This window comes from Boleophthalmus pectinirostris, unplaced genomic scaffold (assembly GCF_026225935.1).
Source record: "Boleophthalmus pectinirostris isolate CB_2022bp ecotype Guang Dong unplaced genomic scaffold, ASM2622593v1 HiC_scaffold_16, whole genome shotgun sequence".
Lineage (NCBI taxonomy): Eukaryota > Metazoa > Chordata > Actinopteri > Gobiiformes > Gobiidae > Boleophthalmus > Boleophthalmus pectinirostris.
The window spans coordinates 4,762,567-4,906,745 of record NW_026571095.1 but is presented as its reverse complement, the minus strand read 5'-3'; the positions used below and the strand labels follow the sequence as shown (position 1 = coordinate 4,906,745).

The 144,179-nt window shown below is 39.8% G+C and overlaps 4 protein-coding genes across 4 annotated transcripts; 2 read left to right on the top strand and 2 right to left on the bottom strand.

Annotated features, from left to right (window-relative positions):
- Window positions 1-52,339: 52,339 nt before the first annotated feature.
- pif1 (PIF1 5'-to-3' DNA helicase homolog (S. cerevisiae)) lies at window positions 52,340-103,139 on the top strand. Its single transcript, XM_020940933.2, has 14 exons — window positions 52,340-52,418; window positions 54,248-54,345; window positions 58,564-59,034; window positions 65,312-65,435; window positions 66,383-66,508; window positions 68,887-69,040; window positions 73,419-73,533; window positions 79,457-79,563; window positions 82,549-82,688; window positions 85,849-85,955; window positions 88,033-88,120; window positions 89,967-90,112; window positions 100,580-100,771; window positions 102,940-103,139. Exons 2-14 carry the CDS (start codon window positions 54,259-54,261, stop codon window positions 102,985-102,987), a joined length of 1,905 nt encoding a protein of 634 aa, XP_020796592.1. The 5' UTR covers window positions 52,340-52,418; window positions 54,248-54,258; the 3' UTR covers window positions 102,988-103,139.
- Window positions 103,140-105,793: 2,654 nt separating this feature from the next.
- On the bottom strand, window positions 105,794-109,501 carry LOC110174818 (cytochrome b-c1 complex subunit 6, mitochondrial-like). Its single transcript, XM_020940928.2, has 4 exons — window positions 109,361-109,501; window positions 108,983-109,051; window positions 107,034-107,195; window positions 105,794-106,078 (listed from the first exon to the last, which is right to left on the bottom strand). Exons 1-4 carry the CDS (start codon window positions 109,406-109,408, stop codon window positions 106,046-106,048), a joined length of 312 nt encoding a protein of 103 aa, XP_020796587.1. The 5' UTR covers window positions 109,409-109,501; the 3' UTR covers window positions 105,794-106,045.
- Window positions 109,502-109,649: 148 nt separating this feature from the next.
- nsun4 (NOP2/Sun RNA methyltransferase 4) lies at window positions 109,650-120,367 on the top strand. The gene is made up of 8 exons (XM_020940891.2): window positions 109,650-109,779; window positions 113,405-113,624; window positions 113,880-114,021; window positions 114,235-114,389; window positions 115,004-115,164; window positions 115,684-115,808; window positions 116,683-116,815; window positions 119,772-120,367. Exons 1-8 carry the CDS (start codon window positions 109,687-109,689, stop codon window positions 119,913-119,915), a joined length of 1,173 nt encoding a protein of 390 aa, XP_020796550.1. The 5' UTR covers window positions 109,650-109,686; the 3' UTR covers window positions 119,916-120,367.
- Window positions 120,368-120,799: 432 nt separating this feature from the next.
- Window positions 120,800-123,133, bottom strand: LOC110174811 (E3 ubiquitin/ISG15 ligase TRIM25-like). Its single transcript, XM_020940920.2, has one exon. It carries the CDS (start codon window positions 123,038-123,040, stop codon window positions 121,373-121,375), a length of 1,668 nt encoding a protein of 555 aa, XP_020796579.2. The 5' UTR covers window positions 123,041-123,133; the 3' UTR covers window positions 120,800-121,372.
- Between the last annotated feature and the right edge of the window lie 21,046 nt (window positions 123,134-144,179).

Below are 144,179 nucleotides of genomic sequence, written 5' to 3'. Positions count from 1 at the left end.
TTTTAAAAGTCACCTTCCCAACACTGCCTCCAGATCAGCTCTCATGATCCTCCTGCTCCACACTGTGTGTCCTCTGCTCTTGTATCTGTCCTGTGTCCTGTTCCATTTGAATTTTCCCTCCAAAGGTTTTGAGGAGGAGAATTCCAGAGGGAGGAGCCTCACCACAGATTAGAATAAAGTCATGTTTCCTCAACCTGATTAAAACATGCAGGTCTCACATTGGTCACAATCAAGCGACCTTTGTAAGATTTAAACATGCTGGACAGAGAAATGTAAATGTTATTGTTGTCAAAAATTTTTTTTGCAATTTGAGCAACCCCTCTTGGACCATTTTTTCATTTGGGTTCTAACTGATGGCTCTGCATGTTTGTCGCCATGGAGATAAAGCCCTTATTATGGTATTTTCTGATCAATGTTTTAATGCTGTTTACATATCAAAAACATGCCCAGTGTTGAGTTTTGTTTCATTCACAAATGTTTAACACACAAACCCAGCAGGCTTAGGCTGAGTTTTTCTTTCAAACACCCAGTTCCACCTCATGATGTCATGTGGTAATACAAAAAGTGCTCCACGGTGTTTTAAATCATTTGGATTTTGATTTCAGCCCTGGAACTAACGGTAAACGGTAGCTGTTAACTTGAATATTACCACTACACCGCAAAAAATTTAATCAAGTCAAGTTAAGATGATTTGACAAAAAAAAAAGTGAAAGTTGGAAAAGCTGAAAGTTTTATCATGATATGAGTCAATTTCACTTGACAAGTAAAATTATCTGCCAGTGGAACTTAAAATATGAAACTGCATCTTGCTTCACTTAAAATAACAAAAACAACTTTTTGGACTGAAACAAAAACAAATGTTGCTTGAATGAAGAAAACACACTTATTCCATTGGTGGATAATTTGACTTGTCAAGTTGAATTTACACAAATAAAGTAGAATGTTCTTAGTCATTCTCTCTAAGTCATTTTAACCTAGATATTGTTTTTTTGTTTTTTTTGTTTGTTAGTTTTTTAGTGTATATGACATCACAAGGTGGAACAAAGCATTTTGAACTTTGGACTAAGTCTATGTTCAGACTGCAGGGCTTAACACTCAATTCCGATTTTTTTGTTAAATCTGATGTTTTTTCGAGGTCGTTCACATTTCCAATTAAATGTGACTTGTATGTGACTCCAGTGTGAACATTAAACGGCCCAAAAGTGTCCCACATGTGACACTGGAGACACGACGACGTCAACCACAGCGAGCGTCTCTGTGTTTACAGAAGTTGTCCAAACATGGACGCAGCATCGAGCACCTGGAGATTTTAAAGTTCCTCTCGTACCGGAGCCAGAACATGAACAACTTACTTGTTTTAAGGAGGAGATTGAGAAGGAGAAGGAGCAGGTTTTTGGTCGTGGTGTTTTGTGGGACAGAACGTTGAAAGGAACATGTGGATGTGGAGACGGAGCCAAGAGTGGTGAGTGGTGATGTGCTTCACTTCAGTGACATGGAGTTCATTAACAATTTTCACCTACTTCAGCGCAGAATAGTGACGTTTGTGTCTTGTTGATAACGTGTAGGTGGATGAATGGGCTTTGGCCGTTCAGACTGAAGTCACATGTTAAAGATCAGATATGTATCAGTTTCAGGAGCACATATCCAAGTGTCCTGGGTCACATTTGAAAAAAATTGGATCTGTGTGGTTCAGACTGTCATTAAAAGATCAGATACAGGAACATAGGGGCCAAAACATCAGAATTGGGTCACTTCAGGCTGCAGTCTGAACGTAGTCTTAGATAGACTAGGGGTCTCCAACCTTTTTCCTCTGGTGAGCTCCTTTCCAAATCGAAAATGCAAGAAAGCCACTCATTTTAGCAGCTGCAAGAAATTGCTAAAGTATAGGAGCCATGGCGAGGTACAGTTAGACGCCTATAAAACATAAAACATTATCCATTTATTAGTGCACATGTTGGTCATCAGAGGAATCGAAATGACAGATTTAAAATGGTAAATAATCTGACTGTAGCTATTAAGCACAATAGGTATAATTCAGAAATCCCTCAGCAAGATACTTGGATGAAGGTGGAGAGTTAGTGGTAGCTCCCCACCTACAGGTTGAAGACCCCTGAGACAGACTTATAATGTCCGATGTATCATTATTATTATTATTTAAAAGATGTGTATGTTTAATAATGTGGACATTGACAATCATGCTGAATATCCAGTGTGAGTTTTGGAATTTTGAGAGTAGCCTAAAAATCTATTGAGGTTCTGGGCCTGTTGATGGTAATGAAATCATCGCAGATTCATTGATGTTGATGTTGGATTTTTATTTAAAAAAAATCTGTGGAATGAGTCTACAGTTTGGTGAAAAGAATGGCATATTGGCTGATGTCATAACTTGGGGGAATATTTGATTGTCAATGAGGCAAAGATGAAAAAACTGGTAAAAAGTGAAAGAAAAAAAAAAAGTTTTTTTTTTTGTTTGCTTTAAATTGAGCCAAAATCATGTAGAAATGTGTTTTAAGAATATTAGAATATTTTTTTCACTGAATGTTGTCACCACATGTGTTCTTTCTGGAATGCATTTATTGTCAGCTTACCCATGAGGATTTCAGGAAATATTTCATTTTTCAAAATTTTCTATCAAAAAATGAAGGGTACATGCACTAAAATGGCCACTTTTTTTTTTTTTTTTTTTTGCGATATTTCCGGAAGAGCAGACCCTCCAATTATTGGTCCTTAGGGTCACAGTTAACAAAAATAAATAAAATAAATAAATAAATAAAAATAAAAAGTATGGCAGACAATGTCATTTTTGAGACTTTGGCTCCCCGACTATAATAATGCAGGATTACTCAAACGTGTGAATGAAACAACACACACCTCTGGGTGTGTTTATGAGGAGAACATTATAATTATAACATAGATAAAAGCTCACAAGAGTCAGTTTTGTGTAATACAGGAGCTTCATTACAGGACCTCAAAAATGTACAAGTATTAAGCCGGTAGCCCACCTTTGTTATTTTAGATCACATTACAATGAACAAACTGTAAACAATACTCTGTCAGTGTTTTTACTCAATACAAAAAACATCATGTATCATCTTCAGTATCATTTTGACAGTAACGAAAAAGCATTGACCTATTTTAGTTTCTCCTCAGATATCAATGTCTCATCTCAAAGGTGCACGGTGTAACTCTTCTGCCGGAAGGGCCGTCATATGGTTTTCTTCATGGAGACATTATTGCTTTGTCTGGAATGTTTCACAGTATGGCATTAAACCTTTCTATCTCCATGGAGACCAAACCAGACCAAGTTACAGGTCAGATCTGTGGAGAGACAAAACCACTCACAGTCAGAATGTTTGTTTCTCGGTATGTTTGAGCTTTAAAGCCACTTGTAATTGAGTAAATGTTAAGTTAGAGCTGTTTAATGTCACACTGTGGAACTTTCCGGGCAGAGCAATGACATATCTATAGAAACAAACAGGTGACGGACCCTCCAGAAGAAAAGCAAAGTTACACAATGCACCAGCTGGTCTTTCTATATTGCTGCAGATGAGTCATACAAACAATTGAATCTGGGAGAGTGGCTCACATGGCTGCGCTCGTCTCCCCTCCGCCCTCGATGACGCCAGCCCCGCACAAACCCGACGTGACTCTGATTCTTGGTGGATGCCTTTATCGTCACATCTCCTAATCTACGCCACCGGGCACGCTCCTCTGCTCGCGTCCCATTGGTCCATCTCCTCGGGTGATTCCCAGATGCTCCCAACCAATCCGTGCGCTCCTCCTGCTGCCGTCTGTCAGTACATGAGAGCACAAATTTGTTAAGGGTCATTAGGTTCTCCTGAGTTCTTTTACGACTGACCAGAGTAATGATGCCTGATCGTGGGCCATAAAACAAAAAAATAATTATCCTCTTATTAGTCAATCTCAACATTTGTATTTGATTGTGGGTTTCTGATTTAAAGGCGCACTATGGAAGTTTTGCTTGTTTCTATTTTATAAGTAACAGGTGGTTTTATAGCTCAAAAATACCTAGAAAAACAAACATTCTGACCAGGAGCGGGGTCGCCTCTCCACAGATCTGAACTGTAACCAGTGTTGGGAAGGTGACTTTCAAATGTAATCCCCTACAGATTACAGATTACATATCCCAAAATGTAGTTTGTAACAGAATCTCTTAAATTACTTAAAGTGAGTAACGTAATCTGAATACTTTGGATTACTTGATTTGCTGTAGAGAAGCAAAGACGAGGAAATCTTCACGTAAGATGTTTTATCTGCTAAAAGAAAATGAAAAGCCCAAACTTTACTGAACCAAATTAAAAATATTATTGATAGAAGACGAGACACGTCCACACAGCAGGATTTAGTCCTGTTAAATTCTGGTTTAGCCCTGTTTTAGTCCTGGTTTAGTCCTGGTTTAGTCCTGGTTTAGACCTGGTTTAGACCTGGTTTAGTCCTGTCTTAGAACTGGTTTAGTCCTGGTTTAGTCCTGGTTTAGACCTGGTTTAGTCCTGGCTTAGAACTGGTTTAGTCCTGGTTTAGACCTGGTTTAGTCCTGGTTTAGACCTGGTTTAGTCCTGGTTTAGTCCTGGTTTAGACCTGGTTTAGTCCTGGTTTTAGTCTTTTAGTTTTGGTTTAGTCCTGGTTTAGTCTTGGTTTAGTCCCTGGTTTAGACCTGGTTTAGTCCTGGTTTAGTTAGTCCTGGTTTAGTCCTGGTTTAGTCCTGGTTTAGTCCTGGTTTAGTCTTGGTTTAGTTCTGGTTTAGACCTGGTTTAGTGTCCGGCAATGAGTGGAATTACTGAGAAAAAAAAAAAAAAAAAAAAAGGGATATAGCCCAAAATGTGAAAACAGGAAAATCCCACCATGTAATCCATTTATTTCAACAAAGTAACTGTAATCCAATTACCACTCATGAAACATCTTGTAATATGACAGACCCAACACGTAAGAGAGTTCCTGTTTGAAACCCTGATGTTTTCATTTTTGTCAGCGTTATATTAGACCGGGAGCCAGGTCCACCCCTCAGGATGTGTTTTGCTACCTTTTTTCACTATTATTCCCTGTTAACTTATATCTTGGGCCATAACGAGCCCCGTTTGGTCTCAGGGCCCAAAAACACACAGCTAGCAAAATTATGTAACTGTAAATATTAAGGTACTAAAACCGCATACATGGTCAAATAACCCTAAAATTTGGCATGGTGTATCCTGACACATGGGGGAAACTAGCAGAAAAATATTTTGGGGCTTGTTGCCTTTTTACTGTCAAATATCACACTCAACATATCCTAAAAGACTAAAAAATGTCTGTCCACCTGACAAATTGTCATTAAAAGTGATCATTTTCAAGTATTTTATTGCATATATCACTGCCTCAAATGTACATAAAAACTTCCCATGTTCATAAGCTTCAATTTAAGCCCAAGACGACCTTTGGATCTAGAGGGAAACACCTGCTATGACCAAAGTTCTTCACTGTACCTCAAATCGGTACAAGACAGAACTTTCAGGCTTTACCATTACTTATGGGATCAAGCAGGATTTTTTTCATAGAAACAATATTTGAAAAGAGTTGACTTATGTACTGCTGTACTATATGAAGTGAATTACATTAAAAGTGAATAATATTAATTACATTAATAGTATGTGTATCCTGGTTACCATAGTTTTATCTTGCACTCTGGTCCTGAGTTTTAATATTATTTATTATCCTGAGTGGTGGACCTGGCTCCCGGCCTATATATTTTTGAATGTGAACACTCTACCAATAAATAATAAAAACGAAGAGAAAGGAAAAAAAAATCGTTCGAGTCTGTTTCCTGACAGTGTATTCTCATGAGGGAGTTTTCTGAGAAGCTCTATCACTGAAAGTTTCACAGTCCATCAATCCGTTTACTTTCTTCAGGTAAATCGAGTGCTCTCCCTTCTGGCTCAGCTCCTCTTCACCACAACGGTCCGATACAGTGGCCGCATCACTGCCGACGCTGCACCTGTCCACCTGTCAATCTCACGCTCCATCCTCCCCTCACTTGAGAACAAGACCCTGAGATACTTGAACTCGTCCACTTGAGGCAGAGACTCTCCACCTGCCCGGAGACAAGACGCCTTTTTCACAGTATTTTTAACAGTAAATGTATATATCTCCATGGAAACAAGCAAGTAACTCCACCAGGGCAGGGACAGATCTGTGGAGAGACGAGTGTGCTCAACGTAAAAACATATTTTTTGTTCAGCAATAGACACCCATAAATAAATAATGTAAGATCAATTCAATTACATTAAAAACAAGGCAACAGCATCTCCATGGAAACAAGAAGGTGGTGGTAACTAGAGAAGTTACATAGTGCACCTTTACTGAAATAAAAAATGTAATCTACAGAATCCAACAGGCAGTTTAGTTTAGTTAGTTTAGTTTATTTGTTTATTTGTTTATTTATCAGGGACAAATGCACATAAAAACATTCAGCTACACAAAGACGTCATACGCTTGTGCAGGTTAGAGCAAAATTGTTCATTTCCACCTTCAGTCTCTGGACAGGTTGATGTCATTTGTTGTTGATGTCATTGTAAGTGGTGCACAATGGAACATTTTCAACAAAAATGTTTGTCAGAAGTTGAATCGCTGAACAAAAGGCATGTGGCAAAAGTCCAATTTTACTGTGAAAAAGAAGAAAAGGTCATAAACTCCTGGTACATACAGTATATGTGTTGATCTTTCCAGGTTACCGTGGGGGAGATGTGATGAGACTCCAGAGGAGGCTGGATCCTCTCCTCCCACACAGACTGCAGCAGAGAAAGAGGAGATCTGATCCACATCAGACCATCTGCACATCTGAGCCCAGCACGCTCACATGCTCAGTGCTCTGCTAATGTTGCTCTCTAATCGTGCCTTAAATGTCCTGTGAAAGTGGATTTAAATGTGCATTATGTCACTTTTCTGGTGGACGGTCCATCGCCTGCTTTTCTTCATGGAGATGTTATTGCTTTGCCTGGAATGTTCCACAGTATGGCAATGAGCGTATCCATGGAGACGAGCAAGTGACGCCACCAGATCAAGTTGCAGGATATTTCTCTGGAAACGTGACTCCACAGAGTAAGAATACATGTTTGAAATGTATTTCAGTGCTATTAAAACAACCATAATACAATAATTCTAGATAAATGTTAGATACTATGTTGTGGAACATTCCAGGCAACACCAGAAAAGTTACGTTTAAAGTTTATAAGAAAAGGCCATTATCAAATTTCAGTTTCTTTCTTTTTAAAAAAAATATTATTTAAGCTACTTTTACCAAGTATTTGTATTTGTTTATTTATTTCATTCATGAAGTATAAAAAGACATCGACAGTGTTAAAAGTCCCAGTGGCTAAATTACACCACCTGGATCTCACTACTCCTTTTCTAATCACTGTATTGACCCTCAGAAAATCACTCAGCTTTAAAGACACAATGCAAATAAGTTTGACTACACTCAAAAAGATCACATACTACTACATATATATATAACTAATATATCTTACTACACTATACTTAACTTACCATACATAACTTTAACTTTATATATACATATATACTCTATATTATACATATTTATTTATATATTATATATTTATTATATTATATTTATATATATATATTTATATATATATATATATATATAATAATTGAGGGAAAGACTCAACAAAAGATTCCAACAAGTGATTTGTCTTTGTCTTATTTCATCTGCTTTTTATTGTATTTTTAACAGAAAGCTCATACAAAAATAATTAGGACAAATCACCCTGCAAGTACCTTTTGGAGAAATTACCCTGTGACCAGGAAAGCTGTAAAGCTCAGCCTAGTCCCAATTAGAGATTCTGAACTCCTTAGCCGATTACAGCCGGAGGGCCAATGCCAACCAAAAATCAGGATCTGAATTATTATGCGGAATTTTCAATATTTATCTAGGGTCACAGAACTCCACCCAGGTACATGCAGAGTGATCAGTACGTCACAGATAGCACACATTTTTTCAAGTACAGGCAACACTTCTTAGAAACCACAATCTTCACCATTCTAGCCCCCTACGCCTCTGCCCCAGCCAGGTGTGAAGTAAAGGCCACCTCGCTTCGTCGAAGGAGCAGGAAGCTTCGCATCCGCATTGCCTACAGGCCCCTCCCACACGCCGCATAACATATAGGTTTCGTACATCAATGTCAAATAAAGGTCAACTGTCAAAAGAACAGAAGGCCCTTATCTTTCCTGCACACAAACATAACGGTTACAGAAATTATTGCAAAATAACCTAAACTTAAAAATTAAATTGAAAGAATTAAGCAAATCAATATAAAGGAAACAAATCAGATTAAATCAAAGCAAAACAAGTAACTCATGGTAATATGGGTCACAAAAGCACTTCTAATATCTAAATCAAACACTCTTAATCTCTAATGCTCTAACAGTTATTCAATTATCAAAATAAAGCATCATGAACATCTTCATCTGAATTCAGGAGCCCTTTTAGTGGGGCTTACGCCAAAACCTTCATCTTTTTACCCCACCCGAGTGAGCTCTCCTGTGGCCGAGGGGGGTTCACGACAGACAGTGTCACAACATCAAACATACAAGAAATTAACGAAAAGGAGCAGAAAGAAGAAAAAATCTTATGTTATCTGCCTCCCTTTCCCCTTTCAAGACAAAACATCAACACTGATGGTTATTAAACATTCCATATCAGTTCAGGTGCAAGTACTGATCGAGTGCAAACAGTAATCTTCATTATTATGCAAAACAACTTAGTTTTCTTTTTCATACAAACACATTGCATTTGATTTTATATGTTTTTTTAAAATGTCGTCATTGTACTTGATTCTTTTATTTCTTTGTCAAGACTCTTCCATAAGTGAACTCCTTTCACAGCGACGCTTCGCTCCATAACCTTGGTTCTGAATCTGGGTTATTGTAGGTTCCTTTTAAATTGTAGTGGTTTGTTCTCACCTCAAACAGTCTTTGAATATTTACAGGTAACACTCTGCACTTTGCTTTACACATGACTTTGAGGAGACTTAAGTCAACAATATCCTGCATTTTCAACACTTTAAGTTAAACAAATCATAGGTTGGATGGCTCCATCGATGGATACAATGACTGTTGCTGATCATTCTCAGGGCCCTTTTTGTAAAATAAATAAAGGTTGTAGGTAAGTTTTACATGTTGATCCCAAATTTCTTCACAGTCCATCAGATCTGGTGCAATTATAGAGTTATACAACGTTAATAATGATGTACTTTTAGTGAGAACAAGTCATTTTCTTCAAGAATCAAAGCTTATGTAACTGTAACTGATTGGTTATTCAGGGGCAATGGAATCTTGTAAGCTATTTATTTATTTATTTTTTACTATTTGAAAATGGATCCTTGTGCCTCCTACGTTCTTCTTGTTGGCAGAATATTTGACATGTTCAAGCTGTGGGTGTGAAGTTCAGAGGACCCAACACGGAGCCCTGAGGCACCCCCTTTTCAAGGACTTTTAAGTACTTCTACAAAACCACGTAGTAATAAAGTCATTATTGCTCGCTGTGTGGGTGTACTGCACGGCCTTCTCCCACATGTTCCACTGGTCAGTCAGGGTCAAACGCTTCTATGGATTACTGTAAAAAAGACCTGGAGACATTATTGTGAATTGGTCAGTCAAAATGTGGAGGAAAATCAAGTTTGAAAGTTGTTGTATTGACTGCAGCTAGATGTGTTTAGAATTACTGCACATACAAACTAAGATACAAACATTCTTTCCCATTCATTTTAATGACACAGCTAAAAAAAAACATTTTATAGATTTTATACTTTGGCAAATAAATGGTTCTTGTTCATATGTGTATTATATTTGTTAGTGAGTAATGGACTCAGTGGTCCAACTTCTCTCTCCATTTTCTAAAGTTCAGTCAATCAATATTGCGTTATTTGTCCCCGAAGGGCATTTTCAGCACACTGAGCAGGAAAATACAATAATAATCAAAGCTCAAACAAAAGTCTCAGTGGAGCTCCACAGGCAGGACCATCACATCCAGTGTTGTAGCAGTTTGAGGTAAGTAGCAGCCCTCAGGACAAAACTGTCCTCCTCTCTGTCCTGAAGCCCAGGCATGAGAGCAGCCTGCAGGAGACGCCAGGTGAACTCTGGAGACACAACAGAGAAGATCTTTTTAAGCATCGCTCTCATTCCACTCTGTTGTTTCGGTCGAGGCAGGTCAATGCCTCGGTTAGTTCTGTAATAACAACAGGTTTAAGAAAGAAGCTAATGGTGCATGTTCACTAGTGATGGGCGAGTGGAGCCTCGTGAAGCATCCACATCTCAGTCGCAATATTGTCTCAAATGGTTCGACATGTCTGAGGCCTTGGAGAAACACTGACCTCTAGTGGACAAATTTAACCATTGGCACGCAGGTGTCTCAGCATCGATGAAGTATTGTTAGTGTAAGACAATACTTGTGTTCAGAGCAACACCGTACCAACAAAAACAATAACTAGAAAATCAGTCAGAGAGCGCAGACCTCCGCCAAGGACTACCCCCATTTTTTATATAAATTGCGATAAAATCAGTCTTCAGGATCAGATCCGGATCAGCCTTTGGAATATGAAAGAGGATCCCATTGTTCATCCCTGAGTCAAAGTTCATGGGGTTTGGTCAATAATTAACCGAGATATTGAGAAACAAAATTTTTGGCCCCATTGACCACAATGTTAACTAAAATTTCAAAGTGATCCAGAATCCAGGATTTCTTCCGGATCAGCCCCAAAATGAAATCAGTTCTTCCTTTTCACATTTCCAACAAATCCTGAAAATTTCATCAAAATCAGTCCATAACTTTTTGAGTTATGTTGCTAACAGACAAACAAACAAACAAACAAACAAACAAACAAACAGACAAACAAACAAACAGACAAACGCCGGCAAAAACATAACCTCCTTGGCGGAGGTAATAATGATGATGATTTAAAATAATGTGTAAAGAGCAACATAAATAGCAGCTGTAAATAAGAAAAGAGGTGACCTTGTTAGGTGGAAAAAGTGATCCCAAACCATGGATCGCTTTTTTCCACTTGTAGATGCCATCGGAAATGAAACAAATGCCAAAAGTCGCCAAAATCACCACTAACGTCACACCATGCTCCTCACTACCCGTTTTTACGAAATATTGGTGCATCTTTTATACTGCAGCAGTTTAGCGCTTGTCAAACCACAGAAGTGCGCTGAACACTCTGAAGCATCTGAACCAATCGCAGAGCGGAACATTCGCTGAGCCAATGAAACGCTTTGATACACTGAAGCGATTGACACGCAGAACGAAGCAGAAGGGGGAGGGAGCGACACTTCCACACTTTGGTCACGTGAGCGGCTGCTGTGAGACGAGCTCCAGAGCTCCGTCTCATTTGCCCATCACTACTTTTCACTATGTAATAATGTTAATAAAGTAAACAAAACACTTCTACACATGGAAAAAAAAACAGCCCTTGATCCAAGATTTGGTAGCAGAATGCAGGCATGTTGTTTCCTGAGAAGGTCACACTGTTTCTCTCTGTGGATTTGAATGCGAGCGGCAGGAGCTCAGATGGGAGTTGACTCGGTTAATTGTTTGTATTCTGATCTGACTCCCACTCTCAACATAAACATCATTGGTTGAGCGATCAGATCCACCGACCCACAGGTTGGCAGTGTGAGTCCATCTCCCACAGATGAATACTGTTGTTATGTCCTTGAGCAAGACACTGAACCCACCTCCCCCCAGAGCCTGCGTGTACACTGGGGTATGAATGTGTGTGTGAAAGGGTGAGTGTTTTGAAGGTGGAAAAACATTGTATAAAAATGAGACCATTGACCAAGGTGTACACTTTAAATTCTCGATAGGAACATTTGTCCTGTACATTTTACACATCGTTTAGTGCTTCTGGGCCAAACTGCCAGGAGCAAGGCTGGGCCTCTGCTGCCCTGGCTGCTTAGTACAGAAGATTTAACAGTCTGGTCACACCTCCCACTCCGGAGTCTCAGGCTGAACTCAGAGCCGTGAATCACGTTTGTTTATGTCAGTGACGTATGGGAAACTGGAGCTACCTGAACGTGGAGCAAACGAAGATTAGTTTTGTGGTAATGCTTCTGAAATGAACTGCACATAATACCCTTGAGACCGCAACAGGCCATCAGGGGAAATGAATATACTGACCAGGCATCGTAAAGAGTTCAGGGTGGTTCCAGGTCACAGTTCCAGTGAAGGAGCTGTGACTGAGAAGAGGACTACAACCATGAACTGACTCAACAGGACTAGACCACTATAAAAAATAATTACAATCAGATTTTTATCATTGTGATCATTATCACACTAAAACACATACAAAAAACCAAGTCTATAATAACAACATTTACATTATTACATCGATTTATCAAAAAAGGACACAAATTTTCATCAATAATACACTTTATTCTTAATTATTCTCCATTTAGAAGCCTTCACATTATATATTTGATTCTTTATTTGGTTGATAATGTGTTTAATAAGTTTCAGTGTGCAACAGAAATAATTGTCTGAGTAGTCGATTAATCGAAAAATTTATTGCTGACTAGTCGACTACAAAAGTAATCATTAGCTGCAGCACTAAACAAGAATATTGGATTGTTTGTATTTTTATTCATTATTTTATTCATTATTCACTATTATTCATTCATTTCCTAGTTTTGAATTTTGTTTACTGACTGTAAAACGTTCTGATTTTGATTGTGAAGAAGAGGAGGGGTCTAACTGATGGAACCCTGACCTTAGATTCCAATGGTTTTTTTTTCCCCATAGGCCTGTGAATGCATCTCTTTGTATAAATGACAGTGAAAGCAAATATAATATCTCAAACCGTATGAACAATAAAAAATAATCTGTCTTTAAAACCAGAGTTAAAATTATGGTTAGCACCCTGAAGGCCGTAACAAGTAATAAAATGTCGTGAGTATACCACATGCAATTCTTAAATGCTGAACTTATATATTTGTTTAAATATTGTTAATGAAGTCACACAATTAATGTTTAACTACCGAACTCTGATATCTGTGTTTAAAGATACTGCTGTGACATGCAGCTGACGAGGGGTCATCCTGGCTGGCACCAAACCTAAATAGATCTGGTCATCCCCATAAACGGAGAGGCTTCAGGGAGGATCCAAGGAGTGAACCTGATCAACATTTCATTTGCATATTCATAACTGATGATATATATTTCTGGGTGAAGCGAAAGCGCAGTTGTTAAAAAAAAACAAAAAACACCTGGTTGTAAGACCTGTGTAGAATAGATCATCAGGGACAGCGGTTTGACCCAGAGCTCTGTATTAGAATTGTATTGTATAGGGAATAAACTTGTGTGATTTCAATCGATCGATTCCAGTCATCATTTTTCATCATTTTGCCAAAGAACACGCCAACAAGCCTTTGACACAAAACTTACCAAAGCTCAATGCAAAGAAATAGTGAATAAAAGCTTAAGTGAACTCCATAACCCACTCATTTTTCACACTGGTTGCTCCTGCCTGCACCTGTCTGCTCCTACTACCGACTGGTGCAGCGCTGATAGGCCTTTGATAGATGCTGCTTGTAGTAAAAACACAAGCTCTACTCAAAGAAAGTTCAGAGCCACAGTTCAGTGGTCCAGCAGCAACAGCATTTACTCTACATACATGAACACAGGACTGCGACATTATCATGAGACTAAACATTCACCAACTTTTTTTTTGTCTACTGTTAACAACCAGTCTTTTCTTTACAGTTTTAGTTAGGTTAATTTGCAGATTTGTGTTCTAGTCTAGTACCTGTTTGTGCTGGCTCTTCTTTACTCCTCTTTCTTCCCTTTAGTCTTCCGAAGTCCACCACTCCTCCCTCTCACTCGCCCCTTTAATCCTCCTCAATCCATGCGTGCTACCCCTTACTCTCCCCTTTTGTCCTATGTACTCTGCCCCCCCTCCCTCTCAAACTCCCCTTTAGTCCTCTAGACCCTGTCTCTCCTTCCATCTCATTTTCCCCTTTGGTTCTTCAGATCCCACCCCTTCTCCCTCCTCACTCTCTCCTTTTGTACTACAGACAACACCGCTCCTCTTCCTTACCCTTCCCTTTGATCCTCCTTTATTTGCGCCTCCACTCCAGCCACTCTCCCATTTAGTCCTCTAGCCCCTGTCGCTCCTTCCATCTCACACTCCCGTTTGGTCCTCCTGATGACACCCTTCCTCTCTCTCATTCCCCTCTTTAGTCCTCCAGACCCTGCCATTCTTCCCCCTTACCCTTCCCTTTGGCCTTCATCACATTGCCCCTCCACCTCAGTCACTCTCCCCTTTAGTCCTCTACACCCTGTAGCTCATTCCATCTCACTCTCCCCTTTGGTCCACCTGATTCCACCCCTCCTCCCCTCACTCTTCCTCTTTACCCATCCCTTTCGTCCTCCTCAATTTGCTCCTCCTCTCCCATTTAGTTTCTAGACCTGGTTTAGACCTGGTTTTAGACCTGGTTTAGACCTGGTTTTAGACCTGGTTTAGACCTGGTTTAGACCTGGTTTAGACCTGGTTTAGACCTGGTTTAGACCTGGTTTAGACCTGGTTTAGACCTGGTTTAGACCTGGTTTAGACCTGGTTTAGACCTGGTTTAGACCTGGTTTAGACCTGGTTTAGACCTGGTTTAGACCTGGTTTAGACCTGGTTTAGACCTGGTTTAGACCTGGTTTAGACCTGGTTTAGACCTGGTTTAGACCTGGTTTAGACCTGGTTTAGACCTGGTTTAGACCTGGTTTAGACCTGGTTTAGACCTGGTTTAGACCTGGTTTAGACCTGGTTTAGACCTGGGTTTAGACCTGGTTTAGACCTGGTTTAGACCTAGACTGGTTTAGACCTGGTTTAGACCTGGTTTAGACCTGGTTTAGACCTGGTTTAGACCTGGTTTAGACCTGGGTTTAGACCTGGTTTAGACCTGGTTTAGTGTCCAGCAATAAGTGGAATTACCAAGAAAAAAAAAAAAAAAGAGATACAGCCCCAAATGTGAAAACAGGAAAATACCTCCATGTAATCCATTTATTTCAGCAAAGTAACTGTAATCCCATTACCTCTTATTGAAACAGTAACTGTAACTGAATACAGTTACTCATCATTTGTACTCTGATTACGTAACTCCAGTACATGTAATCTGTTACTCCCCAACACTGTTAATGTCGTACTGTGGAACATTCAGTCGCTTGCTGGAGATTAACCAAATAATTAGTTTGCAATCCTGGAAGAAGAACGGAGCAAGAAGATGAAGTAGAAAGTAGGAGGAGCCACATTGCCGAGGAAAATAAATTAAATCTGCATTATTCACAAACGTCGTCCCCAGATAACGGCGCGCGTGTTGATGTTTCTTGAGGATTTTCCAGCTGGTCGTCGGGCTGGAGGAGTCAGCGGGGAGCTCACGTACATTAGAGGAGGACATTAGAGTTTTATTGGACGTTTTATCATGTTCCTTTGTCAGTGTGTTTGTGTGTTCGCTGCAGATTACAGGGAAGAGCTCCAGGAAAAAGGAGAGATCAGGTTCAACTGGAGGCGATGTGGACTTTTAGCAGACCGCGGAGATTCATTTAGGAGACAAAAACGAGGCCTAAAAATGAGACCTCGGTGTAGAGTCAAGGTAGAATTTGAGGTTCACTTATTTAGAGAAGAGCTATTACACTTCTGCTCTTAATATATAACATATTTAGATCTCCACGTTACCTTTTATTGACTTGAAAACATCGTAGTAAAGGCACATTGTGTAACTTTTCTGGTGAAATGTTATTGCTTTGTCTGGAATGTTTCACAGTATGGTATTACATTTTTCTATCTTCATGAAGACTAAACCAGATCAAGTTACAGGTCAGATCTGTGGAGAGAAAACCCCATTCACAGTCAGAATGTCTGTTTTTTTTAGATGTAACTGAATAAATGTAAGGTACGGCTGTTTAATGTCACACTATGGAACATTTCAGGTACATCTACATAGAAACAAGCAGGTGACAGACTTTAAAATGTGGAAAAACTGAAAAAAACAAAAAACAAAAAAACAAGTTAAATTAAAATGACTTAAATTAAGAACATTTTATTTTATTTGAGTCGATTCAACTTGACAAGTCAAATTATCTACAAATGGAATAAGGCTATGTTTACACTGAAACAAATCACCGTATCCCCGTATCGGAAATGATTTGCATCCAGACACGTCGTTTATATGTCCACAGTCCTTCTCTATCCACACAGTTTTGAGCATATTTGTTTATGTTTTACAGAAATTAAACTTAAAACCACATGACTCATTTACATAAACTAAACGCTCAAGAAACAGTTCACTATTGTGTCGCTGATGTCGTTCAGCTTTTGTTGGACTAAAGGACACGACTCAGTGGAATCTGAGTGTTCTTTCTGTGACAGAGGGGTGTTCTGCTGATGGTGAGTCTGTTCTGTGTTTCTGTCGTGTTGGAGATGGTTCATGTGAAACTTTTCAGAGATTATACGTCTGCAGGTCGTACACACACACACATGTTTATATGAATGGACACATATTCTAGCCTCTTAGTGTTTTGGTGGTGAATTACTTCGTGCTGCACAGAACTACATCAGAGTATCAGTGTTTTCAGGGGGTCAACATACCATATAGTATTTTGACCCCGGAGTCAAAATCCTATTACAATATCTTGACCCGCCCTATAGAATATTGACCCCCCTATGAAAATCTATATTTTATTAATAAAGAACTTGAATTCTATAGAAAAACTTTGAATATTAATACTATATCTGCTAATTAAAACATATTGACATATTTAACCCCTCAATTTGTTTATTATAGTTATTATCATGTAAAGTAAGAAGTAATGCTAGTTGAATATTGACAATGATCTATTACATATGGGCCCGGTCAAGCAGAAGTAAACATCAAGGCCAAAAATTCAAGTTAATGCATCTGATATAAAAATGTATTATATGTACTCTAGTTTATGAAACTGTTGACCTTTTTCTGTACCATTTTTGGTTCTAAAGTTCCATATGTTTTAAACAGACCATGTATGAAACATGGAACAAAAATTATTTCCCAAATTTCAAAGACCTGCAAATCATGTCAATAAATGGATGTATTTCATCATATCTTGTGTTATTCCATCTTTGAACTGTTGATGAAGGTACATGAGTTTTTTTTTTTTTTTATGTATTTAAAATGATACAATTTGCTTGGAAGGACTGACATATTTTATAGAAACAGTTTCCTTTCATTTTGAAGTAATATTAAAGTTTTCGGAAGAAAAAAGTGACAAATTATGTAAAATCATGCACCTTCTACTTGCTTGAACAATTTTTGAAAGAATATCACAGGTTTAACTTGACCCTGTTGGAGTGTAACTCTTTCCTACATTCTGATACTTTACTTATTTCAATAGTCCCTCTAGTTTCTGAATAAGAGACATTTGAATGTCAAAAATCTGCCTGTTTCCCTCCGTTACCACTTGACCCAAATAAAGGAGGTCAAAATCCTACAGCTATAGTAATCTGACCCCCCAATATGTTTATTATAGTCAGATACTTTCAAGTGGCTCACCTACCAAGTCGTTCTCCAACAAAACATTCCTTAAAATACCTTAAAGTCATGAATATGTAGCAATATATAAATTACATGAGAAATAATGATCATGTAAGTAACTACTAAAGAAAAAAGTAAAGGGAACAAAAATCCTATGGGGGGGTCACTTTACTACAGTGGTATGTTCACCTCGGGATCAATATACTATGGAGGCCAAAATACTATCTCACACTGGATCAGAGCTGTACTCAGATGAATTCATGGGAGCTGAAGGCACCAGATCGTTCTGTCTCTGGAGCTGTTTTCCATCAGATTAGTGTGAACGAACACTGCATCCACAATGAAAACCACTCAGATATGTACTAGTGTGAATGGGGCTTAAGTGTGTTTTTCTTAATTCAAGCAATATTTGATTTTGTTTCTTATTTTAAGTGCAGAAAGTTGTTTATCTGTGTAGAAAGTTGTATTTTCATATTTTAAGTACAAAAAGTCTTGTTCCGCTGGGAGATAAATTGACTCAAATCATGATAAAAGTTTCTTAATTCAAGTCATCTTAAATTAGATTTCATTTGTTGCAGTGTTGAATTAGTTTTGGGTTTTGTTTTGTTTAACTCCCCCTCAGAGTTCAGTCCCACTAATGAATCTACTGCACCAGTTTGTGAAGCAGTAGTGTATTTGCTTTGTATCCTGCTTTTGTATATTCATAAATAGTGACCGTGAGGGAGCCTGGGTTAAAGAGGGTTTACTGTGAAAAATACAAAAAATACAGGCTCATTCTGCCGACCGTAAGGAGGTTGAATAGGCTACAGGAGAGATCACGAGGTTACTCAAACATGCATGGACATAAAATCCACTTCAGGCATGTTTTGGACGAGGGAACAACGGCCAAGTTTACCAAATTAATTGTTCTGAATTATAAATAGTTCAGAATTAAATTATTCTCTTTGGAGTTTACATGGAAATAATAATTCTGAACTGAGGATTACATGGAAAACATTAATTCTGCTCAGTGTCTGGAGGTCGGGAGGCTTCTGATTGAACAGGGACACTAACATATTTACGTTGACCAGAAGAAAACAAACACTTCAGCTGCTACCGGCTTCTCAGTTTGTTGTTACTCCACGGATGCAAACATGACACAAACCTTTTTCGTAGTCTGCCAAGGACTGTGCTTTTGTTTTGGTTGTATTCCTGCTTCAACTGTTTCTATTTGTTTTTGATCTGTGCAGCGTCTTTGTCCGTGTATCCTCCTTGTTCAGACCTTTCCACTACCTCTTTGAAAAGGTTAGTGTTTTATGTTTTCTACCATCCTCTTTTTTCATTTTTTGTAGCGCACTTCCAGCGCAATTATTAAGAAAATTGTTTCGGTTTCAGACCATTTTGTAAGAGAATGTACGTAACTTATCTTCCCGGTACATGCTATATTTACACCATGATCTTCCCTTGGCACACCATTGGCACCATTGTCTAAACTGTGGCATATTGGTGTCTAACCGGTGTCTACTGGTCTTCACAGTCTCACCACATTTGCTTTATAAACCTCCTCTTGTGGAAGCATAGAAAATGGGCTTCAACACTCAAAGATCACACTATGTTCACTTTTGAAATCACACTATGTTGACTTTTCAAGTTCCCTCAGGCCTGTATTATTGATGGTAAATAAACTTCTCCTGCGTAATGGCAAAGGAGAAATTCAATTTGTCAACTGGACAAAGTTTATTTGGTCTAATACATTTTCACAGCTCATCCAAGCCGCTTCTTCAGTTCACTTCTCCTGTGTAAGACGTCCAGTTGGTCTCCAGACTTTTACTTCCACCCTTTCTTGGACAAGCTGAAAACTTCGACAACACGTTTGGTCCGGGCCGCCATCTTGCAGTGCATCATCATGTCAGAAGGGCATCGTAATGACCATGCGCTGAACGACCGCAATTATTTTTAAGAAGAATAAACATTTACATGATTGAGGAATAAATTCATTTGGCTTTAAAATCGGAATAAACCACCCACTTACTTAATAATCATTCTCATTAGGAATTAAGTGTTTACATGGTCTTTTTAAAGCCAAATCCATTTTTATTCAGAATTTAATTATTTTATTTGGAATTAAAGCTCTCATGTAAATGTGGAAAATGTGGAAGAAAGCTGAATAAGTTTTAATACTCCCTCTTTAACATTTCTGAAAACTATTTTAGGAGTAAAAAAGCTGAAAGGTGCACTTTTTACCTTCTGTCTCCGTGGAGATGAGATTGCTTCTCCTTAAATGTTTCACCCCATGGCCTAAAATGTATTTTCCTAGCATTCTTTTTATTGTTGTATCTATCTCCATGGAGACAAGCCAACAAGGCCATGTCATTGTGGAATTTAGTATCCTCTTTATTTGATGTAATTTGAGTTGATTCAACTTGACAATTAAAATGATCCACCAGTGAAATGAAAGTGAGCTTATCTTCATTCAAGGAACATTCGATTCTCTTTCTTACTTTAAGTGCAAAGCGTCGTTTAGTTTTCTTAAGTGTAGAAAGATGTATTTGCATATTTTAACTACAAAAAGGCTACGTTCAGACTGCAGCCTGAAGTGACCTAAATCAGATTTTTTGGCCCCTATGTTCCTGTATCTGTTCTTTTAATGACAGTCTAAATGACACAGATCTGATTTTTTTCAGATGTGACCCAGGACACTTGGATATGTGCTCCTGAAACTGATACATATCTGATCTTTTGACATGTGACTTCAGTCTGAACAGCCAAAGTGCATTCATCCACCTACACGTTATCAACAAGACACAAACGTACACAGTGCTGGGGAGTAACAGATTACATGTACCAGCGTTATGTAATCAGAGTACAACTTATGAGTAACTGTATTCGGTTACAGTTACTGTTTCAATGAGTGGTAATTGGATTACAGTTACTTTGTTTAAATAAATTGATTACATGGTGGTATTTTCTTGTTTTCACCAGGACTAAAACCAGGACTAAAACCAGGACTAAACTAGGACTAAACCAAGACTAAACCAGGAATAGACCAGGTCTAAACCAGTACTAAACAATATGACACCTAACAGTAGGTGGACATAACTGAAGGCAGCAGTGATCTCATATAGAAATCATTTCTCTATCAATAATATTTTTTATATGTTTAAGGAAAGACTGGGTTTTTATTGTCTTTTAGCAGATAAAACATCTTCGTCTTTGCTTCTCTACAGTAAATAAAAGTTGGGCTCAACAGACAATTTGAAGAAAACAAACAAGAATTTTCAGGATGTGGTTGTTACATTTATGTAGTTTTAAAAAGCATGACAATATCAAGTAATTCAAAGTATTCAGATTACATTACTCACTTTAAGTAATTTAATGGACTAATTACATTACAAACTACATTTTGGGGTGTGTAATCTGTAATCTGTAGGGGAATACATTTTAAAAGTCACCTTCCCAACACTGAATGTACACAAATGTACTTCTCATCATGCGAAAATTGTTAATGAACTTCGTGTCACTGAAGCGAAGCACATCACCACTCACCACTCTTGGCTCCGTCTCCACATCCACATGTTCCTTTCAACAGACTGTCCCACAAAACACCACGACCAAAAACCTCGTCCTTCTCCTTCTCAATCTCCTCCTTAAAACAAGTAAGTTGTTCATGTTCTGGTTCTGGTACGAGAGGAACTTTAAAATCTCCAGGTGCTCGATGCTGCGTCCATGTTTGAACAACTTCTGTAAACACAGAGACGCTCGCTGCGGTTGACGTCGTCGTGTCTCCAGTGCACATGCAGGACACTTTAATGTTCACACAGGAGATCACATACAAGTCACATTTAATAGGAAATGTGAACGACCTCGCAGAAACATTAGATTTCACAAAAAAATCGGAATTGAGCATTAAGCCCTGCAGTCTGAACGTAGCCAAAGTCTTGTTCCATTGGTGGATCATTTTACCTGTCAAGTGAAATTTACTCAAAATCATGATAAAACTTCTTTAATTTGAGGAAACGAACACACATGAACATTCACACAGACAGTGGCTCCCTCTTTTCTGCATCACTCGAGGAAAAATTAAAACTAAAACCCACACCAGTCATAACTTTGCTGGATTTGAGTTTTGGCAGTGTGGTTTAATTGGTGTAAGTTTAACTGCATACTGTGGAACATTCTAAGCAAAGTCATAACATCTCCATGGAGGCAAACAGATAACACACAAGATCTCATCTGCCATGTATCTTCATTTCTGCTTCATTTTGAGCAGAAACCACAAATACCCATGAGCTCAAGTGCTTCCAATGGATATCTGTCATTCTATATTAATAGCAGAGCTCTTTATTGCCAATTACTCAGTCTCACATGGCTCTCCCTGTGCACCATAATTGAGCCTCACTTTCTCCTAGAAACAAAAAAAATCTCCAAATATCTCATTTTCTCAATTCCAAGTATCATTTCCCATAGACATTACATTACAGCTCATATTTCACTGAGCAGGAGGCAAAAGTTAATAAAGTGAAATCTGTGCCTGGTGTTGTGGGGGCAGCAGCCAGGGGGCGCCGTTTCAGCCTCTTGTTGTTTTCCGTCTAAAGGTGTGATTCTGTGCCCCGTTTTTGAAGAAGTGATTTTCAGCTTCTGGGAATGGTCAGTCTGGGTGGCAGTTCTGACGGAAACAGTTTGGTAGAAAAACGTAAGATTGGCTCACACAGAAAGTCATTATTTTATGTGGGTCACAGCAAATCCTGAGCAATTAAAGACGCACTATGTAACTTTTCTGGAGGAGGGGTCAGTCACCTGCTCGTGTCCGATATGTTATTCTCCTGACTGAACTTTCGGACAGCCAATATCTCAAATATCTTGCATTTTTTTCAAATGTTTTCATGTGTGACTGGACTCACCTCTGCACAGATCGAAGTAAAGCCATACAGGGGAACATGAATCTAAATGTTGCCTGTATTGATGTTTGTGTTTTTTAACTTTACTTCTGTTTTCTTCATTGTTGGAGTGATTCTTGTTCACATTTATCGCGCATCATTCACCCCAAACCCTGCACCATGATCCACAGGAGGAGCCATCAGCTCATCAACGACCTTATCTCCATGACAACGGGCTTTAAGAGTGACAGAAGGAATGTCACTCATATTAAACAGATCCAGTTTTGTCAATCAGACACAGGTTCCAGAGAAGAACCGCTCCAGAGAAGAGCCGCTCCAGACAAGAGCCGTCCAGAGAAGAGCCGCTCCAGACAAGAGCCGTCCAGAGAAGAGCCGCTCCAGACAAGAGCCACTCTAAAGAAGAGTTGCTCCAGAGAAGAGCCGTTCCAGAGAGGAGCTGTTCTAGAGAAGAGCCACACCAGAGAAGAGTTGTTCTAGAGAAGAGCCACACCAGAGAAGAGTTGTTCTAGAGAAGAGCCGCTCCAGACACCACCTGTCTGAAGAGCTCTCAGAGCTCCAGAGTGCAGCTGTGGGGTTCACACTGGTCCCAGACACACACTGCACCAGACACACAAATGTCAGTGTGAAAACATGTCCCCCTCGTGTCTGAAGACACACATCAATCACATTTATGGAATATGAAATCAGAAGTATACATATAAATTGATCTGCAGTACTTGTGTCAGTGCGGCTCATGAGATCTTGTGTCTTGTGGGGAATGAGTTGTTGGTGTTAAATACAGATTTCTCTCTGTCGCTCACATCACCAGGTTTTTCATGTCTCCAGAGACTGATGCTGTTGTGAAACCTGGAGCCAATTAAAAGTGTTTTGGGGACGTGTGCAGTCGTCTCTGTCCTCACTGCAGATAATGGATCAGTCAGAAAAGCTGCTCCAGCCCCATGAGTGTTAAAAGTATTCAAGTATCTGTTCAAAAATGTACTTAAAAAGTAAAAAGAGTAAGAAGATGATTTTGATAAAGATTTGTGATGAATTTTGTTCAGAAGAAACAAATGAATCAAGTCTGTTTTTCTTTGTATATTTTTGTTTGTTCAGATGAACTTGATAAAACAACTCCTCAGGCTTTTCAGCAAGTAAAAAAAAACATATTTTCAGTCTGTTCAAAAATGTAGTGGAATAGAAAGTACAGACTTTTGCTCTCAAATGAAGTGAAGTGAAGTAAAAGTAAGTAAGTATCTACTTTTTTAAAGTAGCAAAATTAACTTTTTTTTTTAAAAGTACAGTACTTTTTTACTTTTACTTTACTTTGTTCCACCGCTGGTTAAATTAAATAAAACTGTATTTATTTTGGGTCCAAAGTGACATCACACGTCTGTTGCCATTTTGAGGACAGAAGGTGTAGTCTGCTCGCTGTGCTGTGGGCTGTATCAACAAGTTTCCAAAGAAAATATTATTCTGCTGTAACGTCCCTAAACACTCTGTCCTCAAAACATCCAAAACACAACAAGTTCATTATAAACAGTTTGCAGAGGTCCAAAGTTCTTCCTCACTTATCTTCTGCATTCCTGGCATCTTAAATATTCTCCATGATGAGTTTATAATGCTGTCGTGGTCATGGTAATAACAATTAGCATGCCAACTGTGCATGTCCTGTTCCTCTGTGAGTAAAGTGCTTTAGAATTAGACGCACACGAATATGAATACAACACATGTGCAGGGCAGGAGACAGGGGAGGGATAAAGAGGACTGTTATCCCTGGCCCCAAGGTCTTAGTTGCCCTGGATTGGACCCTTTTCCTATTCATTTATATTAGAGGGGGGCCCATGTGCGGCTTCTTATCCCGGGCTCCCAAGTTTCTGTAGACGGGCCTGTGTATCTGCACGGGGTTAAGACATTTTGCAGGTTTCTCATCAGCCATCTACTGGTGAAAATAATCATGGATCAGATTTATAGAACAGATTTTTCTAGACACTCAAAGACACTTTGAGTGTAATATATAAATAAAAACTTACTTACTTTACACGGCATCTTCATTTACTCCACACTCCAAACTACTATTGTAGCCACAGCTGCCTTGAGGCAGAAAGAGAGAAGCGAGGCTGCCAATCTGCACCACTGGCCTCTCCAACCATCATCACTCACTCAGACACTCCACTCTCTGTCTGGGCGATGTGAGGGACGTGTCTCACCTACAGACACAACTGTTTTTTGACCCTGCTCGTCTCCCACCCACGCACTGACCAGACCAGATCACGATTTGACAAGGAGGTCTGGCCACGTACCTGTCTCAACTGCCTAAAATGAAATATTTGGATTATAGTTTGAGACCTGCTGAAAAGCCTGAGGGGTTTATTTGTTCAAGTTCATAATTTGAGCAAACAAAAATATACAAAGAAAAACAGCTTGGGGAAAAAACTATTGATTTAGTTGTTTCTGTTGAACAAAATCCATCACAAATCACGACATTTGTCAACATTTGTCTCAAAGTCTGCACAAAATATGTTACATTACATTTACATTTTTAACAGGTGCTTTAATGTTTTTACTCATTTTACACATTACACATTTTTTCATGTGATATTTTTACTTTTACTTGAGCATTCTTGCACTGAAATGATCCAAATCAGGGGTGCTCAATACGTCGATCGCGATCTACCAGTCGATCGCCAAGGTCGTGTGGGTAGATCACCGTGTCTCGTCTCGGATTCGATCGCGTTTGGACTCGGTCTTGTCTCTCTCTCAAGGTTTGACACTCAACAAGTGTGATCATATTTCATTCCGGCCGCTGCTGTTGGTAATAAACTTGTAGCGGGTGCAGGAGCGTGTGGGGCGTCTCAGTGCAGCCTGTGCGCTCATTTGAAACCCGCGGAGACTCTACGGCACATCACAAACACACACGCTCCCTATGCACGGCTCGTCTGCAACAGCGTGTGCCCTCGTGTACCAGCGTGCATCACAAGGCAGGTTCAACTTCCTTAACATCCTACCTGTCCATCTGCCTCACGTCAGCACGCCGCCCCTCGCCTTTTCACGCTCTCGCTCCTTCCTGCGTACAGCCAACACAAGCCCCTCCCACAGTGCGGCTGATTAGAAGAGCAAGACCAAACGTGAAGCAAAAACGAGTCTAAATTTGTGTTCCAGTGTTGGCACAAAGCAGGTCTACAGCATAGAGCAGATCTACAGAACAGACCAACTGCCACATTTGGCTGAAGTTTGTCTAACAAAAGTGACAAATGCATCTGTGTTTGTCACGATGTGCGTTTGGTTTGGTAAACGTGCAGAGGCTGGTAAATATCACTGCAAAACCAGAAAAGAATGTAACTCCAGTTTGGAACTTTAAAAAACAGGTTTAAAAATCTTCCTTCACTTTTTTCACAGTTTTGTGTAAAGTGCCAGAGGAAGTTCTCTTAAAGAAGAGGTTCTCAAACTGTGGGGGAGGCTCCAGAAAAGGGGCACAGAGTGTTTCAGTGCAGTTTGCTTGGCTTTGTATTAGGTAGATCATTTTGACTTGGTCATTTTGTAAGTAACTCACATGCTGAAAAAGTGTGAACACCCCTGATCCAAATGATTCAAATGAAGGTGTATGGAGTTAAAAACACAGTGGAGCGTTTCCTGTATTACCACGTGACATCAGAACAGACCCAGATGTGTTTTTGATGAGGAAACAGCATTATAACACAGATCAGAAACTAGATTAAGACGGGCTTATTAACGTCGACATAACTCTCCATAACTTTAAATTCATTCGCAATTGAACTCGCCGAACTCCGTGAAGAAATCCTCAAATATCCAATACCGCTCACATTTTTATTTCTCTCTTTTTATTCTTTCACATCTGCGATATTTCCTCGGAGAATAAAACAAAACTAATAAAACCTTTGTCTGTGTGTATGGCTCTGACTCATCAAGACTCATTATACGACCGAAGCCCTGTATGTTTCAGAGCGAGGGACAAAACTCAGCTCTCCAAATGGAAGTGGATATGAGTTGCGTTGCCTTCCAGTATCCATCCCATTTGATATGCAAAGTGCTTTTATGAGAGTTGGAGCGCGTTCCCAGACAAATTGGAAAAAAGTCCCATATGGTATTTGACACACTGCTTACTTCAGACATAACAGCTGCTTTGTTTGGCATCTCATCTACAATGCAAATATAAAAACACAAAATGGTCTTCAAGAGTTTTACTTTAATGTTCTCGGTGAAAAGTGCCGTACACAGTCGAGCCGCTCTCTGCCATAACAGCTGTGTCCGTCCAATCATTTCTGTGTTCACAACTTTAGAATTAAACCCATTCATACTTCTTAGTCTCTGTGTGGGATCTTGACTTTTGGCTCTGGGAGTCTGGTGGTCTGATGGTCTGGGGGTCTGATGATCTGGGGGTCTGATGGTCCAAAAGCAGTTTGAATTCTCATAAAGAGCACAGGCATGGTGACATTACCGTACAACAGGGGCATAACAAAAAAATTGCAGAGAAAAAACTATATTAACACATGAGTGAAACCGTACGGAAAACTCAGACAAATACTTGTCCACCCAAAAGACTAAATAGAATCAGAGCATAAATGTAATGTCATGTGCAAAATACCCTGCATGTTCTGCAATAAAACATATATCGGGGAAAAAGGGACGACATTTAGTCCACGAAAAAAGAAAGGACAGAATGCGGGAAGGAAACAGTGAAAGCAAAACACAAGCAACAGGAACAACTCAAATCTGCCTTTTGTGACCAATGTAAAAGAACAAAGCACATTCTGGACTGGGATGGAGCAAACATCACCAGGACAGAGGAAAACAAACATCGCCACTGGATTAAAGAGACAATCAAAATACGGAAACATGCCCACGGGACTATGAACCGGGATGAGGGTGTTTTTTACTCTCACACACCTGTTAGGAAGACAGAGCCAAAACCTTTTAAAATCAGCTGACTGGACACGTCACAGCAACATCAGGAGACTAATAACATAAATTATCAGAAGACAAAATGAACCTCATTGGACTAGTCTGATTTCTCAGAAAATACATTGTGCTCTACAGAAGATTTTTTTTCTGGGTGCGAGCGGTAGCTGGAGCGGCCATGAGTGGATCTGACACACAGGGACAAAGGGGACGTGTCTTATCCTCTTTTTATTATAGATCCAGAGTGTGAGTTTCCTTCCATTTCCTCCATAAACCAACAACATGCTCAATAAAAAAAACAAGATCAGAAGATGAATCCCCATTGTGACCACACACACACACACACACACACATATATGTTTTTATACAGAACTCTCTAAAACATACAAGGCAGTATGTGTAAAAGGGCGTGAGGACTTTTGCATAAGGCCACTGCACATAACTGTATATTGTGGGTTTTTTTTGTTTATTGGACACTGCCACATGAACCTGGGATATAAAAATGCCCGGATCTGACTCTTGGGGGGGCAGGGAAACAGGAAGAGAAAACGTTCGGAAACCGGCACAACAGGAGCAGAGGACACGGAGAACGAACGAGCCACGGAGACAAGAGACACTGAATGAGACAGACAACGCGCGCTGACAGTTAAGTGAAGGGACGTTGGCATTGCCCTCCATGTGAGCTTGCTGTGTGTGTGCGTACGTGGTGCAGGATGTTAGTTCTTTCTCCTCATCCACAGCGTTACCTGCGCCGGGTGGAGCACGTGTGACTGGGGGGAACGGCGGCGAGCGGGTGCGAGGAGCCAGCCTAACCACCCTAGACTATATTCACCGTCCAGCCGAGCTAAGTTAAAGGGACGCCCAAACACACCTCTGGAGCGTGTGACTATTTATTGTGCTGCAGACAGTGAGTGCACTCTCCCCCTTTACGCCCAGGGTCAATGTTGCGGCGGAGCCCGGAAGTGCCCAGAGAGCCCAGAGAGGACCCCTCCACCGCCCGAGACAGCTGGAGAGCGGATACACGGCCATTCGAGCTAAGTAGAAAGGGACGTCCGTAGCCTTCTTGCCATTGTGGGGGATTATTCAGCTTTGCCGTGTGCTCGTGTGTTGTGTGACTTATTCTCCCCCCACTGCTGTTGCAGAGGCTGGAGCGGACCCAACTACCGCCGTGCTGGACCAACGTATCTGGAGTGGAGACGGAGAGGGCTGAATTGTAGGCCAGCCGGGCCTTCCAACCTACCGGCCGCCCCCAGCCCACGGAAAGAGACCCCCTGCTGGGAAGACAATTACATAGTTGTTTTTTTTTGGACACTAGCACTTTAGCGGGAGGATCCTTGGGCGACCTGGAGGGACCGTACCCTACGTTTTGGGCTTGTTTTTAGCCATTTTTTATCCCTGAAATCATGCACTGACTGGTTTTAATAGAATGTTTTTATTCCAAATCAATAATTGCCCCACTGAGTGGAACTTTTTTTTATAGTTAAACATCCCTTGATTAGTTTTAGGAAACTGTTTTAGCTTTTAGGATTTTTATTTCTAATAAACTTTTAAAAGTACTGTTGTCTCTGTTCATGAGAGTGGAATTTCACTGGTGATCTGGACCTGCTCTGTGACATATGTGTTTGAATTCATATGAAGCCATGCAAATACTTCAGATTTTGCAACAGAAAGAAGTCTGTAGTCCACCAAATATTAAGGGGCCCATCTCATGCAAAATGAACTTTTCAGAGCTTTCTACCTTCTAAGAGTGATGTGTGGACCTTGTATATGTCGCCCAAGTGGTTTTTACACTGATTCGGTGTTTTTTAAACAAATTGCACCATATCTCTGCCATCCTCCCACGTGACAACCAACTAAAGCTGCTACAACGATGACGCGGCAGATACACCTATGACACGTTTGACGTAGCAGAAAGCGCTTCCTCTGCCCTGAGATGGGCGGAGGAAGGGCGGCTCACTCGTCGCCTACGTCATGTTTGGAGGGCGGAGCCTGTGCTTTCTCAGGACGGGCGGGGGGATGAGCCTTTCATAGTTCCTGGTCTTTGACTGTCTCCAAGAAATCAGTAAAATTTCAGAACTATTGTGTAATGGATGTTCCAAAACCCAAATAGTGCTTGTTTATGTGCAGAAGATACAATGTGAAGAGAGTTAGGTTGCATGAGATGGGCCCTTTAAAAGTCTGTACAGTCGGTGGTCCTCACGCAGGCTTGCATCTCCACAAATCTGACTCATATGCCGCATTCTATTGCATTTGGGACTCGGGGAAAACCTAGCCTGATTCATCACTTCATGGAAACTGTGTGAGCAGCATTAGGATTCGTTCGCTCGACGGTAGGAGGGTACTTTTTTATAAATTAACCAGTCGCTGCTATTTGGTGGTGACGTATGTAATGCGCTGCTAATGGGGAGAACTGGTATATGAATCATTTTCAGTTATTGTCATATTTTTGCTATGAGGACAAGCCATACTTTCTAACCCAGGGGTGGGAAAACTACGGCCCGGGGGCCATATGCAGCCCTTTAATCTTTTTTATCCGGCCCACCGAACTTGAATTATAAGTAATAATAATCATCATTTTCAGTGTTTTAAAAGTCATTTCAGTAAAGAGTAAATACCGTGGCACTTGAAAGACACATATTTTGTTGTAATGATTTCCAATTATGGGATATTTCAATAACATGGGGTATGTTTTGTACAGATCCTATGTTGTTTTTTTTCTCTTATGAGGTGGATTACCAAAAAATCTGCTCCTGGTCCAGCCCTTCTGTCAAATTTTAGAACCTTTGTGGCCCACGAGTCAAAAAGTTTGCCCATCTTTGTTCTACCCTCACATGGACCTTTTGAAGCAGATCCATGATGCAGAGTAACACATGGAAACAAGTGCAGCTTCCTGCACCTAGGTGGCGGAAGGCGTCTGTAGCCACAGTTGCCCTGGGACAGACTAACTGAACAAGTAGAGTTCGCTATATGAAAAGCTCGCTAGATGAAAAGTATGAAGTCGTCAAATACAGTGTGTAGGTGAGTTTGTAGTACATTTAAATTGGAAAAGTTGAGGGAAAATAATAAAAAAAAAGTCTCCCAAAAATATCGGCAGAGCTTATTTTCCATCTGTTGCTCTGGATTCTAAACAATCTGTTTTAAACAAACAAACAAACATTCAGACCCATTTGAAATTGCTAATTTGCTTCTTTATTTACAATTTATTTACAGGACCTGTGTGTGGTGATACACAGACACAGGTTTCAGACTGGAGACTGATGACTGCCACCACTTAAACAGCTCCTCCTCTTCTTCTTGTTTTTGTAGTTCACTGTGACTTGGAGCTCCTCCGCTTTGACTGTGATCTGCTGCAGCTGATCATCTAACTTGGTCAGGAACAGCTGCAGCTCTTCACATCTGAGGAGAGCAGAGGTTTTCTCCTCCTCAGATGTGTTTCAAAGCCGTGTTCAGCCTTGATAGACCTCTGGAGAGCCTGCTTCTCCTTGAGTGTCTTCTGGAGCTGCTGTTGGGTGCTGATCAGAAGCTTCTCTTTGCTCGCCCCCTTCTCAATAACCTCTTGCAGAGGAGTCTTTAGTGCCCTATTCGCTTGTTTACACTGTTCTACTTTCTCTGTCAGTGTTTTGTTTTCCTCTCGAGCTTCAGTGAGCTGCTTCTGGAGCTCCTCAAAATTCTTTTTGAGGGTTTCTTTCTCCTGAACCACCTGCTTTAACTCCCTCAGTCTCCGTGTCTGTTTACGAATGACATGGAGTTGTTCTTGGTGAGTTCTTTGGAGCCCCTGAAGAGTATTCTTCAGCGCCCTGTTTTCTTCTTTACACTCTTCTAGTTCCTGCGTGTTCTTCATACTGGCCGCCTTCAAGTTCTTGATGGTGTTGTAGGCAGACTTTTGGCTGTTTGCCTTCTGCATTTTCAGTTGTTGTTCCAGCTGCTTCACCTTTTCTTGGTGTTTGAGGGCGAGACTCTGCTGTTCTTGGGAGAACCTCTTAAGATTTTTGTTCTCCTGGTAGAGGCCCTCCACATACTGGTTTACCATCTGTCTACCCTTCTTTAACATTTTCTCTCTTTCCTTGTCTTTTTCTTCGAGCAGATATTTCCCAAACTCTATCATTGTTTCTTTTTCCTCTTGAGCTTGGCTCAGCTCTTTCTGGAGCTCCTCACAATTCTTCTGGAGAGTTACTTTCTGCTGTAACACCTGCTCTAACTCTCTCAGTCTCCTTGTCTGTTTATCGTTGACGTGGAGTTGGTCTTGATGGGCTCTTTGGACCTCTTGAAGTTGCCGTCTCAGGTGCTTCACAAGTGGACTCTCCTTGGGTGGAGGAGAGACACCCCCTGCGGTCGCCTGAGCTGTAGCCCTCATGGTTTGATAGTTGTTCTTTCTGCTGTTTTGGTACATGTCTCTCGCTGTGAGATTCAGTCTGTAATGATGTTTTTCAGTCCAAGTCCAGGCATATATACTCTGGACAACTTTATGACCTCACAGCTGTCGCCACGGTGATAGAACATAGAATACGAATATGTTGGAATGTTGAGTTGTTACCATGGAGACAGAACCTGTGAACATGTGTCCAAACTTGTGACTGAAAACTGAAACAAAAAAAACTGTTGGCTCCCTACCTATATGTATATCTCTAAACAACCTACATCTTGTGACTGTGAGTTTATTGAAGGGGGACAGTATGATGAGATAGTGCGAAAACAAAACTCCGATTAAAGACTAACTTGAGTAACACAGCTTCAGACAGAGCAGCACCTCCAGTTAGCTTCACCCCACCACCAAATGTTCATGACATCTGCTACAAATTCATTCATTTCTTTTATTTATTTATTAGTTTGAGCCAGGTACAGCAAACATTCAAAAACAATTACAAAAACAGGGATATGTACATGAACAGACCTGGTGCTCAAAAGGAGGAGGATGAAAAAAACGTATAGAGTCCTACAACAATTGTTTTACATAATCATGTGGTTCACACTCTTTTATTTAATTTTTTGTTTTAAAAACACCTTTAACACTTTTGGATTGTTTACCTGTCATTATGCATTGCATAAATACACACACACACACACACACAAAGCTCTGGAGAGGTTCCTCGAGCACACTAAAGAATGGGTCAAATGTCCCCAAGAGAAATAAAAACTGCAAGTGCAAGATGGATGACAAGTTTAATGCCAATAACATCAAACAAATGACTGAACCCCAGCAGAAAAATGACATAATAAATCTTTAAGTACAACTGAAATGACACTAATCTTCGTCTTTTGAAAAGGTGCTGATTAGGGGTTTTTGCCTTCAGGATTATTGTAGATTTGTTTTTGTTTTTTTTGTTTTTTAATGGCCAGATGTCGATTTCACAAGGAAAAATCCTTAATATTTTATTTCATTTTGCAACAGTGTCAGTGCAAAGTGGTTCAAATGTTTAAGAGTAATCTGGAATTCACTGGCTCCAACTGTTATATCCTTGGGCAAGACACTTCAGACGCTTGCTTCCAGTGTCTGTGCACATTTGCTGGTTTGATTACGAAGTAAAAAACTGGTATCTTAGCTGCATTTGACCCATTCTGAGTGCAGGTAGTCAAGCGTGGCTGGAAGATTTGCCTGTGCAGAAGAACAGAAGAACCCTGAAGATCACATAATCAGCCGAGATCTTTACATTTCTTAATTTCCTCTCCATGTTCCCGTTTCCTCCAAACATACTACATTGTCTTGAAGTCTTTTGCTGTAAACCACATAAGAGCCGACGGCGTTTCTCTGTAAACACCATTGATCAGAGCTCAGCCTCTGCACGTGCTTATTACAGATCCCAAGGCTACATAAAGAACCTCCATGAATAAAACATGTCCGAACGCCAACCTGGAATTACACTGTGACAGGACGCACACTGCACCTTCAGCACCTCCTGTGTCCGTGTGTAATTATGTGGCAGAGAACAAATGGAACAGACTATTTCTTGACACTGAAGGATTTGCTGGCTCTAGTTCTTGTCTTACTGTACAAAAGAAAGTCCAGACGCCGTTATTCTTGTGTTTAGCTCGGCTGTTTTTCACCCCCCAGAGGCACCCACTCTGTAATTCCAGGAAAAGAAGTTGAGTTTGTCTCTGAGGATAAATACCCTGGGACGATTATTGACCGTGCCTTAAGCTTTGAATGGAACACTGATGCCATCTGCAAGAAACTGCTGCAAACACTGTTCTTTTTAAGGAAAATGAATTCTTTTAACATCAGTAATGTTCTCATGAGCCTTTTTGATCAGAGTTTTTTGGAATCTATTCTTGCCTTTTTTATTTGCATTTTGCGTCATCTTAGACAGTGATTTTAAATTTGAAAAACAGATTAACAATGTTTTAAAATCAAGTTTTAGATAAAAGTTGCGACTTTTATCTAGAGTTAAACCTTTTTTATCTTTTAAACTTTTTGAACAAGTTATGCACTCTTTTATTTCATCACACCTGGACGACTGTAACGCACTTTATTCCAGCTAGGGATGGGCATTCAATGAAATTTTCTTAATCTATCATCAGAAGAATTAACAATCGATTGTCGATTAATCATTAACGTTTTTATATTAAAATGATCATCATTATTATTACTATCTGCACTACTAATCTGCATAAATAAATTCAACTTTACAACATATAAACCGTAACGACTCTAGAGCCATATCAGCCCGTTTGACATTATAATGTGTTTAATTCAGTTTTGTGCAACTCTCACAAAAACAAAACTTCAGAACCGCATCCCTAATTTGCATAAACTAAGTGAAGATAAAACTACAGCTCTTGTGTCGCTGATGTGGTTCAGTTTCTGTCAGATTAAAAGACATGACTCAGTGGAATACAGGTTAGTGTGACCAGATTTGCGTTTGTCAAAACCAGGACAGCGTACGGGGGGAGGGAGGTGGGGACTCGTCATCAACATTGCGCGACTCTCACCTGGTAAAACTTTTTCCCACTGGACAAAGACACATATGTGCTGCTTTATACACTGTGCACATGGACTCACACTTGTCCCGAACACAACGGAAAGCGTGGAATTTCTTGTACAAGTCATCGTTAAATACACATTTGTACTTCGGTACGTTACAGACTGACAGACTGTTTGTGTCTCGCTCCTTCTGATGCAGAGACACATGTACACACCCTGTTTGGTCACACTACACACAGCAACCTACATTCGGTTTGTCGATTAAAATGAACGTAATCGATGAAATTCTTAATGATCAATTGTCGATTAATTGACTAATTATGCCCATCCCTAAATCCAGCATTTTGCAAAACGCACTTTACCAACTACAGTTCGTCCAAAACTCTGCAGTGCGACTTTTAACGCGACAGGAACAAAAAGGAGAGAGAGCACATTACCCCAATCCTTGCGTCTTTGCTAGGGCTGGGTATCATTAAGAAGTTGCCGATACGATACATACCTCGATACATAGGCCACGTTATGATACATATCTCGATACAGTGCACTTTCGATTCGATATGATATATTTCAAATCGATTCGATACAGTTCAATAAAAAATAAAGGTTAAATCATGGCTGTGATACTAAAAGTGTTTGTTAAACCACTTCTTGTGCAAAGTTCATATGAAACACAAACATTTTAATCCTCAAAACAGAGTCAAAATGTCAAATGTGTCGCATAAATGGTGATATGTCGCTCTTGGTGATATATCGATACAGTAGCCCACAATATCAATACTGTATCGTCACATTAAATGATACGATATATCGATATTCCAATAGTTTTGCACACCCCTAGTCTTTGCACTGGTTTCCTGTTCATTTTAGAATTGATTTTAAGATTTTATTGTTTGTTTTTAAAGCTTTTAAATGGACCGGTCCCACAGTAAGTCTCGGACCTCATCCAAATTTATACCCCCGCGTGCCCCGCTCTGAGGTCCGAGGTCCAGCTCCTGCTTTTGGTGCCTAAAACGAGACTTAAAACCAGGAGGACAGGACCTTCTCTGTGGTCGGCCCTAAGCTCTTGAACGATCTGCCGCTTCATGTTCGAGCAGCACCCACAGTGGAGAGTTTTGTCTCGTCTGAAGACCCACTTTTATTCTCTGGCTTTTAACTCTGCGTGAGTTGTGTGCTCCTCTGTGTTTTTTATTTATTTATTTTTATGTGTTTTCATTGGTTTTACTGATTTAATTTCTATTCTATGATTTAGTTTTTCTTTTATTTTACTGGTTTTATTATTTTAAGATTAGCATTATTTTAGTAGTTTATTTTATCATCTTATTCTTATTGTTATTGTGTATTTGTGCAGCACTGTTTGTGAAATGTGCTATAGAAATAAAGTGGATTGGATTGGATTTTGTGTTGTTTTGTGTTTGTGTTGGTTCGGTGCTCTCTCTGTGTCTAGTAGAAATTGTCTGGCTCGGTTGGTTAAAAGTGGCAGGTAAAATTATAGTCTTACAGCTGCTGGACATTTACAACAGAAGGGTGATTTGCAAGGCCCAACAAATCATTTAGAGCTCTGACCCCCCGCTCTTTGAGGAGTTTAACCTCCTTCCTTCTGGGCTGTGTCTGAGAATGCCCCGGATCAGGACTCAGAGACCTCGGACTTCCTTTATTTCTGAAATCATAACAAGCATGAATGCTCTCTTATAGCTGGGTCAGTGGTGGTGAAATGCAGTTACAAACATGTTCTTTTTTGTCTACTTTTAAGGGAATGTTTGTCTGCATTAATAAGATAATCTTAAGCTGTGGTTTAGTGTATTATTGTACATTTAGTGTATTATTGTGTATTATACATGCATCACAAATTTCGGACTTCCAGTCATCGTGCAATCCATACAGGGAAGGATTTTCCGAAAAAGTGAAGACCAAACCTTCATGTTTGTTTTCCCAGTGTGTCTATTGACAAAGTCAATCTTTTCTAGTCTTTTGAACCATATCACTTTTGTTTCTGGTTCTAATATTGTCATATTTTAGTTTTGGGATTCGGACATCATAATTGTGTGGTTGTTGGATCCTAACAGCGGAAAACAGCTCAAGAAATGGCCTTCGGTTTGTGAATTCCATAAAGGCAAAAGGGAATCAGATGTGTGTGACTGCAAACCTCTGTTCAAACTGTTTCCCTTCCCAACCTAATTGAAAAATAGTGAAAGGTGAAGGTGATGAGCAGGAAACAAAACCTGCTTAAGAAATCATCCCGAGTTTGCAGAGAACATTTTGTATGTGGAGCAACAACAAAGCAAAATCCCGTTTGTTAAGTGAGAGGTGCAGAAGACAAACAGACTGAGCTGCACTTTCTTGTTCTTGTGGTTTTACAGCAACATCATGTCTTGGTCTCTTTGGAGTAGAAGGTGTTTCTTGGTGAACAGTTGGTGCCTTTCACTTTGGTGTTAACCTTTTAAGTTCGTACCCAAGGTGGAGTGAGGGATCTGGATTTTGCTTTGTTGTTGCTCCACATACAAAATGTTCTCTGCAAACTCAGGATGATTTAGACAGTCAAGTGTTTCCTTTTTGGTTCTTCCTGTGGATCAATCCTGCCCATCACCTTCACCTTTCACTATTTTTCAATTCCGTTGGAAAGAGAAACAGTTTGAACAGAGGTTTGCAGTCACACACATCTGATTCACTTTTGCATTTATGGAGTTCACAAACTTCTGAAGCCCATTTCTCGATCTGTTTTCCGCTGTTAGGATCCAACAACCACACAATTACAATGTCCAAATCCCAAAACTAAAATATGACAATATCAGAACCAGAAACAAAGTGATATGGTTCAAAAGACTTGAAAAGATCGACTTTGTCAATAGACACATCCACTAGGAAAACAAACATGGAGGTTTGATGCTCACTTTTTCGGAAAATCCTTCCCAGTATGAATTGCTCAATGACGGGAAATCCGAAATTCATGATGCATGTTTTGATCGTATGTTTGTATGTCTGACACTGCTGCACAATCAATTCTCTCTTTGATAATAATAAAGTTGAAAGTTGTTGTTGGTGCTTTGCCTTAATTCCTAAGTCCTTTAAAGTCTGGTCCTTCCAAGGCCAGAGTCCTGCCTCAGCTCAAACAAACTGGCTGTGTCTCATTTCTCTTTCCTCACTTCCTTCTCCTTGATTCCTCTCCTCGATTGTGCAGAAAATGATTGAGGAAGTCTGGCTGACAGAGGAGACACAGGGAGGAGAGAGGATCTAAACTCCTCACTCAGACCGATAAAGTTTGATTCTTTTATCTGATGTCCACTCCAGAAGTTTCCCCCAGGTTTACTCCTTCCTGCTGTTTTTTTCTTTGGGACGCTGCTTAATATGACACATTTCATTGACAGATGAAAATGGGAGGACGGAGGAACAACCGAGAAGGAAGCGAGGAAAGAGAAATGAGACGTGGCCAGGGTGAACGGAGCAGGACTCAGAGGCAGTGAGCATGTTCACGTGTTCACGACTGAAAGTAAGCACACGTGCCTTCAGATGTCTTGAGTTTAAATGAAATAATAATGATTAAAATGATTATAAGGCAAGCGATTTATCAATAAATAAAATAATACCAATAAAATGAAATAAAAGGTTGTGATTCAATATTCTGGGAGAGGACAGTTTGTACGTGGCCCCTCCCCTCCCCCAAAATATATGTCCACCTCCCTGTGTACCTGTGCCCCCCACGTCCCTCCAGAGTATATTATTGTTTTATTGATTGATTGATTTGCCTCATGGCCGTTGTTTAAATTATAGCTGATTCGATTGATCCCTCTGAAGGACGTGGGGAATGAAAGATGACTTGAGCAGTGAGCGGTGATGACCTGGATGCCCTTCCCCGCCCAGACCAGACCAGACCAGACCAGTCCAGATCTTTGAGAAACAGTCCTGGTCTTGGTGGTAGGAAGGGGGTTGTGGCACAGGTGCAGAGAAAACTGTTCTAAAATCATGTTAAATTGTTCAAATCTGTTCTAAAATCCCAGGAGTGCAGCAGAGACTTGGCTTCCGTTTGTGACGCACACGTTTTTATGAAAAGCCAATGTGTTTCTGAGCTCAGAGTTATATTTTAAACTGTGAGTTTTCTTTATCGCCTTCAGACTGTCTCAATGTTGTCCCCTATTCAAAAAACAAATGTAATGTCTTTTTACTGTTGCTTCTTGTTCTCAGACGACTGGAGCTCTCTGTGATTAAACTCCACACACTCTCACTCGAGATGTTTAACAGTATGGAGTATATTTGTTATTCACTGAGCTGTGAACACACACCTGAGACAGATTTTGTATAATTGTCTATGCGCTTAATGACTATAAAGATTAAAGTGTCTATAACAGGGTTTTTTTTTGTCTTTCACACTCATTTTCCAATTTAGCTTTTAGGTTTAAAATGTTACTTTCTGGTTGAAAATCATGACATCACAATCTGTGCATCATTCAGTCATTCATTTTTCAAAATAAAACCAAAAATAAGAAAATGAAAAAAAAACAAAAAACAACTATATTCTTCATTATTTGTCTCCAAAAAAAAGGGATAACGATTCATTTTTCTCTCTTTTCGATTTTGTGTTTAAATGAAAAAGGAAAAAAAAAAAAATTAAAAAAAAAAACAGCAAACGGACGTTTCCTGTTTTCGTGACTTAAACTGTTTTGCTGGACTTTTGCACTGCAAACAGGCTGAACCAGGACTAAAACAGGACTAAACCTGGTATAAACCAGGTCTAAACCAGAACTGTACCAAACTGGGACTGAACCTTTATTTTGCTGAAATCATGTTTAAAATATCAGAAAGAAAAAAATAAAAATAGATCATGCGTGTAAACTGAACTGAACTATTGTTCCCATGTGACGTCATTAATTTCAACTTCCTGTAATTTTCAAAATACTTTTTAACTTTTCTTTGCAAAGATTCTTGATTTGTGTAAAACTATAATTGATATTTACAGCAGGTATTATTCCACCAAATGAAGTGAAAATGAAAGATCATAAACATCTGTCGGACAGAGTTTAAAGGAGACAGTGGTGTCTTCAGCTGAGCACAGCACAAAATCACTACTGTTGATTTAACTGAAACAAAGTTAGAAAATCAAACTGTCTGAGTCATATTTAGGATCAGGTTTTAACACTGACTGTTAGAGAAAAGACATTTCTCATCATTCTTCATACATATTCAAATCCCATGAATATTTCACATTCTCATTGCTTAAAAAATAAAGGCAATAAATATTAAGTCAGTTGAACACTGATTCGCCCATAAGCAGAATTTCTGGTGACTGAAATATCTTATTTTCTTGAAATAAATGGAAGAAAATTGTCTTTCACATTTATTAATGGAAATGAGTAGTCTGAGCTCACAGTTCTGAGAATCAGACCTGAGGCTGGGGTTGCCAGTGCCTTAAAGGTGCAATGTGTAACTTTTTTGGTGGAGGGTTCGTCACCTGCTTGTTTCTGTGTCATTGCTCTGCCTGGAATGTTCCACAGTGTGGCATTAAACAGCTCTACTTTACATTTATTAAATTACAGGTGGTTTTATAACTCAAAAATACCTAGAAAAACAAACATTGTGACTGTGAGTGGGGTCGCCTCTCCACAGATCTGACCTGTAACTTGGTCTGGTTTGGTCTCCATGAAGATAGAAATGTTTAATACTATACTGTGAAACATTCCAGACAAAACAATAGCATCTCCATAGTGAAAAGCATTTAACGGACCCTCCACCAGAAAAGTTACACAGTGCACCTTTAACCTGCAGATACAAGACACACATGTTTCTCAGTATATGAACCAGCCATGTCTCATGTTTCCACCTTTATAATCAACTTACTGAACTGTCTTAAGAACCAAAACAGAAATAACACTGAAATCTTGTCCATCACGTACAGTTCCTTTAAAGGTGCATCATGTAACTTTTCTAGTGAAGGGTCCAACAAATACTTTACTCTGTGGAGGTGTTTTTGCTTTGTTTGTTTCACAGTATCTTCTTGGTCTGGTTTGGTCTCCAAGTTACAGGTCAGATCTGTGGAGAGGCCACCCCACTCACAGTCAGAATGTGTATTTTTTTTTGGTATTTTTGAGTTATAAAACCACCTGGAATTCAATAAATGTTACATAGAGCTGATTAATGTCACACTGTGGAACATTCCTGACAGAGCAATGACATATCCATGGATAGAAGCAGGTGACGGACCTCCAACCAAAAAGTTACACAATGCACCTTTAAGGACTTTCAGAATATTGCATAGACTTTGTCCTCCTGACTTAATGAGGAAGCGCGCCGTGCCTCAGAAACACAATTAGAATTTCAAATAAGCTGCAATTTTCCCTTCCGTTATTAGAACTATTATTATTTGCACATATGTCCATAATCACACACGCATAAAATCATTACATTTGTCTGCTCTGACTGCATAAAACAATTCTCTTCCCACAAAAACGCAGGAACATTTGGACCTGGGGCTTCCTAATGTGAACCTAATGAAGCTGGGATGAGAGGAAGCCAGGCACAGACATTTTCCACTTAAGGACACATTGAAAGGTCAAAGTCAGAGTAACACCCACGTAATGGAGCCTATATATGCTTCCATAATGTGCCTCTACACCCCTCCTGCCCAGGCTCCGTTTAAATCATTTATTCTGAATATATCATCCACTGGTTTTGGTTGAGAATTTAAGAACACGTGTTACTCAAAATGTTCTTCTTTTTACTTTTAAAACAGGTTATATTGTTGTCCCCTCGTCAAAAACATACCTGGAGTTGTATTTTATTTTATTCAGTTAGTCTTCGTTAATCCAAAATTGTCTCCGCTGAACACTCAAAAATGCTCTGTTTGAATTTTGCTCTGATTGTTGCGTCACAGGTAAAAGTCTGGACATAGTTTTAAAGGCCAAATCTCCATTGCTGACAGCAGAGGGAGTTCTAGAGACTTGAAGATTAAAGTCAATTTTCTAACAGTATTTAAGTTACAAAATGTGCAAAGTGACCAAGGCTGCCTTCAGACTGCAGCCTGAAGTGACCCAAATCTGATTTTTTAGCCCCTATGTTCCTGTATCTGATCTTTTAATGACAGTCTGAACCACACAGATCCGATTTTTTCAAATGTGACCCAGGACACTTGGATATGTGCTCCTGAAACTGATACATATCTGATCTTTTGACATGTGACTTCAGTGTGAACGGTCAAAACGCATTCATCCACCTACACGTTATCATCAAGACACAAACGTCACTATTCTGCACTGAAGTAGGTAAAAATTGTTAATGAACTCCGTGTCACTGAAGTGAAGCACATCACCACTCACCACTCTTGGCTCCGTCTCCACATCCACACGTTCCTTTCAACGGACGTCGCTGCCACTGTCCCACAAAACACCACGACCAAAAACCTCGTCCTTCTCCTTCTCAATCTCCTCCTTAAAACAAGTAAGTTGTTCATGTTCTGGCTCCGGTACGAGAGAAACTTTAAAATCTCCAGGTGCTCAATGCTGCGTCCATGTTTGGACAACTTCCATAAACACAGAGACGCTCGCTGTGGTTGACGTCGTCGTGTCTCCAGTGTCACATGTGGGACACTTTTGGGCCATTTAATGTTCACACTGGAGTCACATACAAGTCACATTTAATTGGAAATGTGAACGACCTTGAAAAAACATCAGATTTCACAAAAAAATCTGAATTGAGCATTAAGCCCTGCAGTCTGAACGTAGCCCAAAAGAATATTTAAAAGGAATTAAATGGTAAATGGACACATTTTTATATTGACCCTTGGCCCCTATGTCACCTGATCATGTGGTTGTGCCGTGATGGACGTCAGAAATGAATGAAGGTAGTACACACAAAACTGATGAAAAGTATGCATGTTCATCATCAGTCACTTTTACATTCTGTACATGTAAAACTAAAGACCACCACGATGTTTTATATGAAGTGTCATACATTTGTTACATAGGAATTAAGTTCACGTGGGAAAAGTGCTCATGATGTTTTCATTAAACTGCTGCTGATCATCACATCTTCTGTTCATCAACAAGTATATGAAAAAACAAAACATCAGCTTTAAACCCTTCGAGCAGAAGGCTCCAGCCTGTAACTCGGGAGATACCAGTATCTCTCCAGCCCTTTACAAGTAGCTCACCAAGGGATTTCTGAATTACACATATTCTGCTGAATAACTAAAACTGGACGAATTGAAAGTTTTTACTTTTTACTTTATACTTTTTTTGACTGTATTATTTTGATGACTAATGTTGTGCAAGTTGTAAACATAAATATCTAACTGTGCCCCATCTAAGTCTCAGTTTCTTGTCAGCGCTGGGATGAGGAGCTTTTTGGCATTTTCATTTTGTTAAAGTAGCTCACTGGATGAAAATGTTTGGAGACCTGTGCCTTAGAGCAACCAACCACAGTAGGATTTTCTGAGGTGGAGTGTTGTTTTCTGTCATCACATGCAAAGGGTCATTTGTGCTTTTCCACCTTCAAGGCTCAAAGCACATGAATGAACTACTCACCCATTCACACACATGGACGCAGTGTTACACAGTGTCCACACACACTGGGGACGAGGGATCTTGGATATGGACACACAATCTGTGGGAACTGGAACTGCACCGCCAACCTGTGGGCCAGTGGACAAAATCTCTACCAACTGTGGCCACAAGAATCCCTGATATGTTAAAACACAGACATTGGTTAAAATCATCTGAATGCCTAATCATCTTTGACAAAGTCCTGAATGTATTCTCCAGTGCACTTTCATTACAAAACTAACATGTGGACTAATGATATTGTGTAAACACAAAGGGCCCTGTTATACTCTTGTAGGACTATTCCGCTGGAACAGAGTACAGGTGGGTCACAGTGTTTTGGTTTGGAAAGTCACATGACCAGTCCTGGCTCCACTTCAGAGGACAGTGTTTATGGTCAACACAAAACTTTACTGGACGAAGAGAAAAACTCGTGAATGTGCGGGACATCCCTGACGTACTGAGGCTGAGTTTTCATAACAATATGTCCCAGAATGCACCACTGTAAATATTGTCATTTAACAGTATTTTACATGGAAACTTCTAGAGAGCAAACTTCTGTTGTATTTTATTTTTGTCACTGGATTTGTAAAAGTCAGTCCACTGAAGGATGTGGACAGTATACACTTGTGTTTGTTCTCTCTGTGTCGGAGGGGGTTTCCTCTGAGCACTCCGGCTTTCCCCCATCAACCCAAACCATGCACCACACGTAAAATCCTCCACGAGGCAGTCCTGACCAAGTGACAGGATGTCCCAGCTGCACTGAAGGACGAGTGAAAACTCCCTACATGAGGCAATAAACTGATCCTGATCTTGATCTGTGACACTGATAGTTTGTCCCAGCAGTATCACACTGAATATCTTTACACAACAACATGTCTAGCCTGGCCAGTCAAGAAGTTTAGTGAAAGAATTCAATTTCTCAGCCAAAAAGTATTTATTTAAAGACCTTGTACCTGATGTCTTTTTCATGTACTGTATTTTCTGCACTATAGGGGCTCTGAATTATAAGGCACACTGTCACTGAATGGTCTATTTTCAAACTTTTTTCACATATAAACTGCACCAGACTTTAAAGCACATTAAACCAAACACAACAGTTAGATAAGTCAGTCAAACTTTATTTAACACGTTCACAATAACTCTCAACTTTGTTCGATTGTAATGCATAAAAAAAACTCTGTCTGAGATGCTAAATTGTTCATGTAATCACAATAAGTCATAATAGTTCAAACAGTTGGGTGATTCCGGCGTCCACACGTCCACATCCCTCTGGTCATTATCCGAGTCAGTGTGGTTACTGTTCCCTGGAGTTCAGTTCACTGATGATTCTGGTCTTGGTGAAAGCTCGGACCACAGTTGATACTGATCCTTAGCCCAGGTGTCCACGATCCGTTGGCAGATCGTGGCGTAAGTCGCTCGGCGCTGTCTCTCTGTCTTGGTGAATGTGTGTTCTCCTTCTCTCATCCACTGCTCCCACGCAGCTCGCACTTTCACTTTATAACAGTCTTGATTTTAAGTGTGTCTCTTGACAGGTGCATTTTGATATTAAAAGGAATCACAGTATGTATTTCTCCTGATGCTCCTGACTACGGGAGCCGTAATGCTGCATGTGGAGTGGCTTTGTAGTTTACTAAAGTCGTACTAAGACACCCCAATAAATTCATATATAAGATGCTCTGGATTATAAGGCGCACAGTTGTTTTTTGATGAAATGAAAGGCTTTTAAGTGTGCCCTATAGTGTGGAAAATACGGTATTTGAGCAGATATCGTCTTGCCCTTGTACAGATACTATACTCTATGAGCAGCTCTTGAGGTCAAAATATGTTCACTGTGTACTGTCTGCTCCTAATTATAAAGCTTGTATTGTCCGACATTCAGTTGCTGGGTGTCGTTGTTAGCTTTAATGTCATGGCAAAAGTCTGCTCTTGTTTTTGTGAATAATTAGGAATTTGGAAGGCAGAAGGCAGAGGTCTCCAACCTGGAGCTACCAGTAGCTCTCCAGCCCCTTTCATGGAGCTGACCAAAGGCTTTCTGAATTATATGTAATGTGCTTAATAAATAAAATCTGATTAATTACTGTTGTAAATGTGTCATTTCATGCCAAAATTCTGCACTAGTAAATGGAATGGATAATGGTTTATGTTTAGTAGGCATCTAACACAGATCACAATGACACAGATCCGATTTTTTCAAATGTGACCCAGGACACTTGGATATGTGCTTCTGAAACTGATACATATCTGATCTTTTGACATGTGACTTCAGTCTGAACGGTCAAAGCACATTCATCCACCTACACGTTATCAACAAGACACAAACGTCACTATTCTGCGCTGAAGTAGGTGAAAATTGTTATTGAACTCCGTGTGACTGAAGTGAAGCACATCACCACTCACCACTCTTGGCTCCGTCTCCACATCCACACGTTCCTTTCAACGGACGTCGCTGCCGCTGTCCCACAAAACACCACGACCAAAAACCTCATCCTTCTCCTTCTCAATCTCCTCCTTAAAACAAGTAAGTTGTTCATGTTCTGGCTCCGGTACGAGAGGAACTTTAAAATCTCCAGGTGCTCAATGCTGCGTCCATGTTTGGACAACTTCCGTAAACACAGAGCACGCTCACTGAGGTTGACGTCGTCGTGTCTCCAGTGCACATGTGGGACACTTTCGGGCCATTTAATGTTCACACTGGAGTCACATACAAGTCACATTTAATTGGAAACGTGAACGACCTCGCAAAAACATCGGAATTGAGCATTAAGCCCTGCAGTCTGAACGTAGCCAAAGAGTATGTTAAATAAAGCTGATTTTATGAATGCTTTTCCTTATTAAAGAAGACACAGTGTGCTTGTTCCTGCTGTATAGTGAATAATCAATGACACTCATGGATCATTACGTTATCACTTGGACATTTTAAATTGCAATATTCATCTAAAACAATTTAATAGAAAACTGTGGAGCCCAACAGGAGCTGACGTCACCATAAACCTCATCACAACAAAGAGCCATGTAGCTGTGGGAACGTCCTGTGACAGTTGCACATCAAGTGAGGAGATTTATTTTAAAATCTGTACCAAAATGAGATCGCAACACTGCCAAACCATGTGAGTATCACTGAATAAGAAGATAAAATCGGAGAACAAAGTAAGTGGGAGCAGTAAGAATAAAGAATACTTCTCTGTACTTGTTGAGTAACAGATTACATGTACCGGAGTTACGTAATCAGAGTACAAATTATGAGTAACTGTATTCGGTTACAGTTACTGTTTCAGTGAGTGGTAATTGTATTACAGTTACTTTGTTGAAATAAATGGATTACACGGCGATATTTTCCTGTTTTTGCATTTTGGGATATATCCCCCCTATTTTTTCTTCTTTTTTTTTTCTTTGGTAATTCCACTCATTGCCGGAAACTATACCAGGACTAAACCAGGTCTAAACCAGGACTAAACCAGGACTAAAAAAGGACTAAACCAGGACTAAACCAGATCTAAACCAGGACTAAAACAGGACTAAAACAGGATTTAGGATTTAACAGGACTAAACCATGTGGACAGTGTTTCCTCATCTTCTATCAATAATATTTTGAATTTGGTTCAGTAAAGTTTGGGCTTTTTATTGACTTTTATCAGACAAAACATCTTATGTTACGATTTCCTCGTCTTTGCTTCTCTACAGCAAATCAAGTAATCCAAAGTATTCAGATTACATTACTCACTTTAGGTCATTTAATGGATTACGTTTCAAACTACATTTTGGGGTCTGTAATCTGTAATCTGTAGGGGAATACATTTTAAAAGTCACCTTCCCAACACTGGATATAATGCAAATAAACTGTTGAAAATAAGTTATTAAAGACTGCACAAATCACTCAAATACAACCAGAGAGGCTAAATGAGAAGGGAACAACTATAATATGGTTAAAAGCTCTGAAAAGTTGATCTTGAATTATAGGTCTGCTTTAAATAATTAAATAGGTTCTGTTAAGTATGTCCCCTGCCCTTAAAGATTTGAATGGTCCTTGTTTAACCGAGCGAGTCTCCAGATGCCTCCGCTTCAGGGAAACACCCCCAGTGTCCTGTGACGGGAGGCTGACAGAGGAAGGAGCTAATGAGGAGCTAATGGTAAAAAGACCAGAGGTAGTGGATCATTCATGACGTTTAGCATAATGAGCTCGTGCCGCACATCTGAACTGACCGCAACAAAGATCAAGAGGCTCAGGTGGGAGACAAGGCACCGGAAGAGAAGGTCACATCTAAAGGGCACATACTGTACAGACTAGGGCTGGGTATCATTAAGAAGTTGCCGATACGATACATATCTCGATACACAGGCCATGATACGATACATATCTCGATACAGTGCACTTTCGATTCGATTTATTTCAAATCAATTCGATACGGTTCAATAAAAATAAAAGCTAAATCATGGCTGTGATACTAAAAGTCTTTGTTAAATCACTTCATGTGCAAAATTCATATGAAACACAAACATTTTAATCCTCAACACAGTAAAAATGTCAAATGTGTCACATAAATGAGTTTCCTTTCACTCCACAAACAACAAAACTGTAGCTCTGTAACTAAATAATTTAGTAAAACACACCTAAAAATACTCTTGGTGATATATCGATACAGCAGCCCACGATATCGATACAGTATCATCACATTAAACGATACGATATATATCGATATTCCGATATTTTTGCACACCCCTAGTACAGACCACACAAGCAGGCAAAAGTTCTTTATTGATGTTCTTTATTGTAATCACTTTCTACATTTTAGATACACATGGAAGTCTACAAATATATGAAGCAAGATACAGTATATGGAGTTATGTAGCAATGTATATCCTCCGTGATCTTCATGATGAACTCTCCTGAAATGGTTTTCACTTCACTGCCTTGTCAGGGTCAAGAAATGTCAACAGTGCAAAACAGTGCTCAAAGAAAAGAGGGGCAAAGTATTTATTTTAAGTTCATTTTTTGTTTACAAAAATGTGGACAAAATGTTGTTGATACAGTTAATATTGTGGCCTACTTAAGGTTGGAAATCATCACAACAGTAGTAGTAGTAGTACTAGTAGTAGTAGTGGTATAGTAGTGGTAGTAGCAGGAGTAGTAATAGCAGTAGTAGTAGTAGTAGTAGTAGTAATAGTTGTAGTAGTAGTAGTAGCAGTAATAGTAGTAGCAGTAGTATTAGTAATAGTAGTAGTAGTAGTAGTAGTAGCAGTAACAGTAGTAGTAGTAGTCGTAGTTGTAGTAGTAGTAGCAGTAGTAGTAGTAGTAGTAGTAGTAGTAGCAGTAACAGTTGTTGTAGTAGTACTAGTAGTAGTAGTAGTAGTAGTAGTAGTAGTAGTAGTAGTAGTAGTAGTAGTAGTAGTAGTAGTAGTAGTAGTAGTAGTTGTAGTAGTAGTAGCAGTAGTAGTAGCAGTAGTAGTAGTAGTAGTAGTAGTAGCAGTAACAGTTGTTGTAGTAGTACTAGTAGTAGTAGTAGTAGTAGTAGTAGTAGTAGTAGTAGTAGTAGCAGTAGTAGTAGTAGTAGTAGTTGTAGCAGTAGCAGTAGCAGTAGTAGTAGTAGCAGTAGCAGTAGCAGTAGCAGTAGCAGTAGTAGTAGTAGTAGTAGTAGTTGTAGTAGTAGTAGCAGTAGCAGTAGCAGTAGCAGTAGTAGCAGTAGCAGTAGCAGTAGTAGTAGTAGTAGTAGTAGCAGTAGCAGTAGCAGTAGTAGTAGTAGTAGTAGCAGTAGCAGTAGCAGTAGCAGTAGCAGTAGTAGCAGTAGCAGTAGCAGTAGCAGTAGTAGCAGTGGCAGTAGCAGTAGTAGCAGTAGTAGTAGTAGTAGTAGTAGCAGTAGCAGTAGTAGCAGTAGCAGTAGCAGTAGCAGTAGTAGTAGTAGTAGCAGTAGCAGTAGTAGTAGTAGTAGTAAAAACATCAGAACATTGTAGACTGTGTGTGTAAATGTGTGTACAACAGGTGAGATTGTGATTTGTTGGTTTCTGGTTCATGTCTGTGTCATCATTGGATCTGTCCACATGAATTAATTAAAGTGTCTCAAAGAGTACAGTTTTCTCTGTCGACTTAAATAAACAAACGTGACATTATGTTTTTGGGAAAGTGCTGTCATCATTCACCTCCAGGTACGTAACTGCAGCCATAAACTGAATATAGCACGTTTGTGGACCCGGTCCCAAACAAATACTGATAAGCTTCATCATAAATGTCTTTCCAAAGCACTGGAGTTTTACAGCCTCCTGCCCCCACACTGTATTTAGAAGATGAATCCAGCCTGTTCACTTGGTCTCTGAGATGGAACACAACATATGTTTTATTCAACAGAGACGTGGACACAGCCGCTCTGACCTCAACATCACTGAGAATTATTTATGGGGGCAATTGCAGATTTGAGGTGGGGGAAGTGTCTTGCCCAACAGCACCAGTAGGTCTAGTATGAGCTGGAGCAGGGGTCTGTATTTGACCCATCCATGCCACAGCCTGAACCAATAAATGTGCCACCACAGACTCTATGATGCATGTTTTGCCAATGTAGCCATACAGTCAAATGTTTGAAGTCAAAGAGGACACCCAGAGTACAGCAGGCCAACTCAGACACAGGGAGAACATGCAAAACAGAGCCCCACCTTCTACCACACACTGACCTTATACAATTGTGCATTACCTTTGCTAATTATCTTGCATAGGGTGACCGGATTTTCAAAATAAAAACTGGGACATATCTGCTTTGTGGTGGTTGGTAATAGGGTTCGATCAAGTGGTAACGGAGGGAAACAGGGGCAGATTTTTGACATTCAAATGTCTCTTATTCAGAAACTAGAGGAACTATTGAAATAAGTAACGTATCAGAATGTAGGAAAGAGTTACACTCCAACAGGGTCAAGTTAAACCTGTGATATTCTTTCAAGTTGTTGACAAAAAATGAAAAAACTCATGTCGGTAACAGAGGGAATGAAATATGCAGCACTTTTGGGCAATAAATCCAAACAGTGATAACTCTTGGTTCTCACTTCCATATCCTTAACAAACTGGTTTGAATATTTGCTTCATATAGTTTTCTACCATATGGTTCAAGATTAGGTTGAAAAACCTCTTACTTTTTGACTCATGAGATTTGTTATTAAGAAAGGTCATGGTAACGGAGGGAAAAGTAACAGAGGGAAAATTGTTCAAGCAAGTAGAAGGTGCATGATTTTACATCATTTGTCGCTTTTTTCTTCCGAATACTTTAATATTACTTCAAATTGAAAGGAAACTATTTCTATAAAATATGTCAGTCCTTCCAAGCAAATTTTTTATCATTTTAAATACATATTTTTTGAAAAATCATGTCCCTTCATCAACAGTTCAAAGATGGAATGACACAAGATATGATGAAATACATCCATTTATTTACATGATTTGCAGGTCTTTGAAATGGTTTGTCTGTTTTAAAAACATATGGAACTTTAGAACCAAAAATGATACAGAAAAAAGGTCAACAGTTTCATAAACTAGAGTACATATGTATCTGTTCAATACATTTTTATATCAGATGCATTAACTTGAATTTTTGGCCTTGATGTTTACTTCTGCTCGACCGGGCCCAATAATAAAACTGTAAAACAAGTGAGTAATTAGATAAAGTTGCACAGCACTCGGCACTAATGTGAGTCAGAATTGTCACATTTTCTTTGTGTTTTGATTATTTTTAAGCAGCTTTTCTGTATTTGACCTAAACAAATGACTCTCTTTACTGTTGGCAGGGATCAGATTGGTCCAAAATAGAGACACCTGGGACATTTCTTGTATAAAACTGAGACAAATCACTGCTTTTGTATAAATGTGCTGGGACAGGGGACACAGGCTCAAAAGTGGGAGTATCCCGGGTAAATAAGGACGTCTGGTCACCCTAAACATCCACCATGTTCTTCAACTAGGACACAAAACAATACAATGATCCCTTTGATTATTATGTATATACGCTTATCATTTATAGTGAATTTTATTTTGCTGGCACTTGTTTTTGCATTTCGTCGTAGTTTTTTTTTTTTTTTGACAAGCTCTTTTTATTTTATAATATTTGCCTACTTTAGCCTACTTCACAGCTCAAGACGTCTTTTTGGAGTTCATATCCTCATCATAGTAGGTAAATATAAGTTGAGAGAATTTATAAAATCATATTGTGTGGAATATTGTCGCACAATGCTGCCACCTGGAGGCCGGGGCAAAAGATTTTGTGTCTGTGGATTGTAATGCACAATTGTAACAATGTCTGTTTTAAAGGGTCATTTGACTTTAAAGTGAATGGCCCAGATGCTTTGTGAACATGTCTGGATGTGTTTATCTTTATTACGCTTCAAGTTTTCCCTCCATTTTAAAGTAAAGTGATTTTTTCTTATTTTTTTAAATTACACACGACTGTATGTGAATGTGTCTGGATGAGGAAACATAAACACAACATTTTATATAATAACACCAATAATAAAACAACATACACAGTACATTTGCATAGTTAAGAAAGAAAAAGATGATAGTGAGGGGAGTAGAGTTCATTCAGCTTGAGTCCACACACAGTCTGTAGGAATACACTTTTTGAGCTTTACGTCCATTCATATAATTCACAAATTTTATGTACAATTTGAGATCAAGTAAAGTTAGGGGGACACATCTGAAGTTTACATTTGTGGATGTAAAATCTGACAAGACATAATATTACATTTACACAGTTCTTCTAAAATCTCTATTTAACACGACTGGTAAGGAAGGAAAAATCTGGACTGTATCTAGTGTTACATTTCAGACCAAAAGGGTTGGACTGTAGCACAATTTTTTATTTTATTTTTTTTAAATGATCGGTGCTTTCAATCTCCTTTTCACAAAAAGTGCATATGTTTTCTTAATTTTCTTGAATTTTAAAGTGCAGTTGAAGTTATTCTTTGATGGATATATGTTATTTATCAATTTGTAACGTGTTTCTTTTACTTCAGGAGCGACAGGAAAGACCAAGTACATTGTTTTTAGTTTTGTTATTGCTTCTTTATCAAATGTATTATGTGTATCATTTTTATTTTGCAAACCAGTGAAGATTTTTTCTTTTATACATTTTGTAATGAAATAATCATTACATTTCTGTCTGTGTATAGACACTTGTTCTGATGAGGAGGGGGTATGTGGGTGTATAGTTTGGTTTGCCAAAATGTTCCTTGAAAGAAAAACAAACTCTTTAGTGAGTCCTTTACGTAAACGAATGAAGTCCAGATATGAAAGATTAAAATCATGTTTTGCACAGAACTGATTGTAATTCAGTACATTTCCACCATCATCCATTAAGTTAAATGTTTTATATAACAACTATTTCTTTCGAAACAACTCCGTACAGCTGTTGTTACTGTTGGGGTCCTTCCGTGTAGGCGTTAGCAGTGATTGGTCAGCCCGGGGGTAGGGGCGTGTACCTGAACGCTCATTGGCTGTAAGTTTAAACTACCCTGCTGTGATTGGTGGAAGCGGCGGCCGGTGATTGGCTGGAGGCGCGTGTGTTTAGTTTGAAATGCGGCTTTATGCAGATACAGAAGAGCAGCTGCTGCGTCCGGACGCGTCTGCACAACACTTCTAACTTTTAAAAACACATCTAAACCAAGGTAAGACGACGCGTTTTTCCTACAAATGTAGATAAGATTTGCGTGACATTTTCTTTTTCATGTTAAAAGCACGCTGTTTATATGAGACTATACGCTTTCGGATCTGCAGCCAAATGGACAAATACATGCGCAACTGAGCAAAGTTTTGAAAGCTCATTTCCCTGGGACTAACACAGAAATCTACCCAATCTGTAAAAATACAGAGAGCTCATTCTGGATGTAACTTCAGAACCTCGCATTTAAGTCGCTATTGTTCAGCCGTGTCAACTAACAAAACTACTGACCAAATTTTCAAAAAAAAAACCAAAAAAAAACCAACCAAAAAAACTGGGACATCCATTTGTGAAACGAGTGCCTAAATAAGGAACATTGTTCTGCAGAGACCATTCATGACTAAAATGTGAGGCAGTATTGTCAGTTTCTTTGTGTTTTGATCATTTTTAAGCAGCTTTTCTGCATTTTACCTAAATAAATGACAGTTTATGCCTCTCCTTACTGGGCAGGGATCAGATTGGTCATAAATAGGGACATGTGGGACATTTCTTGTATAAAACTGGGACGAATCAATGGTTTTGGATAAATCTGCTCGAACAGGAGACACAGGCTCAAAACTGGGACTGTCCCGGGTAAATATGGGACGTCTGGTCACCCTAAACAAAACAAAACTGTTGGCAATGGTCTTTAAATATTTTTACAAAAGACGTCCCATTAGTCTACAGTCATAGAATAGAATAGAAAGCCTTTATTGCCACAGTGTAATGAAATTCAGAGCTGTTCCGTCAAAGTGCAAGAATTAATTAATGGATAAATAAAACAAATTAACAGTTCTCATTAAGTATGGTGACAGCTTTGGGGAAGAAGCTGTCCCTGAGTCTGTTGGTCCTCGCTGGAATTGACCTGTCATGCAGGTTTTAAGATTTTTGGATTGCATTTTTATCTTTGCATGTTAAACCAGGTCAAAAAGTAAACTAAAAAACTGTATGCTTTACTATTTAAGCATTTACTATTTTTATTTATTTGGCAATCCAGCAGAAATTTGTAAAAAAAAAAAAAAAATCTCTAGTTTTATAAAAGTCCTGTATTACACCAGATTTAGCAGAGTTATAATGTTGTTACCTCATCAAAAACATGCCCAGAGTTGTGTTGTTTGTTTCATTCACATATTTGAGTAACTGTTTGTTAGTAGTTTACATTTCCAAAGCTTAAAATGCTCTGTTCCAGTGTGTAATGTGTAAAAAAATAAAAATAAATTAAACAAAAAAAACCCCATGTGATTATGTAAAACAATTGGGGTAGGACTCCATAAGTTTTTTTTAAACTTCATCCTCCTCCTTTTGAGCACCAGGTCCCAAATATGTTCATGTACATATCACTATTCTTGTTACTGTTTTTGAATTTTGTTGTTCCCGCTCAAACAAATAAATAAATGAATGAAATGAATGATGTCACAAAGCAGTCGTTTTCAAGTTAACTGTTTTAACATTTACCTTTTTACTTCAGTAGAGATTAGCAGTTCCAGAGCTGAAATGATCCAGATGATTGTAGTGAAAGTGTGTGGAGTTTAAAATCACAGTGGAGCACTTCCTGTATTACCACATGACATCACAAAGTGTTTTCTGTTTGAGAGGAGAGCTCAGGCTAAATATGCAGGCTTTGTGTGCATGTAGGTATGTTTTTAATGAGGAAATTAAAACATACATCAGAAAATAGTGTAACATGGGCCTTTTTAAAATGTTGTTCTAAGGTTTAAGTGTGAAAAGACTTGCATTTTGCTTAATCTTTTTTGCAACGCTTTTGTATCATGAATCTCTCTTTTTCACCTTTTTCAGATTTGGCAGCCATGATGTCCGCTCAGGATGGAGCCCAGGTGCAGTGCAGCATGACGTTGGAACAGCTCAACTCCTCTGGACAGACCACACGCAGACAGGTACAAATGTAATGAGACCGCATTCGATTTTAGATTTATTTTTGGAGTATGGATTACAGAACCAGACTTCCACAGAGTTTCATTGCGGCCATGTGATTATGTACACAAGTGTAAGCCGTGACGTCACGACCGTTCACATGAATTCAGGGAAAAAAAACTTAACCAGGTTCAAGATCTAATCACAGGAGGAATCACAGACGTAGAATAGCATTTAGTTCTAATTAGGGGCACAGCGCTGACCTGAGGAAAAGATGGGCCTCTGGTGTAGGTTAGTGATTTGATTGACTTTCCTGGTTGACGCTGTTCTCCCAGAGCGACGTCAGAGCACCAGGCACCTGTGATTGCAAGAGCAGACTTTTCTAACGATCCTGCTGGTGATAGCAGCTCAGTTAGTAGAGCACTTAAACGTAGACTTACACAACTTAACTTTATTGATCCACAAGGGAAATGACTTGGACACAGTAGCTCACACATCACAATATATTATAATAACAAAAAGCAAAAAATGTAAATGGTCATACAGTAATACATTTGAAACAAGTGCAATCAGAGAAGGCAACCTGGTCCCCGTGAGGCATCAGTGGGATCAGTTCATCACCACAGAAGCAGTTTATGAGGAGTCCAGTCCATATTACATGATCATTATATCCACAATGCAATGTGTGTATGTGTACAGGCCCATGAACATTTGTGTGATGTTGGTCACACATGAGAATGTCTGTGTTTACTAGTGTGGAGCCAAAATGTCATTTTTCATGAGTTGTGTGTGTGTTCGTTGTGTGACTGTAGATCAGTGTGTTGTGTTTCACCAGAAAAACAAGAAATGGAAATTATTTTTGTTTCAATTAGAATTTTAACAGCTACACTGAAAGAGAAAGGAACTGTTGTAATTAGTGATTATCTGGAAAATTATTCATATTTGACTACACAAATGCATAGAATTATAAATAGATAATATTTTTTCTGAGATTTTGAGACACTCCTGTTGCTCGAGCTCGATCCTTTGCAGAGTTATGACCAAAAACACATATTTGACCTTGGTTACTTTGAACGGTTTCAACCTGTAACATTCAGTGTACCCCGGTTCTGTGTGTGCCAACTTGTGTGATGATTGGGTGAATATTTTAGACTGTAGATGGTTCAGAATTTGCCAAAATTGCAGATCCTTTATAATGACGTGACCGTTTAATTGACCTGTGTGACCTCAAATGACCTCGGATCATCACTAATCTTTTTTTGCGGCATCGGGCACGAGGGTTTGATCCACGTACCAAATTTGGTGACAATCGGTCCATAAATGGTGGAATTATCGCAGGTGGACAGAGACACACACACAGAGACGCACAGACACACACACACACACACACAGACACACAGGGTGAATACAAAAAACAGGTAATAAGTAGCAGAAAATAGCAAGAGACTGTCAAATAAGGCATAATTCCATAAATGTAAATGTGTAGAAGTAAAAATAAAATAATTGTGCATACATTTATAGAATTGTTTGCCCACTGATCCGAAAGTTGGCGGTTCTACTCCCGCTCTCAACATAAACATCATTGCTTGAGCGGTCAGATCCATTGACCCACAGGTTGGCGGCGCGAGTCCTGCTCCCATAGATGAATGCTGTTATTGTGTCCTTGGGCAAGACACTTAACCCACCTCTGCCTCGGTGTCTGTGTACTCTGGTGTACGAATATGTGAGTGAATGGGTGAGCGTTTTTTTGATGTAATGGGCTTTTGAGTCCTTTGAAGGTGGAAAAGCGCTTTATAAAAATGTGACCATTTACTGTTTTACCATTTACCTTATTTAAACTCTTTGTTTTTTCAAAGAGACGACAAAACCAGGACAAAAGAGAAGGCAAAAAGAACAGTAATACTATAGATTTACTGTAAATGCCAATGCTACTAAATCAATATTTGTATTCTCAGTTTAGAACTCAGCTAAATGGCAAGGTATAATATATATATATATTTTTTAAAAGCAAATTAATCTTTTAATATTTAATGCGTTTTCATAAATATGATAAACATCCTTTTAATCAGTGATCTGAACTCCTGAACTCCAGAGCATAGGCTTTTAGTGACCAGACGAGCTGTAGACTTCTCTGTTTAAGGTGGTGGTTGGAAGTTGACACCTTGGGTTTTGATTAAAGCTTGATTAATGTTAATTGCACAGCTCTGTTTTTATTACTTAAATTGCTTTATTTGGACCTCGGGGGACAGAGCCTACGCCATCGCTGCCCCAACCAGCCACAACACAACTCTCTCCCCCTTCACACCAGATGCCCTGACTCACTACAATATAAAAACACCTGTTCCACATCGCTTACAATCTCGCAAAATGGATTCTATAATGTTGTTACCTCATCAAAAACAGACCCAGAGTTGTTTTGTTTCATTCACACATGTTTGAGTAATCCACTCCAACTCCAAAACTCAAAATGCTCTGTTCGTACCTTCTTTTTTTTTTTTTTAGCTTTGTTCAGTAGAGATGGGAAATTCCAGGGCTGCAGTAAACCAAATGATGTCAGTGAAGGTGGAGTTTAAAAACGCACTTCCTGTATTACCACATCACAAAGTGGAACAGAGCGTTTTCTGTTTGAGAGAAGAACACAGCGTAAATGTGCAGGGTTTGTGTGTTAAACATGTGTGAATGAAACAAAACACAACTCAAGGTGTGAGTTTGATGAATAAACAACATCACAACACAGATCAGATAACAGCATAATATGGGCCCTTTAATATATGCTGTTATTTATAGTGTATTTTGTCCATTTTCATTTTCTTGCTTGTTTCATGTAAAGCGTCTTTGAGCTATATAACACTTGTGTATTAATACTTTAAAGGTGCACTGTGTAACTTTTTGATTAAGGGTCCGTCACCTGCCTAAGCCAAAGATGTTAATTTTGTCTTATGTAACTTTTTGGGTTCTTTTTAAAGACAATGCAGTAAAGTGTGTTTACCTTGTTGACATGTTTCGGCTGCTGCTGCATCTTCACAACTGTCATCGGTGTTGGTGGTGACGTGTTGTGGTCACCAGCTTGTCAAAGACTGATCCCATCAGATCTCAGAAGCTAAGCAAGGTCGGGCCTGGTTAGTACTTAGATGGGAGACACTGTGAAAATCAGGAGCCACAGGGGGGCGCCAGTGGGAATAACTGTCGTTGTGTCCTTAGGCAAGACACTTCAGCCACATTGCTTAGTATGAAAGTGGTGTGTGTGTGAGTGATGGTGGTGTTCAGAGGGACCGATGGCGCCGATTGGCATGGCAGCCACCCTTCTGTCAATCTGCCCCAGGGCAGCTGTGGCTACAATAGTAGTTTACCATCACCAGGTTTGGAGTGAGTGAATAATGCCGAATAATGCTCTGTAAAGCGCCTTTGTGACAAAAATGTCTGTGAAAAGTTCTATATAAATACTTACTTACTTGTATATCAGCTGGTGTTACTTCCTGTAGGTGTGGTCAGCCTGATGGACCTGCAGGTCGCTCAGACTGACCACGCCTACCGTTGCCTGGTGTTCTCTGGAGGAGACCTAAAATCCATCATATCAGAGCACTACGAAAGAAATAACCACATTATGGATTTGGATGGGGCTCGGGTCATCGGATCAGAGAACAACAAGTTCAAACGCTGGATCAGGGAGGACATCGAAATCAGGAAACAAGGTATGGACAGCATTAACCGTGATGACGGAGCGTTCCTCCATTTCACAAACCTGGGACACCCTCCTCCAGAGAACATCGGGCGACAGGTGGCGTGGTCAGTCTGAGCGACCTGCAGGTCCATCAGGTCTGACCACGCCTACAGGAAGTAACAACAGCTGATATACGACACGTCACCACCAACACCAGTGACACTTAAGATGCAGCAGCTGAAACATGTCAACAAGGTAAATACTATTTACTGTATTGTCTTTTAAAAAGAGCCCAAGTTAAACCGCCACCTGTTTGTTTCTATGGAGATGTCATTGGTCTGTCTGGAATGTTCCACAGTATGATATTAAACAACTCTACTTTACATTTATTCATTTACAGGTGGTTTTAGAGCTCAAAAATCCCTAGAAAAAGACATTCTGACTGTGAGCACGGTCGCCTCTCCACAGATCTGACCTGTAACTTGGTCTGTTTTGGTTTGAGAAAAGCATTTGACAGACCCTCTACTAAAAAAGTTACACAATGCATCTTTTTAATATCAAATCTCATTTTTACCAACAGGTCATGCGAAAGGCCTCTATCCTTTTGGGCCGCAATGAGTTCCAAGAGCTCATCCTCAGACTTCACGACGGTAAAGTCCATCAGAACTACAGCGTCAAAGACTTTAAACTGTTCACCAAATTCGTCCGAGAAGGCAAATGCACCATCCGCCTCCTCCCATCCAACACTCAAATCCTCCTGTCAAACTGCCCCCCGGCCCAGCTCAGCGCCTTCCTCAAAACTCTCACCATAAAGCACCAGGCGGGACAGGGGACCAAGCCCATGAGTGACCGGGAGAAGTTCAAAGCGGGTCTGCCCAGGAGCTTTGAAGCCATCAGCCCCCTCCAGCAGAAAGACATCCAGAAGGTGAACGAGCTCCGAGCCAAAGCTAACCCGAACATGGGGCTCTCAGATCGGACAAACAGAACCAGCACCAGCACCACGGGGGGGAAGCAGGTGAAGAGGGCCAGAGCTGACTGCAACTTTAGTCCCGTGAGTATCAGAGTGCATTCTTGATATAAAGTCTGATGATGAGGTAACATTTCTGCTGATGAAAATGTGTTACAAATCAACTGGGTATTGTCCTGGCCAGTGCAAATACTGAGTGTGTATACATGCACATCAGTATCCCGGTAATTAGCCATATCCCAGTTATGTCAGTATTCGGGTTACTGCGTTTACATGCGCACCATGATGCACACTGAGAAACCAGGACACTCATATCCGCGTGTACATGATCAAATGGAGTATCCCGGTTTCTTGACATAATCTTACAAATGCGCAAGTGCAAAAATTAACTTAAATCAATTTCATAAACCAGGAAAAATACAAACCGTGAGCTCCTTTAGCATAAGAAGCTAAGGAGCTACGAGATCTCCCACAATCCACTGCACACATCAAACCAACAGATTCTTCATTCAAATCTTCTGCATAAATAAACTCAACTTCACAACATATAAACCAGAACTACTGTAGAGTCACATCAGACTGTTTGATCAGATAATTCAGCTCTGATCACATTTGTTTACATTTTACAGAAACGAAACTTTAATTAGCATCAACTGTTAGCGGTGATAAAAACAGCTGCTCCTTGTGCCGCTGATGCGATCAGCTTCTTTTGGACTAAATGACACGACTCTGTGGATTATGTGTGTTGTTTTTGTGACAGAAGGAGGTGCTGATGATGGTGAGTCTGTTCTGTGTGTGTGTTGTACAGGAGATAGTTCATGTTTTAGCTTTTCAGTGATCACACGAGTGCAGGTCGTAAGAGTGCAGATTGTACATGTGCAGGTTTAGCGCAGCTCTTTATTTTACAGTCATTTCACTCGTTTGGTCACTTTATTTTATGTTGGTCAATTTCTTTATGTTGCTACTGTTGTGGTGAAAAGACTGGAAAGTGTCTTTTGGACGCATGCGCACTCAACTTTATGTTGCAGTAACTGGGATACTGTGGCATGTAAACACAGTATCCCAGTTACTATCGGAATAAACCAGCTACAGTAACCCGGTTTCTAATAACTGGGATACTGCCGTAACCGGGATACTGAAACCAGAGTACTGCGTATACATGCACCATGAAGAAACCGGGATACTCAAAAAACCTGATCATAACCGGGTTATTGATGTGCATGTATACACACTCAGTGACTGCTGGGTTTCAGATGACATCACAAAGTTCAATAAGTCAATTATATTTAATACAGAAGGGGGCAGATAAAATGTATATTGTTAAAATTCAGATTTTTTTTTTTTTTTTTTTTTGTAATGCAGTGAGTTCTCGGGTCTAGTCACTAATAAAACAAGTGCAATCAGAGATATCAACCTGGTCCCCATGAGGCATCGGTGGGGGCAGTTTATGAGGAGCCCAGCCCATACCCTGGTTATGTGTGTGCCAACTTGTGTGGTGATTGGGTGAATATTTTAGGCCGCAGATGGTTCAGAAATTGCCGATCCTTTATAATGGCTTGACCTTTCAATTGACCCATGTGACCTCAAAACTTGGATCATCACTAAACTTTTTTTTTTTTTGCGGCATCGGGCACAGGGGCTTGACCCACAAACCAAATTTGGTGACAATCGGTCCATAAATGGCGAAATTATCACTGGTGGACAGACACACGCAGACACACACGCAGACACACACGCAGACACACACGCAGACACACACGCAGACACACACGCAGACACACACGCAGACACACACAGACAGACACACACACAGACAGACACACAGACAGACACACACAGACACACAGACACACAGACAGACACAGACAGACACACAGACACACACAGACACAGACACACACACACACGCGGACACACACACGCGGACACAGACACACACGCGGACACACACACACGCGCGGACACACACACACACACACACACGCGCGCGGACACACACACACACACACACGCGCGCGGACACACACACACACGCGCGCGGACACACACACACACACACACACACACGCGCGGACACACACACACACACGCGCGGACACACATGCGCGCGGACACACACACACTCGGACACACACACAGACACACAAGGTGTAAACCAAACCTGGTCAACCCTTCGGGGACCAGGTAAAAAATATGATCCAAAATTTTGAACTTTACCTTTTGGATATTTCATGGCAAAGTACAATGTGATCATTAGGGTAAAACTGTCTCTTGCTCCCGTCTGACAGTGTGACACATCACATTCCAGCATCCGAAAACCATCACAAGACTTTTCAGAATCCGGACAAACCAATAACCATTACTTTTGAGCTGATTTCGATTATTTTGTCCAAATAATGTTGCTGTTTGAATGTTGTACAAACTTTCCCACAGATCTTTTCATTTAAACTGAATGTAAGAGCAGTGTAGGCACGTTTTATCCAGTGTCCTCTTCGTAGTAGTCTTCAAATAAAACTTTATGCATATTTTCAAGGCAGCTGGCAGGGACAGACAAACACTTAAACACACACCCAAAACTCTGCCTTTCTTGGAGACTGAAGGGCAACAGCAGCCGGCATGCTAAAAAGTGCAAAGTGGGTGAAGGTAGCGCCGCACAGTTAATCAAAGTTTTGGAGGTTCTGAGCTGCTCTTGCTGTTTATGTTTTAATAATGAGAAAAATTGACCAAAAGAGTGAAATATTAAACAGACTAAACCGACAGACTGGGTTTTTCATGGCCAATGCAAATAGTGAGTAGACTGTTCAGAATCCAGTGGTCGATATTTCTGGGCTGATTTGTAGGTTTGATTTTGATTATTTTATCCAAATGTTGTCCAATTTGAATGTACTACAGACTTACCCACAAGCCAGTTGTAATTTTAAGTGAATGTGAGAGCCGTGTCCCCTTTGTAGTGTTCAAATACAACTTTATGCAGATTTTCAAGACAGCTGTCAGGTCCACACTGAATTTCTTGGAGATTGAATGCAGATGGCGATATTTAACTTGATACATTAGCTCAGTTGGTTGAGCATTTGTCCACTTATTCCGGTCTCGACATGAACATCATTGGTTGAGAGCTCAGATCCACTGGCCCAGACAGGGGACAAATGCTGTTGTGTCCTTAGGCGAGAATCTTTAGAGGTGCACTGTGTAACTTTTCTGGTAGAGGGCCTGCCAGTTACTCGTCTCCGCGGAGATGTTATCACTTTACCTTCAATATTCCAAAGCGTGGCATTAAACTCTTCTAGAAACAAGCAGGATAAGTATTTTTGATCAATAAAAACACATATTTTTAAATAGTTTAATACAGGGGTCTCCAACCTTTTTCCTCCCATGAGCTTCTTTTTGTAAAATGAAACTGCCAGAGAGCCACTAATTTTAGCAGTCGCCAGAAATTTTGTAAATATAAGAGCCATGGTTAGCCGAAGATGACGTACAGTTAGATGTCTATAAAACATAACCCATTATCCAGTTATCTGTGCACAAAATTATCGTATTTTCTGGGCTATTAGACACGCTCTTAAGCCTCTAACCCCATCAAAAAACGGCTGCGCACCCCGCAATCCAGAGCGCCCTATACACGAATCCACTCAGGTGTCCCAGCACAACTTCAGTAAACTACAAAGCTGTACCACTCGCACCCACACTCATCACTCCACGCCGACAGGAACGAACTGGAGGAACGAACAGGAGGAACGAACTGAAAAATCAAGAGCAATGTGCCACTTCTAGACACAACTGAACAACTGAGTCACTGTGAACACGCAGACAATCCGTTGGTCCCAGACAGCACCCTCCCTACACGCCACAACTGAACAAAGCCCAGAGTCACCGTGAACGAACAAACAAACAAAACCACTCACCCATCACACTGTTGTGTTTTCTTTAAAGTCCAGTGTAATTTATTTGTGAAAAAAGTAAAAAAATAGACCATTTAATGACAGTGCGCCATAATCCAGAGCACCTAATAGCCCATAAAATACGGTAGGCATCAAAATTATACATTTACATTTAAGGAAATAGGCATTTAGTCAGTCAAATTTGAGTTGTTTAGCACAATATGTATTCAAAAATCCCTTTGGCGAGCTACTTGGAAGGGAGTGGACAGCTTCTGGGAGCTCCCGAGCTACAGGTTGTAGACTCCTGGTTTAATACAATATTGTTGAACATTACAGGTAGAGCAGTAGCATCTCCATGGTAGCAGACCCCTAGTGCACCTTAAGCCCACATTAACCCCGTGTGAATGGTTCCTTGATGTAAAGAGTTTGAGTGAAGTTTGAAAAGCTGTGTATAAAAATGTGACCATTGACCATAGCAGCCTGTTTGCAAAAAAGTGCAAATATGGTCCATGTATTTCGAGGTGTCTCTGTGCAGTGGGTGGAGGTCGGACGGTGCACTTAAAGGTTGTGTAGAGGATTTTCCAAGGAACGAGAAATCCAGCGACTGTTTGTCCTTTTTCAAATGTTGAACATTTGTGAAACCACCCCCCCTCCCCTACAGCTCCTATGTAGAAACACCTCCTCCCTCCTCCTCCTTACGCCAGAAACAGGTTTGTTTACAGCCGGTGCTGCACATGACTCGTAAACAACTAACTACAGTGTTGGTTAGACAAGGTGGAGAAGTGAGGAGCGGGTGCGCGGACATTTCGTGCGCGGACAAGAAGTGAGGAGCAGGGAGAAGAGCGGAGCAGGGAGAGAGGAGAGAGGGGAGGGGAGCGGTGCGCGGAGATTCCGTGCCCGGAGAAGTGAGGAGCAGGGGGAAGAGCAGAACGGGCAGCGGGGAGAGGAGCAGGAAGGGGTGCAGAGAAGAGTGCGCGGAGATTCAGTGCGAATGAACTAGCTACAACACGCAGCAGCAAGCGGACTCTTTCTTTGCATTGAAAATTACGTTTTCAGACATAGGATATCACATTTGTGTCCTGAAAAATGTTTGTGTCGCTCTTGGAAATAAAGTAAGTTTTCATAATAAGCAGAAGTTTCCTGTCCAGGAGTAATTTGGCGACCAGTGCGTCAGTCTTTAGACCCTGCGTCTGCTTCAGTTGCGCCATCGCTGGAATGAATCTACAAGAATCACCTTAGTTTGGCTTCGCTGCTTTTCCCCTTGTCTTCTTCTTTCAGCGACCTCAAAAACGGACTTTCTTTTGCGGCGAACTGCTCCAGGATTCTTGTCGCCATTGCAACAAACTTTTTGCGAACTGCAAGGAAGATATAGGTCAAAAAAAGCCGCTAAGAACTGTTGCGTTGGTGGAGTAAACAGCGTCTGTGCGGCTTGCGTCTGTGGACTGCGTGACAGGCGTACGTAAACCACGTACCGGCGGCGCGCAGGCAAGTCAGTTACGCTAGAAACGTATGGAGATTGATTGACAGCCTGTCAGCTCACAGATAACGAGGCAGTGTCGTTATCTATTGGCAAATGTTTAGCCCCACCACGTCCAGAGTTGATGAGTTTTTATTCTCTTTTTTTTGGTCATCATAATTACAAGGCTACTGCACCTCTATAATGCTATCATTGACAATTTGAAACAAAAAAAAATCCTCCATACAACCTTTAATATTGTGGAGGTTCTGAGCTCTTGCATTAGGCCTGAATGGATGACAGTTTTTCATGACCAGCATTGAGATCGTTATTAATGTTTTAATAATGAGAGAACTTGACTGAAATATGAACTGACAAACTCATAAAAGGGTTGAGGGTTTGCAGTTTTTATGCAAAATAAGACAGGATAATTATTAAAATGTTTTTGTAAGAAATTATGGCAGTTCAGAAATTGCAGACGTTTTTGATTTGCTCAGTGTCCATTCAGTTATGTTGGTAATTCTTTTCAATCCAGTAAGAGCGTAGGTTACACACTGCTGATTTAAATGTCCTTGAATGTCCTTCCAAAAATATTCTTATTATTCCCAAAACAACATTTTCTACTGCTCTATTCCCACAATTCTGTCTATTTGTCAGTTTAATCTTGTTAAAGGTGCACTATGTAACGTTTTGGTTGGGTGTCTGCTTGTTTCTATGGAGATGACTTTGCACAACCTGGAATGTTCCACAGTGTGACATTAAACAGCTCTACTCTACATTTATTCAACTAAAGGTGGTTTTATAGCTCAAAAATACCTAGAAAAACGGGCATTTTGACTGTGAGCGGGGTCGCCTCTCCACAGATCTGACCTGTAACTTGATCTGGTTTGGTCTCCATGAAGATAGAAAGGTTTAATGCCATACTGTGTAACATTCCAGTCAAAGCAATAACATCAACAGAGAAAAGCATTTGGCAGACCCTCCAGCAGAAAAGTTACACAGTGCATCTTTTTTACATGTTTTCCAGGTGAAGGCCAACCCGTCTAAGAAGCCCGTCCTGTCTCTGCCCTCCTCTAAGCTGAACAAGGAGCAGGCGGCGGTCCTCAGTGCTGTTCTGAGCGGCAGAAACGTCTTCTTCACTGGAAGCGCAGGTCAGAACAGAAGAATCAGTTTGTTTAATCTTAGGCTTGTCACGAAAACACATTTTGAAACACGATATACTTTTGATCTACCGTATTTTCCGGGCTATTAGACGCGCTCCTAAGCCTCTAACCGCATCACAAAACGACCGCGCGCCCCACAATCCAGAGCGCCCTGTACACGAATCTACTCGGATGTCCCAGCACGACTTCAGTAAACTACAAAGCCGCAGCACCCACAGAACACACAAACACACACGGAGCAGACAGCGACCGCACAGCGAAACAACACCCACAGACACACTCATCACTCCACGCCGACGAGGAACGGAACGGAGGAACGAACCGAAAAAGCCACGAGCGCGACGTGCCACTTCTAGACACGACTGAACAACTGAGTCACTGTGAACACGGCGACAATCCGTTGGTCCCAGACAGCACCCTCCCTACACGCCACAACTGAACAAAGCCCAGAGTCACCGTGAACGCACCAAACAAACAAAACCACTCACCCATCACACTGTTGGGTTTCCTTTAAAGTCCAGTGTGATTTATTTGTGAAAAAAGTTCAAAAATAGACCATTCAATGACAGTGTTTCTTATCATCCAGAGCGACTAATAGCCCGGAAAATACGGTAAATGTATTGTTTATTGTTTATTGTTTATTGATAGGATCCCCGTTAGCACAGACAAGCTGACACACTAATAAGATAATTGCATAAAAATATTTACATTTCAGCCATATCGAAGTTCATTAGTGTAACATGAATACACATTTCATATAGTAACATCATAAATACTCATTAATACAGAATTAATAAATGCATTTCAAGTGATAAAATATAAATACATATTAAACAATAATATTTCAACAAGTTTATGACACTGGCACGCTGGATTACATAAGAACAGTCTGCAGTCGGTCTATAATGACTGAACCTAGAATCTGTCCCACACAGGCACAGGGAAGTCTTTCTTACTGAAGAGGATCATTGGGTCTCTTCCTCCTAAAAGCACGTATGCCACAGCCAGTACGGGGGTGGCCGCCTGTCACATCGGAGGAACCACTCTGCACAGCTTTGCAGGTGAGTCCACGCTCCTTTCACACACAGTGTCAGCTTTGACTTTATTGATCCACAAGAGAGAGGACTTGGACACAGTAGCACATGTCACAATATATTCTAATAATGAAGAGAAAAAATATAAATGGTAATAATATATTCTAAATAAGAAACTAAAACAACAAAGGACTGGTGTCATTGAAGGCAGAATTATATAAATGTAAATACAAGAGGTGATATGATTGACAGGACATAAGATTATCTGTTACATGCATGTTAAAGGTGCATTGTGTAACTTTTCTGGTGGAGGGCCCGCCAAGTGCTTGTTTCCATGGAGATGTTATTGCTTTTCCTGGAGTGTTCCAGAGTATGGCTTTAAACTCATCAATCAATCCATAGAGACGAGCAGGAGTTAGAAGGTGCATTTGTTCCAAAACCTTTGAATGTGTAAATGTAAAAAAAATATATATATTTTTTACACTTAGAAATTTCATTTTACAGGTACAACCTAGTAATTTTGCAAGTACAAATCTGAAAATTAGTTTTGAGACATTTGTTGTATAGACAGTACTAAGTTGTATCTATAAAACAAAATGTATAACTTAAAATCTGTGTTTATTTATAAGTATACAAATTAACTTTTATACACTCAAACATTCTGGAACAATTGAACGTTCATAGAGGACACAACACCAAGCCAATTTACAATTTTACACTCAGTCAGAATGCATGTTATTAAAAACATTTGGAGCAATAAAAACAGCCATAATTATATAAGATGCATTTAATGAAGTTTAATACCATACTGTGGAACATTACAGGCAATGCAGGAGCATGTCCATGGTGTCAGACCCCCAACCTGAAATGCTGCGCCGTGCACCTTTTTAATTGAGTTGTTATAATGGAGCACCTGTGAGTAATGGCTGGACTTGCTGTTTTTAATTGGGGCTGTTGAATTTGAACAGTGAATAGTTGAACAAGTTTGTAGTATTTTCGGAAATGGAGTGATTATAACTGTCTTGTTTAATTTGACTTGGAGTGCAAAGTGTTTCTTGGAAGATTGGTTAGAGGAAATTGGCCTGGGTTAGTTTCACAACCTTCTGATCAGTGATAGAGCTGAATGATGGGAAACAAAAATGCAACATTTAAAAAGTGAGTTAGAATACATTTTAAAATGCACTGCACAACATTTGTAGCAGAGGGTTCGCCACCCGTTTGTCTCCATGAAAATGTTATTGCTTTGTCTAGAATGTTCCACAGTTTAGATTAAACCTATCACAAGAGAGACAAGCAGATTACAACTCAGAACAGAAACAATCAGTATAAATTCAAGACACAATGATGACACAGATTTATGGGACTGTACAGTTTTGGGAAATGGCTGTTAACTACTAACTTTTTGACTATTTCAGTTGCAAAACAACTGCAATGCCATATTTTGCTACAAAGTTGAATAAAACTTGACATTTTTATGCCATTTAAAAAAAAAAAAAAATTCCTATGGCAAGTTTCTATGAGAAGAAGAAGAAGTCTTCATGTTATTGCAGTATATTTAGTTTGTTGTTGACCCTGGTATTGTGATATAGTTAGTTTTTTGATCTTGCATATATTTTATAGTACGTTAGTACCTACTGTGACAACAGATTAAGTTGAACACATTTTAAGGATTTGCCGAGTTTTTTCCAGTGATAGAATGTGACACAATACAAAAGTAAAAGTACTGTATTAGAGTACAATTTTTAGGTAACTATACTTCACTTTTGCTTTACTACATCTGACTACCAGTATATGGAAAGTAAAAGTATAGTATGCTTTCCATATGATTTTAGTGATTATTTTTTGGAAAATTTTGAAATTGATGCATATTGCTACTGTAAAATCTGCACTTAATCAATATTACTACAGTAAACCCTTTTTAACCCTTAAAGTTAATTTTTAAACGGATGCGTTTACTTATTATATTTGTGAGCTTTAAGCAATGTTATAGAGCTACAAAAACATGCTTCTAGGTTGGTTTGTTTCATTCACACATGTTTGAGTAATCCTGCATTATTAGTCTGTCTACAGCTCCAAAGCTCCAAATGCTCTGTTCCACTTTGTTGTTTGTTTGATGTCATGAAGCGGCAGTTTTCAGGTTAACAGCTCCTTTATTCCTTTCGTTCCATAGAGACTGGCAAATATACAAAACAAATATCCAAATCCATCAATTATCCAAATGATACTAGTGAAGGTGTATGGAGTTTGAGTTCCTGTATAACCACGTGACATCACAAGGTGGAACAGACCCCCCCGCGTGCTTCCCCCCACATTCTAATTTCCTGGGTGCTAATGCACATTCAGAGCCCGCGCTGCATATGGAGATGTCATTTGTCCCCACTGAGCTCCTGTCCTTTGTGTTCCAGGAATTGGCTCTGGCTCCGCCCCCCTGGACCAGTGCATCGAGCTGGCGCAGAGGCCCGGGGTGTTACAGCACTGGACCAGCTGCAGGCACCTCATCATCGACGAGGTCTCTATGGTGGAGGCACAATACTTCGATAAGCTCGAGTCTGTGGCCAGGTACAAAGTCTATGAACACAGGACGGGGAGCTTTTACTGGATATTCAAAAGTCTTTAGTTTGTCAGTTTGCTTTTGAAATCAGATCTTTTTCTTATCGCTTTAAGCCACATTAGAATATTGTTACCTCACTGAAAACAAGCCTGTAGCTGTTTTGTTTCATTCACACATGTTTGAGATAAACAGTCCAATAATGTAGGATTACTCAAAGTTCAAAATGTTCTGTTCCACCTTGTGATGTCATGAAGTGGTAGATTTCAAATTAACACCTACTTTTTTACCTTTAGTGCAGTAGATATTGGCAATTCCAAAACTGAAATTACCTAAAATTCTAGTCATGGCTTATGGAGTTTAAAAACGCTCTGGAGCTTTACCTGTATTACCACATGACATCACAAGGTGGAACAGTGTTTTGTCAGTCTGAGAGAAAAACATAGAACAGAAAATGACATAATATGGGCCCTTTAAAGGGATAGTTCGGATTTTTTGACATAAATCTGTATGGCATCCCCGTCATCAGTGTCGTGCATCCACACCGACTTACCGGAAAGCGTCCGGTGAGCCGAGATACTGGCTGGTTTTGGTGCTGAGGAAAGTAGTTCGGAAAACAGTGAAATGTGCGTGGAGATTCAGCCAGATTTTTGTTGTTACAGCCTGGATAATCAAGAGTTCGCACCATTTTTTAGATATATTCTTATGTATCTTATACAAGCTCATATACTTATGGCTCTAGCTCTCTCGTTAGCTCTCTCGCGTGGCCGCGGTCTGCGCATGTAAACACTGCCGAACAACTGAAGAAAGTGATGGATCCGTGCGCGGCTGTCACCTGGCGGCCGCGCGCAGTGGTACGTACAGAGAGAAAATAGTGCCAAGCGATTATGAGGTCTGACTTTTTTGGCAACGATGGTTTTGTGATGCAAATGTATCACTCTTTTGAACACATATTGCTTTGAGAAGAAAAACGCTTTAGTATACAGTCCCCAGACAACTTGCCGAACTACTTTCCTCAGCACCAAAACCAGCGAGTATCTGGGCTCACCGGGCGCTTTCAGGGGGTAAGTCGGTGTGGATGCACAACACTGATGACGGGGATGACATACAGATTTATGTCAAAAAATCCGAACTATCCCTTTAAGGACACATTATGCAAAATCGACTTGCAGTGCTTTAAAGACTCGCCATGTAACTTTTCTGATAAGGGATTTGCCACTTGTCTGTCTCCATGGTGATGCTATTGCTTTGCCTAGAAAGCCACAATATAGCCTTAAAATGAATCATCTTTACGGGGGCAAAATGTGCCAAATTACAAGTCAGTTCTGTGGAGAGGCGTCCCCACATTTTTTTAACAATAAACACTTTTAATGTAAGACCTACTGGAGGTGCATTTAATGGAACATTGTTGAAAATTCATGACAAGGCAATAACATCTCCAGGACATGTATAGCAAACCTAGCAAACTACAAAAGTTACACAGTGAATCTTTATTTAAAAAAAAAAAAAAGTGGAAGAGGAACTGGAAGAGGAACTTGTCCATGATCAGTTTGGCTGTAGTCCTTGATCCCCAGTCTTCTCTCAGTGATGTTCTGAATTGGTGCCATTTACCACAATCTCTAAAGTCTGTCTTGTTTATGTACGTTAAGATGCACTCTGTAACTTATTGTCCCTGGAGATGTTTTTTTATGTGAATGTTTATTGCCAAAGAAACATTTCCATGGAGACCAGCAGAGGTGAGGGGAGGCGGTCAGTCCGGTTTGTGGAGATGAATTCTTTGAATAATTTCCCGAGTACGAGGCAGTGGGTAAACATGGGTGACAGGTGAAAAACTGAAGCCGCAAATGCAAAAAAACATCCAGGAATCAAAATACAACTTTGAGTACACGAACGATGAGGCAACACAATATTACCATGACGCAAAGGTGCTTTGAGTAACTTTTCTGACAGAGGGGCTGTCAAATGAGACCAAACCAAGTTACAGGTCAGATCTGTGGAAAGGCGACCACACTCAAACTCAGAATGCCTGTTTTTCTAGGTAATTTTGAGCTGTAATTGAATAAATGTAAAATAGAGCTGCTTAAGCCGTATTTACTTTAAAAGAGATGTTGATGTTGAGATGTTTTCTACTAAGTTATAACGTTATCCGATCAGCCCACAAACTCACACCATCCTCTCTGCCACACGACAATTCTCCATAAACAAAAGCGTGATACAAAAGTGGACACAGCAGCTTCACACACCTGATGTGATGTGCAGGAGTTTCATTAGTGGGATGCGTGCTGATTGTGTTGTGATGGTTTTCTGAAAGGGGTGCAAAGGGAGGGCTGCACTCAGAGCATTAAAAACAAATTAAATACGGAATGAAAAACCGTGATCAGCTGGAAGATTTTTTTTTTTGTGATTTTGTTTTTGTGCCAGATTTTTTGTGCAGTAAAACCTATCTATTTATTATGTGTGAGCCATTTTGTGTGTGTGTGTGTCTGTCTCTGTCTGTGTGTGTCTTTGTTTGTCTGTGTGTGTGTGTGTGTGTCTGTGTGTGTGTGTGTGTCTCTGTTTGTCTGTGTGTCTCTGTCTGAGTGTGTGTCTGTGTGAGAGGATGTCTGTGTCTCTGTCTGTGTGTGTGTGTGTGTGTCTCTGTCTGTGTGTGTGTGTGTGTCTCTGTATGTGTGTGTCTGTCTGTGTCTCTGTCTGTCTGTGTGTCTCTGTGTGTGTCTCTGTGTGTCTCTGTCTGTGTCTCTGTCTGTGTCTCTGTCTGTGTCTTTGTGTGTGTGTGTGTGTGATCAGACTGTCACATTTGAAGCAATCATTTCCTTTAGTGCAGCAGATGGCTGTTAATGGCTCCACAGAGTCATTGTGAGCCCCTCTATTTGCTCAAAGTGCCTGTGTCTGGGGGAGACTGACCCTGATGCACCATTCAAACACGTGTGCGCCGTGATCGCCATGAACCCTGGGCCGCGTCTCATTTCTCTGTCCTCGCTTCCCTCTCCTTAATTCCTTTCCTCGATCCTCTATTTTTCAGCTGTCAATCAAAAGTGCCATTTTAAGCAGTGTCCCAAGGAAAGAGTAAACCTGAGGGAGACTTCAGGAGCAGACATCAGATAAAAGAGTCAAACTTTATTGGTCTCAGTGAGGAGTTTAGATCCTCTCTCTCTCTCTTTGCTGTGTCTCCTCAGTGGGCTTTATTTCCTCACCTATTTCCTGCAAAATCAAGGAGAGGAATCAAAGAGAAGGAAGCGAGGAAAGAGAAATGAGACGCAGCCCATGTGTGCGTCGTGATCACCATAAACCCTGGAGGAGCTCTATTAACCGCACTTCCTCCCACAAAACATTTAGACTAATTATATGCAATTATAAACCCCCTTGTCAAAGCCTGAGCTCGTCACATGTCAGGAGCTAAACAGAGCCTGGTGTGGTTAGGACTTGGACGAATGAACGAACAAGTGCAATCAGAAACATCAACCTGGTCCCATGAGGCGTCAGTGGGGTCAGTTCAACAGCACAGAAGCAGTTTATGAGAAGAACAGGCCATATTACATGATCATTATATCCACAATACAATGTGTGTATGTGTACAGGCCTATGAGAATGTCTGTGTTTACTAGTGTGTAACCAAACTGTCATTTTTCGTTAGTTGTGTGACTGTAGATCAGTGTGTTGTGTATCACCAGAAAAACAAGAAATGGAAATTATTTTCGCTCCAATTAGAATTTTAACTGCTACACTGAAAGAGAAAAGAACTGTTATAATTAGTGATGATCTCAAACTATTAATATTTTACTACACAAATGCATAGAATTATAAATGGATAATATTTTTTCTGAGATTTTGAGACACTCCTGTTGATCAAGCTCCATCCTTCGTGGAGTCATGACCAAAAACACATATTTGACCTTGGTTACCTTGACATTCAAGTGACCTTGACTGGTTTCAACCTGTAACATCAAGTGTACCCCGGTTCTGTGTGTGCCAACCTGTGTGATGATTGGGTGACTATTTTAGGCCATGGATGGTTCAGAAATTGCTGAAATTGCCGATCCTTCATAATGGTGTGACCATTTAATTGACCCATGTGACCTCAAATGACCTTGGATCATCACCAAACTTTTTTTGCGGCATCGAGCATGAGGGCTTGACTCGCATACCACATTTGGTGACAATCGGTCCATAAATGGTGGAATTATCGCGGGTGGACCCAGACACACACAGACACACAGATGGTGAATACAAAACCTGGTCAAACCTTCAGGGACCAGGTAATAATGCACCAAATTGAAAGAGCTTATTCAAAAATACAATTCAACCATGCATTTAAAGTGTTGTATCTTATCTTTTTGTGGATAATGTTGTATTTCATGGTTTCATTTGTCATTTCGTTTTCCTGTGCAGGTCCGTGCGCAGGTCCACGGAGCCGTTCGGAGGGATCCAGCTCATCATGTGTGGGGACTTCCTGCAGCTGCCTCCAGTGTCTAAAGGGAAGGACAAGGCCAAGTTCTGCTTCCAGGTCTGAGCACATTTATGGAGGAACACAGGGACGGGAATATTCTTTTTATGATGTGGAATGTTACTAGCCTGATTCTTCAGCCCGTTTTACTTCGTTTCACTTCGTAGAAACCGTCTGACCTCACAGCGTTAGAATTCATTTGCTTGATGGTAGGCGGGTACTTTTTTTACTTTAACCAGTTGCTGCTATTCGGTAGTCACGTATGTATTGTTCCGGCTTTAAATCCTTGATCTAGGGAATCGTTGCCAACACAGAATGTCTGGCTCTTCTCTGATTGGCTGGTGCTCGAACTCGCACTTCCGGAGTTTTTGTGAACTGTCTATTGCAGGGGTGCTCAATACATTGATCGTGATCTACCAGTCGATCGCCAAGGTCGTGTGGGTAGATCGCCGTGTCTCGTCTCGGACTCGATCACGTTTGGACTCGGTCTTGTCTCTCTCTCAAGGTTTGACACTCAACAAGTGTGATCATATTTCATTCCGGCCGCTGCTGTTGGTAATAAACTTGTAGCGGGTGCAGGAGCGTGTGGGGCGTCTCAGTGCAGCCTGTGCGCTCATTTGAAACCCGCGGAGACTCTACGGCACATCACAAACACACACGCTCCCTATGCACGGCTCGTCTGCAACAGCGTGTGCCCTCGTGTACCAGCGTGCATCACAGGGCAGGTTCAACTTCCTAAACATCCTACCTGTCCATCTGCCTCACGTCAGCACGCCGCCCCTCGCCTTTTCACGCTCTCGCTCCTTCCTGCGTACAGCCAACACAAGCCCCTCCCACAGTGCGGCTGATTAGAAGAGCAAAGACCAAACGTGAAGCAAAAACCAGTCTAAATTTGTGTTCCAGTGTTGGCACAAAGCAGGTCTACAGCATAGAGCAGATCTACAGAACAGACCTACTGCCACATTTGGCTGAAGTTTGTCTAACAAAAGTGACAAATGCATCTGTGTTTGTCACGATGTGTGTTTGGTTTGGTAAATGTGCAGAGGCTGGTAAATATCACTGCAAAACCAGAAAAGAATGAAACTCCAGTTTGGAACTTTAAAAAACAGGTTTAAAAATCTTCCTTCACTTTTTTCACAGTTTTGTGTAAAGTGCCAGAGGAAGTTCTCTTAAAGAAGAGGTTCTCAAACTGTGGGGGAGGGTCCAAAAAAAAGGGGCACAGAGTGTTTCAGTGCAGTTTGCTTGGCTTTGTATTAGGTAGATCATTTTGACTTGGTCATTTTGTAAGTAGCTCACATGCTGAAAAAGTGTGAACACCCCTGATCTAGTGTATTCTGATTCCTAACCCTGGAGAGAAATGAAATTGAGCAGAGGCACTAGGTGGCACCAGCCTGACTAGAATGTTACACAATATGGCATTAAATGTGCACTACCAGTCAAAAGTTTGGACACACCTATGTTTCTTAATCTTCATGACTATTTACACTGTAGATCCTCACTAAAAGCATCAAAACTATGAATGAACACACATGTAGTGCAGTAAGCAAAACATAAACTCAAAGTAACGTTTTAGAAGTAATGTTTTAGATTTTTAACTATAACCCTCATTTTGTTTTGGACAATGCTTTTCACTTTTTGCATTTTTTGACCCTGAATGGCACGGCTGTGAAGTGAATGTATTAAAAAGTGTTGAGTTTTACTTTAGTTTGTTTTTTTCTTTTACAACATAACTTTATTTATCTTATCTAAAATCCAGAAAGTCAGACAGGAAAAAAAAAGATGAGGTGTGTCCGAACTATTGACTGGTTGTGCGTACGGCTTGAACACTTAATTAGAGGTGTCTTATTATAGAAAAAAGGTCAGATCTGTGGAGACGCTGACGGAATAGATTTTACACTTAACTTGGAGGACTGTGCTAGAGGAGGTGCTGGCCGCTTGTCTCCATGGCGATACTGTGCCCTCCAGACAAAGCAATAACTTAACTTTCCTTAGAGACTTGCAGGACCTTTTTTTTTAGCGTTTTTGCCAAAGTATAATATTGATATCATCAGTTTTATGAAGGCGTATATTTAGTCAAAGTGTGCGTTGGTGAAGTTTGACTCTTTGAGGAGATTGTTGCTTACGGTGCAAATTTGTGATGAAGGGCAGACTCGACTTGTGTACTAATGAGCAGAAGGATTTGAATCGAAAGTACTCGCTGTTAAGTGTTAGTATTGAAATCGAGTTTGAAAAGGATGGTACCAAGAATAGACTCGATACTTAATCTGATACCATGGTTATAATAAAATAACCGATAGTCGAACCTCGGATTCAGGAGGAGCAGTGTGGTTTTCGTCCTGGCCGTGGAACACTGGACCAGCTCTACACTCTCCATAGGGTGCTCGAGGGTTCATGGGAGTTTGCCCAACCAGTCCACATGTGTTTTGTGGATCTGGAGAAGGCATTCGACCGTGTCCCTCGTGGTGTCCTGTGGGGGGTGCTCTGGGAGTATGGGGTCCGGGGCCCTTTGCTAAGGGCTGTCCGGTCCCTGTATGACCGGAGCAGGAGCTGTGTTCGCATTGCCGGCAGTAAGTCAGACCTGTTCCCGGTGCATGTTGGACTCCGCCAGGGCTGCCCTTTGTCACCGGTTCTGTTCATTGTATTTATGGACAGAATTTCTAGGCGCAGTCAGGGGCCGGAGGGGGTCCGGTTTGGGGACCACAGGATTTCATCTCTGCTGTTTGCGGACGATGTTGTCCTGTTGGCTTCATCGAACCAGGACCTGCAATGTGCACTGGGGCGGTTTGCAGCCGAGTGTGAAGCGGCTGGGATGAAGATCAGCTCTTCCAAGTCCGAGGCCATGGTTCTCGACCGGAAAAAGGTGGCTTGCCCTCTCCGGGTGGGTGGGGAGTCTTTGCCTCAAGTGGAGGAGTTCAAGTATCTCGGGGTCTTGTTCACGAGTGAGGGAAGGACGGAACGTGAGATTGACAGGTGGATCGGTGCAGCTTCGGCAGTGATGCGGTCGCTGTATCGGACCGTTGTGGTGAAGAGGGAGCTGAGTCGAAAGGCGAAGCTCTCGATTTACCGGTCAGTCTTCGTTCCTACTCTCACCTATGGTCATGAGCTCTGGGTAGTGACCGAAAGGACGAGATCGCGGATACAAGCGCTCGAAATGAGTTTCCTCCGCAGGGTGGCTGGGCGCTCCCTTAGAGATAGGGTGAGGAGCTCAGTCACACGGGAGGAGCTCGGAGTAGAGCCGCTGCTCCTCCACGTCGAGAGGAGCCAGTTGAGGTGGCTCGGGCAATCTGTTCCGGATGCCTCCTGGGCGCCTCCCTCGGGAGGTGTTCCGGGCATGTCCCGCCGGGAGGAGGCCCCGGGGAAGACCCAGGACACGCTGGAGGGACTATGTCTCTCGGCTGGCCTGGGAACACCTCGGGGTCCCCCCGGAGGAGCTGGAGGACGTGTCTGGGGTGAAGGAAGTCTGGGAGTCCCTGCTTAGGCTGCTCCCCCCGCGACCCGGCCCCGGATAAGCGGACGAAAATGGATGGATGGATGGGTTATAATAAAAATCGCAATAGGATGTAATTTTTAACATTAAATCATAGTACTTTGTGGTCTTATGTGTGTGTAATCCCTCGGTCGGTTCCATAGTGCTCCATGGTACATACTAGTCTATGTGCTCTTAAACCCTCCTATTAGTATAGAGCAGTATCAGTTATGTGATCACGATGATGCGCGAATTTCAGGTGGAGGGCAGGAAGTGAAGACAAACACGACAAACAAACACGGCTCTGGAGAACACAGATATGGAGAAGAGTTCTTATTGTCAGGATTTAGAGCCAGTAGCAAGGCAAAAGTACGAGCAGTTAGTCGACAAATATATTGGACGTGACCCTGATCTTATTGAAAATGAGAGAATTTTCAACTGAAGTAAAAGATTTGCCGACAATCGAGGCAGAGGAGATCAAGAACTATTTAGCTCTTCAGACATCGTTCTACACCAGACAACAGATGAAGGCAAAGTACAAAAGTTTGGAGGCATAGAACTTTTTTTGTCAGTGGATGGATCCTCAACCTCGGTGCAAAACGTCTAAATGATGATTATGGTTTGGTCTTGGCCGGGGTGAGTGTTTCTCTTATTTTATGTGTATAGACTGTTATGGGAAAAACTGCAGTGTATCAGCAGTGACCTCTATCTGAACTATTTAATGTCAACAAACGTCGTTAGTCGTTAATGATTCGTTTATGTTTAAGTAAACCACAAAAAACAATCTATCTTTGTAACAAACCTTTGTTGAAGTGTTCACTGCAGACACGAGCATTAGCGAATTCTGCTCCTCCCGACCGCAAACAGGTTTGTAATCCACTTTTTACGGCGTTTTTCTGTCGGCTTTTCCCATTTCTGACCTTTGTGGACGACTATATTCGGTACTCTAAAAAAAAAATCGCTTTTCCTTCTCGGTTAGAACGATTGGCACAGCTGTAAACTACACAACACATCGGCATTTTCCTCCAGTCAGTTCACTTCCTGCCCTCCGTCTGATTTTGCGTGCTGACAAACGTCGCCCTGTGACGTCACGTGAAACCCAGATATTTCGAAAGATTGATCTCGGATTGTTTAATGTAATGATACGGTATCGATATCGTGGGCTGCTGTATCGATATATCACCAAGTATTTTTTTGGTGTATTTTACTAAATTATTTTGTTACAGCTACAGTTTTCTTGCTTGTTTAGAGGAAGGAAACTTGTTTATGTTACACATTTGACATTTTCTCTGTTTTGATGATTAAAATTGGCTTTTTTCATAAGAACTTTGTACAAGAAGTGGTTTAATAAAGAAGTTTAGTATCACAGCCATGATTTAGTCTTATTTTTTATTGGACTTTATCGAATAATTTTGAAATGTATCAAATCGAATCGAAAGTGCACTGTATTGGCAGCTTCTTTTTTATAACTTCATTTTTATTGGTTTTAAGTAACATTTCAAAACGTACAAAAACAATGTAACAACAGTCTGGAGTTACAGGTTCTTATTTAAACATGCATTTGGTATTGACATTTTTATGCACTATGTTGTTTTACTGGTGTCATTGATGAACACTTTCCATTTTTCCCATTGCTCATCGTATTTGTACCTTTCAGTTTAAGATTATATGTTATTCTTTCCATCGCTGAAATATTCTCCACAATCCTGATCCAGTCTCGTTTTGCAGGTGGTTGTAACCAATTCTTTGTAATTCACTTTTTAGATGCAGTTAAAACAGTTTTTGTCAAATACATGTCCTTTTTCCTTACTACATCAGATATATTTCCCAGATACATCACCAGACATGTGTTTGGAATTCCATATCCCAGAATACTCGTTAAGGTTGTGTTTAATTGTCCCCAATATACCCTAATTTTCAGGCAACTCCAAAACACATGTGTGATCAGCGTCCATTTCTCCACACAACCTCCAGCACTCCTGTGGGGTGGAGGTCTGTCTACTTTTGATTTTAGGTGCAATGAAAAAACATGTCAAATTCTTCCAGCAATATTCCCTATTGGCAACTTCTTAACGATACCCAGACCTATTTTTAAAAGTCACTTGTTTCTATGGAGGTGTCATTGCTCCACCTGGAACTTTCCACAGTATGACATTAAACAGCTCTATTACATTTACTCAATTACAGGTGGTTTTATAACTCAAAAATACCAAGAAAAACAGACATTTTGAATGTGAGCAAGGTCATCTCTCCACAGATCTGACATGTAATTTGGTCTGGTTTGGTCTCCGTGAACATAGAAAGGTTTAAAGTCATACTGTGACACATTCCAGACAAAACAATAACATCTCCAGAAAATAATTTGATGGATCCTCCACCAGAAAAGTTGGAGAATGTACCTTTAAGTTATTCAGGAGAGGTTAATTTCTGCTCAAATATGTATCTAGTTTCGATATTAGTTTTAGTATTTAATTTTCAATAACTGTTGTTAATCCTTGTCTTTCCCACGATCCTCAGTCTCGGAGTTGGCGTAAGGTGATCCAGGTGAACATGGAGCTGACGGAGGTGCGGCGCCAAACGGACCAGAGCTTCATCTCGCTGCTGCAGGCCGTGAGGGTGGGCAGGTAAACCAACCAAACGCTCCTGCTCTGGATGTATACGTTTTATTTAAATTTGCACTGCGTGACCTTTCAAGTGGAGGGTCTGTCACCTGCTTGTCACCATGGAGATGTTTTTGCTTTGTCTAGAATGTTCCACAGTATGGATTAAACCTGTCTGTCACGAGAGAGTCGAGCAGGTTACATCACTACGCTACTTTCACATGTCCCTATTCATTCACAGAAGGAATTATCGTGTTTTTGAGCAATAGAAACACCGGTCATGAATAAATGTTAGATGGGTACATTTAATATCACACAATGGAACATTTCAGGCAAAGCAATAACATCTCCATGGAGACAAATAGGTAGAAGACCCTCCACCAGAAAAATTGCACAGTGCACCTTTAAAGGCCGTACACTCTTGTCAGCTTTTTGCCATGTTAGAATGTTTCTCCATCAAAAACATACATGGAGGTGTTTTGTTTCATTCACACATGTTTGAATAAGCCTTTATTATTAGTTCTATCCTGTTCTGTTCCACCTTGTGATGTCATGTAGTGGCAGTGTTGGGAAGGTTACTTTTAAAATGTATTCCCCTACAGATTACAGATTACATACCCCAAAATGTAGTTTGTAATGTAATCCAATCAATTACTTATAGTGAGTAATGTAATCTGAATACTTTGGATTACTTGATTTGCTGTAAAGTAGCAAAGACGAGGAAATCTTCACATCAAATGTTTTATCTGCTAAAAGAAAATAAAAAGCCCAGATTTTACTGAACCAAATTAAAAATATTATTGGTAGAAAAGGAGGAAACACGGTCTGCACGGCATGGTTTATTTTATTTATTTATTTATTTATTTATTTAATAGGGACAGTGCATATTAATGAACATCTACAACATTGCAGTGTAAATATGCCAGATTATAGCAAGACTGCGAATTTCCATCTGTAGTCCCTAGGCAGGAAACACCACAAATTTAAACAAAGCAAAAACAAGTAACAAATCTATACTAAAAGTGTCCACAAGTCTGTTAAATCCTGGTTTAGTCCTGGTTTAGACCTGCTTTTAGCCCTAGTTTAGACCTGGTTTTAGTCCTGGTTTTAGTCCTGGTTTTAATCCTGGTTTGAGTCCTGGTTTGAGTCCTGATTTAAACCTGGTTTAGTCCTGGTTTAGATCTAGTTTAGTCCTGGTTTTAGTCCTGGTTTAGTCCTGGCTTTAGATCTGGTTTAGATCTAGTTTAGACCTGGGTTTAGTCCTGGTTTTAGATCTGGTTTAGATCTAGTTTAGACCTGGTTTAGTCCTGGTTTAGATCTAGTTTAGTCCTGGTTTTAGTCCTGGTTTAGTCCTGGTTTTAGTCCTGGTTTTAGATCTGGTTTAGATCTAGTTTAGATCTAGTTTAGTCCTGGTTTTAGTCCTGGTTTAGTCCTGGTTTTAGATCTGGTTTAGATCTAGTTTAGACCTGGGTTTAGTCCTGGTTTAGATCTAGTTTAGACCTGGTTTTAGTCCTGGTTTAGATCTGGTTTAGATCTAGTTTAGACCTGGTTTTAGTCTTGGTTTAGTCCTGGTTTAGACCTGGTTTAGATCTAGTTTAGACCTGGTTTTAGTCCTGGTTTAGACCTGGTTTAGATTTAGTTTAGACCTGGTTTTGATTTAGTTTAGACCTGGTTTTAGTCCTGATTTAGTCCTGGTTTAGTGTCCGGCAATGAGTGGAATTACTGAGGAAAAAAAAAAAAAAGGGATACAGCCCAAAATGTGAAAACGGGAAAATACCACCATGTAATCCATTTATTTCAACAAAGTAACTGTAATCCAATTACCACTCACTGAAACAGTAACTGTAACTAAATACAGTTACTCATAATTTGTACTCTGATTACGTAACTCTGGTACATGTAATCTGTTACTCCCCAACACTGTAGTGGTAGCTTTCAAGTTTCAACACTCAGAGTTGTGATTTGTGTCATTTATTTGCTGTCAGGCTCAGCAGCACTTTCATAATAATACAACGCCCACAGAAACCTCTGGCATAAGGTGAATAAAAGAATCTGTGTATCATTTTTTAACCGCCTTAGCTGAATAATCACTCTCACAGATGAGTGCCTTTTCTATATATTTATTTTCTATGCACATAGATCACCGCAAGAGCTAAAAACATATACAGTGGTTAAATTTACATCCGTGATAATAATAAATCATTTTTAAAATCCTATCCGGAAGAAGCCCGGAAGTGACGCCAGCCCTACACCTGCAACCCCCCCTTCAAGATGACCCAGATCTTTACCATTTGTTCATTTGTTTCAATTTAAAATAAAAAATAAGAGATCCACAAAACAAAACAAAAAGATAAGTATTTGTTTTTTCTGTTTTTAATTTAGTGTTTTAGACCTTTCCCGTTTATGTGACTTGAACTGACTTAAACTAAACCAGGTCCAACCAGGCCAGTACAGAGGCCGGGGCCTGAGGCCGGGGCCTGAGGCCGGGGCCTGAGGGCCTGAGGCCGGGGCCTGAGGCCGGGGCCTGAGGCCGGGGACTGAGGCCGGGGACTGAGGCCGGGGACTGAGGCCGGGGACTGAGGCCGGGGACTGAGGCCGGGGACTGAGGCCGGTTTAGTCCTGGTTCAGTCCGGCATCACAGTTTAAGTCACGGAAAGAGGAAACGGTCGTTATCTGTTTTTTCCATTATTCATTTAAACATAAAATTGAAAACTGAAAAACGAATCATTATCCATTTTGTCATTTTGGTTTTGGAGACAAATAATGAAGAAAACTGTAATTTTTTCATATTTTAGATTTTATTTTGAAGAACGAATGAACGAATGATACACAGATTGAAAAGGATGCTGAAAGTGATTGAAAGTTTGTTTTCCCAAAGTTGTGCAGCCCTATTCCAACTGCCAAATCCAATATTGTTTGTGTTGGAGCGGTGTGAATATGGGTCCCAACACACACCATCCACAGCCTCGTTAGATCCTTCAGACCTCTTCCTGTCCCTCTCACCTTCAGAGTAACAGAGGAAGTGACCTCCAGGCTCCTGCACAGCTCCTACCACAACATCGAGCGGGACGGGATCCTGGCCACACGTCTCTGCACCCACAAAGACGACGTGGAGCTCACCAACCAGAGCAAGCTCCAACAACTGCCAGGTACCACTGGGACTGGGACTGGGACTGGGACTGGAACTGGACCTTAGAGCATGAAAAAAAAAAACTGCGCGCAAATTATAGATGATCCATGCATGAGAGAGTGAAATATGAGAGTGTGACTTTGTGGATATTTTTATTTGATTCTCTTGATACATTCACTGTATTTATTCCTTTTTCATCCATCACTCCCACTGCTTTTTAGTGAAGTTTTAAAAGCCCTTCTGGGGACTGGTGAATGAGCCTTGGCTATAAACACTGTGATACCTGCATTAGATTACTAATTCTAATTCTGTAGCTGTCCCTATTCAAATAAATAAGTCAACAAATAAATACAATAAAAACATGTATTATATTGAAAATAAATAAATAAGCACTTATACAAATACATAAATAAAAAATAAATACCATTACAAAAGACACTAATTTGTAGCATGTGTCTTATAACATTCAGAACAAAATGTATAACGTTTAACTGAAATAAGTAATAATTCAATTGATTCTGTAAAAATCCACACTTGTTTCTCAGTCCTTTTATGTAGATTTTTCTCCTTTTTTAATGTGTGAGTGGTCGTGTTTTTGACATGAATGGAGCATACCTCTCTCTGATTGGTCAATCCACCTGTCAATCACGCCCTCTGAAATCAGGGAGACAGGATACAGCTCCAGATGCACTCGTTTTTTTTGTACAGTTTTTTCAAAGTTCGTGATTCTGGCTGGTCCTGTGAGGAGGCTGGGGCTGTGTGGGGGGAGGGTGGGAAGGCCTGTCGTGGTAATTACTATATTGACTTATCATTTAATACAGACATGTGAAACTCAGGCCCGGGGGCTAAATTTGGCCCGCGATATAATTATATTTGACCCACGAGATCATATCAAATATGTATTAGAGCTGCCCCCTGGCTACAGATCGACTATAGAGACATTATTTATATAAAATGTTGTTATTTTATCTTCTGCTTGTTCTAGATTCAGTGTTTAAGCAAAACTATTATTCAACATTTATTTGAATAAGAAAAGGTTTAACATTACAGATCTCAAAAGAAGAGAAAACATGCAGATGTTGTGGAAATGTTTCAATAAATATTTAGTTTGGCCCACGACTTTGTCCCAGTTTTTAATTTTGTCCTCTGTAAATTTGAGTTTGACTCTCCTGGTTTAATATATGAAAAACTGTATTTATCATATGTACTTTTTCTTTGCACTGCTGGGAAATTTTTGGTTATATTTTGGTTTTATGATAAGATTTAAAGGTGCATTGTGTAACTTTTCCGATGGAGGGCCCTTTAAACGCTTTTCTCCGTGGAGATGTTATTGCTTTGTCTGGAATGTTTCACAGTATGACATTAAACATTTATATCTTCACGTGGAGACCAAACCAGACCAAGTTACAGGTCAGATCTGTGTAGAGGTGACCCCGCTCTCAGTCAGAATGTCTGTTTTTGGAGGTATTTTTGAGTTCTAAAACCACCTGTAATTGAATAAATGTAAGTTAGATCTGTTTAATGTCACACTGTGGAACATTCCAGGCAGAGCAATGATGTATCCATAGAAACAAACAGCTGACCATCAACCGAAAAGTTAGTCACCTTTAAGCCATAAAAGAACCAGTAACTCTTTGACTCATTACAGATGCAAACTCACTCCTAAAGTTTTTCATTCTGCTATTTTAATGCAGCTCATGTTTTTGTAACAGTATTAGAATAATTTTTGTGTTTTAAATCTGCTCTTGGATTATTGAGTGGCATAAATTAGTTTCAGTATTTATCATTATATCATTTATCGTCTATTTTAAATTTCGTGATCGTGACAGGCCTAAGGGATGGAGGCTGTGCCGTTTGGATTCAGAGGAAATGTGCAGGAAAGCAACCTGGACTCACACTGACCCGTCATTTTCACTCATTTGGACTCGGCAGCAGCAGCTTGTGTAACAGCTGAATAAACGGTTTTAAAATAGGGAAAATTTGTTGTGCTGGTTTTAGAAATCAGTTTAATCCTTTCTTAGCAACAATTTAAATGTAATCTGATTCAAAACTCATCTTTTTATAATACTTTTTCAGATGCTCAAAAAAGACTGTTTACAGTTCCCTGCATTATTAATTCACTGCATACATTGTTAAAAGTGCACTATGTTCTTTTTTGATAGGGGGTTTGTCGCCTGTTTGTTTCTATAAATATGTCATTGCTCTGCCTGAAATGTTCCATATTAGATCATTAAACAGCTTTAACTTACATTTATTAAATTACATGTCTGTTTATGTCTCAAAAATACCTAGAAAAACAGACATTGTGACTGTGAGTGGCGTCGCCTCTCTGCAGGTCTGACCTTTAAATTGTGGTCTGATTTGGTTTTCATAGAAATAAAAAGGTTTAATGCCATACTGTGAAACATTCCAGACAAAGCAGTAGCATCTCCATGGAGAAAAGCTTTTGTAGGATGCTCCACCAGAAAAGTTACACATCCATCCATCCATTTTTTTCCACTTATCTGGGGCCGGGTCGCAGGGGCAGCAGTCTGAGCAGGGACTCCATATTTCCTTCACCCCAGACACTTCCTCCAGCTCCTCTGGAGGGACCCTGAGGTGTTCCCAGGCCAGCCCAGAGACATAGTCCCTCCAGTGTGTCCTGGGTCTTCCCCGGGGGCTTCCTCCCGGTGGAAAATGCCCAGAACACCTCCCGAGGGAGGTGCCCAAAAGACATCCGGAACAGATGCCCGAGTTACACAATGCGCCTTTTTAAATAAGACGCTATTGTAGCCACACCTGCCCTGGGGTAGACTGAAAAAAGTGAGACTGCCAATCTGCCCCTATGTCCAACACCAACGCACACACAACTTTCAAGCTAGGCAATGTGGGTGAAGTGTCTTGCCAGTTTTACTTCACTCCACTGTGGTTCCTGATTTTTGTATTTAATTTTTTCCCCCCAGCTGTCTCCCATCCAAGTTCTGACCAGGTCCAACTGTGCTTAGCTTCAGAGGTCAGACAAGATCAGGCTTTGACGAGGAGGTTTTGTCCTGAAATCAAATCAGTGTTACGATTTATAGTAAAACGAATCTTTCCAAACACTGTTATTCACGACTGATCAACCAACACTGCAAGTCCAATTCAACCAAATGTCAATAGCAACTTGAAATCCAGTGTCTCGATCTGTTTTTGTCCCTCAGGAGCTGCCCGTGTGTTTGAGGCTCTGGACAGTGACCCTGCCCTGGAGAAAACCATCGACGCCCACAGCCCAGTGAGCAGAGAACTGCAGCTCAAAGTGGGAGCTCAGGTACACAAGGCCCACTGCACATCCAGAATATACACATGTACACATACACATACATACATCAGGGCTATGATCATGGCACAGGGTTTCCAGGGTCATGGAAATCCTGGGAAAGTCATGGAATTTCCGTATCTCTTTCACACAACTCCAGCGGTTTTTAAAATTCTCATTTGGCTATTCTGATTATTTCTTAACGTCTGCGCCTTTTGTTTGAAAGAGATGACAATAAATGCACTGACAGGATTTGAAATGTTCAAAAACTATAATCCCAAACATAAGGTGATTTAGCCCTAAAAGTCTGATCAATTCTACACATGAAAGTGCCGTCAAGTCATGAAAACATAATGAAATGTTGTCAGTGAAAAAGAGTGGGACCCCTGATGGCATCATTTTAGCTTGTCCACCTTAAAACTCAAACTTTGTGTTTTGAAATATGAATAAGTTTTAGACAAATTCTGATTATTTATTATTTGTGATTCTTAAAATTAAGACTCCAAGTTAAAGAAAGTTGTGGGCAGCGATGGGTAAAATAGATATGATGTTGGAGTTGTTTTGTTTCATTCACATGTTTAAAACACAAACCCTGCAAATTTAGGTTTTCTTTTCTCAAACAGACAACACTTCATTCCACCTTGTGATGTCATGTGTTCATACAGGAAGTGCTTCACTGTGTTTTTAAACTCTACTGTATATACACCTCACTAGAATAATTTAGATCATTTCACTTCTAGAATTGCCAATCTCTACCAAACTAAAGGAAAAAGGAGCTGTTAACTGAAACTACCAGTTCATGGCATCACAAGGTGTAAACGGTGCATTTTGAGCTTTGGAGATGTAGACAGATTAATAGTAAAGGATTACTCAAACATGTGTGAAAGAAACAAAACATAACTCCATGTACATTTTTGAGGAGGAAACGGCATTTATAACATGACTTAAAGCTCACAAGAGTTCATTTTGTGTAATATAGGACTTTTTAATAACTACTTAATGCGTTAGGGCTAGAATTTACATTTACTAAACCTGAATCTCAATATAGTGTATTTTGTGCACTATAGGGGCTCTGGATTATAAGGCGCACTGTCATTGAATGGTCTATTTTTGAACTTTTTTCACACATAAACCGCACCGGACTATAAGGCACATTAAACGAAACACAACAGTTAGATTAAGTCAGTCAAACTTTATTTAACGCATTCACAATAACTCTCAACTTCATTCAATTGTAACGTGTAAAAAAAATACTGTCTGAGATGCTAAATTGTTCGTGTAATCACAATAAGTCATAATAGTTCAAACAGTTGGGTGATTCCGGCGTCCACACGTCCACATCCCTCTGGTCATTATCCGAGTCAGTGTGGTTACTGTTCCCTGGAGTTCAGTTCACTGATGATTCTGGTCTTGGTGAAAGCTCGGACCACAGTTGATACTGATCCTTAGCCCGGGCGTCCACGATCCATTGGCAGATCGTGGTGTAAGTCGCTCGGCGCTGTCTCTCTGTCTTGGTGAATGTGTGTTCTCCTTCTGTCATCCACTGCTCCCATGCAGCTCACACTTTCACTTTATAACAGCCTTGAGTTTAAAGTGGGTGTTGTGAGTGTGTCTCTTGACAGGTGCATTTTGATATTAAAAGGAATCACAGTATGTATTACTCCTGATGCTCCTGACTACGGGAGCCGTAATGCTGCAAGTGGAGCGGCTTTGTAGTTTACTAAAGTCGTACTAAGACACCCCAATAATTTCATATATAAGACACTCTGGATTATAAGGCGCACAGTCCTTTTTGGATGAAATTAAAGGCTTTTAAGTGCGCCCTATCGTGTGGAAAATATGGTACTGTTTATTCGCCATGATTAAATATTTGCTTTGAAGCTAATTTGTAAAGTTGCTAAATAAAGAGATAAAAAACAACAACTATTACATAAGATCCGTTGACACTCGCCCGCGGTTTATTCTGTTCTATTGTATTGTTGGTCCTTGAAAGGTGGTGGAGCCTACATTACGTTAGTCCCTGGATGGATGACTCCTTCTGAAGTTTGCTGGGGGCCTTGTTAAACCTCTTCTTCTCTCATTTTTGCAGGTTATGTTGACCAAGAATCTGGACGTGGCCCGGGGACTGGTGAACGGAGCCAGAGGAGTGGTCGTGTCCTTCGATACTCAGAAACATGGTCAGTCTTCATTAGCCTGGAGCTTTATTTATGTAACGATTATAGTTCTTCAATTGGAGACGAGGATAAGGTGGATACATCATGATTCATTCAAGATTTTATGTTACATAAAATTGAGCCATGTTATAATGTTGTTACCTCATCAGAAACATACTTGGAGTTTTTTGTTTCATTCACATTGAACAAGGAAACAACATTATAACATCAATCAGAAAATAAGTATGGACACTTATCATATTAACAAAAGGTATCCTCCTTGAACTTCCTCAAACTTCAGACTTTTTCTATTTAATTTCACACAGAAAACAGAAACAGAAAACTGCAGATGACGTAATAGATGCACTAAAAGAAATTGCGATGCTTTCTGTCTGAACGTCTTTGCAGAGGAAAACAAAAAAGGAGACAAAATAAATTGGTGGTACTGAGATTTATTAAAGGCTCTGTGCCAGTCTTAAAAGTCCACCCTCTCCCCCAACCTGTTTATGCTGTACCCACTTCCCCTTTGTGCCATCTGTGAGTGGCATATCTCTTTTCACTGTGTTGTGGAATGCCTTCAGATTTATCTCACTCAGCCAAATGATGCCCCTGCCCCCGCTTTAGTCTCACTCCAAAACTGCCTCAAGGACATTCATTCATGGCTAGAGTCAAATTTTGTTAAAAAAAAAAGCTTTTTATTGATCCACATTTTACATTTTAAAAACAAATTGCAGTCGCAAAGGCCAGATTTTTCCAGCTTCACATGCTGAGTAAAACAGAACAAAGAAAATCCTCCAAAGAGACATACTTTTATTACGTCCAGGATGGACCATTGTAACTTACGCTGACATGTGCTGGACCAGACTCCTCTCTGTTCAGAGACAGAGTTACAAGGGAATGCAAAACACATCAGCCCACCTCCTGATAGGGGACAGAAAGTGAGAACATATTATATTATTTGACCTATATTATTTAAATGTTGTTTTGCTTTCTGTGTCGTGTGTATTGTGGTTTACTGCTGGGTGTAAAGCAGCTGTACAAATACATTTGACTTGACTTCAAAATGTGAAGAACATGAAGAACTGTAAAGCCCCGCATAGTGCATACTTAACTCTCACTTACCACACCTGGGGTCAGACTGTGTGTGTGCGTGGCCGTGTGTGCGTGTGTGCGTGGCCGTGTGTGTGCGTGTGTGTGTGTGTGTGTGTGTGTGTGTGTGTGTGTGTGTGTGTGTGTGTGTGCAGGCCGGTGGAGCTTCTGCGGCTCTCCAGGATTCTTCCCAGTGAAAGTCTGTTTTTACCAGACACCAGAGTATTTTCCCTCAATAAATGAGTAGTTTCTCGTGAACATGTGATCTTGTGTGCAGGTTCAGTCAGTGACCAGCAGCACAGCTCCACTCAGAGTGTGAGTGATAAACATCCTGATCATCATAATTATTCACAGTGATGAGTTTATAAGACCTCTGAGGCCAGAGTGGAGTTTTGCAGTCACTGTAATGCTAACAGCTGATTATCAGACAATGAAACATTTTAGAATTGTAAAAGCAGCTCTTGTCCATGCTGTCTTCATCTGTACTGTCACAGACTTTGCTTTAAAAGGGCCATTTTTCCCCCAACTGGACAAAACTAAATGCAATATTGACACATTTTTACTTTTATTCAAAGCATTTTATACTCAGTGTCTGATTCTTTCATACTTGTATCAAATGGTCAAATGGTTTGATTTAGAAAGTGTTTTTATAGTTTAACTAATCTTTTTGAACTTAATCCAAAACACAAGTGTGTGAAATCCAAATGTGTTAGTGCACGATAGTCTGACCTGTTGTAAATGAACTGTATTAGTAAATGTTTCTTATTGTACTGGTTGCTAGGTTACCCGCGGGTGCGCTTCCTGTGTGGGGTGACGGAGGTGATGAAGCCGGAGCGCTGGGTGTTTAAATCTGGAGGAGGGGTCCACCTGAGCCGCCAGCAGCTCCCTCTCAAACTGGCCTGGGCCATCTCCATCCACAAGAGCCAGGTGTGTGTCTCCTCCTACTCTCCCAGACACTTTCAAACTATTCAGTGTCAAAGTTTATTTACCAACGTGGACTGTGGTGTCACCATACCAACATGTCAACACTAAATAATAGTCTATACTAATACTCAGTACTGATTCCTTTAACACGGCGATAATAAAAACTCTTCTTTAGACAACAGAATGTGATTTACAACATGTCACATATAAATAATAGTACTTACTTTTATTTTACCATGTGGTTTATATGTGGAATCACTTCAGTAGGTTCCATAGTGGTCCATGGTGTGTACTAGTCCATGTGCTCTGATACTTGTTCTGATTCAGCTCAACAACAGTCTAAAACTGTTCAGGAAAGGTCCATTTCAGGCCTGTGTGACTGTTTTTAGTATATTATTTACCAGTTACTAAAATACTAAAATGTTACTAAAATACTAAATACTACAGTTCCTACAGTTAACTAAATACTAAATAATACTAAATAAATAAATAATAATAAAAAATAGTAGTAGTAATAGTAATAGTAATAATACAAAATAATAAATACTAAATACTACAGTTACTAAAATACTAAAATTGGGAAATGTATTTATGCAGATATTATTCTGGTGTGTAAAACCCTCCATGATCTTGCTCCACCCCCATTTAAAAGAGTTCATACAGTTGAATTTCAATACAAACACCTGAGCATGGAGCAGAGGATAACATCAAATCCCATCCACAAAGACTTGATTTGGACAGTCAGCCTTTTCAGTTCAAGCCACACACTCTTCAATCTGATCCCCACAGAAATAATGTACACGACCTCCATCCAGAGCTTTAGTAGAAATGTGAAACATTGGCTTCTGCACAATCACACATGTGAACAGAACTAATGTAACATCACATAACGAATGTCTGTCTTGCTGTGTGACTGTGATTTGTGTCTTGTCTCTAATGTGTGTGCTTTTAGCATGGTCTGGTTTTACTAATATGACTGCAGTAATATTCCCTCATTTTAATGTCTTTCATGTGTGAATGGTTTTGTCTCTATGTCCTGTTTTTTGTTTTGCCATCAACATGCTAATGGGACTACAGATGAACATGAGTGTGCACGTTAAACTCACACCTCACATTTACAGCTGCACTAACACATGTTGATCAATGTGCACTGACCAATATTCACTATTAAAATGATGAATTATATAAAATAATAAATAAACATACTTGTTCAAATGAGTATCTAGTTTCGATAATAGTTTTAGTATCTGATTTTTGATATCTTTGACAACTCTAATACAATCAGTAATGAACAACCAGTCAACTGTTTGTCCAATTTATCATGTTTTTTTTTTTTTTTTTTCCCTATATTCCATGTGTGTTCATAGAAATAGTCCTTAAAGACTGTCAAAAAAATGAAAATAGAAATAACAAGTCATAAGTTATTCATCACACTATACATCTCAAATAAGAAAAATGGGCAACAGTAGTTCAGTTGGTAGTTTATAATCTACTGATCCAAAGGTTGGTGCTTTGAATCCCGCTTTCGACATAATCATTAGTTAAGCGGTCAGATCCAGTCACCCACAGGTTGGCGGTACGATTCCAGGTCCCACAACAGATCTATTAATAAGATATTCAACACATCTCACTCCTCTCTCCATGTGTATTCATTGGCATTCTAAAACTTTAAATTACAAAAGGAGAGCAGCATCAGAGAGGCTCTAAAAGTCCGACCACATGCCCCGACTTCAACCTAAAAGGAAAAAAACTTCATAACTTCATTATCCCAGCTCCCTCCGTAAGCATCTCATCGGTCACATGTCTGTATACCCCTGACTTTATTTTGCCTTTCCAGACAGAGCTCAGACAAATGGACCAAAGTACACACAGGGGACACTTTAATAAAAACTGTTGCCATGGGAGACGGGTCGTAAGGAGCTCTTTGTATTACCTCCATGACGTTTGCAAAATCAATGTATAATTTGATGGTGGACGTTGGACTTTTCCTTGATATATTTTATTGATGGACTGTCCACTCTGCTCTGGGTTTGTAATATTGTAGCTTTCCATTACGTCCCAGGGAAATGCAAGATCAGGTTTTGAACGCTACAAAAGTTTTATTGTAGGTTTATTAAATGGAGACATTATGCAAAACAGATTTGAGCTTTTAAGCATGTGCTAATGATTTCCCCGTCTCATGTAGAGTGATTCAAGCTCTTTTGTGTCCTCTTTCTCTCTCTCCTGTATTCAAGACACCATTGCTTTTCAAATTTGACATCCGTTTTCCAACACCTGGTAGTCTGGTACTTTTCCAGCCAGCAATTTTGCTCTATTGTGGGGGCAATAGGGTTGTAAAAAATCTATACTTTTGTCTAGTTCTGAGTATTGAAATTCAGATAATCAATACTTAATCTAGTATCTTCTAATCTAGTAGTAATCTTCCTGAAGAGCTAGAGGAGGGGTCTCCAACCTGTAGCCCTGGAGCTACCAGTAACTCTCCACCCCCTTTCCAAGTAGCTCCCCAAGGGATTTCTGAATTATACATCCTGAGCTGAATAACTAAAATTGTATTAATTGCCATTGTAAATGAATAATTTTGATGGCTAACTCTGTATACTAATGAATGGATAATGGTTTGTGTGGTCTGTTCTCCATCTGAGGCTCGCCGTGGGGCATATGGGTCCGATCAAGTGGTAACGGAGGGAAACAGGGGCAGATTTTTGACATTCAAATGTCTCTTATTCAGAAACTAGAGGGACTATTGAAATAAGTAAAGTATCAGAATGTAGGAAAGAGTTACACTCCAACAGGGTCAAGTTAAACCTGTGATATTCTTTCAAGTTGTTGACAAAAAATTTTAAAACTCATGTCAGTAACGGAGGGAATGAAATATGCAGCACTTTTTGGGCAATAAATCCAAACAGTGATAACTCTTGGTTCTCACTTCCATATCCTTAACAAACTGGTTTGAATATTTGCTTCATATAGTTTTCTACCATATGGTACAAGATTAGGTTGAAAAACCTCTTACTTTTTGACTCATGAGATTTTTTATTAAGAAAGGTCATGGTAACGGAGGGAAAAGTAACAGAGGAAAAATTGTGCAAACAAGTAGAAGGTGCAGGATTTTACATCATTTGTCACTTTTTTCTTCTGAATACTTTAATATTACTTCAAAATGAAAGGAAACTATTTCTATAAAATATGTCAGTCCTTCCAAGCAAATTTTTTATCATTTTAAATACATTTTTTTTGAAAAATCATGTACCTTCATCAACAGTTCAAAGATGGAATAACACAAGATATGATGAAATACATCCATTTATTGACATGATTTGCAGATCTTTGAAGTTTGGGAAATAATTTTTGTTCCATGTTTCATACATGGTCTGTTTAAAACATATGGAACTTTAGAACCAAAAATGGTACAGAAAAAAGGTCAACAGTTTCATAAACTAGAGTACATATGTATCTGTTCAATACATTTTTATATCAGATGCATTAACTTGAATTTTTGGCCTTGATGTTTACTTCTGCTTGACCGGGCCCATATATGTACCACATTTCTTGTGAACACTAAAACAACTACCTCTCTGGTATTTTTTGTCTGGTAAAAGTAGCTCACCAGAGGAAAAAGGTTGGAGACCCCTGCTTTTAGAATGATGTTGAGTTGTATCAGAACAAGTATAAGAGCACATAGACTAGTACACACACATGGACCAACATGAACCTACTGCACCACTGACCATTACACACATAGAAGACACATGGGAAAAGAAAAGAAAGCAGTACACTTTAACACTGAAAATATAATCTAAACCAGTGATTCTTAATCGTAGAGCCGAGACCACTTCCTTGGGGGACCCACAATCAGTACAATATAATGCATTTAATATGAGATGGGGCCCCTGGGTACTTTGTTCAGAAAAAGTAGGGCCCCAAGATTGAAAAGGTTAAGAACCCCTGGTCTAAACAGTGTTTATTATCATCGTGGTATCTGAATCAGTATTGAGTATCATGTTTATTCCTTACTTTGGAGATCAAATTTGACATTTTAGAAACCTTTTGACTTGAAACCTTTCCTGAACAGTTTTTAGATGTTCTGGCTCTGATGTAGAGCAAGACAAAGACAACATGGAAGTGAATATGACTGACTATTTAGACTTTTTTTTTTTTTTTTCATTGTGGTCTGTTATCACAGTTTGAGTATAAAGCCTTTTCTTTAGTTTTTTAAAAATATTTTTTTTTATGGTAACACGAGGGGGCAGTTGGTCTTGAATATCTAAAACTTTTTTTTTTTTTTTTTTCTTTTTTTGTAGTACTTGTGTTCAATAATAAATTTTTTCACCAAATGCATTTAATAAGTGAGAGATTTACTTAAATGTGCAAAACAGAACAGATTTCTAGTTTTATAAATCCTGCAAACAGGCTCTGGTTGACTTTCTTCAACTCTGCAACAATTATCCACAATCTCTGAAACTCAACTAGTTCTTTTACAGACACTGTACCTGTATATTTTTAAAAAACAGAACTAGTTAATTTCAAACAGTTGCAGTGGTCCAAACAGTGTAGCCGCGGGGTCTTAAAAAAGGTCTTAAATTTCATGTTCCTAAATTAAGGCCCTAAAAAGTCTTAAATGATGTTGTCCAAGTCTTTTTTTTTTTTTTTACAAAGGTCTTAAATTTCATAAGTCTTTTTTTTTTTTTTTTTTTTTTTTTTTTTTTTTTGTAAACTCAACCGGGCTGCAGTGCAATGTTCAATGGAGGGAGGAAAAAAAACCAACATGAAATCACATAACATGAATGAACGTCTAATTTGGAGTGGAGTGGAGGAAGACGTTGGATGGATCATGGGGAAGTGTAGGTTTAATCCACAGTGACTTTTAGATTCTAGATCTAGTACCTGTAGTTGGTTGGTCATTATTAAAATTGGATCTGGTGTTTTTCACTCACATAATGGGTGTGATGTTGGTCTTAATTTTCATTTAAATGGTCTTGAGAAGGTCTTAAAGTCTTAAATTTGGGGCAGTCAAACCTGGGGACACCCTGCCAAAGTTCTGCCTCACTGACCTTACACATTCTGAGCATTCTAATTATTCACCATGATGAGTTTATAAGCACTTCTCACAACTCTGAAGCCAAAGTTTTGCCATTACAGTAAAGTTAACGACAGCTACTATGGCAACACGCACTTCCTGATTATAGGACAATAAAACACTTTATAATTAGATGCAGACAGGACACAGACACAGCAGACTTATTTTGACCTGCTTATATAATACTGTTTATCTTTACTGGCGCAACTAAACATTTTGGTCAAATACTTGGAAAAATCAGGTACAGGGCTTTAAAGGTGCATTGTGTAACTTTTCTGGTGGAAGGTTCGCCACCTGCTTTTCTCTAGTGTCACTGCTTTGTCTGGAATGTTTCACAGTATGGCTTTATGTTAAAAAGGACACAGGAGTCAAAATATATTTATTTATCATTTTTGTTTAGTTTTTAAAGGAATTTAAAAATCCTCCTGTGCCACAAAAAAATAATGAAAAGTAATGAACAGAAAGGTGGACCTGGCGAGCCGGCCAAACAGAACAAAAAGGTGCGATACAGGGCCGGAGAAGCCGGTGCCAGCTCCTGTAACTAACAACAAGAAAAAACCCAAACCAACCTGAACCCAAAAGAAAAGCGAAAACAGGACAGCCGCCTCCACCAGGTCAAAACAAAATCTGGAGTCTGGAGCTCACAAGGTGAGCGGGGCTGGGTGGAGCAAGTCGCTGGGAGCAGAGGAGCAGAGAGAGAGCACGCCACAGGCAAACAGTTGTATTTATAGGCTCCGCACATCCACGCAAAAATAAACCATAAACAAAAATACACAAAAAGGACTAATTACAACTTACTACAAAAGGGAACAAAAACAACTACCTATTAGACGCGCTCTTAAGCCTCTAACCGCATCAAAAAACGACCGCGTGCCCCACAATCCAGAGCGCCCTATACATGAATCCACTCAGGTGTCCCAGCACGACTTCAGTAAACTACAAAGCCGCACCACCCGCAGAACACACAAACACACACGGAGCAAACAGCGACCGCACAGCGACACACACCCACAGACACACTCATCACTCCACACCGACGAGGAACGGAACAGAGGAACGAACCGAAAAAGCCACAAGTGTGATGTGCCGCTTCTAGACACAACTGAACAACTGAGTCACTGCGAACACGCCGACAATCCGTTGGTCCCAGACAGCACCCTCCCTACACGCCACAACTGAACAAAGCCCAGAGTCACCGTGAACGAACAAACAAACAAAACCACTCACCCATCACACTGTTGGGTTTCCTTTAAAGTCCGGTGCCGTTTATTTATGAAAAAAGTTCGAAAAAAGAGCATTTAATGAGCGTTTTATAATCCAGAGCGACTAATAGCCCGGAAAATACGGTAACGATCTGAATCAATGAGCCCGCGCCCAACACTTTAAAACTTTATATCATGGAAGCCAAACCAGCCCAAGTTGCAGGTCAGAATGTTTGTTTTTCTGGTTATTTTTGAGCCATTAAACCACCTGAAATTGAACACATGTAAGGTCAATCTGTTTAATGCAATGCTGTGGAACATTCAAAGCAGAGCGATGACATCTCCATAGAAACAAGCAGGTGACGGACCCCTCAACCGAAAAGTTACACAGTGCATCTTTAACTGCAGGCTCCAGGAGTGACCTACTTTCTTTAACCTCGTTCAAACCTCGGGGGTGGTTTGATCTAAGACTGTCAACAGTAAACCTGATAGGCACAAACCTTTGAGCCATATCCGTCCACACCTTTAATCCATCTCCAGCCTCTACACATCCATACATCCTGAGCCCTGGGACCGCGCCGGGGCTTATGGGTAATAGAGTTCATTGGTCACGACCCCTCCTGTGTGATTTACAGCAAATCTGCACTTCACAGGAAATAAAACGGTTCAGACACTTTTCAGCAGAACATACACACGGCAGATCTTATCGGGGCAGTAGTAGCAGATCTCATTATTGCACGGTTTAGGTTTTGATGTGTTTTAAAGCGCTGGTCTCTGTCCAGTTGAAAATGTCTCAAAGCTGTGATCATTCAGCTGATATTAAGGATTTTATTGGGAAGTGTGCAGCTCATTTAAAAACAAATACTGTGGATTAGGCCAAGAGTTCAATAATAGACAAGGCTAAACATGTGGTGTATAAGCAGCTCCTGAGGTCAAAATAAGTCCACTGTGTACTATCGAAGCGTTCTATTGTCCAGTAATCAGGAGGTGCACGTTAGCATGCTAGTTGTGAGCTTTACCACAGAGTGAGTAATTATGATGCTGTGAATGTGTAAGTTAAGGGAGGAATAACTTTGCTAGTTGGCGCTACCCGCTTATCTCCAAAGGTATAGATCAGATCTGTGGAGAGGTGACCCTGCTCATTTACCTGAATAGGAATACTAATAGTCTTGGATTAGGCTAATTCTTCAATAATAAACAGCTCCTGAGGTCAAAATAAATCCACTGTGTACTATTGAAGCGTTCTATTGTCTATTAATCAGGAAGTGCACATTAGCATGCTAATTGTGAGCTTTAACATAATGGCAAAACTCCACTCTGGCCTCTGAAAGTTGTGAAAAGCACTGTATAAACTCATTGTGGTGAGTAATTATGATGCTGTGAATGCATAAGGTAAGTGAGGAAAAACGTGGACTCCTGAAAACCACTACTTGTCTCCAGAAGTATCACTTTGCCCATTATCTTCCACAGTATAGCTTTAAAGGTGCTGTTGAGGAAAACAACCTTTTTCCTCGCGTGTTTGTTAGTTTCTGCTTAGACAAAAAAATTACACTTGAAACAGAAATAAAGTCCAGATAATTTACTTATTCCAATATTAGAAAAGTCATACTTGTAAAAGGAGTCTGTGCTGACATTCCCATGCAGAGACTAAAGATTTTCGCCTATACAATGATATTTATACGCAAACTAGAGTGGGAGGCGACCATGATTTAGACTTTGTGCCTTGTCGTTGGTGCACAGGCCAGCCAGGCACATTGCACAATCCTATCCGATTGTGACAAGGATCCCCAGATTCATCTCACTCCCCTTACAGGAGCGTCTTGCTGGTCTGATCAGGGTGATGAGTTGTGAGTCAGTATATACCTATCAATAAGTCCTTGCCCTATTTAGTTAGTTGATTAGACTTATAGATAGAAATAGGTTCAGTTTATGTACAAGATATTCTATCTCTGCATCCCTCAGCTGTAATCTAGTCTCTGTTTTCTGGGTCATTGTATAGTGAATTATAATAGTACAATAAAAAAATATAGCAGTACATCAATAACTGTAGAGCAGCACATCAGTTACATCATAGCACTTGTTATACACCACCTAAGCCTAGTTATTTATCCTAACATTGCATTGTGTAATTTTTCTGGTGGAGGGTCATGCTTGCTGCTGCCTGGAATGTTCCACAGTGTGACATTAAACAGCTTTATCTTACATTTATATAATTCCAGGTGGGTTTATAGCTCAAAGACACCTTGAAAAACAGGCATTCTGACTGAGAGCGGGTTCACCTCTCCACAGATCTGACCTGTCACTTGGTCTTTTTTGGGCTCCGTGGAGATACAAAGGTTTAATACCTAATAATACTGTGAAACATTCCAGACAAAGCAATAACATCTCCATGGAGAAAAGCCTTTGACAGACAATGCACCTTTTAAATATATATTTATCAGAAGCAGGTAGCTCCAACAGATAAAGTTATAGGTCAGATCTGTGGAGAGGAGACCCCGCTCACTGTAAAAATCTGTGTTCTTCAAAACATTTCAGTTTAGCAATCAAAATATGCTAAAAATAAATACAATTGATTAAGTTTTGCGTCAGTGTGGAACATTCCAGGCAAGGCAGCAACATCTCCATGGTGACGAGCAACTAGCAGATCCCAGAATCAGTAAAGTTACATATTGCGCCTTTTAACAATTGAGCTTTTTACAGATTCAAATCAGTATTACTCTTTTAAAATGTGTTACTGGAAGAGGTTTACCGTACTTGGGATACATCAGTCATTTGTTTCCTATTTCAAAACAAGAACTTTGTGTCAAAATACCAAAAATGTAAATGTATTCAGATATTCGTTTTTAAGTGACTTGGACCTTTTTAATGCAGTGACTGATTGGAATTATTGGCTGGTATGTTTGTGTCCTTGGGCAAGACTCTTCACTCATCTAGACAACCCTTTGTGCTGATCTGCCCTGTCAAAGCTGTTAGCAGTCAATGCATTTTCTGTAAAAAGCTTTTCCAACAGACAAAGGTCGTGATGAGAATTTTGGACCACGGTCATTTCATTTCTTCTATTTTTTTAAAGATCTCATATTATGCAGCTTTGATTTTTGTGAGGTTTTAACCATGTTTTTATTTTTATCTGATCAAAAAAAACATATCTGCAGTTGTGTTTTGTTTCATTCACACATGTTTGAGTAATCCTGGATTGTTAGGCTCATCATGTTTTCAGTTTTGGAGAAGAACTTGGTGTGTACAGTATGTGTGAAAAGTGTGTGAAACATGTGTGAAGTGTGTGTATGTGTGTGAAACATGTGTGAAGTGTGTGTATGTGTGTGTAACGTGTGTGAAGTGTGTGTATGTGTGTGTGCGTGTGTGTGTAACGTGTGTAAAACGTGTGCAAAACGTGTGTAAAACGTGTGTGAAACGTGTGTGAAACAGGTGTGTGTGTGTGTTTAAACATGTGTGAATGAAACAAAACACAACTCCAGGTGTGTTGATGAGAACATTATAACATAGATCAAACAATAAGGCTGGTTTTCCCCGTGGCGACAGCAGGGGGAGACAACAAACACTTTAAACATGCCAAAAATACAGATTTAATAAAGGTGGGACAAAATACAATTTCCACAAGACGAGACGAGACACTAGATTGGATATACGAGAGCGAGACAAGATTTTAACATCATTTAAAATAAATTGTGCGATCCAGTTCCCATTTTTGGTTTACTTATTTAATATTTCTATTTTCATTGTAACACAGCTTTTTGAGATAATTTGAAATTGAACTCTGTACTTTCTTACTACTCACTTATTACTTATTTTTCTATTTTATTTTGACTTGTACATATACATTTATATAATTATGTCTTATCTGACACCTATCTTTTTTGCTACTTTTTATTATTATTTATTATTACCACTTACATTTTTTACTTCATTATATTGTGACGTGTGAGCTACTGTGTCATTATAATTCCCCTTGTGTAATAAAGTTTGTCGAAGTAGTTTTTTTGTCCAATCCAAACATGAAAACATGAAGAAAAAAAAATCTCGATCATTTTTAGTATGCGTGCACGATCTTGTGGCAATTTTGTCTCACGAGATCTTGTCCCATCCATGATATTTAACCAGCACAGGGACTTTTAATGTTTAATGGTGTAAAAATGTTGGCTCTACTTTAATCCGTCACTAACTTGTGTCCAGGGCATGACGCTGGACTGTGTGGAGATCTCCCTGGCGCGGGTGTTTGAGAGCGGCCAGGCGTACGTGGCTCTGTCTCGGGCCCGCAGCCTGGAGGGGCTCAGGGTCATGGACTTCGACCCCAGCGTGGTGAGGGCCGACCCGGACGTGCTCCAGTTCTACAAGAGGATGAGGAAGGAGAGGCTGCTCATGCAGGTCAGTGTACAGGAAGACATCATGAGTGGTTTTAAAGGTGCACTGTGTAACTTTTCTAGTGGAGGGTTCGACACCTGCTTGTTTCTATGGATATGTACTTGCTCTCTCTGGAAGGTTCCACAGCTGTATCTTACATTTAGTCAATTATAGGTGGTTTTATAGCTCAAAAATACCTAGAAAAACAGACATTCCACAGATCTGACCTGTCACTTACTCTGGTTTGGTCTCCATGAAGATAGAAAAGTTTAATGCCACACTCTGAAACATTCCAGAAAAAGCAACAACCTCTCTATTAAAAAAAGCATTTGACGATCCCTCCACCAGAAAAGTTCAAATGTACCTTTAAATTAACTTTTATTTACAATTTTTTTCATGTAATAAAGTAAAAAACAAATTGCGCCAGTACAAATGTTTTTTTGTGTCACGTTATAATAAAAGTCAGACTGTTGTGTGTTGTCTGTGTAGGAGTAGCTGTGACATGCTCACTGATTTAAAAGTGCTGTGTCAAGAACGAATATCCCCTCTTTAAAAATACAGTGTTAACTTTGTTTTTAAAATGCTGTGTTAAAATGTTTGTTTGCTTTTTTACACTTTGATTCCCTTAATATATAATTATATTTTAATCATTGTGCTTTAACATAATTGTCTTCATAATTTCGTCTTTTTACCATCTTGGTTTGCTTCATTTTATTCATCAAAACCTGCACAAGTGTGAACAAAGAAATCAGATTACTCACATCAAATGAGACTTTTGACATGACATTTCAATAACATGAGCTTCAGAAATCAAACAATGATCAGACTTTTGGTGTCCATGTAAAAAAAGCCACTGTTAAATGATAAAGGTTTTCTGGTGGAGGGTCCGTCACCTGCTTGTTTCTATGGATATGTACTTGCTTTGTCTGGAATGTTCCACAGTATGACTTTAACCAGCTTTATCTTACATTTAGTCAGTTACAGGTGGTTTAATAACTCAAAAATACCTAGAAAAACAGACATTCTGACTGTGAACGGGGTTGCCTCGCCACAGAGCTGACTTGTAACTTACTCTGGTTTGGTCTCCATGCAGATAGAAAAGTTTAATGCCACACTCTGAAACATTCCAGAAAAAGCAACAACCTCTCTACTGGAAAAAAAAAAAAAGCATTTGACGAACCCTCCACCAGAAAAGTAAAATTGTAGCTTTTAAATTAACATTTATTTACCCTTTTTATCTTGTAATAAAGTAAAAACAAATTGCCCCAGTACAGATATATATATTTTATTTTTTTGTGGTGTGTTATAATTCAAACCAGATTGTTGTGTGCTGTCTGCATACAAGTAGCTGTGGCATGCTCATTATTTTTAATGATATTCATTCTTGACACAGCACTTTTAAATCAGTGTTAACTTTGTTTTTAAAATGCTGTGTTTGCCTGCATTAAAATGTTTGTTTGCTTTTTTACGCTTGGATTCCCTTAATATATAATTATATATTAATCGTTGTATTTTAACATAATTTTCTTCATAATTTCGTCTTTTTACCACATTGGTTTGCTTCATTTTATTCATCGTTTAATCAAACCTGCACAGGAGTGAACAAAAAAATCAGATGGACTTTTGACATGACATTTCATTAACATGAGCTTCAGAAATCAGTCATCAGATTTTTGCTTAAAGGTTTTTTGGTGGGAGTCAGTCACCTGCTTGTTTCTATGGAGATGTCATTGCTCAGCCTGGAATGTTCCACAGTGTGACATTAAACAGCTCTGTTACATTTATTCAATTACAGATGGTTTTAGAGCTCAAAAATACCTACAAAAACAGACATTCTGACTGTGAGTGGGGTCGCCTCTCCACAGATCTGACCTGTCTGATTTGGTAGAAGATGGAAAGGTTTAATGCCATACTGTGAAACATTCCAGACAAAGCAATAACATCTCCACAGAGAAAAGCGTTTGGCGGCTGCTCCACCAGAAAAGTTACACAATGCACCTTTTAAAGTCAAACAGATTTTTTTTTTTTACAGAATACTTACTGTTGCATATTTACTTTATATATATACCAAACTGAAGGAGACTGTATGTTACAACTGGGACTAATATTTTGTACAAAAAGTGTTTTACTATAACCTGGCTCCAGATTAGAAGTAACATTTCGTTCTAACCTTTTCCTTGTGTATTTTCTAGGCCTCCATGGATGACTTCATGGGTCAGAACAAAGAAAACTGCTTTTGATGGAGCGTCTCTTTATTTAAACCAATGCACTGTCTGCACATTACTGTCCCTGGACACAAGGCAACGCTGCCCCCTACTGGCTGCTATATTTTTACTGCGTAACTGTTTTATCATGTTTTTTTTTTTTTTTTTTTTATCTTAACTTATCATGCATTGTCTACGTACTCAAATAAATGTTTAGTTAATGTATTTGTGCTTTTTTTTTTTTTTTCAAACTTTTTAATTAATCTGGCTACGCATGATTACACTTATTATTTATCATATTTCACATAATTAAAAATGGATGCAGACCTGTTTACTGGAGGTTATTCTTGTATCTAGAGTTATATTTTGCCTGTAGTGGAGCGTGAAATTGACTCGGCCTTTTACATTGTGAGTGTAGAGGCACTATCTGATTCGTTTGGTGTGAAGTGAGTTAAGATAGTACATTTAAAAGGTGTAGTTTTCTGGTGGAGGGTCCGTCACCTGCTTGTTTCTACGGATATGTTATTGCTCTGCCTGGAATATTCCACAGTGTGACATTAAACAGCTCTACTTTACATTTATTAAATTACAAGTGGTTTTAGAGCTCAAAAATACCTAGAAAAACAACATTCTGACTGTGAGCATTGTTGCCTCTCCACAGATCTGACCTGTAATTTGGCCTGGTTTAGTCTCCATGATAATAAAGGTTTAATACTCTACAATACATACAAAGTGGTAACTTCTCCATGAAGAAAATATGTGCCAGGCCCTCCATCAGAAAACTTGCATAATTCACCTTACCTCCAGGAGTCCCTTGGTTGGTAAACACTGTCCTTAACTGACAAACTCCAGTCTTCAGAGGAAAACGCCAATTATGGTTCCTACAAAACTATAAAAATGAATACATATACAATACATCAAACATTAAAGGGACCATATCAGCTTGTCAAAACCTGATCCTGTCAGATCTCAAAAGCTAAACAAGGCCAGGTTTGGTTAGTATTTGGATGGAGACCTCTGGGAAAATCAGGTGCCACAGGGGGACGCCAGTCGTAAAAACTGCTGTTGTGTCCTTAGGCAAGACACTTGACCCATATTGCCTAGTATGAAGTGGTGAGTGTGAGTGATGGTGGTGGACAGAGGGACTGATGGTGGTGACTGGCAGCCTCACTTCAATCAGTCTGGCCCAGGGCAACTGTGGCTACAGTAGTAGTTTACCACCACTAGGTATGGAGTGAATGAATAATGCTCTGTAAAGTGTCTTTGAAAAGCACTATATATATATATAAAAAAATAAAAAAAAACATACGTAATGTTCTAGTATTTCATTATGTCCTAATTTTCAGATTCAGATTTCTGAGTCATGTATCTCCACGGGCAACTGAATCTGCAAATGTTGGATCTTATTTTTAGAGATCCACAATTGTATCACATTAATCTTAAAGTTCTTTCAACTGACAATTATATCTGTTGAATTTTGACCTATCCTCCAGCTCAGTTTTGAACTGTGAAGTGTCCAGAATTATATATTACATGAACACAACTCATTAACTCATTACCATGTCATCCCTTCATTATTATTCAAGCCGTCTAGTCTGGACCTTTTTTTTCTCTCTTTTGTAACCTCTGGGACCAACTGGAGCTTTTTCGACCCGACCCTTATTTAACCCTCTCCAGGCAGATGTTGCAGATTGGTAACAGCTAAATGTCAATTACCTACTTACTCCAAATCCATATTTTATGAGCTTTTTTTACTCAGGAGCCTTTTTTCCCAACCATGCTGATAAACGTGGACGATGCAGACTGTGCAAGAATGGTTACACACAAACAACCTGCCAGAAGTGCAAAATACTTTTGTTGTTTACAAAGGATAAAAATTGTTTCTCGTAGTACCACACGAAAAAGTGATGTTGTTCTGCCACTGTAAAGCTGTTACACTCTGCTTTATGTTTTCATTGTTATGAAAAGTGGTGAACACATAAAGTTAGAGTTCATATCATTTTCAGTCTTCAGTGTTAATTTACCACACTGGACCAATGCTGCAAATCTGCAACATCCCAGAACTCACTGGATGTGAAGGTCTCTCTTAAAAAAAAGTCAGGATTGTATATTACTTCCCCATATATCAGATTTTTTCCTGTTACTAAAATTTTAATTTGAGCCTGAGAGGGTTAAGACACCAGTGCAGTGATATATACTTTTTTTTAAGGTAGCAACTTCAGAGTTAAACCCAAATTAAAGAGAAATTTTAGACACAGTTCTTTAATGATAATGTTTCTCCTTTACAATGACAGACAGAACTTGTCAGGTAACTTCAGAGTGCCAATAGACATTCATCTTAAACTGCAAAGTGAATAAAGGATAGGATGTTGAAAGATTTAGCTGTAACAGTTTTTATAGATAAAATAGTGCTAATGTTTCATACAACTGATGTAACGTTTTCTGCTGGAGGGTCTGTCACCTGCTGTTTGTCTGGTATGGCATTAAACATATACATACTACTGTGGGTTTTTATTGACCTTTCATTCTTACTGTGAGTGGGCTTGACTCTCCACATATCTGACATGCCCTGTGGTGTCACCTGCTGTCTCTGTACAGATAAATGAGTTTGGCCAAGTTACATGTCAAATCTATGGAGAGACGAGCCCATTCACAGTATATGCAAGTTTTTAGATCAATAAAAACCCATATTGAGTAAAAGATGTAAACGTTTAATGCCATAGCAGGGGATCCCAGTCAAAATAACATCTGCAAGGAGACAAGCAGATGACTGACCCTCCACCAGGAAGGTTTAAACATGAATAATTTACTGCAGCGCATCATATAAAACAAAAGACATCTCTTCAGACTGAAAACCCAAGAAAATATTTATTATTTCATCTAGAACAATGAATTTACATCTGAAGTCAACACTGGCGCAGCACATGCATTCACACAGACCACAGTGTGAGGAGGGGGTCACCAGCCGCTGCCCGCTCCATGATGTTACGTGTCCTACAGGCTGGAGTGGGGGAGGAGGGGGGTGCCAGCAGCTCACACATGATAAGTTAATGGGGATAGAGACTCATACAGACTCATATGGACGTGGATAAGGTCATTTGACTTTGTGGAAAAGCTTGTGTGCGACCTGTAAAAGGCAAACAAAAAGAGAAAGTGTAGCTGTTATATATGGTACATTTAAGTTCAGATCATCCTCATCTCCAGTGACTAAAATGCAAACAGAGCGTCAAGTTCACCCTGCAGCAGTATTGTGACTGTGTAAGGCAAGTAGTAATTTACAAATATTTTAGGCAAGTTGATTCTTGTGCTACTTGTATTATATTAACTGCATTGTAAACCATTGTAAATCATTTCATTAGCACATAGCGGGCGTTAGGGTGTGTTTGTAATCAGCCAGTCTGATGCATTTCCATAAATACATAAATTACAATTCATCTGATAGTAGCTGGAGGATTCGGTCTGCAGTTTCTACCTCTTATCATGCATCGTAAGTCTAAGGAGTAACTATTGTGTAGAGCTTAAGGGAACTGCAAGTAAGATTTAGATTTTAAATGTCATAAACTTGACCCATCTGTGTCCCCACATACGACATATACATGTATGAATAAATTATAGCTTTACTGATAAGAATAAATCAACATTACAGTGGTGAATTACAAAAATACTGAGCACTGTCCCATTTACTTATAATTTGGTGTTTAATATGATTATCCAGTCAGAAAGCAGAACGAGTCTCACAAGAGTCTCATTTGGGTTGCCAGTTTCAATGCTGAAATCCAGTTTGTTTATTGAACTGAATCCTGACTACATAAACCCAGTCAGTGCAGCCTCTGCAGCTCAGTGAGTGAATACTGGAGGTTCTGAGCTTTTATATGAGGCATGTCCATATACTGAGAATGAGAAAAATGATGTACTATGTAGGTTAAGGCACTGGCAACTCAGGTTCAGTAGTGACTAGTACATTCCTTTATACTGTTAAAAATTCTGTTGCTTTAACCATAACATTGGACATGATTATCTTTAGTTTTAGAGAATATAATGAATCTGAAGACTGTGGTTGTATAACTGGACATATGTCTTACACAGTGGTCCCGTGCGTGTAGAAAGTCGAACAGCTCCTCTGTGCAGTCCTCCTCAGTGTTGGACCTGGAGCCCACCCGCGCCTCACACACCTCCAGCTTCTCTTTGTAGTGAACACAGTGCTCTGTCTCCTCACACTTCGCCCTTATCGTCTCCAGAGGGTCCTGAGGAGGATATATTAAAAAGGTCTAAGCTACAGGTACAAGATTTTTCTAAAGACTAGATATTCTGTTCTTTGCAAAAGACATTCAGTCATCCTAAGTATTTGAAGCCTTTGGGACGTGCTTGCAATACAGTGTGCAGTCCTTCCTCCAGACTTAAAGAATGCACACTGTATGTAAATACTGAACTGTGTGGATGCTTTTTATATTAGTAGTGCTTTCAGTAGTTTGAAAATGTTGTTAAAAGTAGCAGGGACAAGAGTTCAAAGTTTAAAGCAAAGGTTAGTCCTCAATGCTTCACATCTTTTAAGTGCTATGGTTGTGTTGACTTTATGATCAAGCATCTTTGAGGGATTCAAGAAACTATTTATAGACTAGTGTAGCATGTCACTGTGGCTTATGGTACCACAGAGGGGTAACTGAGGCAATGGCAATCAAAATATTCAATTTGACAAACAGGAAGTAGTTTTAACAATGATTTTCATACATTTGTATTGTTTTATTTATTCATTTAGTTTCAAAGTAGGGATATTAGAAGTTAAACAGTAAGTAGGAAGTTTGTTTAAAAAAAGTCTTATTAGGATTAGATTAGACTAGAGTTAACAATCGTTTTAGAATGAGATAGCAACATTTATAATAATAAATGTTGATATTACTGTTAACAAAATGAAGTTCAAAGGTTTCTCTGTTTAAATCAGGGGTGTCAAACATACATTCGGCCCTCCAAGACCTTTAATCTGGCCCTTGGCTGATTTTCTACTAAAATATTTAAATTATATTTTCTATTAAAATGTTGTTAATTTTCTGTGGTGTTTATCACAGCAGCGTCTCCAGCGTCTCTGTACGTGGCCCCTCCCACCAGAGCAGCACAAATGAAGACTTGTCTCTTTCCAAACGCTCTTAAAGGACGATCGTTTTGACTGTTGACCGTGACACCCTCATCAGAAAAATGTCCAACATGAGAAAAGTGGAGCCGAGTGCAGGATTTTCCAAGAAAAAAAATTGACTCATTCCTGTTTGCAAACAAGTTCATGTTAAAAACATTAGTGTTGAAATTTTATTTTTCTTAAAGTTGTTCATAATATGATAATACTTTGTAAAAGAGAAAGAGTTCATCAATTAAAAAAGATTTCTGTAATAGATTTGTGTTTCTCTGCACAAATATTTGAACTTATTGTTATTTTTGGGGTTTATATGACATGAGTTTTCTGATCCGGCCCCTTTGGGATCAAAGTAGGTCGGACACGGCCCCCGGACCAAAATGAGCTTGACACCCCTGATCTAAATGAGTAAAGTCTAATGAGAAATAACTCACACACTTTCAACTTCAACACACTGGAACCATCACACCTCATCAACTTACACTAGGGCTGGTATCATTAAGAATTTACCGATACGATGCATACATCGATACACTGGCCATGATGCAATACGATACATATCTCAATACAGTGAGCTTTTATTTCGACTCGATTTGATACAGTTCAATAAAAATAATAGCAAAAGTATGACTGTGATACTAAAAGTCTTTATTAAATCACTTCTTGTGCAAACTGAATATGAAACATTTTAATCACTGAAACTGAAAATGTCAAATGTTTCACATAAATGAGTTTCCTTCCTCTAAACAAGCAACAAAACTGTAACTGTGACAAAATAATTTAGTAAAATATACCAAAAAATACTCTTGGTGATATATTGATACAGCAGCTCAAGGTATCAATACTGTATCAAGACATTAAATGATACGATATATCAATATTTCAGTATTTTTGCACACCCCTACTTACCACCATCTCCTCTTCTTCCTCCTCTTCCTCTTCCTCTTCTTCCTCCTCTTCTTCAGCTGCCTCTTCCTCCTGAACATACATTCATTTTAATATTGTGAATTATAACCAGGCAAAATTATTTTACAGGATTCAAGGCCAAACTGGGGCTCTGCTTTAAATCACTCACAGTTACAAAACCGGTCAATCATTTAAAATAACAAAAAGAGACTAGATATTATGACATATTATGAATCTAAGTGAATAATAATCGATGAGACACAAATATAGTCAGATCAAGTTTACAGGGGGTTACCTAAGGACTGAACCAGGTTTGGTCATTGGCCAATACATGTGTCTAAAACGAGACCCAAACAAGTCAAATGCGCAATCGATCTTTACCTCATCGTCTGGGTCATCGTACGCGATCATCTTCTTTTCCCAAACCATCTTGATAACTTTAAAATTGTGCGTAAAACCAGCCGAAATGCGCCAAAACCACCCACTTGGCAGCACCACTGGCGTTGAGGACGTGAGGTCGGTCACACGCAGGAAGTATGTCAAGGAAAAACCGGAACTCGATTTTGAATGGTTGTTCAAAATGATGGATGTTAAATTTGTCCAATCGCGGGTTTCATTTGAATAAAAGCCCGCCTACTTTGCAGAAGGAGCCGGAACGTGTATTGAGCAGGTTAGCGTAGTAGTCGGACATTAAAAACGGTGACAACATGGCTCTGCTCATGGAAACAAAGTTCATTTTGAGAAAAGTTAAAGATTTAAGATGTTTTACGGCCAAACGGAACAGAGTTAAAGAGAAATGGGTACGTGCTAAACCTGGCAGGTTTATAGCGTTATCTTTATTCATTATTGTTGGAGACGTTTTGGGCATGAAAACACTGCTCTATAACCAGTGTTGGGAAGGTGACTTTTCAAATGTAATCCCCTACAGATTACAGATTACATACCCCAAAATGTAGTTTGTAATGGAATCCCTTAAATTACTTAAAGTGAGTAACGTAATCTGAATATTTTGGATTACTTGATTTGCTGTAGAGAAGCAAAGACCAGGATATCGTAACATAAATTGTTTTATCTGCTAAAAGAAAATAAAAAGCCCAGACTTTACTGAATCAAATTAAAAATATTAATGATAGAAGACGAGGAAACACGTCCACACAGCAGGATTTAGTCCTGTTAAATTCTGGTTTAGTCCTGATTTAGTCTTGGTTTAGACCTGGTTTGGTCCTGGTTTAGTCCTGATTTAGTCCTGGTTTAGTCCTGGTTTAGTCCTGATTTAGTCCTGGTTTAGTTTCCAGCAATGAGTGGAATTACAGAGAAAAAAAAAAAAAAGGGGGGGGATATAGCCAAAAATGTGAAAACAGGAATCCATGTAATCCATTTATTCCAACAAAGTAACTGTAATCTACTTACCACTCACTGAAACAGTAACTGTAACTGAATACTGTTACTTATAATTTGTACTCTGATTACATAACTCCGGTACATGTAATTTGTTACTCCCCAACACTGTTTATGAACGTAATGAACTGGAAATCTCATGATCAGAATGTTGCTGTTTCAGTTTATGTTCTTTTAAATGAAGAATATAATTTTGAAATCAATTACAAACGTATTGATCATGTTAATTTTACATTATTGGCTGCTCGAGTCTGAGAAAACACGAGTACTGTTGACAAAATGTGGAGGAATGCAGCTGTTGTGTGGTAAATTACAAAAGTATGATATAGTCAGTGTTGGGAAGGTTATTTTTAAAATATATTCCCCTACAGATTACAGATTACATACCCCAAAATGTAGTTTGTAACGGAATCCATTAAATTACTTAAAGTGAGTAATGTAATCTGAATACTTTGGATTACTTGATATTGTCATGCTTTTTAAAACTACAGTTTAGTCCTGGTTTAGTCCTGCTTTTAGTCCTGCTTTTAGTCCTAGTTTAGTCCTAGTTTATCCCTAGTTTAGTCCTGCTTTTAGTCCTGCTTTAGTCCTAGTTTAGCCCTGGTTTAGTCCTGCTTTTAGTCCTGCTTTTAGTCCTGCTTTTAGTCCTGCTTTAGTCCTGGTTTAGTCCTGGTTTAGTCCTGGTTTAGTCCTGGTTTAGTCCTGCTTTTAGTCCTGCTTTTAGTCCTGCTTTTAGTCCTGCTTTTAGTCCTGCTTTAGTCCTGGTTTAGTCCTGGTTTAGTCCTGGTTTAGTCCTGCTTTTAGTCCTGCTTTAGTCCTGCTTTAGTCCTGGTTTTAGTCCTGCTTTAGTCCTGGTTTAGTCCTGGTGGGGGGGGGTATAGCCCAAAATGTAAAAACAGGAAAATACCTCTATGTAATCCATTTATTTCAACAAAGTAACTGTAATCTAATTACTACTCACTGAAACAGTAACTGTAACTGAATACAGTTACTCATAATTTGTACTCTGATTACGTAACTCCGGTACATGTAATCTGTTACTCCCCAACACTGGGTATAGTATAGTACGGTCTGCTTTTTATTTGTACAGGGACAGAGCACAACAAAACATTAACCATGACAGAAGTCAAAGAAAAGACGCTGGTGCAGGTTACAGTGTGGATGCTCTTTTACGCCTGTGTCCCTGAGGTGGAAATATTAAAAGTTGGCTCCTTTTTATTACGCACAACTCCAACAAAGTACAGATTCAGTGTGCAGAGATAAACTGACCAAAAATAAATTTAAACAGATTACTTAGGGTTACAGTGTTGAAATAGGATTCTAAAAACAACATACAACAGACACACAACCACATGCACTCTTAGCCTCTTCCACCCTGTATCATTTGCACACACACACATTCTACGTTCTACATTTGGGGACAGTCTCTTCTCTGGAGGATGAGGGTGTTACTCAAGATGTTTTTTCAAAGATCAGTGAGACAAAACCCTTCAGAGGAGGAGCAGCACCATGAAGAATTTTGAAAAACAAACAAATAGTTGCATATATAATTAGATTTTCAAAACACACCAGATTCAACGCATTTAGAGAACGTGCATATGTAAGTATGTACAGGACTGAACCAGGTCTAAAACAGGACTGAACCAGATCTAAAATGAAGAATTGATGACGAATTTTGAAAAACAAACAAATAGTTGCATATATTATTAGATTTTCAAAATGTAATAGAGTGTATTTTGCAGGAATAGGACAGTGGTGATACTGTTGGGGTTTCTTATCATGAGAATTAAACTGTATTTATTTATATTTCTTATATATTTCTTACATCATACAGGGAAGTACTTGGAACATGTTGTTTTCTCATGTTCATGTTATAGTAAAAATATTATGTAATTATTACGTTTATTGTGAAAATATTGTAAAACAAAAAATATAGTAAAAATATTTTGTTTTTACTAACAGAATGTCTATATGTGAAATTCCAAAGTTTTTGTAATTTACTTTTAAATGTACTTGTCTATGTGTTGAGGAGTTATAGCTGTGGTAATAACTAATGTTAGAGTGACCACATTTTCAAAATCAAAAGCTAGGACTCCCCCGGTTTGTGGTGGTTGGTAAGAATCAAATTGGGAAACTAGTGCATAATTAAGGAAAATTGTTATGCACTCGGCTCATTCATGACAGGAATGACATAACATGAGTCAGAATAGTCACATTTTCTTTGTGTTTTGGTCATTTTAAAGCAGCTTTTCAGTATTTGACCTAAACAAATGACAGTGTATCCCTCTCTTTACTGTTGACAGGGATCAAATTTGTCAATCATAGGGACATCAGGGACATTTCTTGTATAAAACTGGGAAAAATCACTGGATTTTAATTTAAACATGAATAATTTACAGTTTTATTGGATAAATGTGCTGGGACAGGGGACACAGGCTCAAAACTGAGACTGTCCCGGGTAAATAGGGACATCTGGTCACACTAACTTACGGAAATCCAACATAAATAATCATAAAAATCTATTCATCCATTCATTCTAAAAATACATGTTGTAACAATAATTGGAACACCACTGAAACAGTCCACCTCTTATGAACAGCAGCCTACAGAATTTGATCATGTAAGGCTGTAATATACCCCAACTGGAGGCTTTAGAGCAATCTGGTAAATGTATCACACTCATGATTTTAGAATTATTATTTTTTTATTTTAGACCTTTTTAATTGTAGACCTCACCATTAAAAAGCCCCAAGGACAAACCACTGAATCTTGAATGGATTTGTATTACTTATTTCTATTTGAGTTTACTTTTACTTACATATACATTTATATAATTATGTCTTATTTGACACTAGTCTCTTGCTGTTTTTGGTAGTTATTTAGTATTAATTATTACCATTAATGTTTTTACTCTTTGTAATAATAATATATTGTGATGTGTGAGCTACTGTGTCCAGGTCATTTCCCGTGTGGATCAATAAAGTTTGTCTAAGTCTAAATCTAAATCTAATGTTGATGTTTTGTCAGGCGGCGACACGTCCGAAGTACCCCCCCACCAGACTGGCCCTGCAGCACATGGACGCAGTGTACGGGGCCCAGCTGGGGGCGCTGTGGCCGTCGGTGCGGGTGGCTCTGCTCTGTGAGAGGAAGTACGGAGCTCTGGTCAACGCTCACTCGCACCATGACGTCATCAGTGAACTGCAGCGTCAGGGCTGTACGGACTTCATCACCGACACAGCACTGACAGGTAATCAAATGTGTGTGGAGAGAGAATAATGTCTACAGGAACATGGACCCCCTCTAGAAAAGTTACATAATGCAACTTTAAACTCATGATACACACATTTAATTAATTAATATGTTTTGATCAGATACATAGAGATACATAATCATTTTGAGAGCTTTTTGCTAATTGATCTACAGCCCGACATACTACACTATATTATATTTATTATAAAGCTACAACTGTGTGCTTTGTATTTTATGTATATTTCTGTTGCAGAGTCACAGTGTGAGTCTGTGCGAGCGGAGGGTGGATCTCAAAGTGACCTGAAGACCTCCTCAGATGTTTCTCCTAGACTCACCACAAACATCAAGTGCTTTGTGTTTCCTCGAGGAGACATCAGCAGATTCAAACCTTCGCGGTCAGTGTGGAGTCTACTCACTGTTCACTGTAGTTTTAGAAATACTCAGACTTGCCTAGAGATGTTATAATCTATGTTATAACAAGCTTCATCACAAACAGACCTGGAGTTGTGTTTCGTTTCATTCACACATGTTTAACACACTGAGGACTGTTGAGGACATCCTGAGAAAGGTTTCCATAGCTGTTTGTTTGTTTGTTTGCCCCTGCACAGGCCTGACTCTACCGGGTTGCTAGGATACTATCTGATGGACGCAGCCTCGATCCTGCCCTGCCTGGCTCTGGACGTCCAGGAGGGGCACAGTGTTCTGGATCTGTGCGCGGCCCCTGGAGGGAAGGCACTGGCCCTCATGCAAACGTATGAACTAGGTATGAGGTTCAAGGATCTTTATTTGTCATTCAAACATGCAAGAGAAAAACAACAAAATTAGTTCCTCAAGACCCTGTCATAATACTAAAATATCAAGCTTGATTTGGATTCTAAGGAATAGACTCAGTACTCAGTACTGATTCTGATACTTTATTTAGAAAATAGACTGTGATTTTCAGTGTTAAATGGTAGTACTTTCATTTCTATTCCCATGTGTCTTATATGTGTGTAATCCCTCAGTGGTCCATGTGTGTATATTAGTCTATGTGCTCTTCTACTTGTTCTGATACAGCTCAACATCATTCTAAAGACATTCAGGAAAGGTTCATTTCTGTCCTGTTGATCAGATTTTTTTTTTAGGATCAGTACTTGTTCAAATTAGTTTGTTGTTTCAATACTAGTATAATATTGATTAGTATTTGTATTATTTTTGATATCTTGACTCTGCTCACAGTTATAATGCATGTTTTCAAAGGTTTATTTGAGCAATAAAAATGTAATCCCATCCCATACTATGGAACATTTTAGGCAAAACAATAACATCTAGAGACAGGTGGCCTACTCTATCACTAGATAAGTTCCATAATGCACCTTTTGATTTTTTTCTCCATAGGTTTTGTGTGTTTGAATGACTCTTCAATTTCTCGGACGACGCGCCTCCGGAGGGTCCTGCAGAGTTACATCCCCAAATCTCTGCTCTCAGACCACAGACTGAGAATCAGCAACTTTGATGGCACCATGTTTGGGCAGATCGAGAGGGACACCTTTGACAGAGTGGGTCCCAAGCTCATGCTTCTGTGGAGGCTAGTTAAAGGCCAGTGCACACTAGGACACTTTGATGAGCGGCAGAAATGCCACCTTCATTATTTTCTATGATCCATCACACACCGGGCCATTATAACCTCCTCAAACCAGCACTTTACTTCTCCTCTCACACCCTCACGCTGTCTCTTATTTTATAAGTAATCTGCAGATAAAATGCTAATTAAGAACACTGCAAGAGTGGTTTTGAAGCCTTTTGAAGAGCTGTGACATGCGGCGTTCAGTGTATTTGATACGGGTTGGGTTTGACGTGCAGCAATTAATGATGCACTGCAGCACGCCATGTTCCAGTGTGTGTTGGCCTTTTCTCAGTCTTTACCCACACCTGAGACAAGGACCTGGGACAAGGACCTGGGACTGGACCTGAGAATATTTTAATATTATAATGTGTATTCAAAATCAGAAAAATTTTTTTTATTGCCATTGTCAATGAAGAAAAAAAACTCAGACAGTAAACTGTGGTGTTGGCAGGTGCTGGTGGACGTCCCATGTACCACAGACAGACTCTCGGTCACAGAGGAAGACAACAACATCTTCAGCAAGAGCCGCACTGGAGAGAGGAAGAGGCTGCCACAGCTCCAGACTGAGCTCCTGCTGTGAGGAACACCTCTACTTCACATTTAGACCTGATCTAGGCCTGGGCCTGGTTTACACCTGGATCTGTCCTGGTTTAGTTCTTGGTTAGTCATCATTTTAGACTTGATTTAGTGATAGTTTATTGGGTTAGTCTTTCTGGTTCAGTAATAAATTAGGATTTGTTCACACTTAAACACAAATCCCATCAGGACTAAACTGGGACTAAACCTGGAACTGGGTTCAACCAGGTCTAGAACAGGACCAGTCTAAATCAGGACAAGACTGGGCTCAAACCAGAATCAAACCTAGTCCTGGGTGAAGTTATGTGCCTTTAGGGTTTTGTAGTCCTACTGTAGAACTGTCCTTAGTCCTATTCAGATAAAGGTTCTTTTTGACAGACCAGTATGTTGTTTACATGCATGTCTTGACACGTTTCAGATGCCTTCTGTATCCTTCTTCAGAAGGGTCCTGTGATGTTGTGGTGATGAGTTGTGCAGCTGATTTACACAGATTTTAGTGCCATTCTCCTACCTGCATTGGCAGAGGAATAGCGCCATCTGCTGTCCGACCTCTGTCATGGTGGATGCTGTTCTGGAGAAGTCTGTCAAAATCTGTGTAAATCAGCTGCAGGACTCGTCACTGTAACATCACGTGACTCTGCTGAAGAAGGATGTAGAAGGAAACATGTCAAGATATGTGTAAACAACACACTAGTCTTTTAAAAAGAACCTTTATATGAATATACAGCAACATTGGAAGACTGAAATACACTTGAAGTGGTTCAGTCCTGTTTTAGACCTGGTTCAGTCCTGGTTTAGTCCTGGTTTAGAACTGTACATACTTACAAATGCACGTTGTCTACATGCATTGAATCTGGTGTGTTTGTGTGTTCAGGGCGGGGCTGGAGGTGGTCTGTCCCGGGGGGGAGGTGTTGTACTCCACATGTACACTGTCCCAGCAGCAGAACCAGGCCGTGGTGGAGCAGGCAGTACAGCTGGCCCTGGAACGGCACGGTATCCAGGTCCAGGTGAGATACTTTTTGTGTATTTTTTGAGACCCCCATGTTTTTTCAGCCTGGTTTTTTGCCATTCCAGTTACATTATCTTTAAACAGGGGGTAATACACTTGTTTAGAGTATTAAATGGTAACACATAACATATTTAAATCACTGTGTTTCCTTTTATTGTTTTAAAAATGCTATAGGCACCCAAAAGAAGGTATTAACAAGTTTCAGTTTAGTTCCCTGCTCCCTTTGCTCCTCATAACACGATCACCCCTTTAAAAACACTACTGCACATCGTATCAGGTTTGTGAAGTCGTTGTCTATAGTTCAGGCTTTTCTATATTTAAAATTGCTGTGTGGGAACATGGATGACGTAGGCTTGTGGGCTTAGTTTGGACAAAATCCTACAGCTAAACGTAAGGAGGGTTCGAATAGGACCGAGGTGAGATCGCAAGATTACTCAAACATGCAAAGGTGCCACCCCTGCCCCCCTGTACATCACCGGCTAAAGTGTAGAGCAAGTGGAGTCCTTCAAATCCTTTGGGGTTCACATCTCTGCAGATCTCTCCTGGTCAGTCAACACCTCAGCACTGGTCAAAAAGGCCCAGCAGCGGCTACACTTCCTGAGGTGTTCAGGAAGGAGCAACACAAGCTGCTGGTGACCTTCTATCGTCCACCATTGAGAGCCTGTGCTGTGACAGTGTGGCACTCTAGCTGCAGAGAGGCTGACAGGAAGCGTCTGCAGAGGGTCACTAACACTTCAGAGGACATTACTGGCTGCCCTCTGCCTTCCTTAACCATATTATACAATACTCGCTGTCTCAGCAGAGCAAGGAAAATAATTAAGGTCAATACACACCCTGGATTCCACCTGTTCAACCTGTTGCCTTCTGACAGGCGCTTCAGGTCAATTCCAGCTAGGACCAACAAACTCAGGGACAGCTTCTTCTCCAAAGCTGTCACCATAATTAATGAGAACTGTTAATCGGTTTGATTTATTATTAATTCTTGCACTTGATGGAGCAGCTCTGAATTTCATTATACTGTAATAATAAGGGCTTTCTACATTATTCTATTCTGTAACATTTTGTCAGGCATGTTTTTGATGAGGGAACAACTTTATCACATGGTAGAAAGCTCAAAAAAGTTCACATCTTACCCCCTCTTTAAATAAAATATCAGGTGTTATGTCCAGAAAGTTACACTAACAATTATCCTTGAGTAGTAGTTTCCCCAAGTACTATTTTACTCCTACTTGAGTCATCTCTTTATACTAATTACTTCAAAGTGCAATACACTTAATTACTCAATTAGTGGCTACTCTGCCACCTCAGTCAGCCAATATTACTTTTAGAATTTGGATATTGCCAAACAACACTGGTTCCTGTAAAACGTTCTACACATTGTTGTCCCACTGTAAACATGTTTGTCGCATTGTTACTGTACTAAAATTTCAAAAATCTTCTAGGCTCTATTCACACTTATGTCACAAACCAAGAAGACGTTTGGAAACATGTGACGACAACTTCCAGCAGGCTCTGTTTGCAGTAATACCGTATTTTCTGCACTAGTCGCTCTGGATTATAAGACACACTGTCATTAAATGGTCTATTTTCTAACTTTTTTCATAAATAAACGGCACCGGACTTTAAAGGAAACACAACAGTGTGATGGGTGAGTGGTTTTGTTTGTTTGTGGCGTTCACGGTGACTCTGGGCTTTGTTCAGTTGTGGCGTGTAGGGAGGGTGCTGTCTGGGACCAACGGATTGTCGGCGTGTTCACAGTGACTCAGTTGTTTAGTCGTGTTTAGAAGTGGCACATTGCACTCGCTTTTCTGGTTCGTTCCTCCGTTCCGTTCCTCGTCGGCGTGGAGTGATGAGTGTGTCTGTGGGTGTGTTTCTCTGTGTGGTCGCTGTCTGCTCCGTGTGTGTTTGTGTGTTCTGCGGGTGGTGTGGCTTTGTAGTTTACTGAAGTCGTGCTGGGACACCTGAGTGGATTTGTGTAGAGGGCGCTCTGGATTGTGGTGCGCAGTCGTTAATAGTCCGGAAAATACGGTAAGTCTGACAAAATCTATAAAAAATTTGAAAATATTCCAGGTTTCTTCATCTCCATGTAATTGTAGAGTTCCGTTATGTTCGGCTCATAAACAATTCCAACCATCCCTCAGTTTTCATCATTTCCCCACTGACACACAACTCTGAGCACACTGGTACATGTGATTAGAAAAAAATATTAAATTCCAGATGATTCCAAACAGCACATACATCTGCAGTCTTCATTTTACCTCTGATCACATTTACTTCAGTGGGTTTGATCACAGTCGGTCGGTGAGTCCAGCGTCGGGAACTACACCTGAAGTTGTCATCGCAGGTTTCCAAACATCTTCCTGGTTTGTGACGTCAGCGTGATCTGATCTTATTTCGATATTAAGGAATAGACTCGATACTTATTCACTAGCACTAGATGTGATGGCCTGGACGGGACTCAGGATGGGGGCTCTGTCTCAGGTGTCAGCTCAGCCTCTATAAAATGGGCTTCTGGGTAATTGAAAGTGTGGTTGAGATGAGCTGGAGTTGGCGGTGGAGGTTGAGGCGTGGTCCTGCTCCCGAATCTCAGTCAAACATATCAACTCCACATCATGATACTACAATGGTAATTAAAAACATTCTTCTCTAGACAATAGAAGTTATTTCCAACATTAAATAATAATACTTTCTTGTGGTTTTATATCTGTGTAATCCCTCAGTGGTCCAGGTAGGTTCCATAATGGTCCATGTGCTCTGATACTTGTTCTGAAACAGCTCAAGATCATTCTAAAACTGTCTAGGAAAGGTTCACTTCTGTTCTGTGAATGTGACTTTTTCTGTATCAATACCTGCTCAAATTTAGCTTCGATATTAGTTTTTGGAATCGATTAGGTCCTGATTTTCAATATTTTTGACAACCCTAACTGTGTATGTGTGTGTGTGTTGTATTCCAGCCGGTGAGTCTGAAGCCGTTCGCGCGCAGCTTCACAAACACGTTCCACTTTGCTCCGGAGCTGTCGGTGGGTGAGCTGGTTCTGCCTCATTTAGCTGCCAACTTCGGGCCTATTTACATGTGCAAGCTCAGGAGGCTCACGTAGACCCCCAACCCCACCACGCTGGACACTGGACTCTGTTATGGACAATGGTGGACACTGTTTGAAACAAGTGAAAAGGACAATGAATAGAAAAAACACAAGGAACCTTCGGAAAGATTACAACCTGATAATGATGTTAGAGTGTGTAATTGTGCACAGAGGTTTATTACACTGTTTTCTGATCTATCAAAACCTGTCCAGGAACTCGTTTGTCATTTGGTTCATTTCAGCTCTGGAATTCCCAATGCTTTAAAACTAATGCTTCATGACATCACAAGGTGGAACAGAGTATTTTGAGCTTTAGAGATGTAGACAGGGAGTTACTCACACATGTGTAAATGAAATAAACACAACTGCAGGTCTGTTTTTGATGACCAGCTCACAAGAGTCAGTCCTGGTCAATATAAGAATGATGGTCTTCTGTCTCATAAAGGAATAAACAGTTTGTGAACACATGGTGTGGTTTCACTTATCATTAGTCCAGCTATTGTCATGATCAAAAAAAAAGTTGTTTGTTTGTTTGTTTTGTGAGTTCTTAAAGCATGTTTGCTAATGTGTGTATTGTATCGCCATGGTAACTGATGATTATCCTGCCTGTAGAGATACATACAACACCCTCAGCGAGATGTCATCAATATGTGAAGTATCAATAGCAGCAGAGGGCACTAAAACACTAATTTAGTTAGACATTTCTTCAGGCCGCCAAAAAAGGGAGTTGGAGTTGGAGATGGGGTGGGGCACTTTGGTCAGAGTAGATCCTAAACTGGTGCTTCCATGAGGACTAGATAACTCTGCTTTTACCCACCTGCTCGCTCTTTTTTATTTATTTACTTGATGCAAATCTTAGCCTGTATTATGTTTACCCATATTATTTCATGACACAACAGTATTTTACAAATACTTTATTTAATATGGATTGCTTAACATATTTAATAATTCTATGTATGTTCAGCAGAAGAGCAGCTCAATGTGTGTATATGACCACTAGGGGGCGCTAAACACACACTGATGTCTGCTCTGTTCACACTGGTACAGACAGATTTGACAATTATGATCACAACTAAACACAAAACACACTTTTACATTATGAGAGTTTAAACTGTTATATTATACAATAAATCACTGAATTGAATGAAAGTTACACAATTTGATTAATTAATCAATTTAAATCAGACTGTATGTTAACACTACAGGGTGTATTGTTGCCAGGTGAGTTCAACAAAAGATGATCTGTGCCACATTTTAAGTGTGATATGATTTTTAAAAGCCATGTGTTTATAATGAGCTTAATTCTATTTGATACATGTTTAATCAAGTATACTATGATTGGACAAAGTTCTATGTTGCATCTTAAACCATTTTTTTTTTTTTTTTTTTTTTATCATAAACTTCAAAAAGTCTCTCACAAAATACTTCACCATCAGATACAAAGGTACAAAGACAAAGCCAGATTGTGAGAGCTATCTGAGTTTAAGGAAAAGAGCAGAGCTTTCAGGAATACAAGCACAGAACCAGAGCCCAGCGTAGAGAGGCTGAGTGAAAGTGGTCTGCTCTCTGTGGAGGAGCCTCATCTTTCTTTCAGAGACGTTGTAAAAGGCCAAAACCCCGGCACTGTGGTCCAAGTAAACCCCGACTCTGGACCCAATCGGACCTGAGATCTGGGACTCCTTCGAGTTAAAAAGTGCAGTCTTCATGTGACAGTCTAAGCCCCAGGATTTATCATTGCCTCCAAACTCAGATCTTTTCCTCTCAATATCTCTGTATGAAACTGCTACACCGACATACCCTCTCCTCTCCACCTCCCAGTAACAGCGGCCCGTCAGTCTCTCTCTGCTCAGGACCTGAGGCATACCTGTATCACCGAATCTGTCTGGATGATCAGGATACTTCTGGTGTTCATCCATATATGTTGCTCTTCTTTTTCCATCAGACAGACACAGATGATTGTTGACTGAGATTGGGTCCAGTGTGATGTGTGTAGCAAACTGTAAGAAGTGCTCTCTGGAGGGCTGAGCTGGTGACAGTAAAAGCTGCACAGGAGCCAGACCCTCCTCCACAGTGAGCTGGACTCTGTCCCTTAGCTCTGATACGGCTCTGGTCACCTTCTCAAAGCCCCGGGCCCCTGTTACATTCCTGGTTTGTGAAGTTGGTCCCTTTTTCTTTATCCTTTCTGTATGACTCCTGACCAGCCCTGCACTCTGTGTGTCTGTTGACAGTGAAGTGAAGCGCTGTATAAACTGGTTATGATCCTGGGTGAGGGCCAGTGTGTCCAGCACAGAGAGGCTCCTCTTCAGCCCCCTCACGTCCTGCTGCAGTTGGAGCTGGAGCTCTTGGACTTGGTTCAGTTGGGTCTTCTCCTCAGTGCGGATCTGCTGCTCCACTTCAGAACGTTTCTTCTCCAGAAGAAGGGCCATCTCTTTGAATCTGTGCTCGCTGTGCTGCACTGCTGTCCGGGCAGAGCGGCTGATCTCCTGGGGCTCCTGCTGGAGCCTCTTCAGGTCTTTCTCTTTGTGCTGGAGGCTCTGGAGCAGCAGGGCCCTCTTGGCCGGCAGCTCTGCCTGTCTCTGTGCCCTCTCTGAGGCAGAGGACACTGTGTCGTGGCCCTTGTGCTGCTCCACAGAGCAGAGGTAACAGATGCTCTGCTGGTCAGTGCGGCAGAATAGATCCATCACTTTGTGGTGGTGAGAGCAGATGTTTTCCTGGAGTGTGTGTGAGGGCGCCACCAGCTGGTGTTTCTGTAGTGCTGCAGCATCATGATGAGGCTGTAGGTGGCGCTCACAGTAAGAGGCCACACACTGCAGACAGGACTGGACAGCTTTCAGCTTCCTCCCAGTGCACACATCACAGGACACATCCTCAGGTCTGGCATAACAGTGGTCTGCAGGGGGCGCTGAGAGCCTAGTCTTCTTCAGCTGCTCCACTAAACTTGCTAACATGATGTGTTTGACCAGGACAGGCCTGGGACTGAAGCTCTGGCGACATTCGGGACAGCTGTAGACCTGCTTGTTGTCCTCTTGGGCCCAGTGCTGTTGGATACAGTTCCTGCAGTAGCTGTGTCCACAGGGAATAGTCACCGGATCCTTCAGTAGATCCAAACAGATGGGACAGACAAAGGCGTTCTTGTCCATGTCTCCCGGAGAAGAGCCACTGAAAGTTGGACTTTCACACAAACAAAACTTAAGAGTAGAGTGAGAGCAGTGGGGGGAGCCTGCAGTGTGGAGATCTGAAGGAAGGAAACAGGAAACAGGAAACACACAGCAGCACCTTAAAGTCACACACACACATTTTAGAATCTGCTCATATAAAGTCACACACATGTTGTAGAATGTTCTCATATAAAGTCACACACATGTTGTAGAATGTTCTCATATAAAGTCACACACATGTTGTAGAATGTTCTCATATAAAGTCACACACATGTTGTAGAATGTTCTCATATAAAGTCACACACATGTTGTAGAATGTTCTCATATAAAGTCACACACATGTTTTAGAGTCTTCTCATACAGATTGACTGCTGCAGCTGTGCTGGAGGCAGGACTCACTCCAGACACATGTGACACTGCACTAACCACAGCTGTCCACACGATGGACCCACAAGTTAAACTCCACTGATCAGAAGAACATTAGATATCAGAGGCCATCAGCTGCTCGAGTGCACACTGCTGTTGTGTAAAGAGTCGTGTTGGTGGTCAGACAGGCTGATGGCATAGATTTACAGCCTCACCTCCATGGGCAGCTGTGGCTACAGCTTACATCAGAATGGAATAAATGAAAACTGCACCAAATTGTAAATTGTATTTTGTATCAGGTTGTGTCAGGAAAAGTGTACGACCAATGCATTATTGAAGGTCAAATACATTGTACTGGAATTAGAGCAATTCTTGAACATTATTCTGTTTGTGTGTTGTGTTCCAGATGACGTGTCTGATGTCTCTTCACAAACTCGTTCCTCTTTGAAACAGAGTTGCTCTAAATAAATAAATGCTGATCTTCTGCCTGTGTGCAGCGAGCCTCATGTGTGAGGGAGGTGAAGCCACAACATCCACTCTGTTACACATGTAACTATTTTACATGTTTATCTCCATGGAAATGTCATTGTTTTACCAGGAATGTGCCACAGTGTGAACAAATTTAAAATAGATTAATTGCCACTTACAGGTATTTTACAAATAGTCATCAAACCAGTATCTGACCTGTGATAGGTTAGAAAAGGAAAGATTACAGGGGGCAGTTTAACATCAGAATGTGTCTCTTTCTGGACAGCCTCACACACTACTATGTAAGAATAAAAATATGTTATATCACAGTTAAAATGTGGGGATAAAGTCAGGCAATGTCAGATCAGATTTGAGCCCATTCACTTCTGTATAGCAAAAGAAAAAATCACCTCTGTCAACTGGACAAACGGTTTTGATTGAAGATGTTTCACTTCTTCAGTTCTGGACAAAAACTGTAAACAAGTGTGTGCGTTAGTTTCAGAGTACTTTCAGTGGAGTTAGCTCCTCCCTGCAGACAGATATAAGACAGTGTCCACCAATGTCTGACCAGAACTGAAGAAGCAGCTTAGATGAACTGTGAAACATTTTCAATGAAAAACTTTTGTCCAGTTGACAGAATTGAATTTTTCTTTTGCTATGGATCCAACCTGGAAAACAGAGATTACACAGACAGTGTCTACTGTACATGTCCACAAGAGGGCGCTAAACACACAGCTCACTACAGAACCAGCCTGATCTCTCTCCCCTTCAGCCTAGTGAGCCATTTAAACAGGCCTTTAAATGTCTCAGGCACAAATACAGCATCAGCCAATTCAGTTCTGTTTGAGAGTGACACAAATTCTGAAATTATTTTAAAGGATTTTTATGTAAGATTTTCATTTTAAATTCCATGAATGACCAAACTGTGTCTCCAGATACGAGGTATAAGTTCAAGTTAAATGTCGCTTTTAGCGATAACAACTGTAGTTCTGATTTATTCTAACATGATGAGCGATGATTCACATGAGTCCTGGTGTGTCCATATTACTGGTCTTCAGATGACATCACAACATTACACTACAGGCCGATCATATTTATTACAGACGGGTTGTTAAAATGCAGCTTTTTGTTGGAATACAAGAAACAAATAGAGACTAGAAACTCATAGAAATCATTAGGTTCAACATTTGTGATTTTACCTTTTGCATATTTCATGGAGCAGTATCATGTAATCAAAGGGGAAAACTGTCTCTTATCCCCATCGGGGAGACCGACATCACCACATTCTATCTGAAAACTATCAATACCGAGAATGAGGAAAATGTGTATTGTGTCTTTAGTCTGCATGTTAGGCAACTGCAATCAGTGTTTGTAGTTCCTTTATTAAACTGAAGGGTTCAGGCTCCATACAGTTCACAAAGTCCCTGAGCAGCCAGTCCCTTGTACATTCAGTCTGAATCCAGGATCTGGAATCAGACCACAGAAAAACCTCTGTCCAACACAGTCGCCTCTCTATTTTTTATTTATTTTTTTACATGTAAGCCTCTATGTTTGTTTTGACATGAACAGACTATGTGGTTCTCTGATTGGTTAATCTGCCTGTCAATCATGTCTACTGTGAAGAAATCCACTAACCTTTATAGTTTTGTCAAAGCGTGTGTATATGCAGAGTTTCAACAACTCAGATTTAAAGCCCTGTTTCTCTGATCAGTCTTCACAAACCTTTGGCCATACTCTTCCATAAACCCAAGCCCATGGACAGAAATGTGAGGTCCTGGAGTAAGAATCCTCACGTGGGCCCCCTGTAGTATAAATTAATAGGAGAAGGGTCCAATTCTTGGCCCCCTAAATCCCTGGGCCAACACAGCCCTTTATCCCCCGTGTGTACAGCCCTGTACAAACCACAACACATCATAACCTCCAACACGAAAGGAAATGTGGAAGAACAAGCAGGTGTCAGACCATCCACCACAAAAGTTACACCCAGCACACCTACAAGAGTGTGTGTTAAAGGCCCTTAAACACACACTCGATTTCCCCCACGTGTTTGACCAAAATGTCTTGTACAGAAATATTAGAGCAGCATCTCTTCAGGTCAGTCTAGTTCTGCTGTGTTCTGTCTGCGTCTAAACATGAACATTTTACTGAGAAAAAGAAAAATATCAGGCACTCACTTAGTTATAAAATATTTCAAAGCCTTTATTGTGGCGGAAGCATTAAACACACACACACACGCGCACACACACACGCACACACACACACACACACACACACACACACACAGTGAACTGCACCCTTTTTCATGAACACCCTTAGTCACATGGATACCAGTAACTCCCTGTCTCTATTTATGAACATGTTATTGTTCAGACATCAGGAAGTGCGTGTTAGCATACTACTTGTTTTTTTGTATTAACGTATTGGCAAAACTCTTCTCTGTTCTGAAAAGTACTTAAATAAATCTTTGTGGTGAATAATTCTGATACTCTGAATGCATAAGATGAGTGAGGAATAACTCTGGACCACTGCAAACTGCAAACAGATACCCTGTGTTTATGTTACAGTATTAGATTTTTTTTTTTACTTACTGTACACATTTATAATTTATGTCTCTTGAGCTACTGCGTCCAAATCATTTCCTTTGTGAATCAATAAAGCTGGTTTAAGTCTAAGTCTAAACTGGCATGAGCTAGTTATGTTTTTTACATTTTTAAAGACACTTTTAATACAATTACCATATTTTTTGGACTATAAGGCTCCGTTCAGACTGCAGGGCTTAATGCTCAGTTCGGATTTTTTTTGTTAAATCTGATGCTTTTTCAAGGTCGTTCACATTTCCAATTAAATGTGACTTGTATGTGATCTCCAGTGTGAACATTAAACGGCCCGAAAGTGTCCCACATGTGACACTGGAGACACGACGACATCAACCACAGCGAGCGTCTCTGTGTTTACGGAAGTTGTCCAAACATGGACGCAGCATCGAGCACCTGGAGATTTTAAAGTTCCTCTCGTACCGGAGCCAGAACATGAACAACTTACTTGTTTTAAGGAGAAGATTGAGAAGGAGAAGGACGAGGTTTTTGGTCGTGGTGTTTTGTGGGACAGTCTGTTGAAAGGAACGTGTGGATGTGGAGACGGAGCCAAGAGTGGTGAGTGGTGATGTGCTTCACTTCAGTGACACGGAGTTCATTAACAATTTTCATCTACTTCAGCGCAGAATAGTGACGTCTTGTTGATAACGTGTAGCTGGATGGATGCACTTTGACTGTTCACACTGAAGTCACATGTCAAAAGATCAGATATGTATCAGTTTCAGGAGCACATATCCAAGTGTCCTGAGTCACATTTGAAAAAAATTGGATCTGTGTCATTTAGACTGTCATTAAAAGATCAGATACAGGAACATAGAGGCCAAAAAATCGGATTTGGGTCACTTCAGGCTGCAGTCTGAACGTAGCCTAAGTCTCTCTGGAGTATAAGTCAGCCAAAAAATGCATAATGAAGATGAAAAAAACATAAGTCACACTGGACTATAAGTTGCACTTTTTGGGGGAACCGACATTTCCTGTGTAAAGTCAGGTTCTAGTATTAACAATAGAAGAGAGAACAACAGACTGTTAATGTCACATATGAACAGTTCTTCAGATAAACTATAACATAAACAACAGAACAGAACAAGTTTAACCAAACTCTCCATCTCACTCCAAATCACTAAATCCATTCAATTCTTCATCCTCGGTGTCACTTCTGAACAACTCCACGACCTCTGGAGGTAAAACATAGATCCATGATGTAAACAGAGCGCCGCTTCCTCTTCTGTGTCGCTGTCGTCAGACTCAGCATCAGTTCCACTTAGAATTATTCGGGTCTTTCTAAATCCCAACAGGATGGTTTCAGTGTCACTGAAGTTCAGGCTTTGTCCATCCATCCAGTGACTTCAGGAAAGTTTCATGGTGCATCCTCCCGGTTACTGTGGAGCTGTGTTCTCCTTTCCTGCTTTCCACCAGTCCCTCACAAGTTTCTCTCTCACTCCAAACTTTCTTTCTGCTGCTCGATTACAGTTTTCAGCTGAATATTTCACGACTTGCAGCAGGACAGAGGCTCTTTCTGCAGGAGACATGTGCAGTAGAGTGAAGTGACAGTGGTACAGGAGGAACAGGAGCAGCAGATCCTCACACACAAGACTAGAACCTCTCTCCACTTCAGAAAACTTTAATATATAAGTCGAAGGAAACACCCAAACTAGGGATGGGCATTCGATCAAATTTTCTTAATCGATCGTCGGAATAATTAACGATCGATTATCGATTAATCATTAACGTTTTTATATTAAAATGAGCATCATTATTATTACTATCTGCACTTATCTGCATAAATAAATTCAACTTTACGACACATAAACCGTAAACACTCTAGAGCCACATCAGCTGTTTGACATTATAATGTGTTTAATTCAGTTTTGTGCAACTCTCACAGAAACTAAACTTAAAACCGCATCGCTAATTTGCATAAACTAAGCAAAGATAAAACTACAGCTCTTGTGTCGCTGATGCGGTTCAACTTCTGCCGGATTAAAAGACATGACTCAGTGGAATACAGGTTAGTGTGACCAGATTTGTGTTTGTCAAAACCAGGACAGCGTACGGGGGGAGGGGGGTGGGGACTCGTCATCCACATTGAGCGACTCTCACCTGGTAAAACTTTTTTCCCACTGGACACAGAAACATATGTGCTGCTTTATACACTGTGCACATGGACTCACACTTGTCCCGAACGCAATGGAAAGTGTGGAATTTCTTGTACAAGTCATCATTAAACACACATTTGTGCTTCAGTACGTCGCAGACTGACCGACTGTTTGTGTCTCGCTCCTTCTGATGCAGAGTCACATGTACACACCTGTTTGGTCACAATACACACAGCAACCTACATTCGGTTTGTCGATTAAAATGAACATAATCGATGAAATTCTTAATGATCAATTATCGATTAATCGATTAATCATGCCCATCCCTAAACCAAACCATGAAAAAATTGCAACTTATTTCCCGAAAAATGTTTGTTATTTTTAAAATGTGAAAACTTCATAAAAAATAATATTTACAAATTCTTTACCTGAAATTAACTGATCACAAAAACACCTCACGTCACCATGAAACTGCAGAATTCACTTCACCTTGCCTCTCATAACCACGGACGAACAAATGAATCGGAATGAGGCCGGTCTAGACTAAATTAAATCCATTTTAAAAGACTTGGGAAATGTCCTTATTTATGAGTTGTACATTTCCAGATTGTGTTGTTGTAATCACGCAGGTAATGTCCTTTGCTCTGCCCCAATCTCCTCTCTCCTCTTCGCTCCAAAATGTCTCCTCTTCCCCACATAATAACATCGATGACCCTTACCACGGACCTGTCCCGCCAATGTAGCGTGAAAAAGGTATCTATCTATCTCCTTCTATCATTAAGCCCCTCACATCGCTACCAAACTCTCTTATAAAAATAACAGAGCCTAAAATGTCCGCTATCTTCCTCTTCCAGTCTTTCCGAGCGGAGATTGCTCGCGATTCTTGCATTAGCGCAGTCAGATGAGGATGTAGCCGCCGAACGCTGGGGGAATTAATGACACATAAAAACTATTTGTGTTGCCAGAGTCTGGGATGGTCTTGTGATTACCTACACGTATTGTAAATATGTGGCGGGATATGGGAGCCTACATAAATTTACATGTTTTAACAGTCCAAAAGCGTGGAGCTGTTATCTGCGGCGTTTTTTGTGTATAGATGTACATTATTGAATTAGGCAATGGAGCGCCCAGTCTACCCCAGGCCTATTCGTAAGCCTGAGTTTATGAAGATGAACGTTATGGATTTGACTGCGCCGCCGAGGAGCTATTTGGACTCCATATATCTGCATTTATCAATATATTATCGCGTATTTGAATAGGCAAAGACGAGCAAACGGTAAAACAGCTTATGAACGAAGGTGCGGCTTCGTCAAATTGAAATTCTTCTAAATGACGGTAAAGGCAGGTTTCGTACGCGAGTGTCACGATGAGAAGGAATCAACGGAGACGTAATGAAAGTGAAAAATATGCAAAAAGGTGAAATCTAAAGATGTTCTGTTTAGTCAAATCAAGACGATTGAAGGTGACTTGAGCTGATTTCGCTTGATAAGTAAAATGATCTACCAAACTATGAAGTGTTTTGTTCTTAATTCAAACAACATATGATTTAGTTTCTTATTTTAAAGGTGCATTGTGTAGCTTTTCTGGTGGAGGGTCTGTCAAATGCATTTTTCCAGGGAGATGTTATTGCTTTGTCTGGAATGTTTCACAGTATGGTAGTATTAAACCCTTTTTTTTGTTCAGAAAAACCAAACTAGACCAAGTTACAGGTCAGATCTGTGGAAAGGCGACCCCGCTCACAGTCCGAATGTCTGGGTTTTGTTTTTTTTGAGTTATAAAACCATCTGTAACTGAATAAATATAAGGTAGAGTTGTCACACTGTGGAACATTCCAGGCAGAGCAATGACGTATCCATATGTAACACCTGGAATTTACAGGTAGCTTTAATAACAAAGCAAGCCAGTCAGTGTGTGGGTCTAACAGCCATACGGCAGCTTTTATTTACAAACATATTAAAAAGGTGCTTTTAACAGGTGAGGATACTACTGCAGGGGTGAGGCTCCATCCTAAAGCTGGGGTGAAGGAGACATACTATAAAGTGAGAAAAAAAACAAGATTAATACAAAGAAAACTGTTACCACAACTGAAAACACCCAATTACAAGTGCCACCATCACCAAGAACTATAAATAAGGTCTCCCTCTATGTGAGCCCCTCCACACCCAGACACCTCCAGCCCACACCCCCTGCAGAGCTGGAACAAACTGACAATCAGCTCAAACTAAAACTCAAAAACCGCAACCAGCACTGAGCCTGAAACACAGTGCAGTTAATAAAATACATTAATTAAAATTAAACAATAAGATAAAAGTTGAAAGCATACCTCTGATCTGGACTGTTAAAACCCTTAAAATGATATTTACAAAAGTTACAAATTTGTTTTCTAACAAGATTAAAATGTACAAACATTACATTTGTTTGGCTCACCAGAAACAGCCATGTGTTAGGCCTGTTCAGGAAGAGGAAGTCACCTGGTTCCCCTCTGACCTTTATAGTCTCTGCCATGTGACACCTGTGTCACATGGCAGAGATCACATGATCAGCTACCTTGCCACACATAGAAACAAGAAGGCGATGAACCCTCAACCAGAAAAGTTACACAATGCAGCAAGTTTTTTTCCACTGAAAGAAGGAGCATTTTGGTGACCCATCATTTCCAATAAAATGACATTCCTTCAAATGAACAGAGTTTAGTAGTCAGGTTGGTACCACCTTGTGCCTCCGCTCAATTTCATTTCTCTCCAGTGACTAGTTCAAGAATCAGAATACACTAGATGGTTCACAAAAACACCGGAAGTGTGAGCTCAGGCACCAGCCAATCAGAGAAGAGCCAGACATTCTGTGTTGTCAACGATTCCCAAGATCAAGGATTTAAAGCCGGAACAAAGAGAATGTTTGGTGAATTTTATCAAGGGGAAAGACGATATTGTCTTTCTTCCTACAGGATTTGGGAAAAGCTTAATATACCAGTTAGACCCGTTAGCTGCGCATTACATACATCACGACCAAACATCAGCAACTGGTTAAATGATAAAAAGTACCTGCCTACCGTCGAGCGAATGAATCCTAACACTGTGAGGTCAGACAGTTTCTACCATGGATCTATTAAAATAAGTGGATAGGGTGTTGCTGCTTGTAGCTGCCTCCAGTTGACGTAGTGACACTCACTGGAACTTCAGCAGAAAAAATCCTCTGGGCTGAGAGAGAAATTTTCTCATAGAGGCAAAATGATCACAAACTGCTCGTGTTCAGCTGACAGGGACCTACAACTTTCAAAAATGTTGGATTTGTTGGTGATTTTTACATATTTTTAGATCATAAACTTTTTCTCACATCCTTCAGTTGTCTTAAAAATGTTTTATAGTTGTTAGTTCCAGCCCTGCTCTGCTCGGCTCTAGCTCCTCTCGCTCCGATTGGTCAAAGCAATCACATGATACATGAGGCCGCACTCCATGCGTGTGTTTGTGTGCAGTCGTGTGTGGTCTTGGGAGAAAAGAGCGCTACTGCACATGCTCAGTCAGCCCACAGCCACAGGAAGTACCTAGCCGGGCAAAAGGAATCATGCACCATTGAGCTCAGCCCATTGACATGTGTGGGCGGCCATTTTAGAACCAGGGGGCTTGGTTTCTACAAAGTGAAACTGGCTGATGAATCAGGTTAAGAGTTTAGAGCTTCACTCACTGATTTTGCAGAATTTTATTGTTTTTCAGTTCTCTGTTTTTGTTGTTGTTGTTGTTTTTTAATATATATATATATTATATATTTATTTTTTTTTTTTTTTTTTCCCATGTAAGCAACCTTGTAGGCTCTATTCACACTTACGTCACTAACCAGCAACATGCAACAACAACTTCCTTTGGGTTCTGTTCGTGGTATCTTTTTATCTTTTTGTCTTCTGGTGAGTCTCCCTGATGTTTCCGTTTCGCAAAAAAGGAACACCAAAAAGAATACGAAAAGAAAACATCAGGGAGACTTACCAGAACACAAAAAGATAAAGCAGAACAGGAAAACCTAAAAACCGCCACATCAGACGCTGTAAAAGGAACAACCACATTATGGATCGGGTCGGGGCTCGGGTCATTGGATCAGAAAACAACAAGTTCAAACTCTGGATCGAGGACAGTGAAATCAGGAAACGAGGCACGGACAGGATTAACCGTGATGATGGAGCGTTCCTCCTTTCACACACCTGGGACACCCTCCTCCAGAGACACCGGGCGACGGGAGGCGTGGCCAGTCTGAGTGACCTGCAGGTCCATCAGGCTGACCACGCCCACAGGAAGTAACAACAGCTGATATACGACACGTCACCGAAACATGTCAACAAGGTAAACACACTTTACTGCATTGTCTTTAAAAAGAACCCAAGAAGTTAAAGCACATAAGAAGACAAATGAACATCTTTGGCTTTACATCTGATTTTCCCTTTAAATTCATTCCCAAGTCGTAACAACATACCAAATACTTTTACTTGCTCACCTTATATTTGCCTCATGTCTTTAGTTTTTTTTGTTGTTTTTTTTAGAAACTTGTCTTGTCTTGAAACTTGAAATGTGTATTTGTAGTTATTTTATGTATTTGTTTATTAAAGACAATGCACATTAAAAGACCAGACGATTACAATGCTACTCAAATCTACGGAACGAAATAAACGCCTCCACGCAAAGACTGGACACTTCTACAGCCCGTCCTTCATTACAACCTGGTCAACTTGTCAGGAGAAGTGACCAACACACCGGCCTTTTCCTTGGGAGTTATCCTCATTTTAGGGACTCCAGCCGTCCTGCACCTTTAAGCTCTGTGCAGTGGGAGCCGCTCTGGGTAATCTTCTTATAGGAGGAAACCCTCTCTTTGTCTTTTTAATCTGGCTCAAGTCTAAACCTCTGGAGGGTTCGAATGTGAATGTGAGGCTAAGTAAACCACAAGCACTGAGCCGGGAGATCATGACGGTCTAAGAAGAATGCGGAGAGAGAGAGAGAGAGGACCTAGCTGGAGAGTACCTAACCTCCACAATGTTTTATCTTAATGGTGCACTATCTAACTTTTCGGCTGAGGGTTCGTCACCTGCTGTCATTGCTCTGCCTGGAAACATTAAACAGTTTACATTTATTCAATCACAGATGGTTTTATTGCTCAAAAATACTTAGAAAAACAGTAATTCTCGGCCTCACTATCACATTTGTTTTGGAACTGTTCTAGCGTTACATTATACTGGAAAAGCCTATTTGATCTTTTGTCCAAAATTCTTAAAAATTCATTAAAGCCAAATCCAAGACTTGCTCTCTTTGGAGTGAAGTCGACACATGTTCAACCATCAAACCATCAAAAACACCCCCATCCCATTCCATCGTAATGAAAGACGTTATGAAACATGTACAATTAGAAAAAAGAAGGTATTTACCGTAAATTCTGGACTATAAGCCGCTACTTTTTTCTCACACTTTGAACCCTGCGGCGAAAATTTGGACGGATTCTTTTTTGGCACATTGTTCATTCATATATACAGTCTATGATTTGGATGGATATTGTTGTTTTGTGTTTTATTCACACACGTTTGAGTAATCCTTTATTATCAGTCTGTCTACGTGAAGTGGTAGTTTTCAAGTGAACAGCTCCTTTTACCTTTAGTTCAGTAGAGACTGGCAATTCCCGAGCTGAAATGAGCCAGATGATTCGAGTGATACGGACTCCAGGAGTGTATGAAGTTTAAAAACACAGTGGAGCACTTCCTGTATTACCACATGACATACCATAAATTCCGGATTATAAGACGCTACTTTTTTCTCACACTTTGAACCCTGCAGCTAATATATGGACGGATTCTTTGTTTGGTAAATTGTTCATTCATAAATACAGTTTATGGTTTGGTAACACAGCAGATACACACAGAAAACACCACTGGGCCCAGTCAAGCAGAAGTAAACATCAAGGCCAAAAATTCAAGTTAATGCATCTGATATAAAAATGTATTGAACAGATACATATGTACTCTAGTTTATGAAACTGTTCACCTTTTTTCTGTACCATTTTTGGTTCTAAAGTTCCATATGTTTTAAACAGACCATGTATGAAACATGGAACAAAAATTATTTCCCAAATTTCAAAGACCTGAAAATCATGTCAATAAATGGATGTATTTCATCATATCTTGTGTTATTCCATCTTTGAACTGTTGATGAAGGTACATGATTTAAAAAAAAAATGTATAGAAATAGTTTCCTTTCATTTTGAAGTAATATTAAAGTATTCAGAAGAAAAAAGTTGACAAATGATGTAAAATCCTGCACCTTCTACTTGTTTGTAAAATTTTCCCTCCGTTACTTTTCCCTCCGTTACCATGACCTTTCTTAATAAAAAATCTCATGAGTCAAAAAGTAAGAGGTTTTTCAGCCTAATCTTGTACCATATGGTAGAAAACTATATGAAGCAAATATTCAAACCAGTTTGTTAAGGATATGTAAGTGAGAACCAAGAGTTATCACTGTTTGGATTTATTGCCCAAAAAGTGCTGCATATTTCATTCCCTCTGTTACCAACATGAGTTTTTAAAATTTTTTTGTCAACAACTTGAAAGAATATCACAGGTTTAACTTGACCCTGTTGGAGTGTAACTCTTTCCTACATTCTGATACTTTACTTATTTCAATAGTCCCTCTAGTTTCTGAATAAGAGACATTTGAATGTCAAAAATCTGCCCCTGTTTCCCTCCGTTACCACTTGACTGGACCCAACTGTCTGTGCAGTTACACATGGATCTAGTGTTCACATGAAGTTACTACACTAGCTCACGATATTGTCAGTGCACTCAAATAGTTTATCTCTGTGTGATCAAATACGTTATGATGCTAAATAAACATTAGTGAGGGGGATACGTCTTGCCTGCAGTGATGTCACTAACGCTCTACTTAGTAAGATGTTACTGTAGTCCGACTACTTTTTTCAGTAAAGAGTCGTCTAACACAGTGCTATTTCCAAACCAGTAGTCAGATTTAAATTACTTATCTAATACACTGTGTGTTACTATTTTTGCATTTCAGAGCGACGTAGGTTATTTATTTATTTAGAAGAAGAAGATTCTGTTTGATTGTGTTTTGAACAGTTATTTTGTGCTTCATACACAAACCCTCCTCATGGAAAACACACAAAGAAATACAGATGATGCAGCTTTTAAGTTAAAGGTGATTGACGTGAACTCGACATCATTGAGTCGATGGTGAGACGCTGGAGATGGCAGCATGATGAACTGACTCAACGCAAAAAGACGACAAAAGTTTTCAGAGGCGATAAAAGCAGACGACCCCAACTTGAAAACGTTCTTGAAGACGTGGACACCTGCGGCTTATATTCAAGTGTGACCTGTATATGTACAATTTAAAAATTTAGTTCAAATGTAGTTGATGTGGCGTATGTTCAGGTGCGCTCAGTAGTCCGGAAAATACGGTACTTACTTTAATTTTTTTCTACTTGGCAACCATTTATAGATTTCTACAAATTCACAAATGTGTAACAGTTTACACATTTAGAAAGATATTATGGTGAATCCTCCTGTTGGTCACTCTTCTTTTTTTGTTTGTGTGGTTTTGTTTTATAATCTATGTTATGTTCTGTAATCTATACATGTGTTTAATTTATGGAAAAATTTAATAAAAATAATCATTTGGGAAAAAACAGAAAAACAGGCATTCAGACTGTGAGTGGGGTCGCCTCTAATCCATGTGTCATTCATTTGTTTGTTTTTCAAAATAAAACCAAAAATAAAATCTATTATTTTCTTCATTATTTGTCTCCAAAACCAAAATGAAAAGACAGATAACGATTCCTTTTTTCAGTTTTCAATTTTGTCTTTAAATAATGGAAAAAAGGGATAACGGCTGTTTCCCTTTTCATCCAATTTATTAAGAATTGACTGAATTTAGTCACCGAGCCCCGGGCCACTAACATGTACAAGAAACAACATGGTCACTCTCTCCAGTTCTGTATCAAAACTCCATGATTTTTGTAACATGCTCAAGCAGAAGAACAAACGGAGCACCTCATCCATTCATTCATCCATTCATAAATAATGTCAGCAATTTGTGTTTTGGCTGATGGCACAAACATTAGCACCATTTAACCTAGAGCTGTGCGACTGTGGATCGAGCAGACAACGAAAAAAATGATATTTACATCCAGTCTTATCACTTTGTTTTACATAAAAAGAACAGACCTGGAATGTGACACTGATTTTTTCTGTCATCATGTCTCCAGGTCTTAGGGTTACTCCTCTTATTGCCACAGAAAAGAACGTAGGTTTCCATGTGGGTTTCCACCTTGCACTTTCCATACACAGTGTTGGGGAGTAATAGATTACATGTACCGGAGTTACATAATCAGAGTACAAATTATGAGTAACTGTATTCAGTTACAGTTACTGTTTCAGTGAGTGGCAATTGGATTACAGTTACTTTGTTGAAATAAATGGATTACGCGGCGGGATTTTCCTGTTTTCACATTTTGGGCTTTTTTTTTTTTCGTAATTCCACTGATTGCAGGAAACTAAACCAGGTCTAAACTAGAGCTAAACCAGGTCTAAACCAGGACTAAACTAGATCTAAACCAGGTCTAAACCAGGACTAAACTAGATCTAAACCAGGTCTAAACCAGGACTAAACTAGATCTAAACCAGGTCTAAACCAGGACTAAACTAGATCTAAACCAGGTCTAAACCAGGACTAAACTAGATCTAAACCAGGTCTAAACCAGGTCTAACTAGATCTAAACCAGGTCTAAACCATTACTAAACCAGGACTAAACCATTACTAAACCAGGACTAAACCAGGTCTAAACTAGGTCTAAACCAGGTCTAAACCAGGACTAAACTAGATCTAAACCAGGTCTAAACCAGGACTAAACCAGGACTAAAACGGTCTAAACTAGATCTAAACCAGGTCTTAACCAGGACTAAACCAGGACTAAAACAGGATTTAACAGGACTAAACCATGCTGCACAGATGTTGTCTCTCCTCCTCTTCTATCAATAATATTTTTAATTTGGTTAAGTAAAGACTGGATTTTTAATTTTCTTTTAGCAGATAAAACATCTTATGTTACGATATCCTAGTCTTTTCTACTCTACAGCAAATCAAGTAATCCAAAGTATTCAGATTACATTACTCACTTTAAGTAATTTAATGGATTACATTACAAACTACATTTTGGTGTATGTAATCTGTAATCTGTAGGGGATTACATTTTAAAAGTCACCTTCCCAACACTGTCCATAGACATATACATGGATGTCTATGGCACTTTCTGCTTCACTTAGGGAAATGTGTCACTTCTGGGTCACAGAAACAGGAAATGGCCGTTATCCATTATTACCATTTTTAATTTAAACACAAAAATCGAAAACTGAAAAAAACAAATCATTATCCATTTTTTCATTTTGATTTTGGAGACAAATAATGAAGAAAATGGTTTGTTTGTTTTTTTTTCTTATTTTGGGTTTTATTTTTGAAAAACCAATGAACGTATGTACCTACACAGATTGCCTCTCCACAGATCTGACCTGTAACTTTGGTTTTCATGAAGATAGAAAGGTTTGATACCATACTGCGAAACATTCTGGATAAAGCAATAACATCTCCATGGAGACAAGCTCTTCACAGACCCTCCACCTGAAAAGTTACACAATGCACCTTTAAGCGACACATCTGATTTTCCCTTTAAATTCGTTCTCAAGTCCTAAGAGCATACAGAATACTTTTACCTGCTCACCTTATATTTGCCTCATGTCCTTGGGCCAGTAACCGTGCAGATCGTCACTTAGTATTAACCCGCCTAGGCACAGTATTTGAGCACAGATTTCACCCGATCCAATCATCTAAACGTGTCAAACTTGGCTCAAAGCAGAGGAGATGGAGCTCCGTTCAGCCCTATAATAATAAACACACGGTTTGCGGTGAATACGTCGCGCCAAAGGTGTCAGACATGCTCACGACAAGCTCCCCTCCAGCACCGCGCCTCCCCTACTGCGTGTACAGCCCCCCCCCACGGCGGAGTGCGAGAGAGGGGACCTTCAGAACACCACTATTGTGCGGTGTTTTTTGAGGCAGGGCTCCCGGGGGACGCTCAGGCTGGCGTGTTCTGTGGACAGATCTGCAGCCTGGATAACAAGGACGCAGCGATCGGCCGAGTGTGTGCGGTGCCCTTGGATGAGGACAGAAGTGGAGTGTGTGTGTTTGTGTGTGTATTGGGTATTTTTGCAGCCATATTTTACAGATTATAAAGACAGGTTGGACTACTCATTTTACTAAAACACACTTAAGGTCATTATATTTCAGATTTTACTAAAAGTGTATAATTTTTTGCTCACTTTCTCTAAATCTTTACACTTAAATTTTACATCCTGGTTGGAAATTGTAACATCACCAAATTCTATAACTGTTACCTCATGTGGTCTGAAGTGATCTGAAACTCCTCTAATGTACACAGAAATTGTTATTTAACAAATACAAATAGAAGAAAGCACATTTATTTTGTTCAAATCATGTTTAAAGTATCAAAAAACATATTTCGTTAGTGTAAGTAGGCTCTATTCACGCTTACATCACAAAGCAGGAAGACGTTTGGAAACATGAGATGACAACTTCTGGCAGGCTCTGTTTGCAGTAGTAAACCTGAAAAAATCTTTAAAAAATGAGAAATTGCACATGCAAAATGGAATCAGATGTGTGTGACTGTAAACCTCCGTTCAAACTGTTTCTCTTCCCAACGGAATTGACAAATAGTGAAATGTGAAGGTGATGGGCAGGACTGATCCACAGGAAGAACCAAAAAGGAAACATTTGACTGTCTAAATCATCCTGAGTTTGCAGCAAAATCCCGATCCCTCACTCAATCTTAGTTACGAATTTAAAAACGACAAACGAAAGGCACCAGTTGTTCACCAAGAAACAACTTCCACTGCAAAGAGACCAAGACGTGATGTTGCTGTAAAACCACAAGAACAAGAAAGTGCAGCTCAGTCTGTTTGTCTTCTGCACCTCTCGATTCTCAAATGGGATCCTGCTTTGATGACGCTCCACATACAAAATGTTCTCTGTAAACTCAGGATGATTTAGGCAGTCAAAGGTTTCCTTTTTGGTTCCTTCCTGTGGATCAATCCTGCCCATCACCTTCACCTTTCATTATTTTTCAATTCCGGTGGGAAGAGAAACAGTTTGAACGGAGGTTTGAGTCACACACATCTGATTCACTTTTGCATTTATGAAGTTCACAAACAAATTTCTCGAGACGTTTTCCGCTGTTAGGATCCAACAACCACACAATTACGATGTCCGAATCCCAAAACTAAAATATGACAATATCAGAACCAGAAACAAAAGTGATATGGTTCAAAAGACTAGACAAGATCGACTTTGACAATAAACACATTCCACTGGGAAAACAAACATGGAGGTTTGATGCTCACTTTTTCGGAAAATCCTTCCCAGTATGAATTGTGCGATGACTGAAAGTCCGAAATTTGGGATGCTTGCCAAACTTTCGGACAGAATTTTCCTGAGAGTAATGTCTTCAATGTGGGACTCTTTCTACTTTCTGTAACATTTTTTTCAACTTTTCTTCACAATTTGCTTCTTAATTTCTCTAAAACATCATTTCTATTTACAGCAGATGTAGAATCATCAAAACACACTTTAAAGTGGAAAAATTCTACTATTTCTAGTCATTGTGGTGAGAACATTTGCAGCTTACTGGTCAAAAATTACTTCATCTAAGCTTGTGCTGCTTTCAGTGGCCACTGCAATTTCCAGTAGTTGGTGACATCACACAGAACTGCCCTGAGTACAGACAGGTGTTTCGGATTATAAAACTGGCTACAGGTTGAAGTGTAGTTTTATTTTTCTTTCTTTTTTAAAAATGATCATTGTTTACAAAATGATATAATACAAAAAAATCAGCAATGTTAATTTGTCAAGAAATAGAGCAGGACAAGTAAGGCAAGGCAAGTTTATTTGTACAGCACAATTTCGTACACAAAGTAATTCAAAGTGCTTTACAGAATAAGAAATACATTCAAATCATAATAAAAACAAATCAAAACAAATAATCATAAAGATTAAAATTAAAAAAGAGAGACATAAATTGGAGAGAAGAGTGCGGAATGAAAACCTTTCAGTTATATGCACAGTTAAACAAAAATGTTTTGAGTCTGGATTTAAACAGCGTCACAGAAGAGTCTGTCTCACATGTTCAGACTGTTCCAGGTTTTAGCTGCATGAACCTGAAACTCTGACTCCCCTTGTTTAGTCGTGACTCTGGGCACCAGCAGGAGGCCGGTCCCTGAGCTCCTCAGAGTGTGAGATGTTCATATGACACTAACATGTCACAGATGGACTTTGGTGCTCGTCCATGGAGACACTTGTACAAGCAGAGCTGCTTTAAAAGTCTCTGAGCCACAGGAAGCCAGTGCAGAGACCTGAGCACAGGACGCTTATGTGCTCGTACTTCCTAGTTCGAGTAAGGACCCGAGCTGCAGCGTTCTGGATGTTCTGCAGCGTCTCACAGCTCGTTTTGGAGAGACCAGTGAGCAGAACATTACAGTATCTAATCTACTGGAGACGAACGCATGGATAAGTCTCTCCAAGTCTGATTTAGACTGTAAACTTAGATTTTTGCTGTTTTTTTAGATGGTAAAAGGCTGCAGATGTTATTGATTTGATGTGGCTGTTAAAGTTCAAGTCTGAGTCCATTATTACCCCTAGATTTCTTGCCTGATTTGAAGGTTTTAGAGAGAGAGACTGGAGGTGACTGCTGACACTGTCCCTTTGTTTCTGTGGACCAAACACTATGACTTCAGTCTTGTCAGAGTTTAGCTGGAGAAAGTTGTTTTGCATCCACACACTGATCTGTTGGATGCAGTGACAGAGTGAGTCCACTGGTCCATAGTCTCCTGCTGCCAGAGAGACGTAGATCTGAGTGTCGTCTGCATAATTGTGGTAGGACACGTTATTGCTGCTTATTAACTGACCTAATGGCAGCATGTAGAGACTGAACAACAGGGGGCCCAGGATTGACCCCTGATTGATGTGATCTGAGACACAGTTTCCAATTTCAACAAAATACTTCCTGTCTTCTAGATAGGACTTGAACCAGTTTAGTGCAGTACCAGAGATGCCCACCCAGTCCTCTAGTCTCTGTAAGAGGATCCATGATCGACAGTGTCAAAAGCAGCACTCAGATCTAACAGGATCAAATAAAAGGTCAGAACAGATCATGGTAAATAACAAAAATAATTCAATAAATGAGGTTCTAGGGATGTAAGAGTTCAGAGTAAGTAATAAATGCTTTTGGTATAATAGCATTCTTGTTGTCCGTGCAGATGAGTCACTCAAAAAAAGTTAAAGTTCTTTAATAAATGTTAGAAAAAAGAATTCACATTTCAAGACTTAGACTTAGACAAATTTTATTGAACCACAAGGGAAATTATTTGGACATAGTAAATCACACATCACAGTGTAATATAATAACAAAGAGTAAAAAAATATATAAATGGTAATAAATTCTAAATAAGTAGCAAAAAAGAGCAAGAGACAAACAAGGCAAATTTATATAAATGTAAATGTACAAACCAAAATAAAATAGAAAAATAAGTAATAAAAATATAAAATCACCGCTTTATATGAAAGGTCATAGGTAGATGATGATTGACAGGACGTAGGATTATCAAATATGCAAATATGTGTTTTTATGGATAAAAAATAAGTATAATAATAACATTTACAAACTGTTGATATTTTATATCCTTACATAGAAGTCTTTCAGATTTGGGTACATACCTGTTAGACCAATCTGCTCCTTATACCTCCAGACCCCGCCCCTTCCCCATCACTTTTTTAGAGTTTTTTTAGTCCTCCAAGTACTGTCCAGTTTAGCCCCACTATCTGAAATGTGGTTTTGGGCAGATTTAAAGTGTTTAGTCCAACTTTAAACTGTATTTTGAACCAGAAAGAAGTTCAAAATCAGATGTAGCACTTATCAATAGCTTGTCACTGTCAGCCAATCACAATCTACATAAAAAATTAACACAAATTTAAAAATGTGTCCACTGGTAGTTGTGTACATGTAAAATGTATTGCTTACCTCTTTCCTACTACACCTTGTCCATAACATTTTAACATTTTATTAGTTATAGTCTACAGATATTAATATATACATACATATTAATCTACATTAGAATGCACAGCTCAACTTTTTACTGTGTCTTTCCTCACCTTGTTATCTTACTTCTCATTTCCTGAAACTATAGCGTTATCATTAGTGTTATTTTGTGTGTCCGGTCCATTCTTTCCACAACACAAGGTCGACCGAAAACTCCCCGATGAACCCTGCTAATCTGCTCATATCATTATCCCCCTTTTATCCGATTTTTGCCAAAGCAGTCATCCGTAAAGTGTCAAAATTATTTATTCTCACACATTTTTCCAAGGCCACCGCAATTAACAGCGCAGGCAGCAAAGTGGTTCACTATAGCAAGGGCAACGTTCTGTACGGGGCTTACGAGTGTGTGTGTTCGGGCGGTGGGGGGGGGTGTATTTTGACAAACCGTGCTGTTAAAGATATAATAGGGACATAATCACCGCCGCGGGCCCCTATTCTTCAGGATAATGTGCTGCTTATTCATCGGGGGCTGGCTTATGTCTCCACGCGCTTCCTCTTTCACACATACATGGGGCTATTTTACGTCCCATTTGTTTCTTATATTCGGCCATAGATCTTGTTTGTGTTGTTTATACTGACCTCATGTTTAATTTTACATCCATTTGAAAAAACTTTGAGCAGTGTTCCTGGCATTTTTTTTTTTTTTTTGTATGTATGTAGGAGTCCCTGGTTCTTTACAGTGATACTTTGCAGTCACATCACACTGGGGGTGTTGTACATGTGTCTGTATCACCGAAATGTTCAGCGGTTACCATGGTGATGCAATGCACACGTTAATAAACACAGACAACAAAGTGTTTAAAGACAGATCTGAAAACGCAATGAAATGGATTTAAACAGTGCATTTTCCGGAGCCTGACATCAATAAGAGTCAAGTTCTGTTGAAATAAAGATCAGATTAAGTCTAACTTGAGTAACAGAGCCAGAGACAGAGTAGTGCTTTCAGTTAGCTTCACCCTCCCAGGAAGTGGTGGTGACATCAGCTGCAGAGTATCAGTACTGTGCTGTAGTGTGTTGTCCTTGTCCACCAACCATTTGTGATTTCAAACTGATTTTATGTTATACCTTGACCTTCATTTGGCATTCCTCAAGGGTGTGACCTTTACCCTCTACTCTTCACAGAACTAAGACATGACTGAACTAGAAACTAGAAACTGAGTCTCACAGTAAATCTCTGAGATGATGATTTAGTTGTGTGTAGAGGTGTATTTACAGCAGTGAAAGTGTAATGTTCCATGTGCTGCATCTATCTAGTCATAGATCTTATTTGATGTTATTAGGTTCTTTTTACAGACCAAGAGTTTTTTTCATACCTGACAGTTTTGACTGCTCGCTAACACTCTTCCTGCAGGTGGCGCTGTTATCCTACCTCCACTGGTAGGAAGACAGCGCCAA

Bases quoted from the DNA above. Each gene is read 5' to 3' on its own strand.
- nsun4 (XM_020940891.2), top strand. From the start codon at position 109,687: ATGGCTCTGCTCATGGAAACAAAGTTCATTTTGAGAAAAGTTAAAGAT. The intron at 113,625-113,879 runs GTAATCAAATGT...TTTCTGTTGCAG, and splicing joins CACCGACACAGCACTGACAG to AGTCACAGTGTGAGTCTGTG. The intron at 114,390-115,003 runs GTATGAGGTTCA...TTTTCTCCATAG, and splicing joins CATGCAAACGTATGAACTAG to GTTTTGTGTGTTTGAATGAC.
- pif1 (XM_020940933.2), top strand. From the start codon at position 54,259: ATGATGTCCGCTCAGGATGGAGCCCAGGTGCAGTGCAGCATGACGTTG. The intron at 65,436-66,382 runs GTCAGAACAGAA...TGTCCCACACAG, and splicing joins CTTCTTCACTGGAAGCGCAG to GCACAGGGAAGTCTTTCTTA. The intron at 66,509-68,886 runs GTGAGTCCACGC...TTTGTGTTCCAG, and splicing joins CACTCTGCACAGCTTTGCAG to GAATTGGCTCTGGCTCCGCC.
- LOC110174818 (XM_020940928.2), bottom strand. From the start codon at position 109,408: ATGGTTTGGGAAAAGAAGATGATCGCGTACGATGACCCAGACGATGAG. The intron at 107,196-108,982 runs GTAAGTAGGGGT...TATCCTCCTCAG, and splicing joins AGGAAGAAGAGGAGATGGTG to GACCCTCTGGAGACGATAAG. The intron at 106,079-107,033 runs GTAAGACATATG...TGCCTTTTACAG, and splicing joins TACACGCACGGGACCACTGT to GTCGCACACAAGCTTTTCCA.
- LOC110174811 (XM_020940920.2), bottom strand. From the start codon at position 123,040: ATGGACAAGAACGCCTTTGTCTGTCCCATCTGTTTGGATCTACTGAAG.